The sequence below is a fragment of the Tetrao urogallus genome, assembly GCF_951394365.1.
Source record: "Tetrao urogallus genome assembly, chromosome: 7".
Taxonomy (NCBI): domain Eukaryota; kingdom Metazoa; phylum Chordata; class Aves; order Galliformes; family Phasianidae; genus Tetrao; species Tetrao urogallus.
In genome coordinates this window covers 35,747,867-35,871,755 of record NC_136820.1, presented here as the reverse complement: position 1 = coordinate 35,871,755, position 123,889 = coordinate 35,747,867, and the positions used below count along the sequence as shown (strand labels likewise).

The window sequence follows — 123,889 nt, the reverse complement described above, 5'->3', positions numbered from 1 at the left end:
TGCATTCAGCTGCTCAGTTGTGCTTTCTCTTGTCAGTTTGAGGTATTAACAGGAAGTGGAGGAATAATTCCATTGGTTTCCTAGTGGGACAGGCAGCTTGTATTTTCATACACTGTCTGAGACATTGTTTCTCCTAAACCTAGCACAGCTTATGTTCATACTGTCCCAATCTCTCCAGCCACTTCTCATTTATGGGGAGATGCTGAAGACAGGAGGATTTGTTTCTTTCTAACTCTGCAAAGAGAGTGTCTAAGGAATGCAAATATTGAACAGTCTCCTCAGTGATGCAGTAAGACATCTCTGGAAGCAAATTTAATTAAGCACAGTTGATTTTTAATCATCAGTCTTCAGAGTAAGCACTCATGTCAACTATTCAACCAAGGTATCATCAACTTGATAAATACAGCAGAATGAATTTTCTTGCTCGGTACAGAGCTAAGTGCAATGAGATTATGAACCAGCTGTTCTGTTTTACCTGACTGCTATTTGTAGTATATAATATATAGAGTATAGTCAATAAAATCTTTAAGAAAGGTGAGCTAGAATTATCCAAGCCATTCCTACCACAATCGCTTTAACTGTTATCATCATTCTAGTGTTTCTGTAGATTTCAATTATTTCACAGAATCACAGAATCACAGAATGGCCAGGGTTGGAAGGGACCTCAAGGATATTTGAGATATATCCTTGATATTTCCTTGATATCCTTGATATATAATTTCTCAAGGATATATAAATCATATTTGTATGCATCTAAGAAGGTGCATTTCAAAATAACTCTCTTTCATCCCGAGTCTACTGCTGTTTGCTGTAATAGAGCTTCAGGCAGCAAATTGTAAACAGATATTTTCTCCAAATAACCTTTAAGGCAACTCAAGTCCTTCTTCACTCAAGTTAGTGGGAACTGACACAGCAACTACAGCACTGCTTCTTTTCCAAAAGAAAATACAAATTAATCGTGGATTTGAGGTATTTCCTAAGAAGCAGATTCATTCTGTTGAATCTAGTCTGTGTGGTTGTTGCGGCCTAAGCTGGCAGCAGCTGAGCACCACACAGCCCTTCACTCACCCCCACCTTCCAGTGGGATGGGGAAGAGAATTGGAAAAAAAGTATAACTTGTAGGTTGAGATAACAACTATTTGCTAAGGCAGAAAAGGAAGAAAGAAATAAAAGTGATGATAATTATATATATATATATATACACACCAAAACAAGTAATGCACAGCTCAATTGCTTATTATCTGCCAAATGGTGCCCAGCCAGTCCCAGAGCAGCAGCTACCCACTGCCAACTCCCCATAGTTTTATAGTTTCTTCACATTGTCATATGGTATGAAATACCCATTGCCTAGTTCAGATCAGTTGTCCTGGTTCCATTCCCTCTCAGCTCCTTATGGCCCCCAGCCCTTCACTGGCAGGACAGCATGAGAAGCTGAGAAACTGAAATGTCCTTGGCTCCATTCAGCACTGCTCAGCAACAACTAAAACATCAGTGTGCTATAAACATTGTTTTTTTTCCTAAAGGCAAAACATAGCATCATACTGAACACTATGAAAAACAACTCTGTTCCAGCTGAAACTAGACAGTGGTCCTGGCTACAAAGGGAATCTGAATTGTCCCCTTATCTCTGTCTAGCAGCATTGGCCACCAGAGTGGTGAAAATGCAGGTATTGCTGTCCTGTGCCCATCTGCCCTTGTATCAGGTGTTTGTGTCCATTACCAGTTGAGAGACATAAAAGAGTAACAACAGTAACGAAAACCAGTAAAAACGAGATGAGGAAAATAAAAATTGCCTAGACAATTGTATGAGTGACATTCCTGTCATCATCACTATCTCTGAACTTTCCTGGTCTTAAAGCCAAGGAGGATAATCAGACAAAGCATGGGAGCAACTTCCTAAAAAATCTAAAGCACAAAGCTTACTGGGCAGATTTCTACAGCTCATTAAAGACAATATTATTCTCTTCCCAGAGAACAAGTTTAGTGTCTACATGTTAAAAATCCAGTGCAAAGATTGAGATCGCAATAACAGGCAAATCGGGAAGCTGATTCACTTTGCTCTCTGAATGGTTCTTACCTCAATCATGATATTTTGATACTAACTCTTTCAATTAACACTTTCATAACATGAATTGTGTCTGCTTCCAGAAATGGTCAGCACTACCACCTATTAGCTTAATTACTTAAAAAGTGGAACTAATGATTTCTCTCCTTGCTTGAAATAAAAAATGTAATATGTCACAAATCACAGAATGGTAGGAGCTGGAAGGGACCTCTGGGGATCATCAAGTCCAACTTCCTGCTGAGCAGGTTTCCTACAGCAGGTGACACAGGAAAGCTTCTCGGTGGATCGTGGAGATTTCCAAAGAAGGAGTGTCCACAGCCTCTCTGGGCAGCCTGTTTCACTGCTCTGTCACCCTCATTCTTTTTCATGTTCAGATGGAACTTACTGTGTTCCAGTTTGTATCCACTGCCTCTGCTCCTATCACTGGGCACCACCAAAAAGAGACTGAACCCATCCATTTGATTCCTACCATTTAGATATTTATAAGCTTTAATGAGACGCTCTCTCTGTCTTCTCCAGGCTGAACAGCCTCAGATCTCTCACCCTTCCCTCATAAGGGAGATGCTTCAGACCCTTCACCTTCTTTGTGGCCCTCCACTGCACCCTCTCCAGAACTTCCCTGTCTTTCTTGAGCTGGGAAGCCCAGAACAGGACATAGCACTACAGACTTGGCCTCACCAGGGCAGAGTAGAAGCTCCCTCAGCCAGTTGGCCACACACTTTTTGATGTACCCCAGGGCACCACTGGCCTTCTTGGTCACAAGGGCTCACATGGCCAACCTGTTCCAACCAGGTCGCAGTGCAGAGGAGCACAGCAGTGGCAGGGTGCTGAGGGCCCTTTTGCTTCTGCCTGCCAAATGTGCAGGACATATAAGCAGAAAGACAGAGTGGGAAATGCAAGCAGATGACACAGTAGGTAGGAGATACGTTAGATGGCCTGAAACCTGCAAGCAGCTGGAAGGGAAGGGAAGGGAAAGTTATCCAGAAGCAGCAGGATGGCCTGGGAGAAACACAGAAACAGCCTGCATTGCTGTGACAGTGCAACAGGAGCAGTGACAGAGTCCTGCGTGCTCTTCTGTACTGCCAGATATCATTGCCGGAGCATGCAAACAGACCCTTGCAGACTCTGCAGATCTTGCTCGGACCCTTGGATTGGATTCAGTGCTCTTTGTCAGCTGCTGTCAGACATGAGCTAGAAGAAAGCTGCAGCTGCCCTTTCTGCCTGGAAAACAATGTTCTGTTCATAATCAGGACTGTAATTAGATAAATTACTTGTTGAAGAAGTCAGTTTCTATGTTTCACAGAAAGCTTTTAGTGACAATATTGTTTGGTCATTGCAATGATCCTCAGGTAGCATTAACCACCTGGGGTGTTTTTAAAGGCTCTCAGTCTCCAAACTCTCAGTCCCGTTATCACAGGAAGGATCCCATTAGCAGGATGCTAATTAGCAGGATGTTCAGTCATTAGATAATCACATCCCTAGCGCAGTCTGTGGAAAAATATTGATTTTTCCACTCAGATCCCGAAATGATACATGTAGGCAATCTGCAAAGATGCCTGCCTCCCCTGGTCTGAGTATACCCATGAATGTAATTAGTCAGATATGTTCTGCACAGCAGTGGCATAAATTAATGAGAAGAGATAGAACTTTTATTTGAAAAATGTGCTCAGAGCTGCATGGTTTGCCTTCTGCCCCGGGCAATTAGTCAGAGCATCTCTTTGTTGTGCAAAAGGACATTTTGGACTAAATAAACCTCTGCCTTTTACTTCTCTTGCCTGGATCATGTAATGCTTGATAATATGCACACAATTTCATGGGACATGATAGGATGCATCTAGAGGGATTCCTGAGGTTGCAGAAGGAACTGGAGGATGAGTAACTTAGGAAAATGGTCTAGTGTAGCTTGGAGAAGAGATGGCTTCAGCGGACTGATCTGTTATCCCTGAAAGTGATGTTCGGTTTTCTTTTAAAAAATGTTACTATTTCCATTTATATGCTCTTTCATAAAAGAAGGCTAACAAATAGAGTTGTTTTACTGACCATTTTTAACATTTTTGCATAAGCAAAATACAAATTCAAAATTGTTGGAAAAGAAACCACTTAAACACACAACATCTAGAAAAGACATTCAAAAGATGTCCAATTTATACACCTTTAATAAGAATCAGAAAATTACCGTACACTAAAAAAAGTAATAATGAAAAACAACTGGGATAATGCAGAGTTGCTTTACACAGATATTCATCATTTAAAACAGTGAACTCATTCTTTTCAATCAGGACCTTAGTATGGTTAAAAAAATACATGATATGACTTTAACATACAAACTCATCAAATGAAATTCTGTATTCTATTTACAGTTTAAAATATTGAAAATGAAGGTAAAAGAGATTGGAAGCATAACATCATACCACTATCTACAAGTAACAAAGTTAGAGCAATGGCAGGAGAAACTGGTGTGAGTTTTTCTAGGAAAACACAGATTACATTCAGCATATGTGCACGTTCAAACTTGCCTTTGCCATAACAGTTCTGAGATCCTGCAAAGCGGTCTACTTATCTTGAAAGCTACACAGTTATTGAAAGAAATGATTCCTACAGCCAGCTGTCATGTTCTCCACTTGCAACTGCAGACGTTTTTTTCTCTACAGTTCCATCTGCATTGGTTGTTTCTCCTAAAACTACTACTAAACTTGACAGAGTGGTGTGAGGATCAAGTAGTTTCAGAAGAGGTATGTCCACCTTTCTTTCTTGAAAGACGCGGTTCTGAATTGTCATGGCTAACATAGAGTCTATGCCCAATGATGAAAGTGGAGTATTCATGGCCAGTTCATCTGGGTTCAGTCCAGTGAGGTCAGCCATCAGTGAGGTAATATAGTCTTCAGACTTGACTGAAGCAGTATCCTGGACTTGAGATTTCTCAGGGGGTTCAAGCTTGCTTCCAAATTCTTCTAACATGAGTGATGTAAACCGATTTTTAAGTGAAATAATCCGAGTAAAAACATGATTAAATAAAGTTGTAAAATTTAATTTGACAACAGCTTGCTGAGGGTTATTTGAAAGTAAGCTCTTCTTGAGATACTCATGAATCTCATGCACTTCCAGAATATCTATGCCCTTGGATCCCAGAATGTTCTGAATCTGGTTTTGATTGAGCAATATGCCGAGGTTCAAAGCACCCCAGTTGATGGACTGGCCAGAAAGACCACAGTTCCTCCTGTAGAGGCAGAAGACGTCCAGGAAAGAGTTTGCAGCTGCGTAGTTTGCCTGCGTGGAGTTTCCTAGAAAGGAAGTAACGGAGGAGTAGCACACAAAGTAGTCAAGCTGTTGGCCTCTTGTAGCCCAATGGAGATTTAGGGTCCCGGCCACTTTGGGGCTTAGCACTTTCTGAAAGTCAGCAAACTTCAGAACTTCAAGACGACCATCATGTAAAACAACAGCACTTTGAAAGACACCTTTGATTGGACACCCTTCAAATAATTTTGCAATGATCTGGAAAGCTTCCTCAACATTGCTGGTCAAAGTAATGTCACACTGCACAAACACTATTTTGCTGCCTTCATACTTCATCTGCAAATCCCTCATCTCTTCTTGCTTCTCCTTGCTTGGAATTTTCCTGGACAGTATTGCAATACACCCTCCTCCATTCGCCGCAATGAATTTCACAGTTTCAAAGCCAAGGCCAGCAAGCCCCCCTGCTACTACGTAAACAGCGTTCGGCTTAAATATCTTCTTCTCAGATCCATACAATGGGATATCTGAAAGAACAGGGATGTCCTTCTGCTTTCGCAGTACAGCAAGTGGGACGGATTTGCAGGTAAAAGAGCACACCACAGACTGCGGCCTTTCAAAGTTCTCAGTTTGCTGGAAGACAGAGCCTGGTAGATGTCTAAACCGTTTCATATCTAAAGAACCGATCCACACCCGCACCGCCTTTTGGAGTTCCTTTAGAGATGCCTTCTGGAAGATACTGCTAAGGATGAGAATATGAAAGCTGATATGTTCATGATCAAGTCCACTGACGCTCTGAATACATTCCGATTGCTGATGGCCACATACTATCACCACATCTTTCAGACAGTACATGTGTGCGAAATCCTCCTGAGACAGTCTCCCTACTGAAGGAAGAACAACAAGGGCATTGCATGCATTTATATGCTGCAACATATCAGGAATGGGCCTTGCAAGTACTGTTTTCCAGCCCACCTCTTCTGCTGCCACAGAAAGAACACGGCATAACACTGATGATGGTTCTGTAGAAATAATTCCCAAAGTTCTGCCGTGCTTCCCCTTGGGTAACCTCTGGTTTAAGATCTCCCATGCAATGATGAAGTAGGACACACAAGGGACGGTCTGAAAGCACGGAAATTTCTTTACATTTAAACAAACAGTTCTTGGGACCTGAATTCTGGATGATGCAGCTGCCGGATAACATGAAACCACGCGATCACCCACTTTAACCTTCTTCACAGCTGTGCCTATTGCAATGACTGTGCCACTGAAATCAAGAGCTAAAAGTCTGTGTTTGTCTGCTGCTTGGGAATTCCAGTAGAGTGCATTGCCAAAGTTACGACTAGAAACACTAATGGGAAAATAATCTTCAGAGTGGATACAGATCTTATCCACTTGAATCTCAACACTTTGATTTTCCAGCTGAGTAGCAGTGCTGGTGGATAGTTCAGCAGACAAGTCTTTTGCTGAGTATGGATCAGCAGTGTACAAAGTGAATGTTTCTGAATTCTGGAGAGACCGTACACGCTGGCTGTAATCTTCATCTACAAAAGGAGTGCGTTTGATTTCAGATGCATAAATTCTTCCTTGGCTGATGTAGACTTCCGGATAATCCTTTCCTCTGTATTTGACAAGGACATCTGATAATGTTGAGATGTCCAGGGAGCTGGAAGAGCTGAGGTCAATTATCTGAAACGTGATTTCTGGAACTTCAACAACACAAGTTCTGGTCATGCCATGCAATGCAAACCCACAGTTAACGTGGTCTACATTTCTTTCTGTTGTTCTGTAGCTGATCACTCGGATTGAACAGGGAGACCTTTTCTCTCTTAACGCCACGATAACTTGGCGATAGGCTTCACAACACTTGGAGAGCTGGTCGACCACCTTACTTGGGAGCTCTTCATTCACCTTTTGAATTCCCCACAGGAAGAGAACTTCATCGTAATCCTCAACCTCTGCTTTCATCTTATTCCCTGCGTGGGCTTCCAAGAGGGATTCCCAGTCTTCATACATAACATATCTGGAATCGGGATGCAAATATTTTCTGAGCTGCTCAGCTATCCCAAATTTGTCAGCAAACACTAGGACTCTAGGCACTGCTTCTACATGACCAATCATCTTTGACGGAGAAACTTCTGACCACTTGTTTTCAAACATGAACTCATTGTCTCTGGAAGACGCTGGTTTCATGAAAGTGATGGCAACACGCTTGAGTTCAGCCAAAACGGACCCGTGTTTGTCCATGAAGCATCCACAGACCTCAAAGCAGTTCCCAATGGATTTGCTTGTTCTCATATATATCATCATTTCTTCCTCCAGAGGTCGCAGCACCACCAGGCTGCCTATCCCTGAAGGAAAGCCTGCTCTGGACTGCTGCGTGCTCGAGATCATGACAGCAGTCATCTGCATAAAACAGTCCAGCAGCACTGGGTGGATACAGTAGCTGTACATCTCTCCGAGAGTCTCCTTGTTCACCTTGATGCTTGTTATAGCTTCCTTTAGTTCCTGGCAATAATGCACATCCCTGAGCTGCCTGAATACGGAGCCATACTGAAAGCCAATCTGAGACAGTGCTTCATAGACCTTCTCTGTGCTAATCACTGACGTGCATCTGTGATAGACCTCTTGGAAGGAGATGGTGCTTTCTTCCACAACAGCCTCAGGCACCTTTCTAACTTGGCCTGAAGCGTAAACTGCGTTGGAGGAAGAGAGTATCTCAAAGGCTGTCGCTGCTTTATGTGGACTCAGATTGATATTCAAGACTTGGGAACTCTGTGTGAGAACGCACGGCGCTGAAAAACTGACGCTCATCTGGCAAGCACTCAGAGGCATTTTAGGTCCTGAGCTGCTCATCACGCAGGCCAGACCAAGCTCCACATAAAAAGCACCAGGAACTAAAGCCACACCGTTGTTCTTGTGCTCATATAAGTAGGATGTGGTGTCCTGGGAGAGCAGGCAGCCAAACTGCGTGTTGTCACTGTTGATGACATAAATCAAAGGATGACCAGAGCCAACGTCTCTTTGGTTTGCTTGTTGGCGGGTATCCAGAGAAGCCACAGCTCTTTTACGATCAAATTGATATCGTGGAATGGTCACTGGAATGCTTTGATATCCATCATAAAAGTGGTGCCAGTTGGGATTATAGCCCAATTCAAACAGATTTCCAACCAAACTAAAGAGTGCCTGATGCTCTGCATCAGACTGCAGAGAAGGGAAAACCTTGGTGACTTTCCCTAGAGTCTCTTTTATATTTCTCTGCAACACTCTATGAGGACTTATTTCAACAAACACTACATTTTCCCTGTCTCTAGCTGCAGTTGCTATGGCTTGAGTGAAAGCAACTGGCTCACGAGTATGCTGGGCCCAGAATTTGCCACGAGTGAAGTCATTTGCAGAAGCAGCTGCCCCGGTCAGAGTTGAAATTACTTCAACATCACCCTTCTGTTCTTCTAAAGGCTCTATGCTCTGCTCCAACTCCCCAAGTATCACATCCATGCTAGGGCTGTGGTAGGCAGCTGGGACATTCAAGACATGAAGAAAGATGTTTCTGTGGCTGAAAGCTTCTGCTAAATCTTTCTGGACCAAGTCCACATCATCTGGATTTCCAGACAAGGTGCAGGAAACTGGGCTGTTGAAAGCTGCAATGCACACCTTTCCCGAGTAGCGATGCAGATGTTCAGCAATCTCTTGAACGGGGATGTTTCCAACCACCAGCATTCTGCCCCTGGCAGTCTTGGCCTGCAGCCTGCTCCGGTGATATATCACTTTGACCGCATCTGCCAGGGAAAGGTAGCCTGCAAAATGTGCTGCGGCAACTTCCCCCACGGAATGGCCAACTGCAGCCACTGGCTTAATGCCCCAGTACTTTAGAAGAGAAGCTAAGGCAACCTGCAGGGCAAAGAGCATGGGCTGGGAGAGCTCTGGATTCAGCAACTCCTTTGAGCTGCGACCTCTTGCTGGCAGAAGGCTGATGGGAGCGTGTTTGCGAAAGAGCGCTTCTACTTCCTTACACTTGTCTCTGAACACCGGCTCTGAGCTCAGCAGTGCCTCACTGAACTCCTTCAGTGTTACGCCGTTGCCACAGAACACAAACACCAGCTGAGGCTCCACCTTTGACGTGGCAAAGTCAGTGCTTGCTGCCGACGTAACTTCTTGCTGCAAGTGTCGGAGAGAGTTTGCCACAAATGCTTTTCGGTACCTGTAGTTGGCATGGCTTCTTCTGCAGGCAGATGTATAGGCCAGGCTTGGCAGAGTTACGCAGTTTCTTGTACTCAGATGCGCAGCTGTGTCTGCCATTGTCATCTGAAGGGACTTAGCTGATGCTGCGGACAGCAGGACTAATTCCAGCGGCCTCTTAAAGGCAGGAAGAGGCTCTGGCTGCTTAACCTGCCTGACTACAACATGGGCATTGGTTCCTCCAAATCCAAAGCAGTTGATGCCAGCTACTCTTCCGTACTCACCGGAATCTTCCCAGGGCTCCACCGCGGTGGGAATGGCAAGGTTTAACTTCTCTGTATCGATGCTGCTCATCTCCTTTGAGTAATGCAAAGATGGAACAATCTTTCCATGATGCATCATCAGGAGCACTTTGATCAAACCTGCTGCTCCAGCAGCTGATTCAGTGTGGCCAATATTTCCTTTCACCGAACCAATTTTCAGAGCAGGAACTTGTGAAGGTCTGTTTCTACAGATGACATTGCCAAGGCTTTCAGCTTCCGTGGGGTCTCCAGCAGCAGTTCCCGTCCCGTGAGCTTCAATATACTGCACAACTGAGGGATCCACATGACCTTCATAAATGCTGCGCAGTAACTTCTCCTGCTCTATTTGAGACGGCCTTGTGATCGGCGTTATAGACCTACCATTCTGATTGACTGCACTGATGTTTATAACACCCCAGATTTTGCTGTGGTCTTCCATTGCCTGTTTCATAGAAACAGAAAATCATCTTTAATCATATCATGCTTTATCTATCTGCGAGGAAAAGAACCATCAGTAAGCTTACATTTGTGATCTTTCCCACGCTAGAAGAAAAGCATAAATGTTTTCCTAATGCTAATAAGAAGCTTATATTAGAAATGCTTTTTGCTACAGTAATTACAAGAAATGGATATACAAAATTCAGGTAAGAAGCCAGGCTTATTTTAGGCTTCTTCACAAACAATCTTACCTTTTTCAGTGGTTTGAGGAAAACAACACCACAGCCTTCTCCCCTTCCGTAGCCATCTGCCTTTTTGGAAAAGGGTTTACTCATTCCATCTGGAGAGATCATTTTTGCTTTACTGAGAGACACAAAAGTACTGGGAGCGATTATGCTGTTCACACCACCACAAATAGCTGCCTCACAATCTCCTGGAGTAAAACAGAAACATATTCCAGTTGAGATGTTCAAGGTCACAGAAAGAAACACATTAACTGTAACTTAGTTGATTGAAAAGACAGATATTACAGAAAGACTTCACTGATACTAAAAGTTAGTTGTGATATTTTAATTGTTGAGATTGGAATCTGTCATTGTGACTGGTTGTTGAAAAAGTACCCAATACAATTATCTAAAATTACATCAGGCTATGTTAGAGAAAGTAACAGAATTCCTCACAGTAAAAGATTACTGCTTCTGCAGGTACAGTGCATATTTCTGAGGCACTGGAATCCATTAAAGCACCTACTGGTGAACATGAAGGTATTAATCACATCTCAGGAAGAATAAAAACATGAAATATTTATATCTCAGCAATTTCATACAGCATTAATTCTAATTTCTTTGCCTACCATCTCTTCAGTCCCATTACCTGATTTCATTGCTCGCAAGGCATAATGCAGGGCAAAAAGAAATGATGAACAAGCAGTGTCAATTGTCAGCGATGGTCCAGTCAGATTAAATGTGAAGGAGACCCTATTAGCAGCTATGCTCATTGCTGCTCCTGTACCAGCGTAATGATTTATTTCACTTACTGATTTGTTTCTTATGATTTCAAAGTCTCGATTCATAAGGCCTGTAACAATACAAATACGTCATGTTACCCTGAGTGAAGAAAAGGGATGTATAGCACTGAACTTGACACCATGTGTATGTTTTTCTGTTTCACCATTAACCTACTTAGCAACACAACTTCTATGGTAAAGCTTTTTCTACTCAAGTCAGAAGACCGTAAATTACAGGCTTGTTCTGCTGGTTTAGGTCATTGTATGACACAATTAAGGTATACGTAGCCTGTTTAGACCCTTGAATCTCAGTTTAAGAGTAGTTGGTTTGTCTTATCTATGATAACAGATACAAACAAGTTAGAGTGAGGACAGATGGAATGGAACAGAAACTTACAGAGCATTACCTTCATTTCCTCAAATGCTCCAAGTTAAATATCACAGTGAAAGCCATATCAAGTGTTCTTCATGTATCTTTAGTTTGCTCACTGTGATCCAGGAAGTCAAGAAAGAAGTAGAAAAGAACAGGACCTGTGTCTGGGGCAGCATTTGAACCGCCTCCCTGGGAACACAGATGCCTGCACTATAGGAGGATCCCAAGTCCAAAGGCATGTGTGGAAAATGCAGTACATCTCTATAGAGAAGAAGGAATAATTCCCTCAGTGTAACGAGAGCATATTCCAGACCAGAGAGCAACATAAATAGCTCATCCCTATCCTTCATCAACTATCCTGGACAGCTCTGGAAATAGACACACACTACAACAACCAAAAACAGATTCGCTTCTTGGGACAATCAACAGTTGGACAAGTGCACCACGGTAGCATACTACTAACTACAAGATGATCTTAACCTCAAAAACACCTTAACCACTGGTACAGTGCTAAATACAAAGGTGTCAGACTGGCTTGAGAGTATCAGTCTTGGAAAAGGTTTGGGGGTTTGGCAAGGTGAAGACTTTAACTGTTTTCTGTCAACACCAGTGCATCAAGATATTAACGGGAACATCTAAAAGTAGATGTGTTAATTATATAATAAATTTCTAGAGTGACCTAACAGTCTATCTTCACCAAAATTTTCCAGTAGTGTCATAATACAGTAGCCTTAAGGTTACATATGCAGTGTAGAAAGGGGTGTTTCATTTTTATGAGGGTAAAAGGGACATTCTTCTTCATGAAATTATGTCTTACCAACAAAAACACCTGTTTTGGTGCCATTGATGGCTTCTACAGGGACTCCTGCATCCTCCAGCGCTTTATATGTACATTCTAAAAGTAATTTCTGTTGTGGATCCATGCTTTCAGCTTCCACATTATTAATTCCAAACAGGTGGTTGTCAAAAGTGTTAAATCTAAAATAAACAGAACAAAAAGAAGCACAATATGAATAAAATACTCATTTAAATCTAGCCAGATTATTACCCGATATTTATATACACATAATTCCCTAGCATGATGAACGACTGACTCGAGTCAAAAGGGAGAAAAATTTATTTATTTATTTATTTATTAATACATGACAGTACAAGCCCAGGGAAAAACAGGACTGACCATGATCCAGTTCTGGATTTTTATGATACTGGTCATAAGAACAGTACACCTTCACAAGCAAATCAAGAGCATAAGATCCCTTTCTTGTTCATTTAGCAAACGCAAATTTTCTTACTTTGTAATAAAACTCTCACAGCTTTATTTTAATTAGTGCTACATGCCCCAGGAAGCACAGGATTAGGGCCTGAGGTCCAGCAGATCTGGTCAACCTTCAAACTGAAACTGGGCAAGACTCCTAAGGCAGACTGTACTCTGAGTCCATACTCTGCCGCATTCTTCCACAGGCCATAACTGGGCTTTACAAATCCTTTGGCAGGCTGTAGCCCACCTCAGATCTGAAATGCACACCTTCATACCTAACGCAGGTGCATGTGTGTACTCAAAAAGTACACATCCATTGCACGACTGGTTGCATCCCAACACATGACAAGAATGATCGTAAAGTTGCATTATGCATTCAAAGATCGTGGCCTGCAAAGAAATGTGCTCATAACTGTCATGATACAGGAACTCCTGCAATTTGAAAACTATAAGTTCATTGTGTGAGATGAAAGAAAACTGTTTCTACGTCCAATTCATAATATCTCCCTGCAGCTTGCTCTCTCTGAAAGGCTGGACACATCAGACTAGATACAGAAAAAAATCTGTGGCACAGCACAGTAACACACTCACTCATTGAGAAGAGCAGCTCGTGTTGTATACATTTTTCCTGGCTTGTTACTGTCTGGATCGTACCACTCTTCGGTATTAAATCTCTCTGGGGGGATTTCTACTGTGCAGTTTTTGCCTTCCTCCAGCACTTTCCAGAAATTCTCAATTCCTTCACCTGTTGTACAAATATGGCAAAAAAGATTACATTATGCATTCCCTTTTGTCATGCTCATTCAGAAAAACACATTCTGTTACCTGAAACTCCTACATATAAATCTAGGTAGCTGAAATGTAATTGCTACAGACAAACAAACCATCATGTTTTGGTGACACAAATATGGGAAGGAACGACTCATCTTTTCACTACATGCTTAAAAGCAAGTTAACCCACCAAATTAATTCCTTGAAAACTCTGAAGATTGTTTAAGAAAAATAATATGGCAGATAGCAAAATAACACGGCATCAATGTTCCAACACACATTCCATCTCCTCCCAGCTTCAGCTTTCTCCACTATTCGTAAGTCCTCATCCACGCTCACTCTGCAAGCAGTGCTAACCTGTTACATGACCAAGTACTGACCAGCTCAGCTCTAGCTGATGTGGGACATCGGGCACCGGAACTGTCAGGAATAGTTACTGGACGACAGCAATCTCACCTGAGGCTAAACACCCATGCTCAGTCCACCAGCCAGCTACCTAAATGTCTCCATCCATCTAACCTAACAATACAAATGTCCCTATGGATGCACAGTCCTACACCTGTGCATGATCATCTGGCCGGTGCACGTGCAATAACCCCAAATCATCCCTGACACGTTTGGTTTGTCTGCATGAGTTTCATGCATGCAGCTCAAAGCCCTGCCCACAGCGAACACTGCAGCTCTCGCTCTCAATGGACAAATTCAAACGAACTCATTTTCACCATAATGAGATCATTCAGAAAGATCCTACAAGTAGCAAAGCCATGAACTCTGCCAAATTAAGGGGGAAACATGCTATTTTACTCCACATCAATGCTAACAAGTGACTGTGCTTTTCAATATTCAGTCAGCATCCTGCCTTCTATTTACTCAAAACTTACCTCCGGGAAAGTTGCATGCTATTCCCACAATAGCAATTTCATCTCCTGTCTCCATCTTCATCATCTGGGCAGCACAACGCAGTTAGAAACAAAACTCAGATCAAACAACTTTACATTAACCATAAGATAAATATTAGTTTAAAAGATGATCTTCACGTAAGTACACATATTTGCTCAAAGGATGGCTTATTTTGAATGACTTATTTTTGGCTGCAATGAGAAAGGTGGCCAACCTGAGGGGTATTTCTCATTCACTCTACATTTAGAGGAAAGTCCCTAACTAATTCCTCAGACTCCCTAATCCACAGACACTCTTTTTGCTGTTTAGCCTCAGATACACCCATCACCACCTCGTCTGCTCTTCAGCGTAAAACACAGTTACCAAGCAGGCTCTGCATGTTACCAGTTAAAGTCAGACCAGCTAAACAGTCAACAAACTATCAAATAAGGGAAGGAACAAAAGTTGCTTCATCCACACTCTGAAAAAGCGCTTGGAGAGAAAATCCTATTCTGGGCATTGCTTTGCTGGATCCCATGGCTGCCTGGCTTTTCTCTGAATTGCCTTCCGCTGGTGAAGTTCCATAAGAGAACTCCCACAGACTATGCTCAAGGCTACCAACAGCTAGCGAAGAGATCTCTGTATTCCTGACAGTGGTCAATCTCCAAATAGCACCACTACAGCCCCTGGAATCGCTTGCCTTGCATCCCACCTGCAGCTTCAAGGAGAAAGCTTTTGTTGAGGAGAAATTTGAAACAAAACAGTGACATTTTTTAACAACGTAATGGTAAGGAAAAAAATTGTATCAAATGAAATTTCTCAGAATAGATTTGAAAGATTTTGTTTGTTTGTTTTGTTTGTTTGTTTAATTCTGGAATTCAAATTGGGAGACAAAAATGAGTTCAATCTAAAGAATGCCTGCCTTGAGAAATTAAAACCACTGTACTGATTCATAGTGTAAAAACTTTACTTCACAGTGCTATTAAGGGAGATAAAGGTAGAGGGCAACTAAGGAAATATAAGATCTGGCTTTCCAGGATTAAATTCTATTTTAACAATCACGATAATTTTTAAATCCCATACAAAAGAAATCTTTTATGTATTTCCAAATGACAAATGCTTATAATACTGGAAATCCCTTCCAAATAGTCATTAGTAATTATGATCATAATGAGATCTAAACACACTACTGTCTTGGGACCATTCTCTACACCCTAGTCTTGGGAGTTAGTTTCTGTTTCTATTAATCTCATCATTAATTTATATTTTGAATTTCAGTTTCTATTTATTTCCATTTCATAGTTTATTTAATTGTGGCTAAATTTCCTTTTCATTTCTACTTCCATTATATTGATTTCCGTATTACTCATACATTGTATTTATATTATATCCCTATTTAAATTTCACAGCCAACCTAAAGTTGGCAAACACAGCCCAGCACACATACAAACAAAGCCCAGCACAGACACTCTTACCACAAAGATACTGGAAAGCACTGGTTTTAAGTTATATCTAAATAGCATTTGATAGAAAAAGAGGGAATTTCACCTTTTAACACTAAGTATGACAGTTACAAAACTATCCAATGAGATTCATAACTCTTACCTTATGTGATTCCAGTAGGGGTTACTAACAGGCTGAGTCTTTGGAAGTCCTTTATATAGCATTCTGGGAGGTTTCTTATTCAAATCCATGCTAGAACGTGGCAAAAATGTGAACGCCTTTTAGAAGAAAAAAGCAAATGAGTCATTACTTTATGATTAGTCAGCAGCTCTCTCCATGACTAAAGTTCAACATTCCCTCCTTGAAGGCAGTAAATGCAATCAAGTGTTACATCAGGACAAAAATAAAATCTGTCTTATCTAGCTCCCACTCTTATCAACATCCAGAAGCAAACTCTGAAGGCATCACATCCCCCAGCCTCTGCTAGATGCCTTTTTAACTCTTCCCCAGCTGGTTTCATCTCAACTACCCAAACTCATCTTTCTCCTTCTCCTACTTGCCAATGGAAGCACAGTCTTTGAGGAGCCAGGAGAGCCCACATGTCAGCATCTTCCCTGATGTTAGTGCCTTCCCTGGCTGTGGAACAAACCTCTTTCCAAAAAAGAAAGAAGAAATCACTGTCCTGAGTAAAAGAAAACAACGTATACTGTCACTAAATAGCTCTGAAACCTGTTCTGAAAAGCCCCAAATCTGCTCACTTTCATAGCTGTAAAATGCTTTCCTGTATTCTGGCATTACTGGGATTATTTATGCCATTTCTTCAAGTCAATTAACCCACGGACTCTGCCCACAGCATCATCACGAGGCTGATTCACAAGGTGGCTACTCCAAAGATAAGTTGAGTCTCCCTGTATTTTGCACGCGTCTAAAGAGCAATCCTGACATTTTCACTGTTAGTTCTGAAAGTAAGAAATGCCGAGCCATGTGTTGATGTATTGGTTCAGTATTGGAAGGAGTACAGAAATGAATCCTGCACAACTATGAATTTCAATGCAAATTAAACCAGTTTGTGCACTACTCAGATACTGATAGGGAAGTGCTGTTAATGTCACTGATCCAAAGCAGAAGACTGATGAACAGTTATCAGTCTGTTGTATGAGCACTGCTGACCTGCAAGAATATACTTACAAACGGGAGGTAAAGGATGTGAGAGTAAAAGATGTCAGCCTGATTTTGCTGAGATCAGGTTGAGGGCCTGAAACAACAAAGAGCTTCCCCATTCATTCTAATTGTAGGGGGGAGGTATCATTGCTGGCAGTTCAACCATGGACAAAAGCAACTATTTTCATGACGATTAAGAGGCAGTAGAGAAGACACAAAATCATAATAGGGAGATATTTGCCTAATTTTCCTAAAATGTGTGTGGTAAGAAGGGGAATAAGGGGGTTCATATTAGTTTCCCTGAAGGTGGAATACAGAAGCCAAATACCACTGAAGTTCACCGTGTTGTATTAATAGACATAGGCCTACTAGACCAAAAAAAATTGGTCCTTAACATCAGTTTCATGCATCAAATGAAATCTGCTGCTCCAGGTTAACAAACTGTAGACTGAGTCCTCAAAAACTGTTCAGGAAAAACTGGTTTTCTTCCTGGCTCCAAGGTCCTGTTAATTACCTTCAGTTCAGCCCTTGCCCTTAAGAATCCATCTGCAGACTGAAGGAAGGTATGCAAAACGTAAGGTTATCAGTGCCACCCAGAGCTGCCATCATCTCTTGTAGGTAGGACTGCCTTTCACTCCATAATCTGTGCATTTATTATTGTTCAGACTTCTGATTCAGTCTCCTTAGTCTGCTGGTGAGCTACAGTCACCTGCAGCTTCTGGATTCTGGGTTAAAGTCTGTAAACCAGCTAGGAGAGTGTCCACCATCAGAATGTTCAACTGGACCTACTCATTAAATAGTAGTTTTTCCCTTTTTTTAGCCATAGTTTTGCTTACAAATCCACAGACCTCCTCAGCAAGCAATGCCAAAATGTGATGTGCTGTGCAAAAATGGCACTGCTCCTAAATGTATTAATTTGCCTTTGCTTTCTCCCAGAGAGTCATTGGTGACCTATCAACAGAATTTACGCAGTGCTGGCAATATTTGGAATTTTCTGCTGTGTTGGCAATAATTAAAAAAAAAGAAAACCACAAACATTAGCAAAGGGGGATAGCAATATACCATGCTTCTAGAAAACTGCATAATTCCCTCACTGACTCTACATACCAAACTAAGATGGCTGATGGTGCCTCTGTGTTACCGTTTTTTTCCTCTGGACCTGCCTGCACCCAAGCGGAAGGCAACATGGGTGTGCTTCATGCCTCATACAAAGAGAAACTGTAGGCAAATAGGTAGAGGATGCTGATTGGGTACACTTATGGAGAAACTCCTCCAAAAATTCTCTCAAGTCTGCTCAAGAGAGAACCCAAGTGCCCATCTCCCTCACAGAACTTTTTAGGAAGAGATCAGTAGGAGTAAGCCCAAAGATGACCTAACCATACTACCCTGACTAACAACCCTCCACTTTGATAGATAAACAGAAGGTCTTGATGCTCAACATCTAAAACAGAGGCATATTTGCAACTCCTTCTAGGTAACAAATCTAAACCACAGCACCAGGCAGGCTGCTCTGGAAAAAATTAACTCCATCCCAACCAAACCCACAGCCACATGCAGTGGAAACCGGCACAGAACAGAGGTCCACTACACAGCATAAAGACTTTCTGAGCAGAAAAAAAGATGGGCAAGGAAATGCTCCATGCAGCCTCTGGACATACAGTACTGGTGCAGATGTGGCTGCCTCACTGTTTGTATGGGTAGCTCAGCACTTGCTCTGTTCAAGGAGGTCCCAGGCAAAAGATGCAGAAGTTTGGCAAGTTCTGCTTTTGCTGTTGTTTTTCGCTTTGAATCTTCTCAAGGTTCAGAGCTCAGCTTATAGCACGGTTTATCTGTGTAGGTACTGCATAAATGAAAAGGCCTAGGACTTTCTGCATTCTCCAAAATTCACTGGCAATTTTTTCTCCCAGTCTAGGGAATGGTATTTGCTTGACCAAGGCACGGTTCTGCCTGTCATACAGGCTGGATTGAGGATTAAATTCTCTCTGCTGCATTCAGAAAACAATCAGAAATCATACTATGCTGCTTTGAAAACCTAAGTCCTAAGCTAGAAGTCTGTCTTTGATGGTAAAATAATGCCATAAACATAAAATTACCCGTGACTGTAATTGATACTGACATCACATGAAATAAATCTGCTTCCCAAAGAGGCAGTTGATTATATCATTACACAGAAGTATCAAGCAAGTGTAAAGAACTTATGGCTTCTCTTAAAAGCTGTAAAAAAGGTTCAAAGTGTGAAGTGAAATGGCATTCCTTGACTTTTACAGCATAAAAAATTAACCTAGAAGGTGATAGGTGGATGGTTGGACTGGATGATTTGAAGGTCTTTTCCAACCTTGGTGATTCTGTGAAATATATTCTAATATTCAATACTGTACTAATTAAAAGGAACCTGAATAGTCTGGACAGCCTAACTTGTTTTACTCTCAGATCACTCCTTTACAAGAAATATTTCTTGTAAGCAGACTTCATGGAAATGGCAGGGATATGGATCATGAAGTGGGTGGCCAGCAGGGACACTGAGCTGACTGTCCCTCTGTACTCTGTCCTTGTGAGGCAGAGGCATGAGGGACGAGTCTACTACTATTCACATAAGCACTCTCCTTAAAACAGAACTACAAGAAATCTGTCTTTAAATTTGCTAAACGTTTCATCTAAACTTCAGATGTTCAAAGTATCAGCTATAAAGTAATGTCATGCAGGAGGCACTGCTGATGCTTTGCCTACCAGCCATTACAGTTACCACCTCTAAACAGCTAATTTTTTAACCATATCTATACCTGATAATTTGTCCAAAAGGACAAATAAAATATATTTGTGTTTTCTCAGCAAGTTTTTAAATGAAGGATTACATTTTTCCAAGGTCTGTATATGTTGCATGCTGAGTCTTGCTTTTTTCAATCATCTTTACCTGACTTACAGTAGAAAATCTGCATGAGTGAAAGTTCATTTGGGATTGGGTTTACCTCAGAGACAATACAGGTATGGAGGAAAAAAGGAGAGGAAGGAGAGATGTAAAAAACAGTAGGAAAAAAATCACAATTTATTTTCACGTAGACTTCAACTTCAGGAATCAAAATGTATCCTGAAAATATGTCTGACTGCTAACTTCTTTTATATACAGCACAAAAAAACATGAAGAGCATTTTCAACTCTTGCATATTCAAACACGACTGCAGATCCTCACATCTTTTTATACCATTTTGTATTGATTTTCTATTAAAAAGTAAATAGGAACGTGCAATGAAAATAGAGCAAGACATTCTCATTAAGATAATATAATGATAATATAATGATCATATAATCATGGAATTGAAGATATCATCCAAAATCCAGGAAGAAAACTCTCTGACCCCAGTGTGGTGTTAGAAAGCAGCCTTTCTTTATTCTTCATAATATGTAACGGGCGACTTGACAAGCACATGCATGCTTTTAGAGTTCAGGTTTTACATTTAAACAGTAAAGACGTACATATGCAGTACGTAGGCACTCATATTCACTCTTCTTCAAGGACTCATTAATATATGCTAATGTCCCTTTGGGCACGCTCAGTGGTATTTAGGATGGTCGAGTGCCCACACATTTGTTCCCCATTTTCCACCATCAGCTTAATCACTGAAACCTTCGACTCATTTTTGCTCATTTTGGAAAATTTTCAATCCTTATTAGGCCACAGTGAACAACTTTTTAAAACAATATATGTGGTACCTGAGGAAAATGTCTTTGTTACCTTTTGAGGCAAAAGATAAAAGTATTCTGTTATGCCCCCAGTGCAAAATTATTGAGGGAAACAAGATTTCTCACCCACTAAAACCAAAAGCTTTAGAACTATCAGTTATGGATTCCTTTTGCTAAATTAATACATTGATTTTTGGACTAATGTACTAATTCCTATTGCTAAACAAACCAACCTATACCAAAGGGATTTCTAGAGGTCACACTGTCCAAATTCCCTGCTCAAGCACAGACACCTCAAGTCCCTCAGTCCACTGGCAACACTTCTCCTAAAGCAGCCTTAGGACTCCATAGGCCTTCTCTGCAGCAAGAGACATTGCTGATTCGTGAATAAGATTCATCTAATTAAACTTGAGCTACATGAATGCTGGGCATGTAATCTGTGCCAGCTTCCTAGCTTTCTTCATTCAGTCAGGCAGAAAAAAAACTGCAGAGTGAAATTCAAATCAACTTTAGATAGCTTAAGATAGATAAGTAAATCCACTTTCACCACTAAATGTGTAGTACAATAGTATATAGAATATTAGTATGTTAGTATGTTAGTACGATGACATTCCTACACCTGATAAACATTCTTATTTAAGTGTCCAGGGAAGTCATTAAGGTGTGATTTTCTCTCCTCTATACTATATGTAATTCTTGTATTCTTGAACATTATCAGTTTCCTCTCAGTATCATAGCTTCTGAGAAAGAAATACCACATCCTGCCAAACACTTCCCTGTCTGACTCATTTAGCTGTATCAAACTGTAACCCTGACAAATTCCACTGTTGAGAAACAGCAAATGCTATTAAGGCATACATCAACATATTTAAACTGCCAGATTTACGAAACAGAGACTATGAATAGGTTTGCATAAATAAGTAATCGTCATTAAAAAAAAAAATAAAATGACTTGAATAATTGGGAAAATACATGCCTAGCTTTTGCGATAAATAAAAACAAGCATTCCCCTTAATATTCAATAGCAAGCAATTCATGCTTTCCCCTAGTATAAATTTACTGAATAATTTAGATTTTAAATGCAAAAATAGTGTACATTTAAATCTAGTCTGTAAGCACCTCACAGGGACTGCAAGGTAATGCAGCCACGTTGACAGTGGTTATGATTGATACAAGACCAGCAGAAATCCTATCTTCAGCTGATGATGTGAACGTGACTAATGCTAGCCAATAGAGAGATAACTAAAGAATAATCCACTGGCAATATCCCAGGTGCATGATAAGCATACGCTCACAGCAACTGCTGGCTGTCAGCTTGAACAATGCCTTGCCAGTCCCTGAGCAGCAGCAGCCCCTCGGCAAACCCCATGTGTGACTGCTCAGCAGTACATCACATGGCATGGGATATCACTTTAACATTTTGGGTTGGCTTGCTGGCTGTGTCCTCTGTCAGCTTTTTGTGCTCCCCAGGCTCCTTGCTGGCAGGGCAGCACAATTAGCTGGAAAGTCACAGGCTCCATGTAAGTATGGTTCAAAGTCATCTAAAACTCTGTGCTGGCCAGCTGGAGACCTGATGATCATCAGCTCAGTGCAGGTGTGTTCCATTAGGGGTTGTGGCACATGGGGGGCGGGGGGAAGGTTCCTAAGAGGCAGCTTCAGGGAGCAGCACAGGCAGTCAGGCCTTGGCACGGCTCCTGGCACGGAGGGCTCCGTCGCTCTGCTGCTCCCAGTGGCCGTTGCCGCTCACGCACGAGGAGCTCCAGTCATGGCATGCACTTGGCAGAAAGCTGCGTCCTCTGCGTCCCCTTTGTCTCTCCAGCAAACAGGAGCCAATGCAGCTACCAAAACGGATCTCCAAAGGGAACGTGCAGCCATGCAGGTCTCAAGGTTTCTGTCAGGGTCTGATGGCAGCAGTGAATGCACCTGTGGCATAAGGACTGCTAGTCTGGTGACAGAGCTCTGTGAGGAGCCGAGCAGGCTGAGGGGCATCAGGGAATCGGAGAAGAAAATCGACTGCTGCAATCACACCTTACTATCCTTGCGATAGACATTCTGCCTCCTCAAAAAGTTCACATCCACATGTAGATAAAAAAGTGTAGAGATACAGATAGATAAAAGCAAGTGGGCTTCATGTGTTTTTATGCGTTACCGCTCCGATAGACAGGGGCACCTGCAACCAAAAAGACATGCCAGCAGAGCCTGGACAGACATGATGGGAACGATGCTGCTTCTCTAACACCCTGCTGGCACAAGAGCAAAGGTTCACAATGTCAGTGATTACTCTGTATTTAGCAGACATCCTTTTTCTCCAGGAAGTAAGAAATTCTGGTATCAGAGGATGATTGTTCAGTGAATGAAAGGAGGAAGAGATGTAATAAATTGAACAATGTGATTTCATCCTGTGTATATAAGAACCTCTCAATGTCATTGCTGTGAAATGACTGTTGAGCATTTCTGCATTCCAAAGAGAAGTTCCAGTGAAGTGACAGTTAAGGCATGTTATACATGGGTAAATATTCACCACACCACATTTCTTCGTTTTTCCTGATACTAAGGAAATGGTGGCAAACAAGGTAGGCTTTCAGCTGCCATGCCAGTGCCTCTCAGATTTGTGCAGCATCTTCCTGCCTCTCAGCAAGATCTCTGGAGATACAGAAATACAATCAATTTGTATGTAATACAGCTTCATCTCTGGATGGTGTCAGCATGCACCTAGCATATACTCACTGTCAGCTTCAGTGGGTAGCAAGGAGAAAGAATGCAGCAAATTCAGCCCAGATCTCCCTCAGCCATAGCCCAAGAAGGCTCACAGAGCAGCATGCGTAAAAGGGTGTTAAAAAAAGGAAGATCTTTGTGAAAGCACTTGTCTCCGTAAGAGTTAGTGCACATAAGAGTCAATGCATATGTGAAGCAGGAAGAGAAATGTATGAGCTAATGAATGTCACCAGAATAAAGCAGAGATATATGCCAGAATTACATTTTTGCATGTCCTGGCTTTGGCTACAGCACTGCAAGTCAGCAACTGACCCCTGCCATCAGAGTTCTTACGAAACAAGGGATGATTACTGGTGCACGATTCTACAAGCGAGCTAGGAGACAAGAGATCTCTTTTTTTTTATAAGGATGTTTGTTCACTGAGTGTGCCCACCAGAGTCCAGGGTTGATCAGCTCCCTCTCCAACTCCCACCTGAGTTTCCTCCAAGTACAACAACAAGGCACAGAATATACCCACAGACACCAGTGGCCGAATCTGTCCTGAATCTTGGCAAACCCCCAGTGTCTCACAGGCAGCAATACTGCACCAATCAAGACTCCCTGATTCCTCCCATAGGCTGTTTGGATCGGTTCACCCTCTTATAGTCCCATATGGAGAGTGTGAAAACGCAATGGAGAATGGACATAAACAGTGGGCTATTGTGACCTGAATTAAGTCACATCACCACTGAGTGCTGCCATGCTGGACGTTCCAGTGAATACAAACTGGAGTCCAAGGCAGACAACCGATGTCATCAATGTGTTTTCCTCCATCCCCCTTTGAGATTGGGAAGAAAATTATCTGCATTCTTGTAACAGTTTTTCCACCATAAAAAAATATAAATAAATGAACAAACAAACAAATAAAATAAATAAATAAAGGGATCTAGATTAAGTTAAATCTGGGTGCAGTTGTACATCAGTGTGCTCACATAAAATATAAACACCCAAAACATATTCTGTTTGCCCAGGCTATCAACATAATGACACACAGCCTGATGCAAAACAAGTCGGGAGTGTCATAAACAAGCAAAGGTCCATTAGGTATGGATGCTGAAAACTCTGGCTTCCAACCTCCTGCTGAGCAGCCTCCAACACCTGGAAGTGAAACCTGACAGCAGCTTTGCAGATGGTTTCCAGCATTTACAGAGAAAAGGGGGAGAGTGAACAACATTCAGATTGAGTGGAGGACTACAGGCTATCATTTTAGTTTTAGGCTGGACGTAACAAGCGTTATTTTTATCTAAAACGTCAAACTTCTCATTTCTGAAACACGAAATTTCCCTGAAAGTTCCCTTTGAAATGTTCACTACTTTTCCAAGTGATTATTGTAGAAACCACTTCCCCTAGCATTTTTCCATAGTTCTCTATTTTTACTCTGCACATCTTTGCAATTCAGTCAAGAAAGCTACAGTATTTTCCCCTAAGTATCTAAGTATTGTTGCATAATTACAAGGAAACAGATGTGTATTCTGAAAATGTATCTATACACAAATATCACAAGTCACAGCCTCTCTTCTAACCTTCTAACCTTGAATTTAAGTGCTCATTTTGGCCATCTCTATGGTACTCAGCACTGCTGAAAGTGAAGGAAGAGTTTATGTGTACACAAAAAAATAACAACACACAGCATATTGGCTTTGCCAGTATTAGATAATTCAATTCTGAGGAACTTCACAAGTAATATCCTTACATAACTTACAGCAGGAACTGGGGCCTGGCCTCTATCCCAGGTACACGTCATCAAAAATGCAGCTATTCCCTTTCAAAGAATCATAGAATGGTTTGGGTTGAAAGGGACCTTTAAGACTATCTAGTTCCAACCCCCTGCTATAGACAGGGACACATCACCCTAGACAAGGTTGCTCACAGTCCCATCCAGCCTGGCCTTGAACACTTCCAGATAGATGGAACACACAGTCTGACTGGGCAACCTGTTCCAGTGTCTCACCATCCTCACAGTGAAGAATATCTTCCCAATATCTAGTCTAGATCTACACTCTTCCAGTTTAAAACCATTTCCCGTTGTCCTGTTGCTACATGCACTTATAAATAGCCCCTTCTCCTCCTGGTTTATTTATTTAGTCTGATTTTTTTTTTACATTTATTGGATAGTATGGACTTCATAGTTTTGACAGACAATAAAGGGAGAAGAACCTGCTGTAAGAAGCTGAGCTGCCCAAATAGCTTGAACTGAGTGAGTTAATATCTCAGACACTCGGCAGAAGAAAAGAGATGTTATGGCACCTCTGTTTTGACAGGAGCACCTGTGAGAGACGGAGATGTTGTGGTTACCTTACTCAGGCTGGATAGCACCTTTCTGGGACTAACTTATAGTGAAGGAGAGGGAAGAGCACAGGGTAGCTTGCTTAAGTCCCCTTCTAGAAGGTCCGGGAACCACACACTGAGCATGTGTGTCTAAAAGACACAGTCCTACACACCCATGTGTGCACGCACTGTTTGGAGGAACCAGACCCAATACATTGCTTGAACCTGGGGTGGTAGTTTGGACTTTTCATTTACCTCTATTCTTCTATCTTCATTTTTTTCTTTCTCTCTCATATGTTAAGTGCATTAAGATAACAAGGTTGAAATAGTTTCTTAGCCCAGATTTCTTCTGCCAAAATAGCTGCTTAAATTTTGGTTGCTTCTAAGTGAGAAAGGTGCTGAGCACGGTAAGCTGGAGGGAGACACAGCAATTTGGTTATGTCTTAAGTGCTCAATCAGGTTTCAGGAGAGGATTAGCTGTGTTTGTTGTGTCAACCAATACGCTATCTATAGCCATATCACTAGCCTCTGGCTTTTTTTTCTTTTTTTCTTTTTTTCTTTTTTTCTTTTTTTTTTTTTTTTTGACCTTTGGTATATCACAATCAATGCTAATGATTTTCCAGTGGTGAGAGCTTCCTTGTTCCCTCTGGAGAGGCAAACCAAAGCAGGTCCAGAAAACTTCAGGATGAGCTCAGGAATACCTGTTCAAGAATTGAGCGGACTGGAAAATGGAATATGCATATGAAGTGTTTTTTAAGACTCCTCTGGCCATCAACTGAGAACTAAAGGCCCTTACAAAGCTGGAAGATGACAGAAACTTTAGAACAGAAACAGGGATATTTTACTTCCTAGATGCTTTGTCAAATTCATTTTCGCCAGCAAAATGACAGAGCAATAACCCTTGAGGCAGGAGCTGGGAAACAGAACATTTTGCATATGTGATAGCATAATATTTTCTGGTAAATGGTAAATTTTCCCAAGATGGCTTCTCATCTCAGGCTCTTTTATTAGGGTTCATACAAATTATTTCTCACCTACGGATTTAGTACCTTCAGGAGTATTTCTGCATTTCATTATTTTCCAACCAGTAGTTCAGGTTAGATGGGCAAGGCAAACTGGAAAACAGAACCTTTCTGAGTGCCAGACATCTGAGCCAACAGCTCTTGACTCTCCTCACTAGGCCCAGAAAGGGCTGGGGCTTGCTGGGTCAGGAGAAGGCCTGGTAGCCAGGGCCTGTCCCACAGCCTGAGCCAGGGAGCAGAACAAGGCTGGGACAGGAGATGCAGCCCCAGCCCCGGGCACTGGGCACCACCATGGACACTGGGACAGGCTGGGGCCAGGGACAGGTCCAGGCCAAGTCTTGTGGTTGGGGTCTGGGCCCAGGCTGTGGGCCGTAGCCAGGCACAGGCAGTTTCCACAATCCATGACTGCACCTTGGCTGCAGCCTTCCCACAGCACAGCTGGGAGCCTCTGCCCACCTCCCAAACACTGGGGCTGCTGTCAGCTGTGGCTTTGCCCTGCGTGCCCAGGGCCCTGGCAGCCAAACCCCTGGGGCGATGCCCTCAGGACTGACACAGCCTCTTCCTTGTTGTCCCACCTCTCACTCAGATTTGTGTGGTCTAAGGCTTGAAATCTGAAGCGGTTTTGGGGAAGTCCCTGGCTTTGCTGTCCCTGGGACTCCATGCTTCAGTCGACATACCAATCACTATCCTGTTCTTTTGTTTTTCCTTTTTTTTTCTCCTTTGCATTTATAACACATAGTTACAGAGCAGAACTTTGTATCAATAGACAAACAGTTCTGAGCCTCCTGAAAGACACTCCAGGCCCCCTGGTATGCAGGGGGTGTTGCAACATTTCCAGACTATAATTGTAGAAACCAAACAGCAGCAAGCTTCCTAGACTGTTTGAGGAGTCTCACTCTCTGGAAATACTCAGACCTGGGCTGGGCAGTGTCCTGAGCAACCTGCTCTAACTGACCTTGAGGCTGTATCTCCAGTTTTAGCCGTTCTGTGGCTCCCTAAAAGGGACACATATAATTTTATTTCACAAAGAGCATGGCTCTCCAACTTCCTCATGTCTTTATGAAAGCAGGCAGCTGAGAAAAAAAAAAAAAAGTAGCTGAAGAATATTATCAACATAGCATAAATAAAAGCAAAATCAAAGCCCCAAAGTTCCAAAGAATATACAATTAAGCTATAATTTCTGGCAGTGTTTTCAAGAAAACAGGAAAACTCATCTGGAATGCTATCTCACGATACTCTATTTGAAGGAGCATTATTCTAAATGATATCTGCAGTTGTGTTTGAAAATTGCTTTTAGGCTATACGAATTTCTTCAATGTACAGAAATTGGAGATATCTTTTGTCTATGAAGTATGGAGTAAATAGGGATTTCACTGATTCGGTTTCAGAAGAAAATATTCTTGGAGCTGAGAAACCAGAGAGCCTGTTGATATTTTTTTTTTACCCTTTCTCACAAGAATCTCCATTTAGAAATTTCTATGTTCAACTGAGTTTTCTTTTTTATTTTTAGGAAGGATGAAGCTTTTAGAAGAATTTTAGCTGACTAGTTGATAAGCTGTTTTTATTATGCATCCAAATGATGCACAGAATTTCAGCTTATTAACATAGGTTACCAGAAAGACAAGATCAGTTGCCAGATTTCATTAATTTAGCAGTGGGATATTACTTTTCAAGCTGAAATAGACAAAGATTCCTGTTTCTACTGCGACTTCAGAATCATGAGATTTTCCATGATGGATGTTCTAAATTATACTTTAAAAATGTGGAGAGCTGTAAATACTCTGTAATGTGAGTATAATGAAGAACCTCATCAACTTTTGTATTTCTATTTTTCTATTTCTTATGTAAGAACCATGGAATTTCCTTTTCCTTCATACATAAATGTGACTTTATCACTTTCATGAGAAATATGAAGTGTCTCTTTAATCAGTATTTTATCAATAAGGTAAATGTTATCTTTGTGTGCTGCTTTTTTATTACATGTTTATAAGCTTCTGTGTAAAACGCCCATAAATGAGCTTCAGGAACTGTAACTACATGTTGTTGATGCAAAGAAACTGCAGCGCCTCTATTGATTACATCAACTAATGTCTGCTTTAGCTTTTCAGAGTATTTCTTTCTTGTTTTAGGGGAAAAAAAAACTCCTTCTGTTAAATATTTGGTGATTCTGTGGTATTTAAATATTCAAGAATTTGGCTCTGAGCACAAGCTATGATTCAGCAGAGCTTGAATACAAAACAAAGTAACTGAAGGGGGGGTAATTTTACTACGTATTGAGTTCTTCATATAAGGGATAACATTTTGTGCCTGTATTCATTTCACTTACAGAAAGACAATTTTATACATTCCCAAGATGTAAAGATCAGGCTTGAGCACACAATTGATGTAATCATTGTTATTCTGTGACATTTTTCCCATGCCAACAGGACCTTAGCAAAGTTATCTCTTTCTTCTTTGGTCAGTCTGGACTCTCCTGGCATTTATCCCAGCAGAGGCTCCCAACAGGGCTGTGGGCAGCCACAGCCAGGGCTGGGTTGTGGACTGTAGAGACTGTGCCTGGCCATGGCCCTTATCTGGGTGTGGACCTGTCCCACTTCTCATGGCAGTTGCTGACCATGAGTTATGATCATTTGCATTTAGACATATTTCCAGAATTGACAGCAGCTTTCCTGTACATAGGTAAAAGGCAAAGCAGTGCTTAAAAATGAAGATCTCTAATAGGTCTGCTTTTCTTTCAGTGAAATTGCAGCTGAGTTTCCTACTAAAAGCACTGTCTAAATGGAAAAATGTGGAACAGTGTTAGGGGAAGTGATGTCCAGAATAATCATTATTTATAAGCTTGGGAAAGTAGTGAATGATTCAAAGGGAACTTTGAAATAAATTTCATGTTTCAGAATGGGAAGTTTGACGTTTTAGCTAAAAATAATGCTTGTTACGTCCAACCTAAAAGAAAAATCATCGTGTAGTCTTTCATAGAATCATCACAGAATCATAGAATGGTCTGGGTTGAAAAGGACCACAGTGATCATCTAGTTTCAACCCCCTGCTATGTGCAGAGTCACCAACCACCAACCAGGCTGCCCAGAGCCACATCCAGCCTGGCCTTGAATTCCTCTAGGAATGGGGCATCCACAACCTCCCTGGGCAACCTGTTCCAGTGCTTCACCGCCCTCTCAGTGAAAAACTTCCTCCTAATACCTAACCTAAATCTCTCCTGTCTCAGTGTTAAGAGCATTCCCCCTTGTTCTATCACTATCCACCCTTGTCGTTGCACCTCCTGTTCATATGCAGCTTTCAAGTATTGGAAGTCCACAATGAGATCTTCCTGGAGCCTTCTCTTCTCCAAGCTAAACAAGCCCAGTTCCCTCAACCTTTACTCACAGGAAAGGTGCTCCAGCCCTCTGATCATCTTGGTGGCCATTCTACTCTGGACTCATTTCAAAAGCTCTGTGTCGTTCTTGTGCTGGGGGCCCCAGGCCTGGACGCAGTACTGCAGATGGGGCCTCACAAGAGCTGAGTAGAGGGGAACAATCACCTCCCTCTTCCTGCTTGCCATGCCTTCTCTAATGCAGCTCAGAACACAGTTGGCCTTCTGGGCTGCAAGCGCACACTGCTGGATCACATCAAGCTTCTTGTCTACCAGGACCCCCAAGTCCTTCACAACAGGGCTGCTCTCAAGGGGTTCTTTGCCCAGTCTGTATAAACACCTGGGATTGCCCTGACCCAAGTGCAACACCTTGCACTTGGCCTTATTGAACCTCATTATGTTCACACAAGCCTACTTCTCCAGCCTGTTGAGGTCCCTCTGGATAGCATTCCTTCCTCCACTCAATCTGAATGTTGTTCACTCTCCCTCTTTTCTCTGTAAATGCTGGAAACCATCTGCAAAGCCTGCTGTCAGGTTTCACTTCCAGGTGTTGGTGGCTGCTCAGCAGGAGGTTGGAAGCTGGAGTTTTCAGCATCCACACCTAATGGACTTTTGTTTGTTTATGGCACTCCCAACTCCCAGTTTTTCATCTGGCTGTGTGCCATTATGTTGATGGCCTGGGGAAACAGGATGTGTTTTGGGTGTTTCTTTTCTTTTCTTTTTTTTTTTTTTTTTTTTTTGTGAATCTTACTAATGTACACCTGCAGCCAGATTAGACTTAATCTCAATCTCACATACAGACCACACACTCTGCCCTAGCAACTCTATCAGCAGTTACCTTTCAGAAATGAAAGATACTCAATCAGAAACTGAATAGTTTTTTTGTTTTTTTTTTCCCTCAACCATAAATTTATGGGAAACCCCTCAGGGAATGTTTAATGATTGGTCATAAATGATATTATGTGTAGCTTGCATAAACTTTAAGCCATTAACATCAGCACATTTGGTCACATGTTCATACTTCTATTATCTCTCTCAGTAGGGAAGTATCTTGCTGGTGGTACAATATAATTTTTCTGTTGTTAGTAATGGACATCAAATTACATTAAGTGAATGTGCGTAGATCCAGCTGCCTCTATTTATTTATGTGTAGATTTAACTTCTGGTAGGAGAAAAACGTATCCTGAAATTATGTCTAATTGCCAACTCATTTTTCATAAACCACAACAGAATCATGAAGAGCATTTCAGGATTTCTAGAACCTTCTGGATTCAGTGGTGTCCAGTTCCCTTAAGTATTCTTCACCTCCTCCTCACATACCAAGGGTAAAATGACTTGCATGGAGCAATCTCTGTCCTAGAATATACTCTAAACTGTAGAGGCCCTGAGCCGTCTGATCTGGCTCACCCATCTTTGATTGGTGGTTGCGATAAATAATCATGAAAGATCCCCTCCAGTCTAAGCAGTTCTGTGATCCTTATGACTTGTTCCACAGCTTTACATGTAAAATCATGTGCTCAAGTTCCACTTCAGCTTGTGTATGAAACATAGCCATCAGTAGCAAAGTTTTGCTTTCAGCCACAAAGAAAGGAAAACGATGGCCTACTGGGAGTGGGAAATCTTCTTGTCCGGTTCCTAGCCTTACTCTGTGAAGTACTGCAGATTTCTTCCAATTAGATGTTCATATAAAATGTGTGATTAGGCCTGGGGACGAGGATAAGAATTCAAATTCTAGCAGAGAAGAGTGGAGATTACTTTATGCTGAGACACTGCTGTGAGCTGAGTGTTGGCGGAGCCTTTGTCAAACATAGGAATTCCTGTAACTAAGCAATCGATTTCCCAGTGTGCGTTGGTCTCCTGGTTAGCATCAGTACACCTTCTCCCCAGCTTTTTAATTTTGTAGTCTCTTTGTGTCAACACAGAAGCTAGCTCTGGATCTAATTTAGTAACAACTGTACAAGCAATTCCATCATATATACTGTAAAAGTCTCTTCCCTGTGCCTGTTCTTTGTTCACATAACCAAAGATCACATCAATCTAGTTTTCTACTAGTTCAAGCATCAAAAGTCCAGCCATAAATATAAAACCAACCTGGAATCCCAGCTACATGCTACATGGAAGCTTTCCTAAGAGAACCTTGTGAGCCAACAAGTTCTTGCTGTCACAGTTCTGCTCTGTTCTTCCAGGGCCCTTACCTCTTCACTCATCCTCCTGTTCAAATCCTACAACACTCAGCTAGTTTGTGCAGCTCCTCCCACATGCTGAAAGCCACTGACTGCTTTAGGCAGTTTGTTATGCTAAACGACTTCCTGGGGGCCCAAACAAGTGCCCAAGTAAGGGGCTGCCTTCCACCAGTGCCAGCTCCAATGATCTGCACAGCAGTATGGTGCCTAGTGGCAGCACCCATGCCTCAGGCTCCACTCCCGAGCATGACACTCTGGTTTGTCTCTCATGGATCACTTTGTGTTTCCTAGTTTTTGGCACAGCCAAAATATATACACAGGATGAAATCACATTGTTCAATTTATTACATCTCTTCCTCCTTTCATTCACTGAACAATCATCCTCTGATACCAGAATTTCTTACTTCCTGGAGAAAAAGGATGTCTGCTAAATACAGAGTAATCACTGACATTGTGAACCTTTGCTCTTGTGCCAGCAGGGTGTTAGAGAAGCAGCATCGTTCCCATCATGTCTGTCCAGGCTCTGCTGGCATGTCTTTTTGGTTGCAGGTGCCCCTGTCTATCGGAGCGGTAACGCATAAAAACACATGAAGCCCACTTGCTTTTATCTATCTGTATCTCTACACTTTTTTATCTACATGTGGATGTGAACTTTTTGAGGAGGCAGAATGTCTATCGCAAGGATAGTAAGGTGTGATTGCAGCAGTCGATTTTCTTCTCCGATTCCCTGATGCCCCTCAGCCTGCTCGGCTCCTCACAGAGCTCTGTCACCAGACTAGCAGTCCTTATGCCACAGGTGCATTCACTGCTGCCATCAGACCCTGACAGAAACCTTGAGACCTGCATGGCTGCACGTTCCCTTTGGAGATCCGTTTTGGTAGCTGCATTGGCTCCTGTTTGCTGGAGAGACAAAGGGGACGCAGAGGACGCAGCTTTCTGCCAAGTGCATGCCATGACTGGAGCTCCTCGTGCGTGAGCGGCAACGGCCACTGGGAGCAGCAGAGCGACGGAGCCCTCCGTGCCAGGAGCCGTGCCAAGGCCTGACTGCCTGTGCTGCTCCCTGAAGCTGCCTCTTAGGAACCTTCCCCCCGCCCCCCATGTGCCACAACCCCTAATGGAACACACCTGCACTGAGCTGATGATCATCAGGTCTCCAGCTGGCCAGCACAGAGTTTTAGATGACTTTGAACCATACTTACATGGAGCCTGTGACTTTCCAGCTAATTGTGCTGCCCTGCCAGCAAGGAGCCTGGGGAGCACAAAAAGCTGACAGAGGACACAGCCAGCAAGCCAACCCAAAATGTTAAAGTGATATCCCATGCCATGTGATGTACTGCTGAGCAGTCACACATGGGGTTTGCCGAGGGGCTGCTGCTGCTCAGGGACTGGCAAGGCATTGTTCAAGCTGACAGCCAGCAGTTGCTGTGAGCGTATGCTTATCATGCACCTGGGATATTGCCAGTGGATTATTCTTTAGTTATCTCTCTATTGGCTAGCATTAGTCACGTTCACATCATCAGCTGAAGATAGGATTTCTGCTGGTCTTGTATCAATCATAACCACTGTCAACGTGGCTGCATTACCTTGCAGTCCCTGTGAGGTACTTTAAACCCCTATTTATCAGGTATGCAAATTCAAGCAAATAATAAGTTTGGTTATGTTTTCTTACTTTAACAGAGAAGGCTAACAGATTGACAGAAAGTTTACAGCCAACATACAACACAAATTCCAATTGAAGAGCAATGTCTTTCTTAATCACAGCTGTAAACAGAAAGGATAGGAGCAGCAGTTGCTTTCTTTGCAAACTCTAGCAGCCAAAGTTCCCTATATCATCTCTATTTTTACCTAACAGTATAGCAAAGAAAACATTTGTCTACTGAAAGGAAGAGCTGTGCTCAGATTCCACTTCAGTTTGAGTAGTCTTAGCTTCTGCCAATGCAAGAAACATCAGTAGCAAGGTTTTGCTTTCAGCCACAAAGAAAGGAAAACCATAGCCTACTGGGAGTGGGAAATCCTCTTGTGCAGTTCCCTAGCCTTATCCTGTGAAGTACTGCAGATTTCTTCCAATTAGATGTTCATATTAAATATGTTAGTAGGCCTGAGGATGAGGAGGAGAATCCAAATTCTAGTAGAGTGGTGATGATTACCTTCTGCTTGAAAACTGCTGTGAGCTGAGTGTTGGTGGAGCCTTTGTCAAACACCCAAGACTCAGAAAGAGTTAACCCACAGGCACCAGCCTGTGCTGAGTGTGGCAGGTACCCTGACTGCGCAACTCCATCTAACAGCCCATTTCCTGCCTCCAGACCATCACCAGAGCTCGTACCCTGCTCTAGAGGAGCCACAAACTCCAGCACTTGCCTGGGGACACACAAACTCCTAGAGCCACAACAAGCCATTGACTTTTATTTTCTTTCTCAATGAGCCTAAAATAATTGTTCACTCTTTAAGACTATTTTTACTGTTTAAGCAGTCAGGTGAATACTTTCTCTTCATGTCTGCTACAAGTTCAATGGACTGTCCACAAACAGGTCCACTGCCAGAACATCCTCACAGTCTTCTTAGTGTCTTGCTGTGGGAACGGGCATAGCTGATGTTGATTTGTGCATACATCTGTTTTCCTCTGCAATGATTTCCACAGAAAACAGGCTGCCATTTCTAGCTGTTGCCAGAACTCCTTGCCAGTAATTTACCAAGGGCCTCCACGACATCAAATAACTTTTCCCTGGAAGCACTTGTAAGAAGGAGCTGCTATTTTTGAAAGAAGTGCAAGAAGAAGCACCTGTCTGAGGTAATTGGCAGGACACTCAAAAGCATCACATCTGTGGTTAATTTTGTTCTCAGCCAGAGGGCACTCGAATCAACATCACTTAAAAGAGCGATGATCAGCAGCCTGCTGGCTACACTGTCGGCTCGGAAAGATGCTTTCTATCATTGTTACTGCACAAAGCTGCCATGTATTGTAACACCGTGATTTTAGTCGCTTGCCCATTCCAGTCACTAAATACTGTTTCCAAGTCCTTCATTTCTTCCGTTCTTATTCCTGTTTTGTAAACTTGTTCACCCAAAGTGGAGACGCAGTACAAAGCACATCAGCAGGTTATATATTTGCTCCCAGGCAGGCAAAAAAAAAAAAAAAAAGCACCCCAGCACGGCGCTTTGGTTCGCCTTCCGAAGGGCACTTCGCGGTTCTGGCCTTTGGCAGCATTAGAGACAGCCGCGGCATCGGCCAGAACGGGGAAAGGTGGAACGACTGTGCAACCGCTGGAGGGGGCGCGGGAGTTTCCAGGCGTTACCATCAGCAGATAACGGCAGCCCCGGCAGCGGGGCGGCGTCCTGCCCGTGCAACATCCCGCCTGCGTGCTGGGCTTGAGGGGGCGGCGGGCGCGGTGAGTCGGCGCGGGGACGGCCTATAGCGGCGCAGTTGGGGAGCGCTCAGTGCTTCGGTTACGCCGGGTGGTGGGCGGCGTTCCTCCTGCAGAGCGAAAGCTTTACGCTGAGGGTAAGCGGCGGCCGCCGGCCCGTACCGCCGCCTCGGCCATGGGGCAGCCGCGGTCCCCCCGCGAGCGCTGCTCCTGCAGCAACACCAACTGCGTGGAGCGGCCCCTGACGCGGCTCTTCGAAGCGCTGGGGCGCGTCGTGGCCGCCTGCCCCTGGCCCTTCGTGCTGCTGCCGCCGCTGCTCTCGGCCGGGCTGGGCGCCGGCTTCGTCTTCCTGCCGGACCTGCAGACGAATGACATCGAGGGCCAGTTCACGCCGACGGGCGGGCCCGCCAAGGCCGAGCGCGACTTCGTGCGGCGGTACTTCCCCACCAACGATTCGGAGCGCTTCTCCGCCGAGCGGCTGCCCACGGAGGGCGCCTACGCGGCGCTCATCGCCGTGGCCGCGGGGGACGCCTCGGTGCTCGACCGGCCGGCGCGGGACGAAGTGCTGCTGCTGGACGGCGCGGTGCGCGCCCTCGGCTACGAGCGGCTCTGCGCCCGCAGCGGCGACGCCTGCGCCAGCACCAACCCGCTGCTGCCGCTGATGGCCAACGGCAGCGCCCTGCCCGAGCTGCCCTTCCCCGGCGGCGGCGGCGACGCGTTCCTGGGCACCGCGCTGGGCGGCGTGCAGACGGACGGCAGCGGGCGCGTGGAGCGGGCGCGAGCAATGAAGCTGATGTATTACCTGCGGGAGGACGGCGGCGCGGCGGGCGAGAGCCGGGCGTGGCTGGAGACGTTCCTGCGCGTCTTCCCGGCGAAGCTGCAGGAGCTGAACCTCACGGCCATCGAGGTAGCGCCGGGGCGGGGGGCTGCGGCTGCGGCGGAGCGGGGCCGAGCGGCGCGCGGGGCGGAAAGGCGTGCTCTGACTTGGCGCTGTTTTCGCTCCAGGTGACGTACTTCACCTCGTTGTCCAGACAAGAGGAGTTTGAGGGAAACACCAAGAGCGTGATCCCGCTCTTTTCCATCACGTACTTCCTGACGATCACCTTTTCGGTCGTCTCTTGCCTGAGGTAAAGTACCTGGGGCTGCGAGCAGCCGCCTCCGCGCTTCCGCTCCGGCTCCGGCGGGGTCTGGGCTCCTTCGGCTGCTGCTGAGCGAAGTGGTTCTGAAGACGTCGCCCTCGTGAAATGTAACCTTTGGCAAAAAGCATTTTTTCACTTTCACTCCAATGTGAGCATGCTTCCCATGTGCTTAAGTGGGGTTCTTGCAGAGCACCAGGTGAATCCCTGAACAGGGCTTCTGTTCAGTCGTGCGCAGCCTGAATGTTCATACCCAGCAGACCATCCTGTGAAGACATCAATCACTTATGTGGTCCTCATCTCATAAAAATCATTTTTTTGTTAATGGTATGTTTGCATGTGTTGCAGCTATGTCAAGAATCACAACAAACCATACTCTTAGCAGTCAGAGTACTCTAAGTGTGGCACGAACAGGCACAGCCACCAGGTCCTACTTGACCTTACTCAGGAAGGGGGCTGGGAGCTGCTGGCTGCTCTGTGCGGCACAGAGCTCTGCTAACACTTTGTAAAGACAAGTCCAAAAATGGAAAGAAGCCAGAAAGCGTGGAGGAAGTATTCTGTTTTCAGGTCTCGTTGCACTGTTTTTCTGTCACCTCAATTGTGGAACAGTTGAATCAACGGTAACTTCACAAATTGCTGCAAGTCTGTGTAAGTCCCTAAGCATTCTGCTTGCTCAGAGAATCCTGAGCCTTGCTTGCCTTCACAGAGAACTTAGGCTGCCCTCTCTTTTTCAAGTGGAAGGTGAGCTGTCCTACATTTGTCAGCTATAGGGAAGAGTTTGTATGCTGTGCTTGAGGCATAAAGTTCTGCGCAGAGGGTAGGCTGCTTTAACTAGATCTTGTGCAATGCACCATGCTAACTAGGACATGCAATTTTGGCTATCAGCCATCTCAGGCATCATCAGTTGGGAGCACAGCCCAAGTAAGGGTAGTTCCACCAAGTCACATCTGTACACCCATTGAATTACTCTGTACTGCACTGACCTCCCATGAATTAGGCAGCTGTGATGTGCTTCTCATATTGGAGTCTGGTAGGTTTCAGCTGATGTAGTTCCAGCCTACGCAGCTTTTTATGTATGTAAAAGTCATGGCTTACCCAAAAGAGGAGCAACTTGATTTGGACATGGTAGCTTACCAGATTTATCTTGCTCAGAACCAAGAGGTTCTCTTAAAGTTTGGAAATGTTCTAGAGCTTGGAGGATACTTCTAATGGGGCACAAGGTAGCTCTACTGTCCCATTGCAGCGCTACCACATGCAAAGTCTCCCCTTGGGAGTTTTCCATGCGAAATCCTCAATCCAGTCCTTGCAGGCATCTTGGCAAATGGCCAGTAGCAGGTCTGTCTGCTATAAAGCTTATCTACAGCACAGTGTTTGCAGCCCAGGAGATACATTCATGCTATACTGACACTACCCTAAGGACCTGGACAGAGCCTCTAAAAATGAATGACCTGTTTGAACATGCTAAGTCTAAACTCTCAAAGGTACTTATCTTCACTGTAGTTATTGCTTATTGGTACAAAGATCAGTGTGCATATTTTACTCTCAGGTGCATTTCTCTGTAACTGGCCAGCAGTAATAATGTATCTAGCACCTGCCATATAAATTCATTTTGTCTTAATGCTGACACTTGGGAGTAATCTTAGCAAATAGCAACTTTCACCAGGTTCTCTTCAAGGATGGGACACAATCCGTATCTCTGCAAAGAATTCAGTTGTCGTGCCAGATGCCTGGGTGAAATACTTGACGTGTAACTAAGCTGTTCCTTAAAACGTTTTCAGGTTGAGCTGTGTAAGGAATAACATCTGGCTTGCATGCTGTGGAGTGCTTTCCTCCGGTTTAGCTGTATTAAGCAGCTTTGGATTGATGATGTACTGTGGCATACCATTTGTGGCAACTGTAGCAAATGCTCCATTTCTTATTCTTGGTAAGTAGAAAAAGTGTGTTGGGCTCCAGTATGAAGAGAAAAGCTGGAATTAAAACAACTTGACAGTGTTACTCCTGTGGGTGTTGGTTCACACTTAGCTCAGCAATGAGCAGTAAGGAATATGTGCACAACTTCAGCAAACCTGCAGAGACTAAAGCCAGTATGTTTATTATCATCTGAATATGCAAATTAAGTTACTAGGGTCTTTGATTAGATAAAATCAGGCCTGAGCGTATCAGGGCAGTCTGCAGTTTCAAAGTTCGTCTTGTTTTGATAAGATCTGAAATTTCCTGTGCAGTGTAATGACTTCAAGCAGCCTCATTTTGGTTTAACACTAATGTGATGCTTGTTCCTCCTATGTGATATATTCATGTGAGGTTTTCTTGGTCTTAATCCCTTGCTGATGAAAGCTCATGGGCCTCCTGGGCTGTTAGAGGCTGCAGGCAGGTCTCATGTGTCCAACCCACTAATTTTATGTTTTATTTTTTATGTTTTTGTTGCCCTCTTTTTTTTTTTTTTTTTTTTAGTAAATATCTTATATAAGTAACAGAGCTTGTGTGTGTGTGTGTATATATATATGTATACATATATATATACATATATACATATGTATATATACATATACATATACATATGTATATATATACATATACATGTATATATATATTGGCTCTTAACTCCTAGCCTGGCAGTGCTGGGATGTTCTCCAGCCCTACTTCTATAAGGGACAGGACAGGGACAACACCAGGAGAAGGCTGACTGAGAAGGCCTCAGGTCTATGGGTGATTTTTCTGTTGTGGAAGATATATATACACACACATTAACTATATTATGTCCTTTACATGTGACCCAAGATAATTCCTCTTTATTCAGTGTTGCCCAGGGAAGCCAAAAGTTTGGATGCCTGTGCAAGGTTGTGTTGGGTGTCTAATGCAAGTAGGAGGCAGGACTTTTCTTTGTTTCCTCCATGATTCAAATTTGTTTGGTATTTGTATGTTTGTTCCCTGGATGCAAAAGCTCCAAATTTAACAAAGAACCTCTAATGAAGCTGAAAAATGTCTGAAAGCAGTCACAGAATCACAGAATCGTAGGGGTTGGAAGGGACCTCCAGAGATCATTGAGTCCAACCCCCCTGCCAAAGCAGGTTCCCTACAGCAGGTCGCACAAGTAGGTATCCACGTGAGTCTTGAACATCTCCAGAGCAGGAGACTCCACAACCTCCCTGGGCAGCCTGTTCCAGTGCTCCGTCACCCTCACCATAAAGAAGTTCTTGCACACATTTGTGCGCACAGTCTCTTCAGATCTTTATAGATATAGATATAGATCTTTATAGACATGATGAATTTGGTTTTTGGATTAAGGCAAACGAATAATCTTGATTTTAAAAGAATTGCTTTCAAATCTGCCTGACTGCCAGCAGCTGTGTGGCTCAACACCGTGCAGCACCCCCTTCTGGCTCATCCTTTCCTGGGTTTCTAGCTGATGCTCAGAGAGATGAGTGCCTATCCCAGTTTTCAGTATTTCAGTTTTAATTGATTACTGTAATTTGTCTTTGCTGGTCATGTACATTGTGGGGCTAGAAGATTCTAAATCTGGGAGGAGATAGCTGCTGAGTGTAATTTCATTTCCATGCTTATGAGTGTATATTTTAGAATGTAATTAGCTCTTAATAATCTTACTGGTCTTTTACAGTACACATCCTTTCTTGTTGACTTCAATAATGCTTTTGATGCTGTCTTGCAAAACATCTTTGTAGGTAACGTTAGGAAGCGCGGGATAGACAAGTGGACAGTGAAATGGGTTGAGAAGTAGCTGCCTGGCAGAGCTCAGAGGGTTGTGATTGGTAGTACAGAGTCCATTTGCAGGTCTGTAACTAGCAGTGTTCCCCAGGGGTTGGTGCTGGGTTTGGTCTTGTTCAGCAGCCTCATCAGTGACCTGCATGAAGGCATAAGGTCCACTCTCAGCAAGTTTGCTGTTGGTACAAAGCTGGGAGGAGTTTCTGACACACCAGAAGGCTGTGCCGCCTTCCAGCAAGACCTTGACAGGCTGGGGAGTTGGGAAGAGAGGAATCTGATGAGGTTCAACAAGACCAAGTGTAGAGTCCTACAGCTGGGGAGGAATAACTGCATGCATCAGTAGAGTTTAGGTGATGAACTGCGGAAGAGGAGCTCTGTAAAGAAGGACCTGCGTGTCCTTTTGGGGAACAGGTTGGCCAATGAGCAGCAGTGTGCCCTTGTGGCCAAGAAAAGCCGATGATGTCCTGGGGTGCATTAAAAAGAGCATGGCCAGCAGGTAGAAGGAGGTAATCCTCCTCCTCTACTCTGCCCTGTTGAGCCACATCTGGAGTACTATGTCCAGTTCTGGGCTTCCCAGTTTAAGAAAGACAGGGAGCTGCTGGAGAGAGTCCAGCAGGGGTCACAAAAGAAGATGAGGGGCCTGGAGGAGACTGAGTGGGGATCTATCTAAAGGTTACAAATATCTAGTGAGTGGGAGTCAAGCGGATGGGCCAGCTTGTTTTTGGTGGTCCGCAGCAATGGAACAAGGAGCAATGGGCACAAACTGGAACACAGGAAGTTCCATATGATCATGAGGTGAAACTTACTCTGGAGGTGACAAGAGCACTGGAACAGGCTGCCCAGAGAGGTTGTGAAGTCTCCTGTCTGGAGATACTCAAAACCCACCTGGACACTTTCCTGTATAACCTACTTACGGAACCTGCTTTAGTGGGAGGTTGGATTGATACAGAGGTCTCTTCCAAACTTTGTGATCCTATGACATCAATGTGTTATCATATTTGGCATATTTGTGGACAATTGTTTCTTTTGCATCATTTTTCACATATTTGTGATCAGTTGTTTGAAAATATGAACCCATTGTTCGTACTCCTCTTTTTTTTTTCTTTTTTTTTTTTTTTTCTCCCCTCAATGGACTACATTACAACCTTATGTGTCTGCTGCACCTCCTTCTGGACACAAACTTGCTGATAGCAGAGGGATCTGACTTGCTGTAGTTTTTGAAGCCAGATATAGGGTAACTCCAAGTTCAGTTTAAATTCACCAGCTGTTACATTCAGCTGTGCCTGCTTTGCAAAATGCACTTTCTGTGAAAGGCCTGGGGAAGATCAGGGTGCTTTCAACCACTTGCCACTGTAGTACCTGTATTCACGAGACCAGCACTCGTCCATATATTATTCTTGCTTTCTGTGTTCTTGCCTTCTTTGGCTGATTGCGCTGTATTTCCTGTCCTTCCCTTAACCCAGATCTGTTTCAACTACATAGGCAATTATTTTCTATGTTTTCTATATGCAGTTCTTTGTGTTTGTTGCTTTTTCTTTCACTGATCTGCTGTAATTCTGAAAGCCATTATGTTAGTATTTCTTCAGTTCACCAAACTTCCTGTGAATTGATTATACCTCTGGGAACACTTGTAACCCTTCCCAGCTACAACTGGGAACATAAGTTCTTTTTTGTTGTTGTGTTGATTCAAATATTGACTAACACTAAGTCTTGTCAATGCTCGTGATCAAGATAAGTACTTAGTTTTACAAATAATTCATAATTGACTTCTTACAGCTGATCAGTTGTGGATACAGCATATAGTGATTTCGTCTGTCCTGCTTAGCAGTATCATCAATTGCATCTCTATTCATCTGTAACTTCCACATCTAGCTTCTGCTTACTTTCTCTCATGCCTTGGCGAAAACTGCAATCTAGGACCCAGAGATTTCCTGGCATGGTCTTCCAGATTCTGATGAGCAGTACATGATGGCATATCTGTAAAAATGTGAAGCCTAATTAATATAAGAAAGCAATTTAAGAATCATGATGAAAGTGAAGCTCAACAAATAATACAAATTTCAAAAATTAGTCATTTAGAGAGATCACGAGTAAATTCTTTTTACTGGGAAAAACAGGGAAGACTGAAGACGGAATGGGAATGACTTGCAAACATCAATGCCTTCTCTTTGTCTGCAGAAGATTGAGCAAGAAATAATTGGACTAATTTGCCGCAGATTCCAGGGATAGCAGGAGTGCTTCTACAGATGAGAATAGAGAAGTGTCAGAATAAGCAGTGTATCTGTATCTCTGTCATCTATATCAGTGGGTACTTGAACAGCAGACACAAAACACTTGCCAGAGGTGGGTGAGGTGTGCTCAGTCCTCCAGCAGGGCTGGGTGAAGGATCAATGATGTGACAGGTCACTGTGAGTTTTTGAAAGGTAGTAGAGCCAAGTGCATCCAAAGGACGTGTTTTCTTGTGTCTTAAACTCACATCAGCACTAAAGCAAGTAGCCTCGCTTGCTTTTTGAAAATTCTGTGTAGCCTTAAATGCTGCTTTTGTTTTTTGGTACTTTTGCTGGGTGTTGGTGGAAGCCGCCTTGTGCCATGCAGAGTTAACTTTTTCTCCTCTTGCAGGAGTTGGCGTGGATGACATGTTTATCATGATCTCTTCCTGGGAACAAAGCTCAAGCAAGGCAGACAAATCAGACACCAAATCTCGGCTGGCCGAGACTTACAGAGAAGCAGCGCTTTCTGTGACAATCACCACTCTCACAGATGTCTTGGCCTTCTTCATTGGCACCTGGACTTCTTTTCCTTCTGTGAGGTCGTTCTGCCTCTATACCGGCACCGCCTTTGTCTTCTGCTATGTCTATGTCATTACCTTCTTTGGGGCAGTTATCGTGCTAAATCATAAAAGGGTGAACGGAAACCGACACTGGTTAACATGTGTGCAAGTGAAAGTAGGGAAGAAATCCTGCTTGTACAACGCGTGTTGTTTAGGCAGCTGTTCTAGTGAGCCGCCGGAGCCAGAAACCAGTGGGACAGAAAGCGAGCATCCCATGAGCATATTCTTCAAAAAGTATTATGGTCCTTTCTTGACAGGTAAATGGATCAAGCTTCTTGTGGTGTTGCTGTACGGAGCGTATTTGGGTGGCAGTGTTTATGGCTGCACCCAGATGAAGGAGGGCATAGATCTTCGAAATCTGGCTAGTGATGACTCTTACGTTATCGCCTACTATGATGACGATGACAAATACTTCTCAGAATACGGACCCAGGGTCATGGTCGTCGTTACTGACAGCGTAAACTACTGGGACGAGTCTGTTCGTAATGACATTGAGGCTTGCCTACAGGATCTAGAGAGCATTAACTATGTAGACAGGAACCTCTCGCTGTCATGGCTGAGAGCATACACAGAAATTGCTGGCAGTGGTTTAATAAATATAAACAGTAAGGATCTTTTCATTAATAACTTAGCTGTACTATTCCGGTTCTTTCCCAGTTTTGAGTGGGACATTAACGAGACTGCAGAAGGAATAGCAGCTTCTCGTTTCTTCATCCAGACAGTGAATGTCACCTCAGCCGTTGACGAGAAAAATCTGCTAAATCAGTTAAGAGACAGAGCCAAGCAGTGCGTAGTTCCACTCATGGTGTACCATCCAGCATTCATCTACTACGACCAGTACCTGGTCATAGTGCAAAACACCATTCAGAATGTTGTCATCGCTGCTGGGGCGATGCTCGTGGTCTCTCTTGTGCTTATTCCCAGCCCACTGTGTTGCTTGTGGGTGACTTTTGCTATAGCTTCTGTTATCGTTGGTGTTGCTGGTTTCATGACATTTTGGGACATCAGCCTCGACTCCATATCCATGATTAACCTGGTCATTTGCATTGGATTTTCTGTAGACTTTTCTGCACATATTTCCTATGCCTTTGTTACGAGTGGAGAGTCATCAGCCAATGAGAAGGCAATAGGAGCTCTGCACCAGCTTGGTTACCCAGTGTTACAAGGAGCAGTATCTACTGTGTTAGGAGTAGTTGTCCTGGCTGCAGCAAAAACCTACATCTTCAGAACGTTTTTTAAGATCATGTTTCTTGTTATATTGTTTGGGGCTCTTCATGGTCTTGTGTTTATTCCAGTATTTCTAACCTTTTTTGGATACTTGGGCAAATCACTCCCCATCACTGAAACTAAAACGCTAGACCTTAGGTAGAGAAATGACAAAGACCATGCGTGACTAATTTAAATGTTTACAGTTATGTATATATTATATGGAGATTCAAATGCAGCAACTTCCAGGGGATGTAAGAAATGAACGATGGGAAGGATGGAATAATATGACAGAGAGGCAAAGAGTAAAGAAAAGCCAGGCATTAATTAACAGAAGTGAAAGTGCACAGAATTGATTTGTTTCCTCCTTTTTTGTGTGCTTGACTTTGTAACTTTAATATTGTTAAATCTTTTTTTTGGTGTGTGTGTTAGTTCTTTACTGAATGTATTGAAACTGAATTTATTATAAACACTACAGATTGTCCCAGCATTGTGGGCTGTTATAGTTCAGTCAGGAAATATATAGAAGAAGCTACAGCAACCGTTGGTTTTGTGCATTTCCTGGCTGTTTACCTTGATGCAGTCACTCAACACTGAGCCTGAAGGCAGTTTCCCCAAGATGCTTGAACCTTGAGGTTTTATAGTGAGATGATCAACGGGAGAGTACTGCCTCATGCTGCAGTGGTTCATAAATGTTTGGGAGACTTAGCCTGCTTAGGTTCCTAATGCAGCACAAAAAGCCCATAGGGAAGACTGACTCACATTTTTTGTTCTAATGAATCTTTTCTATGATCAAACATGTAGCTTTAAGACGACTGTATTTGTTTTGTTGGCTGCAGTTTCCAAATGGATATGTACTGTAGACTGATCTTGTGTGGACCATCTGAGTGACCATAGTGCTAAATGGCATGCCATAGCATGACAGAGCTGGAATTTCCTAGAAAGCATCACATCTAATTGAGGACAAAGTCAAAAAGCAACGCAGGTTTAAGCCATTCAGTTCTAAAGCTAAAGTCACAAGTTCCACTTTGTTTGTCTGTAACAATCCAATTTTTGATGCATCAACGGAGCAGAAGAACTTTCACTGAAGTATTGATAATAAATGAAGGGCTTTAGCTAGTAGGGACAAAATCTGGATTAAGAGCCAATACATTATTTGTCACCAATTTATTGAGCTACCTGTCAGAAATCTGCTGAGTAGAGGCAAATAACATTTGTAATTTAGGAAAAAAGGGAGTCCAGGAGGTATAAAACTACACAGTTCAAATCTACAGCTGAGGAGCATTTCTTGTGAAAGCTGCAGCCAGTGTGGCAAAGCCCCTGTTCCACCTGGATTTGGGGCCAATTCCATAAGATTACATCCAGACATCTGCTGGAAAAGTAGCACAGCGAGTTGCAGGCAATCCAGGAGGCTCCTGGAATGCATTGAGGATGACTTCCCAAGTCAAGTAATTTGGGGGTGCAATACTGGACCTGTGCTCACCAGTGAAATGAACTCATCAGTGACATCAGGATGGGAGGCTGCCTGGGCTGTAGTGACCATGCTGAGGTTGAATCCACACTCTGGAGGGACATGAGACAGGTGAAGAGTACAATTAAGAAGCTAAACTTTAGGAAAGCTAACTTCCAGCTCTTCAAGTAGTTAGTCAACAAAATGCCCTGGGAAACTGTCCTCGTGGATAAGGGTGAAGAGCAGAGCTGGCAGATCTTTAAGGACGCTTTCTTCAGTGTGCAAGAGCTTTCCATCCCCAGGTGTAGCAAGTCAGGAAAAGAAGACAAGAGACCAGCATGGCTGAACTGGGACCAACTAGTCAAACTGAACAGCAAGAATGCACAGACAGTGGAAATGGGAACAGGACTGTGGAAAGAATATAGGGAAGCTGCTAGTCTGTGTAGGGATGGGGTCAGGAAAGCCAAGTCCAAGCTAGAACTGAACTTGGCTAGGGATGCCAAAAAGAACAAGACAGGCTTCTACAGGTACCTTCAACCAGAAATGGGAAGTCCAGCAAGGCGTACCCCCTCTAGTGAGTGACACAAGCAGACTGGTTACAACAGACAAGAAGGCTGAAGTACTCAACAATTTTTTTGCCTCGGTCTTCTCTGCTAACTGCTTGCCGCACAGCCCTCAAACATTCAGTTTGGTAGGAGGGGATTGGGGAAGCAGTATCCTCCCACTTTAAGCAAGGATCAGGTTCGCAACCAGCTGAGGAAGCTGAACATCCGCAAGTCTGTGGGTCCCGATGAGATGCATCCCAGAATCTGAACGGAACTGTCTGATGTGGTTGCCCAGCCACTCTCTATATTTCAAAGGTCGTGGCAATTAAGTAAAGTCCCTGGTAGCTGGAAAAAAGGAAATATCACTCCCATTTTTAGAAAGGGTAAAAGGGTGACCCTAGGAACTGGCATGCTAGTTTCATCTCTGTGCCAGGGAAGATCATGGAACAAGTCTTCTAGGAAGTTATGGTAAGGCACATGGAAGGCAGGCAATATGGGAGAGCCAGTGTGGCTTCACTAAGGGCAAATCCTGCTTGACTAACTCAGTGGCCTTCTGTGATGGTGTCACTGCATCAATGCACAAGGGAAGAGCCACTGATTTCATATGTCTCGACTTTCATGTGAGGCCCTCAGCACAAGAGAAGATGGACCTGCTAGAGCAGGGCCATAAAAGTCATCAGACAGCTGGAGCTCCTCTCCAGGGTTGTTCAGTCTATAGAAGAGAAAGCCCTGAGGAGATTTTACAGCAGCCTTCCAATACATAAACGGGGCTGAAAGGAAAGATGGGGGGACTCTGTAAGGGAGTGCAGTGACAGGACAAGGGGAAATTGTTTTTAAACTGAAGGAGATTTGTATCAATTATTAGGAAGAAATTCTTCCACCTGAGGGGGGTGAGCAAAGCACAGAACAGAGTGCCCCGAGAAGCTGTGGATGCCCTTTCTCAGGAGGTGTTCAAGGCCAGGTTGGATACAGTCCTAAACAACCTGACCTAGTGGGAGGTGTCCCTGCCCCCAGCAGAGAGGGTGGAGCTAGATGATCTTTAAGTCCCCTTTTAATGCAAGTCCCTCTATGATTCCATGCGAGTTTGGTTGAAAGCACATACATGATACATGCACACCACCCCCTGAGGAAAAGCAAGTGTTCAGCAGCACAGCTCTATGAGCCGGCCAGAAGGCAAATATATACTTTATACCCAAAAGAAACCGCACTTGGCTCTTCTTTGTGTATACCAAGAAGTGTTCAAAATAACGATGTTACACCACAGGACTCACCCCACAAAACAGATCATTCAGTAGATATTTTTACTTTTGAAGTCAAAGTTTTCTGCTTTTGCTTTTAATGACAGATTGGCATTATTCCACTGGAAGCATTTCTGTCAAAGTCCCATTGGTGAAAGCAGGAATTGAAGAACAGGTCTGAATTCCTAGGGAGAACATCCCCTAGAAATATAATTAGTATACATTTTTCCTGTAACTACTAAATTTATTTACAAGTTCAAATGTTTTGTATATTCCATTTACGTAACAGGAACTCTGTATTACATTCTGTAGCTTTTTACAGTGGTAAGTAAAAGGAAGAGCCAATGTCCGTAATTAAATTGAACCTTTATTATTCCAAAAACAGATGCAAATATGCAGTATATTTCTGTTTCCATTGGCATATTTCTAAAATACATGTACAACTGTAACTAATCAGCCTAGGCATTTGGTATACTGTTTTTTAACATTTTCAAGTTCTCCCATGCTGGGATGTCACTATCATAGCTGACAATGGAAAAATAAGCAAATAGAAAGTTATCCTAGTTTCAGAAGAAAAAAAGAATGCATGTGATCTTGCTGGAAAAAAAAAAAACAAAAAAACAAAAACAGGTATTACACTCAGAAAACCCTAAAGCAATTTAAAGTTAGCTTTAAATGTGGTTATCAATCGTCATTCACATTTATTGGCACCAACCCAACTATCTTCATCTCCAACCATGTCAAACATTCCACATTAACACAATAATGAAGGCCTTCTCTGCAACAGAAGTTTACAGTCCCAAGAGTCTACCATTAATTGTGCAGAAGATTATAATAAAGCTGTGTTATTCCTAAAAACCAGTTCCATGAGAACAGCAGAATACTGGCATACAATTGCTAGCAATCATTTCTATTTGGTTGGAAACTGATTTTTGCAAGAACCCAGAATTTCCAGGAGCTTCTGTAAAAGTTGGATGAAGAGGAGGAGGGGGGGGAAAAAAACTCACAACAAAAAACCAGCTTTCCTAGCTGTATTGAACAGGACTGGGAATGTTATTTGAAACACACGCCTCAAATATTTTCTGAACTACTGCTTTTTAGCAAAAAAAGTAGTGTCCACTTTGAAGAAATTCTTTGTTGGATTATCAAATGCTATACATAGTATTAGCACAAACTAATTATATAGGATCTCCAGCAGTATAAAAGCACTTATCAAATCATATCTATCTACTGCAGTAATAAAACAAATTAGGAGTCTTGTCAGCAGCACATCAGAGGTCACAGGTGTTTCTCTTATCCCTGCCATGGTTCTGCCCAAAACACAGTCCAAAGAGATTGGACATGTTTAGCCTGTTACTGGTGTTCACGTTAAGATCTCTCTCCCAGCTCTGTATGTGTGTATTTTAACTCCAGGAACACTGAGAAGATAAATCTGTAATATTTTTGTTTTACATGAAGCTCTCATAATTCTCTTTAGAGATGCACTCTGTAGCTGCTTCATTCATACATGTGCTTTGTTGCATTTCCAAATATATCTTCTTTAAAAGTGATCCCTACCTTCAAACAGAGTATGAGCATTAGACTACATACTGCTTTACATGTCAATTTGTCACTACCCATAAAAAACTCTATAGTGCATATTATGGGGTATCACTTCAAACGCACACGTAGCAGCACGACTCAGGAAGCGATGCCAAAACACACCACAGTACATCTGCACATTTTTCTTCTCAGCTTCAACACGACTGACTAAACCAGAACACTGAATTCAACCCTGAGATTTGTCTTTCTGAATAACTTCTTGTGGGAAGAGCAGAAGATGAAGAGCATTTTTTATTCTCGTGTCTTATTCCAGTGAGACACAACAAACAGATAAACAACAGAAGCTCACAAGAAACAGAATTAATCATAACATGTCACTAATGCCATACACACATCAGAAAGGGAAAAAAGCTATGCTGCGTAGACTACTGCACTGCTAGATGTACATTCTTCAGATTATCAGTAACTGCATCCCAGAAGTTATCATCTTACTTCTAGTTTTTTCCCCTCTAGAACGATTTGGATTTCTTTGGCATCCAAAGTCTCGTATTTCAAGAGAGCTTCTGCTAAATTCTTGTGTTCTTTTGCATGAGTCTTCAAGATGTTCTTTGCTCGCTCGTATGAGTCCTAGTATTAAACAAACAAAAAAAAAAGTAGTAGGAATTTAAGACATCTGAACAAAAGTAACAGCTTTTTAAAATTGTTTCTGGGTAAATGCAGCTTGAAACATGTACTTAAAGTCATGCCACACACATCACAGCTCGCACAGCTCCTGTCTCACCAAGATTTAAGAGCCAGCTGGCATAACTGCTCAAGAAAACATAGCTTTATGCCATCTCCCCATTTTGCAGAAGTACAACTGAAAACAAAATCCACAGACAAGCCTAGTATGACTTAGAAAGCATTTCTACGTCTGTAAAGACCTTATGAAATATTTGATTTTACATAATGGACACTGTTGCAGCATTCAAGATGTTCCTCAAGGTGTAAAGTTCTTCAGACATTGAGCTCTCAAAAAATGTACATCCTGAAAGGTGAACGGCTACCCAGCAAGTTTCCTGTTGCTGCAAGTAGAACTGCCAGCAGTACCAGCTTCAATTTTAACTTTCAGTTCTACATTGACAGCTTTTTAGCTCACCAGTCAGTTCAGAAACAGTTTCAGCAATAGTTGTTAGAGTTTAAATATCACTAGATATAAATAGTTCTTATGCCTGTAGGAAACTAAATCAGAATACCAGAACAGATCTGGAAGTTTGGTGACAATCAACTGTTACAACCTTCCCTAAGCATCTGATCCTGATCCCCGTGAGAAACAGAACCCCTGACCAAATGACTCTGATCTCATCCAATGGCCATTTCTGCACAAAATGAGTTAGCTGCAAGTTACAAGATGTGGGAGCAACACGCAGCTGTTGTATCTGTTCTATAACACTTTACAGCACTATTTTTTTTCCTATGATTACACAACATACAAACCCTGATGTAATGCAAGAGGAAGTGTTAAAGAACATTAAAAACCCAATGCCATCAACATGTTATCCACTGCTTGCAAAGGAATATATACAAGAAGTTTTAACATGCAAATATTCCAAATTGTTGCCATGTGAAATACTGGGAATGCTTTCAACAGCCTACGTATTTTCACTGATATACATCACAAAACTAAACTGGTGCTCAACTCATCTCAAAACAAGCGTATTACAGCAGAAGGAAGATTCTTACCCGTAGAAGTGTTCTTACTTCTTGTTCAATTGCAGATTGAGTTTCAGGGCTAACTTTACCGGTGTCGGTATAGGTCATAACACCAAGCTAAACAAACAAAATTGTTCACAAAAAGAATTTCAAACAAAAGCAGCAAAACAAGAAGCCTCTCCGTTACCTATGTAGTCACTGCAGAGTTCTGTTCCCATAGATCACAGTACAGAACCCAAAGTATTTCATTTAAAAGGAAAACAAAAAAGACTACTGACGCAACAGTGATAATGAAAGAAGTTTCTTTACAAGTATACAAAACTCAACATTTCCTTTACCCTGCCCAACACTTTTTTTTTCCCCCCTGCAGACCTTAGTAACTTTTGAGGTCACTGATGAGGAGAAGATCTTGCAAGTTGATTTTTAAACTACCGTGTACACAGGTTTTCTAATTCAGTTTCCTATAGCAGGGCCAAATGTAAAGCCTTCCTTTTTGGCAGAACTATTCTGCCTATCACAACTGACAGCCATTACAGAACATTTCTGTGTAGCACGTAAATATTTAAGCACTGGTGATACACTACCTTCTCACTCATTCCAAATCTAGTCACCATGAGTTTTGCAATTTTAGTAGCGTTGTCAAAATCACTGGAAGCACCTGGATAGCAAACAAATTTAAATTAATTACTGAAATCAAGTTAAATACGCCTGTCCATGAACTCTAATCACAAATTCTTCTAACTATTGATGACTTGACCTGTTGTGATGTGATCACTTCCGAATATGAGCTCTTCTGCTACTCGTCCTCCCATGCAGACATCCATCTGTGCAAGTAACTGGGATCTAGTTTCACTCCATCTGTCATTTTCTGGGAGCAAAGACACCTGGAAGATAAAGAAATACAGTCAGGTAACAAACTGAAATAATCTGAAAAGTAATCTTGTTTAAATCCAAAGGGGAGTAATGGCTTTACACAACTATGTGAGTACTCTGGGCCACCTTCTGGACTATGCCCTCACCAGGTTTGCTTGGTCTACTAGCTGAAATAGCTTCCTTTGAGCCACCTCAAAAAAATTAATAACAGAACCTTACAGGTAGGACCAGAAACAGAACAATCTATTCTATCCATTTCTTCTTATTTTCTACATTTGGACTGATCAACTTCCTGGATGATTCACACTGATTACTTTATTTATCTGACCACATTAACTTGCACAGAAGTTCTACAGAAAGACTGGAACTACACTTTTTCTTTTCTACCAGGAGCTACCATGCACTTACACAGAGAGAATATCTATAGTAGAGAAACAAGGTAATTAACTAATCTGGTTTAGAAAAAGTCACACAAGACACAAAACAACCAGATAAAGTATGTGTGTATTAAAAGTGCAGCTAAGCAGCGTTGCTACTCTCTGATCCTTCAGACATTCTTCTGAGTGCTGCACTTGAGTGCTATTTTAACTGTAGCAGAATCAAATCAGTATATTAGCAAGAGCTACTGTATTTCGGAATGAAGAATATTTGTACCACATAAGAGACAACCAGCTTGCCAAGAGACTGCTGAAACAGCAAATCTCAATACACATTATAATATAAGGACAACAAATAGCACTGCTGCCAAAATACTTTTTAGAATTATCAGTAAACCAACGAAGAATTATAAAAATACTCACATGCCCCAGGGTTGTTCCTCGTGTCATGATGGTAGCCTTGTTGATCGGCATTGCATCCTTGGTATAGTATGCAATGATGGCATGTCCAGACTCGTGGTAAGCAGTGATGGTTTTGTTTTTTTCATCAATCTCTACACTTCTGCGCTCAGGTCCTTCAAAGGAAGGAAAATTAAACTTGCCTGTACGGCTGGCAGCCATGGTACATGTGGAGTATGCATACGCAGGGTACAAAGTAGCAGTTGAACAGTATACAAGCATAACTAAAATACTATTTGTAAATACTCTGCATTTAATGAGCATTAATTAGCGTCCAAAATTGACCTACCTGTACTTAACAGCAAAGCTGCCTCTAAAGGAACAGACTAAAATGAATCATGAACCTGCCTATCTGATGAAACTGCACTTCCTCTCGAGTTTGATTAGAGTAGACCTTAAGTCTATATGTCACAGGTGTTTGTGTTGTGTTACCATATGACAGTTAATAGAAAGGAGTTCCGGGTTTCTAGTTACCTATTCCTAAATGGAGGGTAGGAGGAAATCAAACCTGCACCTTCCTCCGCGTTCGTGTATAAAACACAATTTCTGATAGAGCATCAACTCTTAAAGAATGTTTTCTGCACTAGATTTAACATAATTATTCTCTGGTCTCAAATTCTATTCAGAATTAACTAAACAGAAGATGTATTTGTATAAAAACAAAAACCCTCTCTTCTTCTATGAAAGTGTAAATCACACATACAGAAAACTGCTTTAACGTATACTATGTGTTATGTATATTATGTCCTACCCATTAGGATTTTGTCCTTGGAGAATTCCAACTCCTTCATGGTTACCATATCTTTTCCATCAACAGCTGCCTTCAAGGCAGCTTGATTTACAAGATTCTCAAGCTCTGCTCCAGAAAAACCAACTGTGCCTCGTGCAATTATTTCTGGATCAACAGCTGTGGGGAAAAAAAGAAAGTCGTTCAGGTCCACATTGCTCCTGAAAAATCTTCCACCATGAACAGATACCAAGAAGTGATCAAATTATGAGCAAGAACCACATTCTATTAAAAACAGTGCATTCAACAGAAGTGCTCAAAGAAATGAGTGCTAATGCTTAAAGACACTGTTCAGAGGAGGTAAGAAACACTGCCTCAGAAAACTGTCTTAACACTCTGTAACATTGTGTATTATTATCTTGTTTATTTTTAGGTATGAGGTAGAGATACTGCTGCTGTTGGAATAAAGGGCTGAGATATCAATGGGCTGGCTGAATATGAACAGTTATGTCAAAAGATACTGTAATAAGGTATTTACTTACATTGATCATACTTGATTTTATTAAGATACCATTTCAGAATTTCCGTGCGACCTCTTACATCAGGCTTGGGAACAGTAACTTGCATGTCAAAGCGACCAGGACGAATTAGAGCACTGCAGGGAGAAGATCATTTAATACACTGACTCAAAAAGGCTGCAGTAAACTTTTCCTAAGAGATATGAGCAAGACAAATGTACCTGACCCTTCTAAAGACATCTACATAAACCACATTTCATTTCTTATTTGTGGCTAAAGTCAGATAAAAGATACGTTGCCAACCAATTTTTAATGTTTTTTTTTACTTGTAAATACAGTAAGATAGTATTGCTAACTACTACTAAACTGCACTGCAAACAAGGAACACAGCCAGTCAAATTAAGTCAAAAACCTTGCAGAAGTTTTAGTTATTTAGAAGCAGGTTACTTATTTTTTAATACTTAGCTTAACAACCTTTTAAGTGCCTCTTCAATTTAATTAACTCTTCAATTTACAAACCTCTTTAGCTGCAAATACTTTCAACTATAATATTGTAATAGCTGAAAATTACCAAAGCAAGCTTTAGTTGCTGTATTTAAAAAAAAGAAAAACATGCCATGGAAGTGATGAATGAGCCATACTCACTTATCTAATGCCTCAGGGAAGTTTGTTGCACCGATAATAACAACACCTTCATTAGGTTTAAAGCTGTATTAAAAAAAAAAAGGCAAAAATGCATTTTTATACAGAATTTACACTTATTTTTAAACAATTTCTATTTCTTATTAGAAATGACTTTAACTGACCAGTCATCTCAACTCACATTTGATCCACTAATGACTACATTTATCCCAGTAACTGGTTGAAAATCATGCCCTGATGTCAGAGTTGCGATCTAATAAGAAATAATTTCAGGTGACTGTAGATACTACATTACTGTAACTTAAAAGCTTCTATGTTACTTAAGGCCATTAATGATGACTTTCTACTACTGCCAACAGTAACATAAGAGCATTATCATAGTATCATAGAGATTTATATCCTTAAAAGTATTTTTAAAAGTTAAGACAACCAAACTGTAAGGAAGAAAAATTAATCCAAATATTCAAAATACTAGTCAACACCTTCTATACCCTCAGAATCCAGATATTTACCCATCCATTTCAGCAAGAAGTTGATTAATGGTCTGCCTTGAATACGGATGCATCGGAGATTCAATTCTCTTCCCACCAACGGAGTCCAACTCATCAATAAATATAACACATGGTGCATTTGCTTTTGCTTCCCCTGACAAAAGAAAAATAGCTGAAGGACACTTCAACCACACAAACTAACAGAAAGCATATGATGCAATTCAGGATTCTCCTATTTCTATTAGCCTTGCATTGGAACATTGTATCATCACCTAAACTGTCGCAATTTTAGCCTCCATTTCAAAAAATGTATTTCATTCTTGAAGCAACAGAGCAGCAAGTTTTTCATCTCTACACCAGCTTCTATATTCTTACCATGCTACAAAAAATTACAAGTGCAGCAGATTAAGAAATTCACCCTATCCTCTATCAGCTCCATACAACAGTTTATTTCTCAGGCTCAGGTACAAAACATTAATCTATTAAGTAAAAATAATGTCATTTTTACAGAGCCTGCCTTTTAATGGTGAAAGACATCACCCTCAAGCATACAGGTAATGAGAACAAAATAAAATACAGTAATAAACTTTAAGATAAGTTTTACACATGCATACCAGGATGCAGTTCATCTCATCCAGCTGAACATACAAGTAGTGTCAATGTTAAGCTGACCTGTACTTATCTAAACTTCCATAACCAACAGAAAGAAAGGCACGCTTTGTTCCCCTTCTAAAAGGAAGCGACATCTCTTCTACAAATGCAAATCACCTCTTACAGTGCCGATGCACAACGCTATCAATCGTACATGCAAAAGATAAGTTCATTTCCCCCTCAACACCCTCTGTAATATTTATTTCCATAGTTAAAGAAAGCATCTCTTGTGCAAACTATCAACCTAAAAATGTAACAGTTTCATTCTAAAGCCCTTTCCTCTAGTCCCATTGAAGGGAGCAAGTTTTACATTTTATGGTCATACAATTACAAATTGAAATATTACTTTTACTTACAGAACACTGTGTCTTTGATTAAATAACTTCTACTCTCACTGGCATGCTGTAACATCAGTTACAATTTTGCTACAGTTTCATTTTGACCACCAAGTGTCTACAACCAATTGCTGCTCATGGAAATCTGAGACACTTAAACACTTACAGCTTTGTTATCCTGAGACGGTGCTATTTTCCAGTAACCAAAATTGTACCTTATCATACTTTCACTATCTGTAAGCAATACTGAATACTCATCTTGCACACTGAAAGATTTCAAAAACACAACTGCTCAACTTACTGAATAGGCTTCGGATGCGGCTCGCTCCCACACCAACAAACATCTCATCAAACTCTGACCCAGAAGCGTAATAAAATGGCACATCAGCTTCACCAGCTACAGCTCGAGCAAGAAGAGTTTTGCCAGTACCAGGTGGTCCAACCAACAGAATACCTGAAAGGAAAGAAAACATAGAAGAAAAACCACCCAACAAGGACAAATCCATACAGCCTTATTGTCCAGCTGTGCTTTCTGTGCATTAAAGGAATTTACATTGGGCTTCAAAAAGCTGTGCTATCCTATTTCAGATATGTATGAAGAGGCCCCTTTAAAAGATCTGGAGTCTGATCCACATTTAAACAACCACAAAAAAAAGGTTTGTAAGACTATCAAATAAAAGCTGAAACAGGACAAAATGATTAAATCCACTACAAATGCCTAACATTGTTTTACTACTTATCTCAAATATAAACAAAATGGAACAGTGGTATTTAGTACCATTTTGATCATGCACCTTTTTGACTCCAAAACCAAAGGAAAAAATATTCAAGGATTAGTCTGTAAATCAGTCATTCAACATGGAACAAAGCTACAAAATATGGCTATGTCTACATACAGTTCTCACTTCTGTGAGCAATGATTCTTACCTTTTGGAAGTTTACCTCCAAGTACAGTAAATTTATGTGGGTTTTTCAGGAATTCTACAACTTCCTGCAATTCCTGTTTAGCTTCTTCAACCTATACATTAAAAGCATGTCACAAAGAGTCAATAAGCACTCATAAAATATTGCATCTTTTCATAGATAAACTTTGTACTACAGGCTTAGATAAGTTTATTTGAACAGAAATATAAAATGGAAGGGAAGGAGCTAAGAGTATCACAAAACTTTTGTATTGATACCAAACCTATTTCCTAGAATTGTTTACATGAATCAGTAACACTGAAGTTCACAAAACTAAGGGATAACCAAACAGTTCAGGACCAGATCTGACCACCAAGACAAATACGGAATCACAAACTATGTCAAGATATCAATTTAATCAGTTAAAAAGATTAAGCTATTCAGGCAAGGGGAAGCCCTCATTTTGCAACACACAGCCAAGGAACAGATGAAGAGCAAAAATAATAAAGTTATCCCACCAGCAGTGCCAGGCCCAGTTGTTCCTAGGAATCTCTGTATCTCCAATAAATATGTGAAAATGCAATCATCATGTCTTTCAAACATAAAAATAAGTGTGCGAAGTCAAAACCACAGATTCTAACTTGAAGTCAGTATGAAGCTCTGCTTAGATTCCAATATATTGATAAAGTTTTGGAGGAAGGAGAGGAGCAAAGAAATGAGGCCAGTTACTGCAGACTGCACTGCTCCTCTACTTCACAGAAATAGGAAACGTAGTTCAATCATTCATATTCTTCATTCACTTCAGTTTTAATGCCTTAAGCTTATCCAAATATGAGAAAGATCTGTTTCTTTTAAAACAGGCCATAAAAAGCAGTTCCTTTAACATAGCAAGATGTTCTCCAGGCTCACAGTGCTTACTCAAAGACTTAACAAATTTCTGAATTGACTTTTGAGTTCAGAACTTTTGAACTTACCCCTTTTACATGTTCAAAGGTAACATTTTTCAGCTGGATTGGATCCACTGCTGCATCAAAGATACTTGATGTTCTAAAGCGTACTGACAGCAGAAAAGGCAAAATTTATGCAGTTACTTTGTTCCAAGAGCATACCTTGCACTCAAATCCATACAATGTTAAGCCATCACCTTTACACACAGCCTTTTAAAAAGCAATGTTTCCATTTACAAGTGTGCAGCAAGAATAAAAAACACTAAAAAAATATTTAAAATATTTTCAGTTAATTCAGTGGTAAGCTCTTTTAGGTATAGAAAGCTTTGCATCCAAAAGCAGATACACAGAAACACAAGCTCTCCTTCAACACAAAGGTGAAATTCTCCACTTATCTGAGCTCAGCCTTTGTTCATTCTGCCATTTCCAAAGGATTTTTCATGAAGGCAGTTGGCCATGCAAGTACCTACTCACTGTAAATTAGGTTGTGACCATAAATAGAAGTTGAAAAACTGAATCCTATTCCCTATTGCTGACAACTTAGATGTCACATCATTTAAATTCAAAGACTAACACAGTCTATGAAGAAACTACTTCTATATTAGTTTCCACGCAACCATTTCACTGAAATAATCAGGAAAAAATAACTAAAAAACTAAAGCTGTTCTTGAAAATGTTCTGTAGCATTAGTGTTTAAAAGACTGTAGTCAAAAGCAGTAACTATCTCCCACTAGTACAATGAAATATTATCCTAAAAACAATCATACAAAAACACTTTTAGTTTGAGCTAAACTTTTAGTTTGAGCTAAACATGCTGGAAGGAATAAAGAAAGTAAAAGAGTTTCAAAAACATAACTAACCAGCATCTGAAAAGGAGCCTTTCCCAGGTAAAAATGAGGAATATACAGCAAGATAAAAACATAAGACGAAGAGAAAGAAGGAAAGCAAACGGGATCTTCTTAAGGAATCTGTAAAAGAAAGCAAAGAAAAATATTAAATAGGCGAAAATAAACTACTTTCTGAAAGCAAAAAAAAAAAACAAACCACGGACTAAAACAACTTACCGAGTGTCTTCTGCAGGAATACCTGTGCTTTCAAAAAGCCCTCTGCAAAACCAGTTTTAAAAGCATCCTGGTGTGCTTCTGGGATGTTTTTTGTTTTCATTAGTGCATCCAAGTTCTCAACATCAATTCTTCGTTTTCTCAGTAAAAAGCCCTAAAACACATTCCACAAGAATGTTAGCCTATGCTAAGTTCTGATATACAGTTAACTTCTTTGGTACCATGGTGAGGGAAAGGGAAAAACAAAAGCTTAGAATTCAGATGCTGTGGGGTTAGACAGTATAAACCAGTAGGCTAAGTGTGAGATCACAAAGGTACAAGCAAGAGCCATCTTGATTTTTGCTCTGAGCAGATCAGGCTCCGAACCCCAAATGGACAATTGAGCCAAGAGACTTTGCACACAGCTAGCTTTGTACATGGATTCAGTGCAACCTATTTGCTTAAGCCTTTTCCTTCATGAAAACCACTTATTCCCAAACGTTAAATATTTTCCAACTATAGTTTTGACAGAGTTGATTAGATATGTATCATACCCTCTCAAATCAAAGACCACCACCACATGGAGCTAACTCTGGTGCATCTCCATCCATAGAAAATTTAGTCCATAGATTAAGTAAATCACACATGCCTAGACAAATTGGAAAGTTCAGAGCTAATTTACACATAAAATAAGAACCAATGCTATAATTAGCCTGACTTCCACATAACCAGTTAGGAGCAAAGAGTATCAAAATCAACTTTGTCTTGGTAAGTGCCTGGCCACCCCAAGCCTCTACTGAATTCTCTACTGAATTAAGAGAATTAAGAGCAGACAAGTTTTTAAACCCATAGAAACATCAAATATAAAGATTCTGCATCTTAATAAAAGATAACTACTACAAATAAGTCTATTCTCAAAGCATCAATAACACTCTGAATCACTAGGGAAAAAAAATTAAGAAAAAGGTTTTATGTTAACTCTCTGCTTTAAATACTTAACTGACTCCAAGCTATTTTAAACGAAACCACAAAAATAGAATAGACAGTTTTATTTCCAGAACTTAAAACCAGTTTCTCAATTTGAAATTATCTCCCTAAAGATTAAAATAATCCCTAGTCATAACATATTAAACAAATCTGTGCATTATTGAGAAAACCAGTACGTTGCCATTTAGTTCAGAATTTACAATTACTAATGTAAAAAAATCTTAGAGCACTGTTGGTAAATTACAAAGATTTACTTAAGAAGCACAACTTCCTAAAGTCATCTGTAGTTACCTTCAAAAGAGAAGGAAAAGAACTCTTTGTTTCAGTGAGTTGTTCAGTGGTTGACTGCAAACGCCTTGATTTTGACCGCAACGTCTTGAAGCTCCGGGTCTGCATGTAGACTTGGGTTTGAAAACAAAAAGGAATTACGAAAAATGGAAAATTTAGAACTATCCCTTACTACCACACTGTGATTAAAAACACAGGTAATTTCAATTTATTAAATGAAAAATATATGGAGCAAATATAACCTTCCCAAAATAATCAAGTTAAAAAGCGAAGAAAACTGCAGCCCATTTCCAGCCAAAAAAATGTGAAGTTGTCTGAAGGCACTTTTGGATCTGCTAGGAATAAACACCATAAATAAATCAAAACATTGTAATGGTAAGCGCATTGTTAGGCAGCCCTGAACAACAGCTGTAATCCAAGCTTTCAGTTTCAAGTATGCTATGCTGTGTTTTACAATACATTTTTTCCATAATAATTTTTAAGGAAAATGGATCAGCTCTATCGTCATCTCTGAGAACAGCAGAAACAAACAGATCAATTAAATCCGGGCACTCTGACAAATCTTTCATATTTGAAATCTCATCCAGAAAGGATGGGAATGAAAATTCATGCTTTAAGACAAGATCTATTCAAAAGCTCAGCTAAAAAGCTGCACTGAAGAGATCCTGAATGACTGTGATGCATTATTAACGTAGAAAGTGACAAAAGAAATCAAACAGTTTGAATACAAGGAGTTTATAACACTGCAGGTCTTTCTTCATGACTACAGAAACCTTGTGGTGGAGATTTTAATCACAAAGTACAAAAGCCAGGAATGTTAAACTTCTTTCACTAAAGCATTCTAAGATAATCAACAGCAGTCTAAAGGTCAGTTGTTGTGTGGGACTTCTTTTTATCACAGAACAGCACCACTGAAAAAGAACTTCTGCAGTTCACCCACTCCAACCTCTGCTCAAAAAAGAGGGCAAACTTCAACATCAGATCAGGCAGTTCAGTCACAACTTCACCAAAAAAATTGTTACAGAACTTCATCATTCTCACTATGAAAACTCCCCAGCACAAATTTCCTTTGTGATTACTTGCAACTGCTGCCTCTCCTTCAAGGTGCAGGAGAGAAAGGTAATTAATTTCGCTCCACCAGCAATTACATCCCATCCTGCCCTCTCTTCTGCTAACTTCAAAAGCTCCAATCTTTCAGCTGCCACCATACTGTAAGTGCATTACACTCTGTACCCTTCCAGTGCTGGGCTGCCTCTACTTTGTCAACACTTCTCTCGTAACTGAGGGACACAAACCAGATACAGTATCCAGATGCAGCCTCAGAAAAACTGAACAGATGTCAGTATTTGAACTCACTGAGCTCCTAATTACTTCCTTGCTAAAACAGCCCTGTTATTACCTTGCTTTTACACATCATGTATCCAGGAGCAGTTTAAACAAATCATGAAACCTTAGAAAGACCATTAGATTCAACAGATTTATTCAAACTTCTGTTGTCTTTTAATAATATTATACACAAATACTAACACCTTTGAACAATATTCTCGTTACAGCACATTTACTAACGTAAATCTGAAAACACACTGCTCAAATGCAAGAATAGTCTCAAAATTACTGTGCTAGTATCAATTTAAAGACTCTTCCTGGGAGTTTACCAATGTTTCCTGCATGACCTCTTTTAAAAAAAAAAAGAAAAAAGACCTTTCAAAATGAAAACATAATGAAGATTAAAAGCAAAGTGCAGTTCACTGTTTCATACCTGGCCAACACCTGAGCTCGGAACAGAAGTGTTGGAGGGGATGAGGAGTCTGTCTGTACAAACATGATGAGCGTAAAGCACTAAAGATGTCTACAAACCCTGTAAGAATTGATATAACAGAACGTAAACACATGTTAAATGGTAATTAAATATTACCTCTCGTTGCTTTTCCCTTTCTTAAACATGAATTCCACTTTACTAGTTCCCCCATCCTTCTCTGACAATCGAGACGTTGTTTACATGCTTCTTTCCCCAACACATCACTGTACATCTTTATAACACCTTCACTTCCTGCATTTATAGAATCATAGACTCACAAGGTTGCAAACGACCTACAAGATCATCCTGTCCAACTGTCTCCTCATCACCACTGCCACCACCAGCACTAAACCACATCACGCAGCACGTCATCCAGACGCCTCTTGAACACTGCCAGGGATGGCGACTCCACCACCTCCCTGGGCAGCCATTCCAGTGCCTGACCACTCTGAGAGAAAAAGTTCTTCCTTATGTCTAACCTAAACCTCCTCTGATACAACTTGCGGCCATTACCCCGTGTCCTGCTCGTTGCCTGGGAGAAGAGGCCAAATCCCTCTTCACCACAGCCTCCCTTCAGGAGGTTGTACAGTGCTATGAGGTCTCCCCTGAGCTTCCTCTTCTCCAAACTGAACAATCCCAGCTCCCTCAGCCGCTCCTCATCAGCCCTGTGCTCCAGACCCCTCACCAGTTTCGTTGCCCTTCTCTGGACACGCTCCAGGACCTCAACATCTTTCCTGTAGTGAGGAGCCCAAAACTGAACACAGTACTCGAGGTGCGGCCTCACCAGTGCTGAGTAGAGGGGGATGATCACCTCCCTGCTCCTGCTGGCCACACTATTTCTAATGCAGGCCAGGATGCCATTGGCCCTCTTGGCCACCTGGGCACACTGTTGGCTCATGTTCAGCCAAGCATCAACCAACACCCCCAGGTCCTTCTCTTCTTTACACATTTAAAGCCAATCCCAACAAAACATATTTAAGGAAACACTCTTGCTTTGTTGTTTTTTTCCCCCCAGCAAGGAAATACTCTACTCGTCCTGTTAACAGTTTGTTACCCTGAACTCCCTTTTATTTAGTCCTCACATAACACTGCTTCAAACAAAAAAATGGAACAGCCTTATGTAAACTAGAGATTTTCACATGTGTTACACTAGTAAGTGAGCAAAATCCATTTTATTTGGTGGAACAAAGTGGTGATTAAATTTCTAGCTCAGTCTCATCATTAAGACAACATGTACTCATGCTACAACTGAGTTCAGACAAGTTCAACAATCACCAACTTCAAGTATGAGCTCAAAACTGGATTTAGATATCTAAAACATAAAAGAACAACCCCATGATTCAAATAAACAAGATATTAACAGTTCCATTGAGAAACATACTAGACTAGACATTTTAAAACTATGAGTTATCTACAACACAAGAAGAACACAGCTCTCTTTCACAATTTAACTCAGCTCATGTTCATCAGCACTTCGCTCTAAAACATACCATGCTTATTTTCAAAGAACGACTCAGCAGAGACGTAGGACGTGTGCCACCGCGACGAGGCTTTGTTATCGGGATAGTACCCAGGAAGCAACCTGTTCATGAGCTCTTTGTACTGGTGAGGTTTCAAATCAGACAATCCCAGATCTCTGAAATTAAGTACAGACTGGAAAAAAAAAAAGTGTCCAGAATTTACTTTGTATTGTTAATAACTTGAAATTAGCCATGTTAATTGCAAAATATAGGTGCTGCATTGAGACGAAAAGTTCAGACAAAAAAAAATAAGCAATGAGAAAGAAATGAAAGGACACAGTTTAAGAGTATTTGCTACTGTCAACACAAAACAGCTTCTCCATATGCTCACGCTGATATTTTCATTATCAGGGTACACTTACTGTAAGCAAATTTTCTTCCCAATTCAGTCTTCTTTTTTAATACCTTTCACAATAGAAAGTCCTGATAGGACAAGGGGAAATGGTATCAAAGTAAAGAGATTGAATTTGGATATAAGGAATTATTTTTTTCTTTTTTAAACTTTTTTTTCTACAATAAGGGTGGTGAGGTGGTGGCACAGGGTGCCCAGAGCAGCAGTGGACATTTAAGGTCAGGCTGGATCAGGCTACAAGCTCCCAGTGTGGGTGCCCCAGTTTGTCCATCCCAGGGGAGCTGGGCCTGTAAGGGCCAGTTCTATGATTGCAGTAGACATGAAAAAAAAATGCTCTTTTCCAATTCTTTCTGATCTTCATGACTGAGTGAGCAGAAGGTGTGAGGGGATGATGCACAGCAATATCCAACCATTTTATTTCATTCACGTGGGAAAGGGACAAAATCCCACTTTCTCCTTTGCTTTTTGGCCAAGCTTTTACAGAAAAACTTCAATAGAGCAAGTTTAGCAGCAACATGAAGACTGGATATTTAAAAACTATATCCAGAATTCAAATAAAAATCTGAAAATAAAAATCTTTTTTGTATGAAATGAAAGGTATGAGATGAATGGACACAATGAAAGGAAAAAGTTTGTATTTAGAGGAGCATAAGAACTAAGATCTGTAATTTCTCACACAGAAAATTGAAGATACTATGAGAAAAGCAAAAGGTGCATCCACGTGAGTTATCAAAGAAGCAATCCTGATTTATGTAAATGTAATCTTGTATTTTACAGATGGGTATCTTTTAAACATGCTCAACTACAAAAACATTTTTTTCCTATTGGCTTTGACTCTTCAAAATATATATTAGCCTCTCAAGAGAGCTTTTCACTAGAGTTATTATTTTCTTAAACAAGAAGAAAATGTATGCCAAGCTATCCAAAATGTATTTGCACATAAATTACATTTTTTTATTGTTAGAACATTATGGGTTGTATTTTCATTTTTCCTAAATCATTTTAACATAAACTTTATGTTGTATTTTTGAGGTGAAACTAGATGCTCAGTAAGACATACATGAATAAAACATCAAAGCTGAAGTCATTTTAAAAGAGTCTCCTGGATGTATCCACAGTTATCACTGCATTCAAAGCTGAATTAAGCAGAAACAGGTTCTCTTCATCTCAGGAAATTATTACTGAGACAGGTACCAGCTGCATTTTTTTCTTATAAATGAAGTACTGTATTTTTGTAGGACTAACAAGACACTGACTTACTGAAGTTCTGTCAAAAGAAAGTTGCATTCCATCCATTCCTATTCCCATTACCTCATTTTATAAAACGAGTCAAATATTGAATTAAGTTATAAGCAAAAGACCCATTTTCCAAAAGTTTCCAGTACCTCACTGCTCTGAGCATCGTGCTCTGAGGTGGTGTCCCTCTGGGCAGGCTGTACGGATGTCGTGCTGGCAGTTTTAGTGGAGGGTTTTGGAGAATGAAAGGCATTGATAAGGTGACTCAAAGGAACGGTAGCCTGTAAGAAAAAAAAAACCACTTTAAGCTGTCTTCAACAATTTAAACAAGTCTCCCTTCCAAACTATGGCTGAAAGTATCTTGTACATTGCCTTTTAACCAAGAATTGCATAACAAATCACATGTACTTCGTTTCAACACGACACGGTGAGTTGGTAGCTCAAATTACAGAAAAAAATTTATGTACAACAGAATAGAAGATCGCAAAGTTTGGATGAGAAAAACAGCTACATTTCCTGTTACTTTTCAGATATAACACGGATTCTAGAAAGCAATCACTACATTTTCAAATACAGAAGCAGGTACAAATTATCAACATTTAGGCAACACAAAGACAGCCCTCAGTTCCCACCTAAACATTTAGTTAGAAAACTAACACAACTTATGGATGCTTGCTGAGTATGAAAACAAGGTTACTGTTACAATTAATACTTCCATAATGAATTTCAGGACTGTTTTTCCTCCAAGTATGATTTATTTGTTGTACTACAAAAGTGCTGTTACAGCTAGATAACAGAACAATATAATTTGTTGGTATCTTTGACAAATACTCCACAATTTTGTATCTTATTTGTATGAAATGATTGAAACTAAATGTGATTTTCCCTTATAGGAATTAAGCTTCTATCCACAGGAAAGATGTACAGCTTTTGGAGAAGGTCCAAAAGGCAGCCATGAAGGCGATCAGAGGGCTGGAGCACTTCTCCTATGAAGACAGGCTGAAAGAGCTGGGCTTGTTCAGCCCAGAAAAGAGAACGCTGCAGGGAGACCTCACTGCAGCTTTCCAATATTTAAAGGAAGATGATGAACACAAGGGAAATCAATTTTTTTTTATGCAGGTAGCCAGTGATAGGACTAGGGGAAATGGTTTTAAACTAAAGGAGGGCAGATTTAGATTGGATGTCAGGGAGTTTTTTGACTGACTGTTGAGGTGCTGGCCCAGAGAAGCTGTAGATGTCCCATCCCTGGAGGTTCAAGGCCAAGTTGTAAAGGGCCCTGTGCAGCCTGGTCTAGAACTTGATCTAGCAGCTGGCAACCCTGTCTGTGACAGGGTGCTTGGAACTCGATGATCCTTGAGGTCCCCTCCAACCCAAGCCATTCTATGACCGCAGTCAGTTAAATTACCTCCCGAATAGAAACATACAAGCACACAAAAAGGAAACACAGACCTTTGGAGAGATAGAGGTAAAGCAATAGCAAAACTATTTCCACACTGAAAAAAAATCTGCAAGTGGACACCACCTCTTGAAATGTTCAAATGCTGTTTATTTACAGTTACTGCCTTTCAGGAACTCTTTTGACATGGTATTTCTGAGGCCATCTTGGTGTCAGGACAAAACTAAGCATAAAGATCGCCTGTCTAGTAGACTTCACGATGTAGCTGCAGAAGAGAATACTCTTCAAGCAAAAGTAACAGAAAAAGAAAGGTAAATAAGATCACTCCTCTCACCAGTGACCAGGACTTAACTTCAGATACTAAGATGGACTATTATAACACAGAAAACTCTGGATTACCCGTAGACATATTACCTTGATAGTAGATCTCATCAAGCTGATTTTACTTGAAGCTATTCAAACCCCATGGGTAAACAGTGTTTAATCATGGGGATTTAATCAAAATCTTAATACTTCAAAGGAACTTATTTGTAAATACTGTGGGCTCTAGTATTGTTAGAATAAATAAGACACCTCTTTTCCTCCATGAAGTGATACTTCTATGACTTGAAGCACTTATATTTTTCCTGTTCTGTAGAGTATTTTTAAGTTTACATTTTCTCCCTTAGGATCCCATTTTAGCAACCTCTCTGAGTATCACACCAGCCTATACAAAGCATGCACACACAGCACAGTTAATTCTGCAGTTCAGCAGCCCTCAGCCATTTCAGTGACACCATTTTGTGAATTGGTATGCCCTGGGCTCCTGCTCCATCATGACCACGGCTGCCATGAATACACAGTACAAATCATTTCAACACTTCTGAAACGCCCCAGTGCCAGCATGTATCGCTAGGCAGGGAGGAGTTGGGCTGCAGCTCCCGCTGTGTGAACACCTCCTTGCGACTGCTGATTAAGCCCCTGCTTAAGTTCTTCAAGAACTTCCACGTGTTTTGACTAGACAGAAGGTACAGAAAGACTGCGCTGCACAATGTGAGAACTCCCTCAGAAGTAACTGCTCCAAGATAAACTCCAGAAGTTTGCAGTAAGATTATAAAGGCTCCAATGGTCAAAGTTGGCATGCAAACCGCTTATCAACCTTCCCCCTTGCATTTCGCAATACAAAAACGTGGAATGATGCATTCACAAAAACAACATCACCACTTTCACTTTGTAACATCAACAAAAGCAATTAACACAAAGCCCACTGTAACACAGTAATTCCACCAATGCAAAACTCAAGGATAAAAGCACTGGTTCAGATGAAAGCCCACACAACCCACAAGTGACATCCTGCACGCAAGCTCACAAACGGTGTCCTCCCTTCCAACTGCATCCAAATTGTTTTACGTAAGATAATTAAAGGACTTCTCCTGCACTACTGCTTAAGCCGCTTCTTTCTCACTGCCATAATTTCTCACTGCCATAACGCCCCGTGACAGCCCACTGCACAACTCCAGCTGTGCGAATAGAGCAGCCCCCGCTCCCACGACAGACACAAACAATAAGAAATGCCTCCTGCAGGTTACCTGCTTCAGCCGTACCCCGCTCCCTCCTCCACTGCCACGTTCTGTTCCTCTGTTCTCCCCCGCCCCAGAACGCCAAACGGCCGCAGCCCCGCAGGGACCCCCGCCGCCGGCCCAGCACCCCGTCCGAGGCCCAGAGGAGCCCCCGAGAGCCGTCCCGTGCGGAAGGGCCCCGAACGCCGCGAACTGCGCACCGCCAGACTCCTTACCTGAGGCTGCACGGTGGAAAAGGAAAACATTCTCCCAGCAGCGAGCACGGGGCGCCGCCCCGCTTCCCGGCCCACGAGAGAAAGCCGTGCCCTCCCGCCGCCCGGCCGCTGTAGCAGCCGCCGCGAGCAGGAGGACCCCGCCGGCCGGGAAAATGGCCGCCCCCTGCGGCCGGCTGCCACCAGGCCCGGACCGAGCCCGGAAGCGGTGGAAGAGCTTCCGGATCCGCCACCTACCGCCCGCCCCGCCCCGCGCCAGGTTGCTCAGCAACCCATTTCTCCCTCAGCACCGCGCCGCCTGCGTCGAGAGCTGGGGCACGGGCTGAGCCTCCCTCCCGCGCGGGAACGGAAAGCGGCGAGACTGGTGGGAGTGGTTTGCGTCCGAGGGCTCCGTCTAAGCCTCATGTACCGGCATGTCTGTTCAGACCGACAAATCCATAATCAGCATCAATAACCTAAATGCTGTTATTCACGTTCAGTTACAATGTAATCTAAATGATAGAATGGGCACGTATACCTGCGCATAGCAGACACTGGTCTTCGATATTCTTTTCTCCTTGCTTTGAGCTGTCTTTCCACGTGCCCAAAAATTACTTTTGGATGTTTATTATCATTTTCTTTCTTTCACCTGACTGCTGTTGTTCACCGTCGTTCCTTCCTTCACCAAAAACACCAGTTTTCACAAATCCAAATCAGCATTGCCTTCATGCATCTTCCTGCTGCCTTCCACAAGCACCAACACAATGACCGCAATGTGGGTCAGTCAGCTAATTTGGCAGAATCTTCACACAGCAGTACAAAGAGGCAATTAGCATTGCCCAGGATCCACCCGGTTAAGTTTTCCATACCGCTGATGTTGCATCAAAGCATTATGCTGATGGACTGCCTGGTTACACAGGCTGCCAGGTTACGCTGATCTGAGAGTGCGATGCCACCGAAAGGCCATCCTTCCTGCTGTCAGCTGTGCTTTTCTGCTTAAACTGCTGCTGACAAAAGGCAACAGCTGAACTAATGCTGAAGAGTTAAATGAGAAACAGCCATTGATAAGCTGACTTCATTTGAGAAAGCTTATTTACAACATTGTTTCCTACGCTGGCACATTAAATTAACAAGCAAGACTTCCACTGGCAGTGTCAAATTGTAAGCAAAGTACGTGCCTTAAAACAAAACAGAAGTCTGATGACACTGTCTTACTGAGTTACTGAAGACCATAGGTCTGCATGACCTCTAGAGAGACGGCTCTCTGCTAACACAGAGACAGCAGCAAGGCAATTAAAACTGGTTGGAATGAATTATTGACAGCAATGTATACAGAAAAGCAAGATAAAAACAACAGGTGAGGGATATTAAAAAATAAAGACCAGGAGAACAGCTGAGAGCTGTAAAACTGGTAAACACTGAGGGCCCTAAAACTGAGAGCCTCCACTGAAGGCCTCCACTCTAATAGGGCTGTATCACAGATGGCTTGTTGCAAGGCCATGGTTTGATAACAGGAAGATAGCATCAAGGTTACTTGCATTGCATATGCCATTCCCCTTCTTGCTGTTGCAACAGGAATACAGACTGTAGCTGTAGAGATACACAAACTGAATAAAGAAAACACACAGCAACCTGGCCTAAGACAAATGAAGACTGAAGTAAGAACTGGAGGGGCAAAAGTTCACAGAATCTTTGAACCACAGCACGGCTTGGGATGGAACAGACCTTACAGCCCACCCCATTCCAACCTCCTGCCAGGGGTACAGCTGCCACTCACTAGGGTGTCCCATCCAACCTGGTCATGAACACTTCCAGGGATGGGGCATTCACAGCTTGTCTGAGCAACTTGTTCCAGCCCCTCACCACCCCAAGAGAAGATTTTTCTCCCAGCATCTAATCTAAATGGTCTATTTTTCAGTTTAAAACTATTCCTTTTTGCCCTATCAGACCACATAAAAAGTTGATCTGTCTCCTCTTCATAACCTCTCTTTATGTTCTGGAAGACTTCAGTGAGGTCTCCCTGCAGCCTTCTCTTTTCAAGGCTGAATAAGCCCAGCTCCCTCAGCCTTTTTTCACTGGAGAGGTGCACCAGCCCTCTGATCATCTTCATGGCCCTCTGATCACCTTCACAGCCTTCCTCTGGACCTACTCCAGCAACTGTCTCTTTAACAGATCACATCACACTAGTTCCTCATCACAAGAGCTGCTCAGAAAGCAGTTTGTCAACTCCAATCCATAGGAATCCAAGCCTGGCTATGCAATCCTTGATTTTGCTACTTTTAAGTATACAGGTAGGGGAAGACATGTGCATGAAGCATACCTGAAAATAAGTATGGGGGACCAAAATCAGTCCTTTCTTCCTAAATATTACCTTCCCATTCCTTCATGTGTCACACTGCATTCTATTAAATTCCTGAACCTTCAGGCGTCCCACAGAAGCACAGAGGCTGCAAGTATCAACTTTCTTTTGAGCAAGAAATATAGATGACAAATTCTTAGGTAGTCAGTCAGAACAACAGCAACATCTTCTGTAACATCGTTACCAGTTATCACTAAAAAAATAGCCCCCCCCCCCCCCCCAAAAAAAAAAAAGGCTGTTTTTAGCTGCTGTGGATGACAGAGGGAGTCATCAGGGAGTGCTCCCAGTCAGGCCAGGGAAGCCACGAGGAGGAGCTGCGGTGCAGCAGAGATGACAGGACGCCATCAACGCAAAGCGCGGGCGCTGGGGCAGCGTTCACGCACTGGGAAAGCTGCGGTGAACTTCAGTCCACTTTTGTCAACAACAACCACTGAGTTCTGCGTGGTTACGCACAAAAATTGTATAAGCCTTCAAGAAGCAGACACCGCCAGCAGGCTGGGCGGCAGCCAAGCACAGCCGCACCACCACCACAAGCAGCTCGGCATCGCCACACCCACCACCCGCCATCACAGCTCCCCAACGGCCTTAACGGCCGCAAGTGCTCGCGAGAGTGCCGCCTTTCCCTGTGCGGCGCCCGTGACGTCTCGGGGCGGAGCGCCGCTTTGAACTGGCGCGGGGCGCGGGGCGGCGGCGCGATATGGGCACGGTGGAGCCGCGGTCGGGTGAGGGCGGTGCTGCCGGCCCGAGGCGTATCGAGGTGCCCCGGCCGCCTTCCATCGAGGAGTTCACCATCGTGAAGCCCATCAGCCGCGGCGCCTTCGGGAAGGTGTACCTCGGCCGTAAGGCGGGCCGGCTGTACGCCGTGAAGGTGAGGCCGCGGGGCGGGGACTCTGAAGCCCCGTCAGCTCCATCAGCTCCCGGCGCTGGGCGCATCCGGAGCGGGGATGGCGGGGGGCTGCGGCCGGGTTCGGAGGTGGCGTGAAAAAGGTGAGGTAAACACTGGCGTTCAAAGCTGTATGCGCTTACATGGCTTTGTTGTGAGCGCTGCCACCTCTGGAGCTTTGTATAAAGTCCTTTATCCTAAGGACGTCAGGGGGAAATTCTTTACAGAGGGAGTGATGAGGTGCTGGAACAGGCTGCCCAGAGAGGCTGTGGATGCCCCGTCCCTGGAGGTGTTCAAGGCCACGTTGGATGGGGCCCTGGGCAGCCTGGTCTGGTATTAAATGGGGAGGTTGGTGGCCCTGCATGTGGCAGAGGGGTTGGAGATTCATGATCTTTGAGGTCCCTTCCAACCCTGGCCATTCTGTGATTCTGTAATTCTGTGATTCTAATGCTATGCAGCTGAAGGGTTGTTTGCTGCTATAAAAGGCGCTGAACATTTTTGCAGTTATGGCCAGGTAGCTGTGTGCCCAGCTTTCAAGTTGTGTTATGAGTAGAGCATGTAAATCAAACTGACTTCAGCATCACCAGGACACAGGTGCTGGAGGTTGGTGAGCTTCCAGTGAGTGTGCAGTGTGTGCTAGCTGCCTGTCAGCTGTGCACGGCTGTGATCAAGTGAAAAGGGGTCTCCAATAATGTGTGATTTAGGATCTGCTTGTTACGTAGAGCTCTGTTCCTAAAACTATTATACGTTTATTTATATTGCACATGCGTGCAAGTTTACAGTATAGAGATGGATGAAGAGCAACGGTGGGTTGTGTGCCTAGGAAGAGAATGTATATCTGCTGTTTCTTTTTTTTTTTCCCCCTCCTTCAGGTGATGAAAAAAGCAGACATGATCAATAAGAACATGGTTCACCAGGTCCAGGCAGAGAGGGATGCGTTGGCTCTCAGCAAAAGTCCTTTTATTGTGCACTTATACTACTCGCTTCAGTCAGCCAATAATGTCTATCTGGTGAGTAACTGAGTGGCACGGGTCTTCCATTACAGCACTGAAAATGGAGTGCAAAACTTTATTAATGTCTGAAAATAGGAAAGTCTTTTCTAGTGGCTAGTCTGTTTTAGGAAGATGTAGAGAAGTCTTTTGGAAAACAAAACAAGAAATCATTCTGTTCAGAGAAGAAGGGTCATTGAAAAGATTCTGAGGCTCACTAATGTAGAAGTCTGTTATTTGTTGCCTGCCCTCAAAATGCATTAAGGCAGTTGGCCTGGGTGGTGAGGGGGTAAGTGGGTGGCAGAAGGAAGTGCTGATCAGTGTGGAGATTTGTGGAATGCAGCAGGGCTTGAGCATGCCTTTGTCACCTGCCGGAGCATGGTTTAAGGTTGCCTGCAAAAGGTCTGGCACGTCTGGTTTGCTGTAGACATATAGTGTGCTGATTACAGTACAGTTTGTGTATGAAAGGTATTCCTTTTTTGGGCTCTGTTAATCACTGCTCATCAAGTAGATGCCTGAGTCATATATACATGTACACCTCTACATGCATTAATAGGTTGTATGTTAATATCTAAATACTGGTGAGGCTCCTTGACAAAAAGATTTTTTTTACCATTGAAGAATGTTACATGGGTGTAGTAATATGGTTTTATGTGTTTTGTTTAATGTGCATCTCTTTTAACTGCTTTCAGTGTGAAGTGCTCTCACTCTACCCTATGTTTCTGTAAACTCACCATTATCTCATAAGGCTTGGGTCAGAATTTCATGTTGTACGAACACTTGCAAGATAAAATAATTTAGATACTTGTTTTTGAACAAATCAAAATGTCAGTGGTTGCTTTCAGGCCTTGAGTTTCACAGAGGAATGTAACAATTCATTTTTTATGATACATACATTTTTGGAAGCTGACACCTATTCCAGAAAGTAGTATAGGCAAAAAATGGAAAGCACTAATGCCTGTGAACAGAACATGCTTAATATCCACTTTCATTTATTTTATACAAGTGAAAAGCATTGTGTGGGAAAATGAAGTAAACTACCACAAAGAAGATTCTGCAGTTTTTTACTCTTTGAAATGATATTTTCTTGGATGTAAAAGCTTTTTGACTTACAAATTTGAAATGTATTTTAAATTACCATAAAATCTTCGAATGGCAGGTGATGGAGTACCTTATTGGTGGTGATGTCAAGTCTCTGCTCCATATTTATGGATATTTTGATGAAGAAATGGCTGTCAAGTATATTTCTGAGGCAGCACTGGCTCTTGACTATCTTCACAGACATGGGATAATCCACAGGTAAAACCTACTTTCTTATTATTATAAAAAATGACTTGGTAGCTTAGGGTCTTTTTTTTTTTTTAGCCTTCTGGGAATTTACATTTTGTGAAACAAATTTATTTGCCTTAATCATGTGCTCGCTATGTGGCCTTTACTAAGGACCATATGTGTTCACGATGCCTGTATGTTTTATTGATTAGGTAACATTATGTGCACATCTTATGCCCAGACGTGTGGCATGCCACCTGTAGGTCAGTTCTTTGTAAAGTGCCTATGAAAGGACAGCAACCCGCTGCTGTTCAGGCAGTGTATGGGGTTACTGGCTTGTGTTGCCTGTGGTGGCTTTCTGGCTGACATCACATACCTATCTTCTTTGTTAGCTAAGTACTGGTGTGCAGAACAGGCTGATTCTGCATCTAGACTGCTATTTTCTTTTCACTAAAGGAAAAACCATTTATTGATCATGACGGAATTATGATTATTTTGGGAAAACTTCTGCAAAGCAACTATAACCGGGTGGAGCACAGTTGGGTTTTTGCAGGCAAGAACTTAATTTCATTGGATTTTTTTCTCCAGCTTCCCCTCAAATGCTAACAGCCATTCCATAGTAACAGTTACCCCATTTGATAGTTTACAGAAGCTCTTTTTGCATTTGTATGCTGCAACAATGTCATGAAGCACCAAAAATAGAATATATCGATGTAAGTTAGCAGAAAAATATGCTATTTTCCTCTTCCCTTCCTGTCCCAGGAAATGCTGTACAGACATGGCTGTTAAATGAGTGCAAGTTCGAGAATCTTCTGAATACTGTGAGCAGAATAGCAGGACAATGAGATGTTTACTACTCTTAATGACTGTGTTCTCTGCTGCTCGTAGCAGTACTACAAAGAACACATGTGAGCTCTTTTTAGTTGAGGTTTGCTTATCATGCTTGTTCTCATGGTTCTCAGCTACACATCGGTAAATTTTGTGGCAGTAGTACTCAAGAGCACTTATTAAAGCCTCCGTATCATAGAATGTGCAAGTTGTGATGTGCGTGGTGATGTTACTTGGCTCCAGATGTCTGTACAACATCTAGTTCTAGATTTGTCTGACTCTTTTGGTGTATTTCTCCAACTGGAATCTTCTGTTGTAGCAAGAGACCTTACTACTGACAATCAGCATTATTGCCAGTTGTTTTGCACTGTATGTTTCTGTTCGGGTAGTTTCTATAATGTTGTCCAGTTATCTATCTTTTTGCTGACTGCAACTGTGTTTGTGTCTTCAGGGATCTGAAGCCAGACAATATGCTCATTTCTAATCAGGGCCACATAAAGCTGACAGATTTTGGGCTTTCCAGAGTTACTCTGAATAGAGGTAAGAGTTTCCTGTGTCTTACTTCCTAGAATCATAGAATAGTTTGTGTTGAAAGGGAGCTTTAAGATCACCTAGTTCCAACCCCTCTGCTATAGGCAGAGACACTTCCCTCTAGACCTCTAGGTTACTCAAAGCCCCATCCAGCCCTATCCATGTTTTTTTGGACATGCCTCTGTATTTTTTGAATGCTTTACTTCCTTGTAACAGGCATCTTCCATTTAAATAAGCCCAAATACTGCACTAGCACCTGATTTCTACAAAGTACTGATTAAGTGCCTGCTAGCAAGGGAGCTGTTCTGTGCTGTGCACTTTCAAAGCATACTTATTTATTCTTTGGGGCAGGATGTGTGAAAAATGAGTTATTTCTCCTAAGGGAAATGAATTTCAAAGTTTATTGTGGAATCTTGTAAGGGAATTTGAAGAGTGAATAGGTAATTATTTTTCTTATTGTGCCTCTGCTCATTTCTATCCTTCACTGCTTTCTTTTCTGTCTTTGTGTATATTCATTTCCAGCTTGAACTGGGACCCTCCCCACATAAACTGGAGGGTGCAAGAGCAGGTTGAAATGTGAACTTAAGCCTAATGAAAGATAAATCTGAACATGCTGTTTTCAAGTAGCAGAAAGATGTAACTGAATAGTCAACCTGAACTTTACCTGCTTCTTTTTCAATGTTTGTAGATATAAACATGATAGATATCCTTACTACACCATCGATGGCAAAGCCAAAACATGACTACTCACGTACTCCAGGACAACTGTTATCTCTTATCAGCTCTCTGGGTTTTGTAAGTAATTTTTACTGTTTTTTTAAGTACTTGGTTATTTTATTCTCCTTATCTTTAGTAGAAATTATAAGGCTATTCTTACACTCCTTCTGACAGCATTTCCAAATGCTGACTGACAATTCTGATTTAAAAAAAAAAAGTTACGCTCTATCTCCAGTGCAAATTTAATAAAGAATTTGTGAAGTTACACTCAGTATCTCAGGTTCTTTGTTCAGGCTCTGTTAACTTCTGTGTATGCTTCTTCCTGTCTGATAGTATACTCCTGTTGGAATGAAAATGCCAATCAATCCCAATTCAGGCGGAGCATCTGACAGTCTGCATGAAGTGATTTCACCCTTACCTATGATTGAGAAGGAAAACACTCCTCTTTCAACTAAATTATTCAAAACAGGTGAGTATACAAAACCTTGTACTGAGAAATACCATACTCTGTACCATTGTCCTTCTGTTTTATATATCTTTTGAATGTTATGAGGATCTTGAACCCACTGGATGAAAGTTGTTTACAGCCTTGCTATTTACCATTCTTCCATACTTCAGCACTGACACTCCTTCAGCTCAGTTACTGATGTAGTGTTTGGATTTCTTTTGAGTGAATAACTACTGAATTCGAAATTACTCTTTGGGGTTTTACAGAAATGGTACCAACTTTTATATGAAAATGGTTTAATATAGCAATATGTGCTCTCGTTTCAATTGTCTGATTTTTTTTATTTTTTTTTTTCTAACCAGAAATGCAAAAGTAAGTAATTATGTTGCTATTAGTAATGTTGCTTTTAAGCTCTTGGCAAGTGCCCACCTCAGGGAGAGGAAAAAAAAATATGTTTATCTACCATGCAGAAAAGGATATGAAAACTTGATATCACACAGCTTCCTGTAACTTCCTTCAGTGTGAAAGCTTGGCCTAACGTGAAGCTGGTTAATATAATATATGCTGCACGTGGGGATCAACATTTGAATTTTTATTTTTGATTTATTAGTTAAAAAAATATATATGCATGTATACACCTGCCTACATTTATCTGTCTAAATCTTTTTTTCTCTCTCCAGGTCTGGATACTTCTCCATTAACTCCTGTTATGCCTGTGAGGAGTTTAACTCCTGCTCTGCTTAAGTCAAGGGAAAGGTTTGGTACCTCCACTGCCAGTAGTCAGTCTCATATGTATTTGTCCAGTATGGAATCAGAGTGCTGCAGCAGCCCCAGGTGGGAGAAAGATGTAGAGGTCAGGACTGTTTCATTTTTCTACTACAAATTAATATTAGCTTGCACTTCTGTATGCATGATTGTAGGTATCTTTATTTCCTTCTCCCAGTTATTGCAGATTTAGAGAGGCCTTCTTACTGGACAAAGAACAGAGATTGTAATCAGTGTTGAACAGGAATTTTGAATCAGCCTAGTGGTGTTATTGTCATCCTCACACAAATGGTAATTCTGTGCAACGTGCAGAAAAAGCAAATGTCATCTACCTGCTGCAAAGCAGAAGAAGAAGGCAACAGTGGTTTGCCTCTGTTCTCTGTAAGGTGTTCAGTGCCGAAGCTTTCTGGGAGCTGAACTTTATCCCTGCAGTTCTGTAAGCTCAGGGTGCAGACTGAAGAATTTCCTCCGAAGTCAGGACTTGGAGAAGGAAAAAAAACAAAAACATAGAAAAGAATCCCACCAATGTTTCAGCCTGTTACCACTTGTAGTACTGAGGAGTTTTGTACCAACTGGTCCAGTCAGTAGCTAGTCATAGCTGGCATGAAGTCCTTTCTTATTTTAGACTGTTAATGAAATGTTACTTTTCTGTTTGGTCATTTGCTGCAATTCCAGCTTAGATCACACAAGGCAAAGAATTATGCATTGTTTGAAACATTTTCTGTCCATTTCTTAAGGCCTTGTTTCTGTGTTGTGTTATCAAAACAAGAGTGGTGTTGCATTTTCCTTTCATCTCTAGAGTAAAACGTGCTGCAGAGCAGTCAGGATAGCGTAGTAGGGTTCCGTGGTTTTGGTGGTTGTTGTGGTGTTTTTATTAACTGCAAACTCCTGTAGCTTATCTTCTTAACGTAAAATTGTTGTGAGTAAAACAACTTTAACTACAATTTCTTCATCCTTACACTCCTAAGATTACCACTTTTTCTTCTGTATTATTGTTGTAAACTTTTTTTCTTGTTAAAGTCTAATTATCAAAGCTGCTCCCCAGTTTAGTTCTTGGGTTTTTTTGAACGTAGTATGTATTCCTTTTTATCACTACTGGTGATTATAAAGAATAAGCAGTGCTTGCAACTTGCAGTTTACCACTGAAGTAGAAATAGGATATTTTCAAGGACACGTTTCTGTAATGCTGTAATTTTATTTTTCTCAATACTCAAAACATAATGTGCTCACTTGCAGCAAACTGAAGATGAGATATGTTCTACTACGGGCACAAGTAACAGCAGGCCAGCTCTCTCTTCTAGTAGAGAATTACTAAATAGCAACGATCCTAAAGTTCTAAAGAAAAAAGAACTAGAATCTGCTATTTCTCCCATCAGTAGCAATGATTCTGGTAGCAGGCAGAAGCTGGGAACCGAACGTTCTGAAATAACAGATACTCCAGTGACTACACTGGATATGAAAGGAGTAGTAAGAAAATGCCTCTCAGAAAACAAGATCTGGGAAGAAAAAGTCATTGCAAATAGAGAGATGACCAGTGAGATGTCAGAAACTGCCAGTTCCCAACAATCACCTTTGTTCCTGAAAGGTTCTGTCAAGCCAATCAAAGAAGAAGAAAGTTTTGAAAAGCCAGGTGTAAAAAGAAGCTTTGAACTTGTTGATACGAGTCCTTGTCAGGAATTTAACCATGTTAAAAAAACAAATGCAGAATATAAACGTGGTTGTCGGATCTCAGAATTTTCAGCAAGCAAAAGTACAGGTTTGACAACTGAAATTCAATCCTTAATGCTTTGTGGTGAGACCTGTGAAAGCAAAGAAGTTATGAGATGTATTGATAGGCAACAAACAGAAAAAACAGTTGTTCCAGTTGTAGCCAAAAATCTTTTGTGTGATCTGGATGTGGATCATGAAAAGGATAAAAGAGAGTACATGAACTCAAGTCTTTTGTGCGCTGATGATGAAAAACCTTTAGGAGCCCTGAGTGCAGATTCTGACCTTTCATTTCCTGAAATGTCTGTTCCAGAAAGTCATTTAGAAAAGCAGCTCCTAGATTTGGATAAAGGTGTTAAAGACCTCTCCTTTGAGGAACCTAAAGCAGAAGACTTGCTAACAGCATCACCTGACTGCCAAGATGCTTCACGAAATGGAGGGGAAGCAGATGTTGTTCAGAACTGCAGGATGCTATGTTGTGAGCAGGATAATCATCAAAAACACCCTGAAGAAACTTACCCTGACACCACATCATCTCCTTCTGAAAAGATTATGGGAACAGTTAATCTCTTCAGAAAAAATAATGTTGTTTTTCGAAGTTACAATAGTCCAATTAATATATCTAACGCATCAGATCCATGTAGCATGGCTTCTTTAGACATAACGGATCTTTCACCTGCTTGTAGTGGCTCCTACCCAACAGCTATTACTCCATTGCAGAAAGGAAGACCATACAGAGCCTTTCAGGTATGTAAGGGGACATGGGATCTGCGTTGGGTGCTGTTGACCTGAAACTTTTCTTTCAGGTGTTAGTTAGGAAAACTTGGAGTAGCTTGAATTATCTGTCAAAATAACTTTTGCTGGCATTCTTTCACTTACTGCATGTGTGGCTGACACTGTTTCTGTAAGAGCTTAGCAGTCGATGTATGTTCCCTGACTTGCCTATAGTTCAACATGTTGTCTGCCTTCCTCTGAAAAATCCTTTGCTCTTACAGCAAGCTAGTGAAGAAAACCTGTGATATTTTATCTCATCTCTCTCTCAGAGTGTAGTGTGTCCTGTGAGCTATTCTAGCTTTTCTAATGTAGTGGGATGTCTTTGACTTTCTTGTTGCACATCAACCAAGGCAGTCTGGAAATGCTGTTATGCTGCTAGGTTGCTGCTTTTTTCATCATAGGAAAATGGATTTACTGTCAAGTAACAATTAGAAGGATATTATTAAGACTTGAGCAAACAGTAACACCTGCTGTGGATGATGACACTTTTCTTTTGACTGTTAATCCAACTGATTGTAAATAAAAATGTTTTACAGTCAATTAGAGCCTTGGAAATGTGGGAAAAGTAAACATATGTCAGTCTGCATTTCCTGATCTATTTTGGTACAGCTTTACAGATCTTTTCTAATTTCTTAAGCAGCTGGGAGTATTTAAAGACTCCTGACAGAGCAACAAAGCCATTTGTTGGCAACGCGTTGAATGAAGTTGCACCAGGAGCAGACATTTCGAATGGTGTTTTGGGAAGGACTCCCTTCTGATTCTGGATTGCTTGCTTGTGTTTCAGCATAAGACTTAATTTACTATGAAACTTGTGTTCAATGAAACAGTCAGTGTACTGTGTGCTTCTCTGAGAAATGACTGGTGTTATATTTCTGTAGCTTGCATAGCAAAATGATTACTACTAAAACAGAAAGAAGGTAGATTTTGTAGCCCAACCATATGTTAAAATTACAATTAATTGATCTCTATTGTATTGAAAACAAAACTGGAAAAAAAAGTATACCAGATAGATAAGAATTAAGAGCATATTGAAAAATATAGAATAAGAGTCTCTGTAAGATACTTCAGTGATCTCTCTAGACCTTAACTGGAAATCTTTCACTGCAGTCAGCCTTACAGGCTCACAAGAAAACCCCACAGATGTGTATTTCCTTCAAATTACGTCCCAAATGATTTTCACTAGGTTTGTGTAGCTGTTAGCAGTCACCAAGTCTAACCTGAGGAGAATTTCATCTGCAGGCATTGTGTGTCACATAGCGTGTGGGCTGAAGAATCAATGACTAATTCAGCATGTTTTGAGTATACATGGTATGTAATAAATCGTGTGTTATTTTAGATATTTGAGATGCTTGTTTTTCATTAGCTAGTGTAAAGAACTGTGGGGAAAATTGGAGGTTTAGACAATATACTTAGTAAATTTTTTTTTTCAGATTAAAATTTAAGAGGAGTTTAATTTTGGAACATTATTTATGGATTTGACACTGGAAGAGAACTTGGAGTTGAGAAGTTTGGTTTGACTTTAACGTTTTTGTTGCTTACTTGAAGACACCTTGTCACGGAGATGCTGGCACACCATACAGGACCCCAAAGAGTGTAAGAAGAGGAGCTGCCCCAGTGGAAGCTGAACGCATCCTGGGGACTCCAGACTACTTGGCACCTGAGCTGCTTTTGACAAAGCCTCATGGTAAGACAAACTATGGAGTTTGTAAATGCTTAGAAATGTAGAGTAGTTACCTCTTAAATGTGCTTAGAGCCCTCAGCCCCTCAAGTAGGCATGTTTTTTTTTTTTTGTTTTTTTTTTTTGTTAAACACCTGGTTTTGTCTGCTGCCTGCACTCATGGCTGCTTGCCTCAGCAGCTCCCTCCATTTACTTTTTCACAAGGTTTGGGCTCTCTGGTGTAGTCTCACTTGTTAGCCTAATGCATTGGGAACAGTGTTTAGGCAGCCCGGGACCTTTCTGTTGCTTGGGAATCACAAATTGCTCATTATTAGTTTCCATAAAGACTCATTAAAAAAAAAAAAAAAAAAAAAAAAAAAAAAAAAAAAAAAAGATGAAACCAGTATGAAAGGGTCAAGCTTCCAGTTCTCAATGAATTTCACATCTGCTGAAGTGTTGCATGCAGGAAGACAAGTTTATAAAGCTGTGTTAAAACTAGTGATTCTTGATTTGAGATTTCTCACAGGTTCCTCAATAAAACTGGATGGTAGCCATCAAGTACTTATTGAGAATACTATAATAAAATGAAACAACTCGATGTTGAAGTGTGTAAACTTCTTTGACTCTAATACTGAGCTCTTCAAAAGAAAAGCTCTACAGAAAGACCAACATTTTCCTGTTAATTTTCAGACAGCAAAAGTCAGTGTACCCCTTGTTGTATTTATAGTTACATTTTATTTCAAAAAACAACTTTTAGGTTTTTGTAAAGTAAAATTACAAAGTAAATAGTCTTAGGAGGATTGTATTGAAGCTACTATTAAATATCCATTGAGAAATAATGATGACTAATCTGTAGAACAGTAAAGTTCTTTGGTCTGCAGTTAACTGCATGGAAACAGTTTAACAGACATAACAAATTTGAGTGTAACTGGACTAACATTACTAAAACTATGTGGTAGTTCTCACCTCTCCTGAATAGTCATGGTTATTTGGCAGATATTAAAATTGGATAGTGGCTGAAAATATTACCAATCATACTCTAACCAGATTTTGCTGTGTTTCAAGATGATTTCCATGCAATTATTGAGGGATTTCAGGCCTTCATTAATAACTTGCAAAGGATCTGGGTTTTCTGTCAGTAAATGGAAAAGCTCCCTTTACCTTCATTGAAGCCAGGGTTTGCTGGCTTCAAAACTCAACTTTCCTTCCCTAAATATTCCTGGTGGCATTAAATTACTTGTAAATGCTGTGACCTTAAAGTAGTTCTGTAACACAGCTATAGTTCTATTAGTAGCTTAGGCTTTAACAGCACCGTTTTATTTTTACTGTTGAGTTGCCAGATTTTAACATATCTGTACTCTTGTACTTCCAGAGTTACATTTGGTATCTGTTAATGTTTATATTTGTTAAGGGGTTTTGCAATAATTGTAATGCTTTCTTGCTTCGTTGTCTCTTTACATACAGGGACTCTGATCTCTGGTGAGTTTGCTGTGTACGGCATAGAAAAGAGTGCTCAGCATAACTGCAAGCAATCAAAGTATAATTAGATCACAATTCATGAGAACTCTTGGATGAGCAGAGTCTATATAGAAAGAGATGTGCAACGTGTATTCCACATAATAATGTGGGGCTTCCACAAGAGATTCAGGAAATATCAGTATTGATGAGGCTATCAGACATCGGAGTAATAGAATCACAGAATGGCTTGGGTTGGAAGGGACCTCAAAGATCATCTAGTTCTCTAGTTCCAACTTCCTTGCCATGGGCGGAGTTGTCCACCACTAGATCAGGATGCCCAGGGTCTCACCAACCTGGCTTTGAATGCCTCCAGGGCTGGGGCATCCACAACTTCTCTGGGCAGCCTGTGCCAGGACTTCATCACCCTCTTGGTGAAAGAGTTCCCTTTGATATCTAATTTACATCTCCTCTCTTAGTATAAAACCATTTCCTTTTGTCCTGTCACTATCTACCTGTGTAAAAAGTGTATTTCCCTCCAGTTTATAAGTTCCCTGTAAGTATTAAGTAAGTGAAGTAAGTATTAAGTAAGTGAAGGCTCTGGAGCACTTCTCCGGGTGGAATAAACCCAACTTGTCTTCATAGGAGAGGTGCTGCAGTCCTGAGTGTCCTTGTGACCCTTCTCTGGACCCACTCCAGCAGCTTCGCATCTTCCACGTGCTTGGGGCAGATCTGGATGCAGCACGCTAGCTGGGACCTCAGGAGGACAGAGTGGAGAGGGACAGTGCCCTCCCTTGTCCTGATTTTGGTGCGCACCAAGATACTGTTGGTGTTCTTAAAAGCCATATGTAGTCGGAATGCAGATGCTTTTTTTCCTTACTGGTTCATTTCTACTTCATGCAATCAGTCTGAATCAGTTTGTGTATGTGAAGGAGAGTCAGATGTTTAAGGCTGGGTATTTCTGCCTTGGTCTCCAAGTACTGATAGACCCGACTTGGTCAGGATGTGGTTGGAGTTAACTTCAGTTAAACTTGAGGTGAGAGGGGTTTAAAATTGCTGCAGAGCCCTGTGTTCCTGCTTTGTTCGGAGTTGTGATCTAATTAGATTTTGGCTGAAGCTGGGAGTTCTTGACTTGAGCATCCAAACACTTCTAACAGCGATGGATGTGATTTCACTGCTCTGATATGCTTAGCTTGGTGGGGCACTCCTACTGCTGTTAGAGGTTGCTATAAGTGCATTATACTAGCTATACAGCTTGCAGCTTTTCTGAATTTGGTTAAATAGTCCTTTTGAAATGGCTGGGAACACTTATTTTTCAATACTAAAAAACCCTTAAAAATTACCCTTTCATTTTGTTTCAAAATTCTTTTTTGCAGTGTGTGGCATCTGTTCTTTATGTGGTGGCACAGGCATAGCTTAAAGATGAAGAAAGTTTAGAGTGCATGCAGTGGTGTTTGAGACTGCTTTGCCTGCTTGTTTTTAACTGGTTTAATAAGATTTTGCAAAATCCAAAACTTGGGAAAATGAAAATAGCAAAGTTGTGAGCACTGTTAACTACACTGAAGCCCTCATCAGCTTCAATGACATGGAAAGTAATTCCAGTTTTTCACATGCTGGATGCTCTCTGCAGGCTGTCTTGAGTATTTTTGGCATACATTTTAGTAAATGAAGTTCTAAGTGTGAGTTCTTTGGGTATTCTCAAAGACCTAAGGGAGAGAAAGATACAGGATGGCAAGGTGGAGTATTTGTCCAGATAGTAGAGCATGTATTGAAGACAGTCATCTCCTGTCAAAAAGAAAAACAAGCCCTTGGAATATTGAGCTCCTGGATTCTTTGTGAGAGGAGCTGATAACTGAAATAGCTCCCTTCTTCTGTCAGTAGAAGATAGAAGTAAGGAACAAGATAACTTTGAAAAAAGCCCTTTAATATTTTTTTGTCTTCTGTGTGATTGTCAGGCACAACATATTTGCATTTAGTTTCCAAGAAGTTTTGCAGGATTAAAATACTTTCAAATTGTTTTCTCATATGTTTGCACATACACTGAAATAATGTTTTTAATAATAATGGTCTGGGTTTTTTACTCAGGTTCTGCTGTGGACTGGTGGGCTCTTGGAGTTTGCCTGTTTGAGTTTCTAACAGGAATTCCACCTTTTAATGATGAAACACCAGCACAAGTCTTCCAGAATATTTTGAAAAGAGGTAATTATTTCAGTAATAAAGGAAAATGTGAGTTTCCTTCCCAAAGTTGGCTGTATGGTTTGATTTATTGACTCATCTGCATCATTGTCTATAGATATTCCCTGGCCAGAGGGTGAAGAAAAGCTGTCTGACAATGCCCAAAATGCAATAGATATTCTTCTAACCTTTGACAGTGCGAAGAGAGCTGGACTGAAGGGTTGGTATTAAACTTCTTTTGCGTTCATTACAACCAAGGTGATATTGATCTGCTCTTGAAACATAGGCATTGTAATTTATTAATCTACTTATGGTCTATATATAGTGCTGGGACATCTGGTATGTTGAAGGTCTCTTCTGTTTCCTCAGGAGTTTTGCCCTTCTGAATGAGGAGAGTTCTGGTGGAAGTTGAAGTGTTTTTCTATTAATTTTTTTTGCTTTAATGTTGTTTTGCTATGAATATTCCGTGTTTAACATCTGACACACTCAAGTTCACTGTTACTGAGTGCTGTAACAGGTACTTAGGGGACCTAGGCAGAAGTGATTTATAGGCTTTTAATCAAGGTTTCTGTAGTTTGCGAGAGAAGTTTCCTTCACACGGTAATTCCAAGGAGTTTATTCATAAGAATCAGTCTGTCTTTGCTGAATGTATGGGGAATATTTGTAGGAATTAACTACAATATACACTTTACGAAGTCTATCCTTTTTTTCCCCTTTATGGGGTCTTAAATAGTTCCTACTATAGCAGGGCTATATTTCATATAAATTTGATAATAAAGAAGGAAACCTATGAGGTAAGATGTTTTAGAAAGGGGAAGAAATCTTGAAGAATTGCTTAAGGAACTGCTGGGGAAGGAATTATTACAGAAATGGTACCCTGAGAGTAAAGTTAGAAGCTCACAGCCAGTTCAAATCAGAGAAGGCACAGATTTGTAAGTGAAAGTCATGATAGCAACAGGGACTTCTGACTTTTAATGTCTCTTGAAAAACACCTAATGTTTCACTTACACAAATTATAGTCTTTATCCTAGATAATAGGGTGAAATCTAATTGCCTGTAAAGCATATAAACATAAACTTAGATGTGATAATCGTTCATTCCTTCTGAGGTTCTTGAAAATTCCTTCTTTGTCAGGACCTACAACATGGTACAGTTTTTCCTGTAGAAGATGACACATTCTGCTCATCTTTTCATCTGAAGACAGCAAAGTACATGGGAACTCCATGAGCAGAGCCACGTACAGTTCTGATATGGTGGTCCTGCTGCACATGTAGTAGTTGAAGTGGCTAAGAGGAGTTGGAAGACAAACTGCCTTTCATTTTGTCTAAAATAATTATTTGTTCTTTAATACTGTGCTACGTCATTTGATCAGGCAATGTAAGAACAATAAGCAAGTGTTAATGTTTTACCTCATGCTTTTAGTGTTAGGCAGTTTGCATTTACATTTGTGGTGGTGCCTTGGACAAACTTCTGCTTCCTTCTAGATATGATTCTTGCCTGTCCCAGTTTATTTTTTTCCTGTTAGCTTTTAACGTGTGTGATATCTCAAAGCAATAAAGCCACTTCCATCAGGGATTGGTGTTCCTGGGTTATCTATCTTTATTTGCCTTGTGCTAAAGAGACTGAGCAGATAAGTTCTGGAGTCTTGTAGCTTGGTTTCCCCTGGGAAAAGGTTGGGGAAGGGGAATCTGGTGGTCTGTGGTAACTTGGCTGTAGAGGTGACTTGGATTCTGTGTAGAAACTTAAATCCAAGTGAGAGGAAGATGATTTGGGGGCTGTATGAAGCAGAAAGCTGTTCCATGAGCTAGTGTAAGACAGGTGGTCTAGGGCAGTGTAGGATTTTGGCATATCTAGAAACTGAGATTAAAGCAATGCTTTGTTTCACCCCCAAGGAGCATCTGACCTGCTGTGTGTGGAACCATTCCTTGTGTCTTGTCTTGTGTCTTGTGTGGAACCATTCCTCCAGCTTGGGGAAGAAAGCTTGCATGGCACTAGCTTGATCCCACTGATGTTGAATGTAATCAAAACAATTGCAATTTGCCTTTTTGTGAATTAAAAAATACATATGAAAAGAAGGAAGTTCTGAATGCTTATGTAATAATGCTTATATCAATTTCTGTTGCAGAACTGAAGCATCACCCCCTCTTTCATGGTGTAGACTGGGATAATCTACAGAATCAGCCTATGCCTTTCATACCACAGCCAGATGATGAAACTGATACCTCTTACTTTGAAGCTAGGAATAATGCACAGCACCTGACTGTGTCTGGATTTAGCCTATAGCATCAAGATGAAAAACATCAAGATGTGTTTTTTGCACAGCTGCAGGTTGTTCTACAACACTAACACGCTCTGAAGATTCCTCGCCAGATTTAACATGTTTTAAGTTCCCAGTCTGCTTTTATTATTGTATCCTTTACTCTGAGGTGAGACTACTGTATGAAATTTAGCTGCATTCATGCTACTCTTATTTCACGTACTGCACCTTACTGGAGTCAGTGTTGTATTTCTTAAAGGAGGTAACACTTGCCATGGCAAAAAATAAAAAATAAAAAATAGGGCTTAGTATCAATGAGCAAATTGAGCTAGGAGGTGGGAAGTTGTTTTATAGTTAAACATAATAGGGAAAGGTGAAAGTCCATGCTCGCTGCATGTAGAGGTGGTTCAGTGTACTGGCTGTCTTGTTTCAGAATAATCCTTTCTGACCACTGTGCAAAACTGATGTTTTCATTCACAGCGGAAAACAGAAATCTTAATGCAGCATTAAAACAATGCAATGCTGTTCATCTTAAGGTTTAAGACAGTGGTTTTCCAAATTATCTTGGCTGTGTATGGCCCAATTAATGTAGGAAAGACTGGCTGTAATTCTTCTGGAAGACCATTGGTGCAGGGATGTATACTGGGATCAGTTGTGCTAGATATGTAGTGTTTGAATTGTTGCATTGTAAGCGCTCACACTGTGAGGAGACCAACCAGTGCCTGCATCCCAGTGGTTACTGCTTCTAAATAGAAAATGCTGGGTGTCTGTGCTCAGCCATGTCAGATTTCAATGGTAAAACTCTCAGTGGTAGAAAGTAAAATACACCCGAGTGCTGGCTGATGCAGGAGGTATCATTAGCACTGAAGCTGCTATGTACTAAAGACTACAATGTATTGCAAAGAAACAGTTGTTTTGTAAATTCACAGCCAGATTTTAGAGTTTGGAATTTGTTACAAATGTGCATTCAGTATTATGTGTTCTAATTATGGGGAAAGTATATTTAAATGTATTTTAAAACTGCAATACAGCTTGCGCTTGCTAGATCTTAAAGGTTTACTTGTGGGTAATTGTTAAACTATCTTTTTTAGTATTTTTTTCTTGCAAAGCTGTGATATCCTCAGCCAACTTCTGCAGATTTTTATTTTTCAGGTTTGTGCTTAGCTAGATGTCACTTGTGCTAGACAGTGGCTCCAGCTAGTGGCCATGTCCTGAAGCTGAGCACTTTGCTGATGGGTCCTGTTAAGGGACTTCTAGATTTCATGCAGGGAACGAAGCTGTCCCTTCATTGCCCTGCTCCCATGCCCTAGGCATGAGTCTTAGCAATGCAGTTCTGAGAGAACACTTTGCTAGGCCTTGTGCTTCCCTTCCAGGTAGCTTGGGAAAGGTATTGTAGGAGAAAGGAAGGTTCTGAAGGGACGGAAGGGCTGATTCTTATTAACTCAGAACATTTGTCCCTGTTAGAGCTGGTACATTTCATGGTGGAATAGAACCTTGGGAAGCTGCAAAACACACAGTGACCCTCACTCTGTGACCCTCACTCTGTTTGACACAGACTTCAGTTTCTGAAGACTTCTAAACTGTTGATTCTTATGGAAAGCAATGTTACATGAGCAATGTGCAAGGAATTAAATGTAAAGTTATTGAATCCACTTCCATAGACAACATTATTTGAGTATGATCAGAGATTCTTTACCATACTAATTTAATAAAAATGCAAATTTTTACTCTGCAAACTTTGGAAAATAGAAATTAAAACAAAAAACACTCGCTATACAATTCTTTTTTCTTTATTTGCACTCTTGTTTAAGAGAACTGATCTTACAGGAATGAATATCAGTTTCATGCTAAGAAAGCTATTCTATAAAAGTGTGTTCAGAAATGATGCAAATAAAACACTGCAGCTGTTGTGTACAGTACCTTATAAATGGTTATGAAGTGCTCCCTATCATGGGGGAGGGTGGATAGTTACAGTGGCTGACATCTTGAAGATAAACAGCTTCTAACTCCTTGAAATCATTCTCAGTCAGCTGCCAGCGCCACAGGAGCAGCTAAGCTTTTCCAAACCAATTGAAGGAGCTGTAGAACTACCCAAGGTTCAGCTGACTTTGAGGTAATACAAAGCTTTTGCAATTACATAGAGTGAGAGAGGATGGTGTGGGCAGCTGCCAGGCATAGAGTTGTATTAACGTCCGATGGTTCTTTTAATGGGTTATATAACGCAGCACAAAACCTACAGATGCTGTAGATCCATGAATCTGCTGACAAACCAGTGTGTTTAATGCAAACCATTGTCCCTGCACTGTGTCTATGTGGCTGTCTGTAACTGTTAACACTCTGCACAGTTAGCACTGTGGATAAGTAACAGCCCATTCTCTTTGGTACCTTGTATTTATCCTGATCTTGGCAAACGGAGTTGACAGGGACTGTTTTGTGTGTGGGTTTTTGTTTAAAGCTATCAATCCTGGCTGCATTCTTCAACGTGAATCATCTCCCAGAGATACCTTATTACCCTGCATACCACAGCTTTTCCCCGGATATTTTTTGACTGGAAATACTACAGGCAAAAATACAAAAAGTTACAAACATGGGAACTGAAAGCGATTTAAAGCTTCCTCCCCATTAGTAATTGACTACAGCTATTTGCATAAGCTGGCAAAGATGTTGGTCCCTTGCAGCTGGAGCGTTTGACCTGGTGTTGGGGGAAGGCCTGTGTATTTATTTACGTGTTGTTTTTTTTTTTTTTTTTTTTTTTTTACACAAGGGCACTCCTTAGTGGTTCCTCTGCTACCAGAAGGGAAATAGCGTGAAGGCAGAAATACAACTTTGCACTGTATTGTCTGCTACTGTCTGGAAAAGACAGTACAACTCTTCTCTTGTGCCCTGAGCTGAGTACCTCAGTGTAGTTGGAGCATCTTCCCTGTTGTTTCATCCACTGTAAAGCTGTGCTCTGAGATGCAGGTGGATTCACTGCTTCAAAAGTGCCATGGATGGTTGCAGTGCCACACAAACCCGTGATGACTGCAGGGCCTTGTGAGGAGAGCCCCAGATGGAAGAGGGGCTGCCAGTTCTCGGCAGCACTGTTCTCCTTAACACTGCCTTCCAATTAGCGCTGTCTTTGTACTCTGGCAAATGACAGCGATTTTCCTTCAAGGTGAGGTAACAGCTAACTGGAAATTTGAGTCCTATCAGGCTCTGGTCTTGGACTTTGAGGCCCTATCAGGAGGCACCAGTAAGCACTGTAGAAGCTGTGCTTTGTCTTACAGCCTTTAGGTTGAAGCTGCTTCAGCCCACAAGTTCTGAGCAGCCACCACACCCAGCACGCTGCATTTACTTAACATGAAGAAAGTGCAAGATTAAATACAAAATATTAAAGGATTGATTTATTGAATCATTAATAAATAACACATAACACATGCCTATGCTTATTTCAGTGGGAAGTTAACAGGTACCTTTGGGAATGTCTGTACCATCTCTGAAAGGAAGCCACCTGCATGGGACATGGTTACCAGCAGGGAGAGGCACTCCACGGTGCTCCGTCCTGCTGGGGTAGGTTGGAAGTTACCTTCAAGCTAGATTGTTGCTCCTGTATAATCCTTTCTGTTGTTTTATATTAAATTAAGCACTCTAAGGGCTTTAAGCTACAGGCACAGTGGCTTCAGGTCACAGTAGAACTTCCCCTCCAGCATAAGATTTGTTCAGACCTGAGTTTTTGGTACATCTCATGCCAAAACTGACCTCTGTCAGATGGAAGCTGATTGTTACAGTCTTCAAGGAGTTCTGATCATTTTATTTTGTAATTCAGCTTTACAATAAGGAAATCATAAGAAGGAAAAATAATTCTTAAAAAAAAAAAAGAAAAAAAAAAAGGGCTTAAAACAAGATTAAAATTGCCCCAGTAAGACAAACATTGAATTCTGTGATTACATTTTTTACAATATAGCTTGTATGAAAAATGCTTTTCAAACTATAAAAGATTTCCAGGAAGGGCAGAAAAGAGCTTTCCTCAGTAATCTGTAATATTTGGTGTGGATGGAGAATGAAAGTGCATCAATAATATGGTGAATTTCTATGATTCAAATCTTATGCACAGGTTGTGAGATAACTTAATTCTTTAAGGTGAAGAAGTGTCTTTGTTTTCTCATTAATTTTAGAACACTTCCATTTTGTAGAAATTAAGACTGACATACATGTTTACCTACCTACACATGCACATCTCTAGCTGTATCTTGGTTAACAAATCCTCCATAAAAGAAAAAGAATCGGCACCAAAATTTAAGTTTTGTTCTCTAAGAAATCAGGATAGGAGAGAAAGGAATACCAAACCTAACATTTTTCCTAGTGCGAGTGGGGAAGAGTGACAACAGATGAGGGATAGGAGCTCTTATTTTAATTTGACATAAACTGACAAAAGAAAACTTGCAATGCACAGAGCTTTGTCAAACCTCAGAGATATACTTACAGAGCTTGCTTTCTTAAAAGCACCTTGTGCCTCAAGTATGGGTTTCAGTTACAACAAGCTGTAGCCAACAAGAATATAGCTATCAATCAACATTAAAAATATAAGGTGCAGCCTTTTCAGATGGATCCCTTGCTTTGGAGGGATCACACCTACTTACAAATACATACTTCACAGTCCTCTGTTACTAAGGGCTCTAACTTCCAGGATGTTACCACTTGTAATACCTCACTTATGATCCTGAAGGATAACCGAAGCTTCCCACTTCACTGCTGAACAGTTTACAAGGAAAGTTGTCCCACATCGGTTTAGCAGCAAAAATAACCAGTTGAATTCCTAAGAGCTACACTGTATTTTTCAACAGTTCACGATGTATTAATTCATACTTCATTAGTGCTTTCATCTCATAGTACATAAACCTGTGGAAAAACAGGTAGGGATATTTTCATTGTAACCTTATTTCTATATTAAAGCGACAGCTTTACGTATTTTGCTTTTTCTTTTACAAAGATGACATTTTCTCTGTTATCTGGCATCAGCAAGACTAGTAATTCCTAAAGGCCCATCCACAAACAGGTTCCAAAATAATTAATGTTCATGTGGTTTTAAGGATGAAATTATTAGATTTTATTTCTAACCTAGGAGCAGCAAATCATTCAAGTATCAGTGGTGTTAGTCCTTAAATGTTCAGCTCAAAGGTAGAACAAATATTACTATAACAGAAGGAACATTATCCCAAATCCTGAGGTTCTCTTAAGAATTCAGAATTCCTTTACTTCCCAGGGCCACCTTCTTCTAGCAGTCTTAAACAACATCATGAATTCTCAGTTCAGCTTTCTAGAAGAGGAAACAAATAACCTAGGTTAATGTACTCTCACGTAACACAGTTTTTCATTTGTCTAAATACCGAAATTGATTAAGGTCACACATGAAAGAAAGATTATCAGTCCTTTAAAATACAACACTGATTCAAGATTCCTGAACATTTGCCTTAGATTCACAGAATCACAGAATGGTTCGAGTTGGAAAGGACCCTTAAAGGTCACCGGGCCCAACTCCCCTGCAGTGAACAGGGACACCTACATTACATCAGGTGCTCAGAGTTCCGTCCAGTCTGACAGTGAAATGTCCCCAGGGATGGGGCATCCACCACCTCTCTGGGCAACCCGTGCCAGTGCCTCACCACCCTTAGTGGAAAAAAAACCTCTTCCTTCTATCCAATCCAAATCATCCCTCTTTAAGTTTGAAACCATTTCCCCTTGTCCTATCACAGCAGTCCCTCCTAAAGAGTCTTTTCCCTTCTTTCTTACAGCCCCCTTTAGATACTGACAGGCTGCTCTCAGGTTCCCCCGGAGCCTTCTCTCCAAGCTGCACATCCCCAGCTCTCATAGGGAAGCAGTTCTATCCCTTGCATCATTTTTGTGCATTTTCTTTGGATGCATTCTTAAGTTAGGGAACAACATATAATTTGACAGAACTGGCAGAACTTAGACAAAGTATATAAAATACCACTAGGGATTCTGACCTGCAGGTTACATTCATTACTACTGTCTCCTGGAGTACAGGAGAGGAGCCTGTGGTAAAGGAGGGTGACAGCACCAGACCACATCAGCACTTTGCATTCATGAGCTGCTTTCCAAGTGCTGAGAGCAAGCTGAGATATCCCCAGGGGTACGAGCGAGGCACAAAGCTTGTGCAGACTGGAGAAGGCTTTCTCACTGCTCCTTCCATGGAATCTGCTCCACAGTTTAATGCTGAGTTACCTCACAGAGTAGCAGAGACACCTGGCATCTGCTCTAGGACAGCATGCGTATTTTAAAACCAAATGTATACGATATGGTCAATACATGCACTGTGTACACAGCTATTGCCTAAAAGCTTACACACCTTCAGAGAGTACACGCTGAAACTGGCACTGTGACAAGAGAAGGCATTTTGTTTCATTTTGTCTCCAAGTGTACTGATCAACCTCCTCCCCTTAGCTACAGGAGATGAAACTCCCGATGGAAAAGTGATGCAGAAACAGTCCTCAAACATAGGAACCTTTCTTCACAAACAGAAGAGAAAGGGACTGGAGCATCTCTTCTATGAGGAAAGGCTGAGAAAGCTGGGACTGTTCAGCTTGGAGAAGAGGAGGCTCAGGGGAGATCTGAAGGGAGGATGCCAAGAGGGTGGAGCCAGGCTCACCTCAGTGGTGCCCAGTGCCAAGACAAGGCATAAAGCAAAACACAAGATGTTCCACACCAACATCAGGATACAGCCCTTTGCTGTCAGAGTGACACAGCTCTGGCACGGGCTGCCCAGAGGCAGTGGAGTGTCCTCCTTGAAGATCTTCAGAAGCAGTCTGGATGTGGGCCTGGGCACCCTGCTGTGGGTGTCCTTGCTTGAAAGGGGTTGGACCAGGCAGACCCAGGGGTCTCTGCCAGCCTCAGCCATGCTGGGATCCTGTGATTTTACCATTCAAGAGAACACTATGCCACGAAAACTTTCAATAATTAAGAAGTTATAATTTAAGCTAATTCTGGTAAGGTGGACACATCGCAGACTCTGCAGAATAGCAGAAAAGAAAAAGCTCAGGACTAAAAGGTAAGAGCACTCAATATTATCAGGTGCAAAGTATGTAGTAACCAGGGAACACTGATTTGATATTATGATGATTAAAAAGTTGAGAAAAAGTAAGGTGAGAATACAGCTGTCCTTCATCTAAAGGAAGCCAAAGTAGACATTACAAAAATACCATTGTAAGTTGCTTGTAAACGTAAAATAAGAAATAGGTGACATGAGACTCCATAACATATTTGACAGGACATAGCTGTCTCATGGCACAAGGTAAGTAGGGAGCCTAGCAAGAAAATGGCTCAGGAGGATACTGGGAGTGGCAGGGTCACAGAATGTCATGGACACACCTCCAAGGTATCCAGCCTTGACTACTTTTGTGCACTCTCTGAAATTGCTCTTCTGCATCACTTCATGGATTTAACCTAAATCGTCTCTACTGAGCATACTACATAAAGAGTCATATTAACCAACAGTTTCTAACATTGAGACATTTTCTCTTCATGTCTCTTCCTAGAAGTAAGTCCCAGCTACTGGAAGGCATTCCTAGCTTCCAGCATCTCTCCTTGAGCATTTGTCCTGAGTTTTGGGGAATAAACCACACACCTTCCAAAGGTCACAGTATCACAGACTCTACTGCACAATCTGCTTTAGCTTTCTATTGTCAGAGCTATGAGTTCCCAATACAGGTAAGAAAACATTAAGCAAGATGTCCTGAAAAAAGCAACTTTGTTTAAACAGGACCCATTAAGCTCCCCGTTCTGACATGGAACTCATGGCTCAGATATACATGCATGCTCTTGCATTATTCTTACGTGTGAAGGCAGGTTTTTTTATGTCTAAATAACCTACTTCATACTGATCATCAACAGGTGAAGGAAAGTATATAGGAGCCACTGAATGCACATCTTTACCTTCGCTTTCTTTGAAGATATACGTGCACCAACCACTGGGCAATAAACGGCCATACAATAGCAAAAGCTAAAACGCCAGGAGAAATTTCAAAGGGCCACCATGATGGTTTCTAAGGAAGACAGAAGAGAGTCCAGTCAGCAACCTGCACGTGCGTATACAGCACCACATCTGTACTTCACAAATGCTTCAAATGCTACCATACCAAATAGAAAAAACTGGTAAGACCAGAAAAAAAAAAAAATTGTCTATTCAATAATCTTTTCAGGAACAAATTATTTTTATATCACTTCATCAAGGAAGAGACAACATGAAAAGCACATACAAAAAAAGCCAGACACAAAACATTCATCTCTTCCTTTCACGTTGCTTTTTGCAAATGGAAAAAACGGGATTTACCTTAACAGAGGAGGCAGGTGGATAATTTGACTGTAGTGTTGCAGATCTTGCCTTTAAATACAAAGAAAGACCTCATAAGTGTCAAAAAACAATTACACTATTTCTGCTACACTAAATGAGAATATTTAGTTCTTCACGGTGGCTTTGCAGTCTGTTTGACAGCTTGAGGAACAGTTCTTAGAAGGAAAGGAAGCTTTTCCTTGACATTGTTAAAAGCAGTACTACACTCAGTGCAACCCACCTTCCATCACTTGGTTTCCAACTTAACCTCTCATGCTTCCATTAAACTTCAGAGCATTTTTATCACATTTCTGTGTGTTAAAATACGAATCAGTATCACTGACTGAACCTCTCTAGTTTTTCAAGGCTCCCCCTGCCCATGCAACTTTATCTCCGGTCGAAATCCAGCAGGTGCAATAATCCAGAGATGAAATTCCAGCAAGTTAACTTGCATAACAAAGTACTTAAACACTGGTCTGTAATAAAGACAAGAAGCATTCTTTCAGTGTGCCCTAAGCTATAGCTATACAGTCTAACCAAGGAATCCATCCAAAATCTTATAGGCAATATAGAGAAAGAGAAGTACCAGAAACACTTCAAGCCTTTTCCTACATACTGTTGTGGTGCTTCCACAGGAATAAAAAAGTCAGCTTTCTAGGCCTTTCCTAATGAATGTGTGAACCAGAAGCTTCTTGACCTTGCTGCTCCTCAGAAAATGAAAGCACAGCGTGAACTGCTGGGCAAAAATCTTTGACTTATTCTTCATATATTGCTTTAGTAAAAAGAAAGAAAAAAATTAATCTGTGTGCAAACACCAGATTCTTGAACAGCTAAGCTGAAGCAAAATTACAGTTTTAGGAAATCCTCTTCCCTGGCTGCCTTAGGTATGGGGTACGTGCATCTCATAGGACACTTACTGACATGGCTCTACAATGCTCAGGCACATCAAATATCAACACGACAAAGAGAACCAAGTATTTCTGACTGCTGGTTGAATATAGTTCTATCACATTCTATCCTGCATACACTACTAAGTGTAGCAGTATTCCCACTGAAATGGAAAGAAAAAGAAACACTACATCAACAAATATCTACACTCTTAAGACTTCTGCTTGTCTTGTACACATGATGTGAAACTCCAAGGGAGTTGGATTACTTTGAAGGAAAAGAATGCTATGAGAAACCAATTTGCTAGCTGAATAATGAACTCAGAATTTCTGCCTGCAAACATTTACCAATGTGGGAAATTAAGATAATTTTATTTCCTTTGAAAATGCACTGAAATCTACCGATGAATCCCATGGGATCCCACAGTACTATCATTAACCATGGAACATCTATGTCACAACTGCATAATGTGTACTGATAATGATGGCTGAGATTAGTCGTACAACAGAAATGAGCACAATGATGTATGGTTAATATCTAAGTTAATATGCATGGTTTTGTTCACAGGTACAACAGTCCTGAATTGTGTTCCTAACATTAGGTCACAAAAAGAAATTCTAAGTTGAAACAAACTACAGAATATCACAAATTTATTTGCAGTTTAAGAAACATTGTTTTAATCTGAAAGCATAAAGATACTCGAGGAGATTCAACAAAAATATAATCAACTTGCTTCAGTGCGTACCTGTGATGCTGTAACGGCCTCCAGCATATGCAACCTCTGCAGGACATTCTGCATGTCTTCTTGCAACCGCATCAGCACCACTGCGATCTGCTCGTTGAGGCTGCCCCGCGGCCCCCTCTCTGATCCCCAGCGCTCTCCATCCCCTCCATTACCCATCTGTCCACCTTGCGAACCGTCTCCTAAAGGATGAAGTCTGTGCCCTACGTTGGGAGGGAAGAAACGGATGCTTAAAACACAGAATTGGCTACCAGCTCTATTGAAAATGTTTGTTAGGAACACTTGTTCAATTTTCTTCCACCCCAACTGAGTGCTTTATTCAGGCAGCTCAAAAGTGCCGGGAGGTTCCTGCGTTTGAGATGTTTCCCTGCATGAAGTCTTACGTAACAGAACCTTCACCTATCACATTCCCTTAGCTGTACACATAACCAAATGTGTTTCTGTCTGCTTGTAGCAAACTAAGTCGAACAAGAAAAAAGGGGAGACTGTTAAACTAATGTGCAGCCCTACAATATGTTCTTCAGAATAGTTTACAATGTAAGTGCTCTTTTAAAATTTTCTCCTTAATTTTGCCATTTGATGCCATGCAAAAAGACATGGTATAAATAAATGCAATGCTTTAACAACCAGAACAGATAGCATCAGCATAAATAAAAGGTGTGGCTAATACCCCAATTATATAGAAAACAATGTGTAATTGATACCTTTCCATGAGGTTCCCTGGTTTCAAATAGAGGTATAAATAGGCATGCATTTAAAAATAAATACGTAACTTGTAAAGAAATTTTTTGCAAGCACAGATGGGTTTTGAAGATTACACTTTAAGAAGGGTGGGTGCTACAGACAACAGTTGGATTTTAAGGTCAGCCAAAACTGAAGCAGCCAATTCACTTATTAAAGATCTCCACAACACAATAAAATTATTCTGCAATGATTACTATGAATGAAATAAATTCTTTGAACACAAAACTGATCACCACCCACTGGAATTAACATTTTATTAGCTACTTTTACTGTGAAGGACAGAGGCATTGTATAGTGGGACTGTCTTACTGAACAAGGCTGACCAGCGCTTCTTAGTCTCCTCTCACTTATAGCCATGAGCAGAGTAGAAAATACAAAAGCTGTGCGCAGTACCTCTCCCTCTTCTGACACCATAAAAATCTGCTTTTTCTCCATCCTTCTTCTCCTTGTGAGGGGCCCCATTACTGGCTTTGCCATCTTCTCCTCCACACTTGACTTCACCTTTTTCTTGAACTGCTCCTTCTACAGCATTTCCCAGCTGCAGATTCCCAGCAGTTGTGCAAGCACGCCTTGGAAGATCAGTATTTTCTAATAGGAGATGATGATCTACATCCAAGAAATGGGATGAACACTTTAAAGATCCTTTAGCTGACGTGATGATCTCCGAGGGCTACAAATTAACAAGTAATTAGAGTCTGTAAAATGTAACAGTTAACCATTAAAAAGGAAGAAGCAGCATCTTTTCTTTCACTTTAAGAAAGCAGCCTGCTCTGCATTATGACTTTTAACAGGAACATTTGTTTTGCTATAGAACGTGCTTACTGATGCCCAAACATTCTTTCCAAATTGAAAAGGTTAGACATTCACTTGAGACAAATATTCTCAAAACACTGAACTACTTGGAATTACTTTAGACATTTTCAGCATACTCTCATACACTCACTGAACCTTTGGAAGATCTCAAAATGTTCAGTTTTCCTTTGGTTTTGCCTCCTAGACAGTGAAGAACTATCCTAAACTAACTGGTGAAACAGACTGTCAAAAGCCATGTGCTATTAGCAATGTTGGGCTAACAGCGCTCACACTCACTGCAAAGAAATCACAGTATTTATTATCAACCTGCTCAATATTGCTTGACTGCACCCTGTATTTTTCACAAATAAAAGTAAATTCTACCAAGTTTTTCATTCAAAATCTGTGATACTGCAGAAAGACATTAAAAATAGCTGCCATGAACATTGGCTGGGTCACAATTACACGTTCTGCAAGAGGACTGCCTTGAAGTGCTACAAGCATCCTTTGTTCAGTGAAAGGACAAAGTATGAGCACAACTACATGTCGAAGCAGACAGGAGAGCTCAGCTAGCTGCAGGTAACTCCATGAAAAAGGAAAAATAGCAAAAAAGAGGAGAAAAAGAAATGCAAACTGCTGCCAAAAATCCTGTTTGTCAAATACAGATCTGCATCATCAGAACTGAATATTGACTATTTGCTACACCTTTTGCAATATTTAAGTTCAGTGAATGTTTTCTCATTTTAGTCAGCCTGTAGTTGTACATCTATACTTATTTCTACACACACCTATCTGAACTAAACTTTTCACATTCAAGTTGGGAAATTGATACCTATCTACCCACGCCCATGAAAGAGCCTCAAACAAGTTCAAACAGTACACAAGACAACTGGGAAACAACCTACATAAATAACATCTTGAAGCATTTCTACCAAATCACCTTTTGCAACAGCTTTCACTGCTGCACAGAATTCTGATTTGCTAAAAGGAAACGGATAAGAAAACAATGCAACACTGCTTGCAGGCCTTTCTGATCACGAGCGCCATTCACACAGTCCTCTCCTGAATGAGGAAGCCAGGTGTTTGAGTACACTCTGCCAAGCCTACACTGAAACTGGATCTCCAAAAGAGGTCCATACCAGTAATTCAACTACGACCACAGTTAATACAAGCAACAGTTCAGTGATAACTAAGCCAGTACAGTTGGTGCCCACCTTTTACATGGAAGTCAAAGATGCATGTTATGTCTGAAGAGAGTACAAGATCCCCCACAAATCATCATCTCCCATTTCTCTAGATCTAGGCCGCTTTCTTCCACTGGCCTACAGGTTTCCTGCTCAGGCTTACTCTTTACTTATTCTAAGAAACAAATGCAGGATTTATCAGGCCAGAAAATGAGAGCAAAGATCCACACACTACAGAGATGCTTCGTGATTCTGAGGGTCAGCTGAATTCTGGTCCCTACACATGTTACTAGACCCTGTTACCTGTGGATATAACCCTTACTTTCTTCATACCATTCCTTTTGACAGTTGTTTCTATGAGCTGCTGGTTTGGACCATTTCCCCTCACCTAAATTCTGTGAGGGCAATAATGCGGAGGCTGCTGGAGCAGTATTAACCAAGCTGTAAAAGACTGACAATAAAAAGAACACAAAATGATAGTTCAAATAAGAGAAAGGTATGTGTGTGTTATTTCATTCACCTCTGGATGTCCAGGCTCACCTGACAGACAGGAACCTATTTAAAAACAGGCATATTAGCTTCAAACTACATATAGGAATATTAATCTCTTACCTCTTCTAGTCCAAGTTGCTCCATCGAGTCACAATAAACTTCACTGTCTGAATCACTGGTTAAGTGCTGAGTTCCTGAGACCTCTTCAGTGCTCTCCTCATTTGCGCCTGTATTTGAAGGAGGTATGCACATGTGCTTTGTAAATGTGAGCCAATCTTGGCAAAGAGTAAAGCAACGAGTTAAAATACCTAGGTGAGCTCCAGTTCACGCCCTATTCATCTACTGTTGTCATCCTATTAATAAATTATACAAAGCGTTTGCTAAGGGAAAACCAAGCATCATACTGATATTTCTATGTTCTAAGATCAAAATTTTAATTTTTGTCTGTTCATTTCACCCTCCTTCCTAATCTCAGTATAAAGTAGTTTTGAACAAAGTCGTCAACTGATTTTCAAGTGGTAGATTTGGACATCAGTTACGATAAACTGACATTCACAATATTTTCAGCCTTGACAAATACAGATATTAATGATCTTCGTTTAATGACAAATTAGCTTTCAAATGCAAATAACATACACAGATAATACAATGATTTTAAAAGATAATTGCACTTCTGTATATTTGAGCCTCCCTCTGAATTTACCCCTTTTTCTGTAAAAGATGTTTAAAAAAGCACCTTATTTTAAACTGCTAAGAATTGACTTAAATTCTTAGTACTCTTACTTCACGTTCATACTACTGGAGGATACCACTTCTCATTTTTGAGTCCCAGGATTAAGATTTCCAAGAAAAACATATGCAAATTAGCACGTGATCTTGCAAGAAGAATACCTTGGTGATCACAGTTATTAGCTATTTCTAGGCTTGGCTCTGTCTTCTTTATTTCTTCCTCCACATTCAAGCCATTCAAGGCAGATTTGGTCTGGATTCCATTCTGCATATCTGGGATAATGCTGTCCTTGTAACAGTCATTAGCAACAATATTTTCCATATCCTTAGCAGCTAATGATTCTGTTTTTAGATTCTTACATTCTGTAAAAGAACAGGAAAACCTTGCAGATAGAAAGCCAGGTATATAATAGCTAAAAACACAGTTCTTAAAGCAGATAACTTTCTGATGGTCTATATGTAAAATGTTTATGCAGAACAAAACACAAAAATGTTTCTAGATTCACATTTGCAGGGATTGTTCTGTTACTGTAAAAAAGCATTAATGTAACAGTTTAACTTGCATAAAGAGCAGCTGATGTTTAACACATAACTAAGCAATTCCACCATTGGCCCCTCTGACAACTCAAATAATTATCCCAATGTCCTTGGTGGGAAAAAGAACTGCATAAAATTCTAAATGTGTGATTTCATTTGGTTTTCACTCGACACTGTTACTACTCAAAACCCTTATGAGCCCCCAAAATGAATGCCATTGCAAGTTCTGTTTTCCTTTCTCTGAAGAAATGTGATTTTCAATTCTACTGTTACTAACAGCTGCTACAAGTAGCACTGGCAACAAAAAGGAAAACAACACATGATATTCTATCAATTCTTAAATAACACTCTGACATAACTTTCTAGCAGTCAAAAAATGTATGGCAGTACAACAAGCACAGCATTGACAATCCTTTGGGACTTTCTGATACTTATACAGTTAAAAAAAAGAGACAAAAAGCCTCTGGAAGAATCACAGCATGTTTGAGGTTGGCAGGGACCTCTCATTCCATCTGGCCCAACCCCTGCTCAAGCGGGGACACCCAGATCTGGGCATCCACAACCATGTCCAGGTAGCTTTTGAGTATCTCCAAGGAGACACAATCTCTCTGAGCAATCTGTGCCACTGCTTCATCGCTTGCACAGTACAGAAGTGTTTTCTGAAGTGTTTCCAAGAGGCATTGGTCTAAGTGTAGAAAACATACCCTTTATATTTTGCTGGAGTTCTTTTTCTTCCTCTTCACGAAGTCCTTCTTCTTCTGATTCTGCTCCACTATCACTACTCTCAGCTTTTCCATTCACAGTCTTTAGATTTGGAGCAGAATTCAGGATGTTACTAAGGTCTGAGAAAACATTCAACGAGGAAAAAGTGAGTATTTTAAACGAAACTAACACACAGCTCCTCCAGAAATATCAGGCAGCTGCTGCAGAAAAGCATTTCCATATTAAAAGAACAATCAACGAATGCCAGTTTTATTTCTGTATGCTCTTCCTTAATTATTTTAAAGTTTCTCTTTTGTGGTTTACCACAGAATGCCTGACTACTCATGAATGATTCTGAGGAAGCCTACTGGAAAAAGACAGCACATTACATGTTACTTTCGCTACAAAACCTCTGACCAAGACTATTATCCACACTTCTGGTACAGCTACAGTAACGCTTTCTCTAGGACTGATATGGCCATTTTCTCTGAATCCAGAGATCACTATTTTTATAGAAGTTTCCTTTGGGGCTGAAATGCTTCAAAACTGCGAACTCTGGAACATTCCACTCAATTATGTGAGCAACCAGATTCTGTGAAAAGGGAATATTCTATTAATCTCTTCCCACAGTGGTTTAAACAAAACGTGATAACAAAATGTATACAAATATTTATCTGGCAAAGTGCACATGGAAGTAAGCACTCTGAGTTCAGTGAAAAAGATGGTGTAATTAATACACAGTGCATTTGTTTGCTTGTCTAATTATACAAATATATTTTATATATATATATAAAACAAATATTAAAAAAATAAAGTAACAGTTTAGCTTTTGTTTTCCATATCTGTGATCATTTCAAGGTTCCTGATTCACTCCATGTTCAAAGTATTGCAAGCTAAAGATCCTTAAAAATATAAAAAAGAGAATTTAAAGTGGACAGTTCCTAGACACTCCCACTCTTTACGTGTTGACCATAAGGCTGGATTCTGTCTGCTTTAATTGTCATCATAGCACTCCACAACTTGTACATAACTTGTATAACTCCATAACTCTGCATAACTTGTACGTTCCCTTGATGGAATCTTGAAAGATTAATTAATGTCAAGCCTTTAATTAATTAGGCTTAATATTAAAGAGCAAAATAATATCCAATTATACCGGAGTTGTCAAACCAGCCCTGCTACTTTCTTTGCTGCATGTAGAGCGATGGGTTTTCTACTTGAATCTTGCAATGAAGAACTGATCTGCTTTCCCCAGTCCTTCCCCAGTAATCCATACTGCTTAAAAAATAAAAAACAAAAGAGCTTTTATTTAGAAATAATGAATACGTTAAATTCCCTGTTCACCTCAGTCTGACTGTGAAATAAGCACTCTACAGGCACCTCGTGTCACCATTTTGGATTGCAATTAAACTTTTATCTGAAAGTAACTGGAAAAGCCATCACCTCTTTTGTGGACCATGAGAATATAAGCAATCACAAAGTCATTCTGTTCTTCCTGAAAAACAGTATTTGCAAAAAAAAAAAAAAAAAAAAAAAAGACTTCATAGGAGATTCCCACCATATTCCCTGTTTATTTCTCATAAGCATCTTTTGCTTACTGTAAATCTCAAATCTAGAGATGTTTATCAGGGAACAAACAGTGCAAGAAGGATAACGTAACACTGACATCCTCTGCAGCACGAGCAGTAGGCACAGTGACAGCTTGCTGGCAATGCAGAAGCAGGCATCACCCTCTCCATTGAAATAAAAACAGGGTGGGGAGCAAACATGCAAGTGCCATACCCAGCCGTGGGAGTGAACAGGAAAAACAAGAGTTGGAGACACATCCAGCCATAAAGGCAGGTGATTAAAAAACTGAAAACCTCCTCACCCTGCCCGACATATTGCAAAAAGTCCAAACCATACCATCAATGTATTTCTTAAGATTTACTTCTGTTTGGTTTTGAAGAGGAACATTATTGCACATGAAAATGTTTTCTTAGTACTCTATTTCAGCATGGAGATTATTAATCTGGGGAAACTTCTGTGTGCTACACTGCACCTATTCAAATGGAATCACAGAGTGGTTTGAGTTGGAAAGGACCCTTAAAGGCCATCTGGCCCAACTCCCCTGCAATGAACAGGGACACCTACACTGGATCAGGTGCTCAGAGCCCCATCCAGCCTGACCGTGGGTGTCTTCAGGGACGGGGCATCCACCACCTCTCTGGGCAACCTGTGCCAGTGCCTCACCACCCTATTGTAAAAAAGCTTTTTCCTTGTATGTACTCTAAACTCATAAAGACGTAAAACTGAAGGAAAGTATCAGGAGTAACAGCAGTATGCCATGAAACACCTGAAAAACAAAATCTCTCAGGATCATATTTCTTCCACAAGGTTACTCTTAGCAACAGTGCTCCCGAAGACCACAGAGGCACAGCTTTGATGCAGACTCCAAAGGACACAGCACATTGTACAAAGCCATGGCCTCGCTGAAATACCATGCTTGATTCTGCACTTCTTGTCAGAATCCCTACAGTGTTATTCTCACCAAGTCCATCCCAAATTGCTTCTACTTCTATGAGGTATGCGCACCAAAGCCTAATCAGAGCCAACTGGTAGCAATTTCCACAGCCTTGTGGGTAGGTCAGTAATTGCTCCTTGAGGAATGCAGCTTTTAATATGAATAACTCCATCAGCTTGAAAGTAGCAAAATCTTAGCTACTGAAGAATGATTTCTATGACTTTTACTTATAGCAACTTACATAGGGACTTCTTTGTACTATATTCATATCAATTAATGCTCTGTCCAAATTTGGGTGTCAAGTCCCCAGACACCAGTATATATAAATCATGTTGATGGTTACTTTGATAATCAGGTAACCAGAATTCTTTTCTTGCCATCATAACCCAATGTTCCATGCTTGTAGCTGATCCATGTAGGCTTCCTGTTTCAATTCCAAGTTTATACAACTACGCTCTGCCACTTCTCATTCATCTAGTTTCACAAATTTCCTCCTTCCTTTTGAAACTGATGCATTCCCATACTGTATTGCTGCAAGGAGAGATCATTTACCACAGGGGAAGGAGTACGCTTCAGGGCTTAGCTATGCTTTGGAAATCCCTCTGACATTTATCCTTTCATAACAGCCTTCCAACCAAAAGTCTCTTTGAGCAGTCTATGAAACAGGATGAACAGCTGATTTTCCATCAGAACTGAGCTTGTAAGTAGTATTTTAACACGTGATTCAAAGCATAGATATGCATCCCTTCTGACCTGGAGCTGTGCTGCCTGACATAGCCTATGCTCGCTCTTTATCCTTACATGAGACTACAACACATTCAAGTTGGTGTTTACTTAAACAACACATCTTAAAATGAGTAATAGACCTTCACTAGCCTAGACTGGTTTCACTAAGAAGCTCTCAAATGAGCAGCTCAGAGGACAGACTGCTGAAGGCAATGGCTTCTGAAGTTTCATTTATTTTCTGAGGGGAAAAAAAAGGACAAAGGGTACATGCAAGCATTGAGAAGTCTAGTCTTCAACCAGAAGACTTAGTTTGCCTTGTTTCTTGCACTCTTTTTTGGACAAAGCTGCTCTACAACACACTAATGAACTGTCCTCACAAATAAGATGGCAAGAGGGCATGCCAAAAATAAAGACAAAAACACAAAATCCCTTAACTACCATTCTTTTAATCACTCTATTTGATGATCAGATTTTGCTCTATACAGTTTTCATTTTTTTTTTTTTTTAATTTAGTCTTCCTGAACTTCACTATAGCAGGAACAAAGACCTCTCCTTTTTCTTTAATTTACTCCAGATGACCACAACCCTTTTTCGTCCACATTCCTCTCTCTTCTTACGTGTTACTCAAGCTGTTACAGAAAAATATATGCCATTTTATTTTCATAAACAATAGTCATGTCTTTATTTGCCATTTACAAATACCAAAACAATCTGTGGATAAATAAATATTAAGAGCAGCTTCTTATACATACTATTAACTTGCAAGAATGCACTGAGGATTACTGACTTAATCATCCTGGAACTTTACGTTTTTCTTCCATTCAGTATCAATGGAGCTCTTCTCCATTTATACCATACTGGTACTTACTCCCCAGAATTTTCAGGGCACTTTCCACGTAAAAATAAGGCTACTGAGTTTTATTTGACTGACGTATGCATGGTTTTCTTCTTTCTCTGCTTGAGACTTGAGCCAGAAGAGACAACCTGCTTGTATTTTTGGACAGAGAGCAGCTCAGTAAGGACAGCAGCTGATCCGCAGGCAATCCCAACAATGGCAGGCAGTTCCATGCAATAAGGCACCAGGCACCCAAAATACAGGGCCACTAGCACATGCAGATCAGTTACAGGGTGCATGTGCAGAGAGAACAATAATGTAGGCTTTGCCAACATACTGTCAACATCTTAGAAAGTGATCAGGAATAAGAATGAACGTGAAAAACAGCTGCTTCTTAGATTTCATATTAGCTCTTAATTACAGCAATTCCAAGACCCAGGATGTCCCCATGTCTGGTACTGCATTCCCCTGGGAGAATGAGCAGGATTTGCTATGTTCTCTTCTGTGTGGAAGAGATACAGTCAATATTTGGAAATTTTTTGTTGTGTAAGAAGTAGAGAGGGGTTTTATGTACTAGTGTGATGATACGTGTAAGTACACATGAATATAATAACACACATCTGTCCCAGAAAGTGCATCAAAACTCCATAAAGAAAACCAAGTTAGGCCTGAAAGCAACAGAAGAATCTATTTCTGGGTCACCTATAGTCCAGTCAACAGGAAAGTAATTTCAATCAAAAACTGTCTCGCCTTATACAAGAAAAAAAAATTACACAGGAAATAACATCAAGATTGTGTGCCCCGCAACCTGCTCTTAGCAACTGAACAGCAACAGTCTTTCTCACCCATATTAAACATAGCCTCATGGATAACTGATGGCTCTTCCATGCATATTTGAGACTATGATTAAAGTAATTATTTTTCTTATAATAAAGTTGTACATAAAACACTAACCCACGCTCATTAGACACAAAAGCTATTATTGTTGATTCAGTTCCAGCATGAAACACAGTACAGTCGGGTTTGCCTTGTACAAGATGGTTTTGGAAGTAAACTGCTAAACTGCTGAGACAGAGGCTAGTGTGGATTTTATTTTTGCATCTATGAATATGATCTGTAGCCTTCATAGAATCTTAGAACAGCTGAGGTTGGCAGGGAGCTCTGGTTCCACCTGTTCCACCCCCTGCTCAAGAAGAGCCATCCGGAGCAGGGTGCCCAGGGCCACGTCCAGGATTTTTAGGATCTCCAGAGAGGTAACTCCACAACCTCTAAGGGATATTTTGTCATCCACACAACAGATAAGCGATTTGTAATATCTAGACAGAACCTTGATTATAGCTGTTGCTTATCACAGGGGACTAGAACTGGAAAAATAGTTTAAAAAGAACTTTAAAACCTCTCTCAACACCCAACAGCTTCTCCTGCCCTACACCTGCCCTGCTTTAATGCACCTCGTCACTGTGGTACAGCCACCCACTCTAGATATCCCACTAAAGCACAGCAATTCTGAAGTACCAGGGGTTGCAGTTATTTTCCCCCTTCTTACAAAGCATTAGGGATTCATAGCCATTAAGTTCCTTAAAAATCCTAGTGAGGAAAGAGGAAGGAGGAGGAAGGAAATTAGTTTAGCAAGTATCTTTGAAGTCAAGCACAAATGAGAAACTGAGCTTATAAAGCAAACAGAGGGTGTTTCACAAGAAGCCCACACACAAGCAGGAAAAGCATGCCACCAAATGCTTCATTACAAAGCAAATATATTAAAAATGAGATGAGCTCTTTGAAAAAAATACAACAATTTGAAAAAGAGAAACTAATCATATGCAATCTACAGAAGCACAGCTAGGAACTATTTTACGTTTTAAGAGCAAGAAAAGTGTTTTTGAGAATTAATAATTAAGAGCAGACTCACTTCTTTCAAATGCAATATTCCCCCCTAAGCTTACCTGCATCCTGAACTAGAAGCACTGGAATGGATGCACTCACTTGCACCAACATCATGCATACCTCAGTGAATACTGTCTTCTAAGCTTAGCTCTCACATCCAAGCAACTGCTCAATAACTGTATCTGCCTGCAACTTCTGCCTCTCACACCAGGTGCTACTGAAGTGGTGCCCTGTATAGGCAAGAAAAAAAAAAAAAAAAGCTACACTGCAACCAGCACTGCCCAAAAGTAGCGTGTCAGTCAGAGTAGCAGACAGTGCGCTTCAACAGAGCTTATTACAGTTGTAATTACAGCAGTTACAACGCACCTGGGAGCAAAGGGCTCAGGAGAAAAACACTAAGCACTAAAACACTAAGGATGACAAAAGTATTACAATGCTGAAACCTTCCTGTCTCCACAGTGCATAACTTGTCATTGCTGAAGGCAACATTTAGTCTTCACAAAGGTTTATAAGGAACACTTCTGCTCAGCATAACAGCAGAGGGTTGACTTTATTTAGTGAGATTCACTGATATAACTGTGTTTTAAATGCTGGTCTTCTTTAGAAGTGAGCTGGACATCAGATTTCTCATTCATTTGTTAGCAAATACTCGTTAAGGCTGCTCTTCTAAAGCAGCAGTGTCCCTGTGAGGTAGTGACCTGTAACATCTACCACCAGCTACAGACAAAAGGATCCCTCTTTAGCACAGCAAAAATTGCCCACTTTCTTCTGTAGCCCTAAGACAGATAAGGGTCCAGTTTCTCCTTTGACATACTGTATTTTACGGACCTGAATTAGTCTTTTCCCCCACCTACCCCCTTTAAAATACTTTCTACCTGTCACAAAGACTATTATCTGAAGAGCCTCAGCTTCTCAGCCACAGTCTGAGCTTTCAGAACATTGCCCAAGTTATGTACTCTTGAAATATTCCTCAGACCTACATAGTCTACTGGACAAAACTATGCTCCCCTCCTAACTCCTCTTCTGATTTCCCAGAGGTATGGCACAGACCAAGTCTGGGGATTGTAACGTATAAATCAGGCAACTTTCTCTTAGCTGCCATTTTATGTTGGCATGTGAAACCTCAGGGTTGCTCATTAAGGTGAGCCACAAGCTCTGTTGACTCAAAAGACATTATTTCAATGGTTTGCATTTAACATTAACAGAGAAACCACAAGGAGTAGAAATTTAATTTTAAAAGGCTACACTTCGGTTGAGAGGCCAATAACACATCAGATGCATACTGCCTGGTAGCAGATGTTGAAGCAAGATGATATTCTTTATTGATGACATACTTTTTAGGAAGCAGCATGCAATTCTTACATAGATGGATAGTCATTTTCACTCAGACAAAAGCCTGATGGAAAAGCAAAAGGCAAATCTTCATTCAAAATGGGCCAAAAGAAAACAGAGTACAATGAGTACAATACAAAAAACAAACAAATAAACAAACAAAAAACAAACACTAAGAGAAGGGGCCCAGTTTCCAGGACATAAAAATTACCTGCACCTTAAAAAACAACAACAAAAAAACAACTTCCAAAATAGAAACTATACAGAGCAAGGGCAGAGGAGACTGCAAGAACTAACACAAGTGAAAATAACAATGCATCCATTTTTAAGAGTACTGTCACCAGTGTCTCACCACTTCAAAGCAAACTCGGGCAGAGCAGCTTAACTCCTTAGAATGAATCTGTGAGAGTGAATGTAACCGTGTCTCCATACTCCTATGGAATATTTTAAGACCTGCACTATGAATAATACTGATTAGTTGAAGCTTCACTTTCCATCATGGAAGCATTAAGAGCACTGAAGAAAGGATTTCAAAAATCTTAAGTGTAAACATAACATTCTATGATAAAACAATGGAATTCTACAAAAATTGTCGTAACTCAGTGTGGCAGAATTAGAAGTTGCAGATTTAAGTTGCATGTGCTTTATCACACATCATTAAATTTATCCCATTGTGCTACTGTTGCAATAAAGTTGAAGTTGGCTATTCTATGTCAATTTTACTTACAGTGCCTTGTGCTTCATGCTGAATCTTCAAACTATACCTGTTTCAGTAATAAACTTAAAAGATAAGTATCCTAACTTTTTTCTGCCTGAGTCTTTTTTTTTTTTTTTTATTTTTAAATAAGGCACTTGTGGCACTTTGCCATAGACACCAAGTGTAAGTAAATCCTTATTACACAGCTGACTGACCTGAATCTACTGATACTCTTAAAATCTTGCCTATCAATCTAGCTGTCAGGCAAGCTCATTAAACTCCTGACATGAACTATGTGCAATTGTAATCTTAAAAATTACTGTTTCAAAGCAGCCATTTGAAAACCTCAACCAGTACCCTTACTCAAATGGAATGAATAACTATTTACCTCCCTCTGAGACTCCACGCCAAAACCAAATCAAAACTGTGTTTGCTTAAGAAGGGGAAAAGGCCCACATACAAGACACCAGTCATTGCTGCCTGTTAAGCACATCAAACTCATTTGTGCAACGGTTCTAGAGCTGTTACAGGTTTTCTCCTTTTGCATTTCAACAGTTTTCACTGAAATGAAGACAGTTCAAAATCACTAAGGCTTATATCACAACCTTATGAGCACATTGCCTCTAATAAAAACCATTACCAAAACATTTTTACAATGGCATTGCCAAATTAAAGCACCACATTGATTTTTATGCCACACTGCTAGGTTTGCCACTTGTTGGAAACAAAGTGGTTAAAAAGATACTCCCCTTGTAAATTTGAATCTCGGGAAGTTAACCTGAAAGTTTCACAAATTCAGCTTGTATTCTGAAGGTGTTATGAAACCATGATTAACAAAGCTGTGGGTTTTGACTCGGGAAGACTTTTTTTTTTTTTTTTTTTTTTTTTAAATAAAATTTAGATGAGATGACAAAGCTGCATTACTGTGTAGCAGCATGCATTTCCAACAGTCATTCCTTTTATGAATGAATAGCAAGAGCTAGATTTGGCTTTAAATACGCTTCTTTCCTCAGGAAGAGTTTTCCTTCAGCAGCTCAGAAAGCACGTAGATAACGACTAAACACACCGCTTCCTGGATCTAACTCTATTTTTTTTTTTTTAAACCTATTTTTTAATAGAAATAGAAGATTAGCCTAACGAGGTGGCAAACCCAGAAGTCACAAGTGTTAGCAAGAAATTACTACAGCACCAAAACAATGGAAGAGATGGACTTATCCATAATTTCTTATTCCTACCTTCCAAGTATTTAGATACTTTCTCCATTCGAACTGCCGTATAGTAGAGAGAATGAACAGAAAGACGTAACATTTAGCTTTAAAATCACTTACAGAAAACAAGCACCTTCCCCCCTTCCCTCCCAAAAGCTGGAGTTGTGATTATTAATAGCACAAAGGAAGTTATTTGTTCGAACCTGAGGTTAGGCCAGATCCTCTGTTCTTTTTATCTTCCACTATTTCATAGAACGGGCCTATTACTTGCAGTAATTCTTCAACTTTGTCCGTCATTGGCATACTCTCAAGTATCTGCACAAGTCCAAAATATGAAGTACCTCATGAAACAGCATTTCAATGATTCATCCATTTCAAATAATTTTACAAACTGTCATCCATTGACAAGTTAGTAACATTTCACTGCATTTCTCAATATATTGTTGTGATTTATTTATTTTAAAAAATTTATTTAAAAAACTCCACAACATCATAAACCAAACCTAACAAGAACCCTAACTAGCTTTATTAACTTTTTGTGGGCAAAGACAAAACAGTAGAGCTCACGTCCCACTAAGGGACAGCTATAGCAAAGTGTTAGCAGACTTTGGAACCCATTATTTCAGTAATTTCAAAGTAAACCAACTCAAAGTTCATCAGGCTGCTGTTATCTGATGTGGAAAGGCAATCAGTAAAAATAAATCACAAAGAAAATAAAACTGAAAGAGTTATTTGCCAGAGGATTCTTCTGGTTGGTCAGACCCTGTCATCTTCAGTGGAACCTAAGGCACAGACAAAAGTACTCTCCCAGGTCCATCTGAACCTCTCTCCCCAACCCCCCCCACACCCCCCCCAAAAAAAAAAAAAAAAAAAAAAAAAAACAACACCACAAAATGGACAGAATACAGGAAAGCAAACTGCCACCTATGGTACATTCCCTCCTTCAGAAGGGCAATGGAAAGGAACAGATTGGAGGAACAAGTTGCCAAAGAGCATGCATCTCACATAAAAGCACCAAGCACATCGCTCAGAAGCAGAAGCAAATGCTACTCCTTCACAAAGCAGAAGCTCCAGGCAGGCTAGCAGGTAACACGCCTATTCCAAACCAGTCAAATATACCAGGAGACAAAGATCCTATCAAAATGCAATTTCGCTGATGCTTCTGACCTATTTAGTGTACATAATTCATTCTATATTTGTAAGTGAGAAATGCTCTGTGCTCAGCTATCGAGCTAGAGATGAACCAGAAACAGGAAAGATTTGTTTTTTCTTAAAAATAAGAAACAACAACAACAAAAAAACAGAATTGATAGAAACAAGAAAACCTCTCTACAGCAACAAAAATGGCAGGTATTTACATTTGTCAGCTGAACCATAAGCTAACAGCTTTTAGGCAAGAGAAAAAAAAAAGAAAACAGGCAAGACATAAATGAATTCTAGATTGCTGATTTCTTTGGGTGCCAGTTCACATATGAATATTCTTGTTTTAAATTAAAAACACTGTAGTGGTTTCTATGCTATACAATAATTTACTTGAAGTACATTAATCTAAACAGTATTACTACATAGAAGTTTCAGAAATGTGACTTGGAACAGATATTTATCTTAAACAAAATGCACTGAGTTCACACTCAGCAGGGACTAAGATGCTGGATGGCCACTCATCCAGCACACCTTCCTCAACAACTGCAGTTTTCAGCACTGCCACTTCAGAATCATAGACTCACAAGGTTGGAAACTATATCTGCAAGATCATCCAGTCCAACCGTCCTCCCACTACCATTGCTCCACCAGCACTAAACCACATCTCACAGCTTCTCATCCAGACGCCTCTTGAACACTGCTAGGGACAGCGACTCCACCACCTCCCTGGGCAGCCATTCCAGTGCCTGACCACTCTCTGAGAGAAAAAGTTCTTCCTTATGTCTAACCTAAACCTCCTCTGATACAACATGTGGCCATTTCCTCGGGTCCTGTTTGTTGCCTGGGAGAAGAGGCCAAACCCCTTGTCGTCACAACTTCCCTTCAGGAGGTTGTACAGTGCAGTGAGGTCTCCCCTGAGCCTCCTCTTTTCCAGACTGAACAATCCCAGCTCCCTCAGCCGCTCCTCATCAGCCCTGTGCTCCAGACCCCTCACCAGTTTCGTTGCCCTTCTCTAGGCACATTCCAGGGTTCCAGGGAAAATAAACCACCAAAGCCACCAAACAAATAATAATGTTAATGTTGTGAATGGGTCACCTGACACATGCAGCCTAGGGTTACATCCCATGGTGGTGGAATGGGGAGAAACATAGCAAGGGTACACCCTTAAGTTACATCAGTATCCAGATGTCACCTCCCAACCTGACCATGGATATCTATGCAGCAGCAGAGCACCTGCAGTAACACCATGGAGATGAGTGTGGTACTGATAGAACCATCCAGTGGACTTGAAACACACACTTCTACTGATGTTTCAAGTAAAACAAATCAGCCTGGAAAAGCTAAAGCCAGCATTTCAAGTGACAGGGCTGAAGCAGCAGCAATGCAGAGTAAACAGATCCCTAGTTTCAAAACTGAATGAGGCAAGAAGCCATTTGCTCTCCAATCCTTACACGTGATCTCTACAGAGGCAGAATATTTGTGCTTCATTTGGGTCAAGTAAGCAGGCTTCCTCACAGGAGACTCACTCAGGCGTTTGTTCGGTGCAAACACAACTTCACCTAATTTTCAGCATCCTGACAAATCAATTAGTGCATTGAAAACAGCAAGTGCACTACTGATGTGTCACTGCATTTCAAAAAGGAGATTTGAAAGGAAGCACTAAATCTTGTGGTCTGCATTCAAAAGACACTTAAAATTTAGTGGGGATTTTTGTTTTTAATTTACCTAATTAAGATAAATAACATATGGCCTCTTCTGTTTTCTGGAGGTGCAGTAGGGTTATGTTGTTTGTTTGCTTAAAATTTTTCATTTAGAAACAGCAACAGCACTGCTAATGAGAACAAAATAATCAAAATCACAGATAGAAAAAAATAGTTGTTGAATTCCAGCTCCATACCAAGTAAAGGTTTTTTGCTATACCAATTATCAATCATGCCAAGTATTCCAGCAAACATTTAAGATTATTAAAATACTGTCCTAAGAGGAAAAACAAGTGTATCCAGAGTAAAACTTAGATTTCCCTTGCCTTGGTATTAACCTCATTTTAAGTTACAGATACACCTTCATCCAGAGCGACTATAAAAAAAAAAAAGAAAAATATATATTTAAACTGGAAAGGCTACCTGAAGTAGATACAGTGTAAAGGATTGCAGAGCAAAGGGTTACTCAGAAAAAGACAAGAGACCTTAATTCTGAACATCTACCTTAGCTAATACTTCAGTACTACTTTAGCTCTGTAACTTAAGTTTCATATCAACTAGAACTCTTGTTTTTCCCCCAAACCAACCCAAATCCAGTATCTTTGAAGGAAACTACAGAGTTTTATTTGCCCCACAGGCCAAAAAGCATACTACTAAGGCATAACAGCTCATAAAAGGAAGAATTCATTTGGAGCTCTGACAGCATTCACTGAGAATTCCTTCACATTTCCTAGTTTAGCTCATGGAACATTTTGTTCTAAAAGATACCTTCCACTTGTTAAGAAATTTACCTTTTTCATTTCTTCAACATAAGCTATCATGGCTTCCTCTTTGGACATATCTCCCAGGGCACTCCAAGCATCCCTAGGAAAGAAAGTCACACATCTTCAGAGACTCAAAGGCCCACAGGATTTTTTTTAGCCTTAAATAGGTCAGTTATACAATTCTCAAAGTTTCTCTCATACAAGTAAAATGTTTAAAAAATAATAATATTAATAACAATAAAAATTTAAACTGTAAACTGCTATTGTACCCAAGTTTGTAATTTGCTAAGATAATTAAAGTAGTGGGACATACATACAGAAGAAACAAAATGAACAGCCTGGGGACTAGCTAATCAACGATGATCTTGTACCCAGTAACTTTGTTTACAAGTCCAGATATTATGAAAAACACATACTCCCCTTTCTTTTGACTGACTTAGGGTCCTTGCCAACAGGAAAAAAAAAAAGCCTAATACTCAGCTGGCACTTACAAATATCTGCCAGAATAAGTCATAAGTTGGTCAGTAATAAGTCAGAATAGGCTACAACAAAAGTGTGCCATCCTTTGCACCTGAGTTTAGTAACAAAGGAAAGATGCACCTGTCCAAAAGGCAAATAATTTAATCATTGCCTCCAGCTACCACCGTAGTTAACTCATGACCTAAAAAATACCCAACTTTCCAGTCCTGCAACACAGAAAATGTCAATCAAACTTTTTAGCATTGCAAAAAGAATGCCAGAACACAGGCTGAAATAAAGCATTTCCTTAGCCAGAACTGCACTCGATTTGACACTATCCTTACCTTTTGCCAGACTACTTGTCCTGCTTACAGCAAAACCCCAAGGCTGGGGATTACATTTCAGCCACAAACAGCCAGATGAGTGGGAGCTTACTGTCCCAGTCATGCAAACACACCTTCTCCCCATTTCACAGATCCCAAGAAGACCCTGACCATAGAGACAGCAATAATAGTTGCTTTTCAGAAAAAAAACTATTAAAATAACTTAATTAGGGGAGTGTTCATACAGGTTCTCAGACAGATCTTCACAGTGCTCAGAAGGCTTGTAGTCTAAAAAAAAATGCTATCAGCAGCAAGTCCTGTCACTGAGCACATGAACCAGGCACAAACAAAACCTACCCCAAGAGCTTGAAGCTGTAGCAAAAGCTTTTAGTGAGCATCTATGTACTTCATGCTCATATTATATAATATAAGAAGAAGAATTTCAGACACTGTTCTACATTACACTGTGTAGACTGCCTAGTTTTGTTCTACAGGGTGGATATACAGTGTGGAAACATTACAATGGTTTATAACTCCTCGAAAAAAATCATCTGAAACATAAGAAGGAAAACAAAGTAACAGAGATTAAAAAAGAAAATGTAAAAAAAAAAAAAAAAAAAAAAAAAAAAAAGAAATTATTCCTTCAAGAACTACTCCTCTTAACACCTCCACCCAAGTATAAAGAAAAGTCATGAAAAGTTACCATTTATATCTACCAATAGGATCCCAAAATCCAGGTCTTGGAATGTTACAGGGTCCTTGTGTTGCCTGCTTATAAAAGCTATAGAACTTCAGCATCATTTCATTTGTTGGCTGGAAAGAACCTAGTGAAAGCATTTTAAAATACAATTAAAGTATAATCAAGTATGTTAGCAAGTATTTTGCAAGCTTAGTATTTCTGCCAGAAAACAGCCTGCAGTTTATTCCAGCTTCATTCACAGCAGTGCAGTTTAAGTCAATGAAAAACATCTTCACTTCATCTAACTGGAGTCAGCCACACTGACAATATTTACTTCACAGAGAGCAAGCTGAAGATTAAACAAGGGACTATAACCTTTACTGCTTCTAAGGTCAGAATCCACAATTAGCAAAGAGTAACAAGTAACAAAGAGCAAGGCTCCTTTCACTTAGTTTAAAGGGGCAGATTCCACTTCCAGTAACAAAGTATGTCACAGGTCATTTTCACATGGCAAACAGGAATCTACGAAAAGACTCCAGAAAACAGAACAACAGTAACTCCTCTGGCATTGCTTTTGTTTACTCGTTATTTGACAGGACTTCCAATCACAGCCTCATCGCTCTTCCTTGTTTTCTTCTCTTCCTTCACAGAACAAAGATTGGTAGGGGTAGGAAGCGCAAACACAACACTGCAATAACTGGCAGAGAAAATTCATACTTATTCCTTTAAATCAAATATTCTGGGGCTGGATTTTTGTCATTAAGGGATGCCAGCAACAACCTTTAGTCCCAGCTCTTGACAAACCCATCTTTACTTATCACAGCGACCAAAAGGATACATTTTGACGTTTTGCTCTGCTGTTTCGTTAAACCTTTCAGCAGAAGGACCCCATGTGACATCAGCTCCCAAGCTGCCAAACCAAGTCAGGACATGAGGAAGGCCCTTCCCCAGCACAGAGCCGCGGGCCGGCGGGGAGCCGCAGACCCCTCCTCCAGGAGGAACTTCTTTCCCAAGTTCGGAAGGTGCTATTTCAGACAGGACGGGGGCCCGCTTCCCCCCCGGCCCCCCGCCGCACAGACCCCAGCCGGCCGCGCCCGCCGTCCTCAGGCTGCACTCACCATTTTTGGGCAGGCTCTGGATCACCTTCACGGCCGCCTCGAACCGGGTGGCGTGCACGGAGCCGGTCTCCGCCATCTCCGCCTCGCGTCCCGTCCCGTCCCTCGCCGCCTCCCGCTCTGCCACCGCGCCGGGCTGCGTCGGCGGAGCGGGAGCAGGTCAGCCTCCCCCGCCGTGCCGCCCGCAGCACGGGAAGGGGCAAAGCGCCACCGCGCCGCCACCCCACCGCGCCGCCACCCCACCGCCCCCCGGCGGCAGCGGGTGCCCGTGCCGCCCCGCTTCCCAGCGCTCCCCCTGCGGCGCGGTGCAACGCACGCAGAGCAGCGCCCCGGCCCGGCCTCGCCTTGCAGAGCGAGCGCGACCCCCAACGCCCCTAGTACGGCCAAAGGCCCACCCCTACCTTCCTCCCCTCGTTAGGCGCCCATGTTATGTCTCCCTCAGCAGCGCCCTTCCCCTCCCATCGCACCGCCCCGGAGCCGTCCGGGGCTCGCTGGGAATCGTAGTTCGCCACCGCCCGGCTCCGGGGCCTGGTGGCACGGCACGGCACGGCACGGCACGGCACGGCGCCCGTGGGCCTCGCCGCCGCGGCCTGCCCGTCCGCTGCGGCCTCCAACGCCGGGATGTGTGTGAACGTTCAAAATGTGCCACGCTCAGCCCATTTACGGTGCTGACCGTGTACCTTCAGGGAATCCCCTGCTGGCCTATCCGTCTGCCTTGCTGCTTGCTGCCCTCTCACAGTTGCCTCTTACTCCCCCCCCCCCCCGCTTCCACATACTTCAGCTGAAATATCTCTGTGGTTACACTTTCAATGACTCCTACTTAATTTAAAATCCCATTCCTAAATTTTTAAAGCCTGGAACCACGGAAATGGCTATTGCTGTGGTGTTCAGAATGAGTGCTGTTGTGGTACAGTGAGCTGTCGCAGTAGCTAAACAAATGCCCTTACCCAAAAGCACTGTGCATCCAGCACACACAATCAGACAAAAGTATGCTAAAACTGATTTTGTAGCAAATGGAATAGTTTATCCAGTGAGTCTCATGATGAATTAGTAGCCTCTCCACACACAGTACAAAACCTTGGCACTCCAGTCAAGTCCTATATCTGGTACACACTAAAATGTATTTTAAATTCCTCTTAAGGCAGTTGTGCGCTCACAGTATGTGCCCTCTGGTGGGAAAGCAAAAGCTTCACAGAGAGGGAATTAATGCAGATCAGCCCATGCTCTGCTGAGCTACTTCATTCCACAAGGTCAGCAGCCAGCTGGCCAGGGAGAGCTTTGCTGGAGAGCAGCTGACACTTGCAGAGGTGTTCAGACAGGATTCACCACAGTGGGCAAAGGACAAACCCACGTTATAAACATCACTGCTCCACTCACACAATTGTTACAGAAGAATTTCTCTGAAATTTTCATCCCTAGTGGGAGATTTCTAAAACTCTTGTATGTTTTATACCAATATCCATCTATCCACAAAGGTAGGAACAACAGAAGCACAGATCAAACGTAAGTGTTTGTTTGAAGATAAGTGGGTCTCTGTATAAATATGGATTCTTTGAGTGTGCAAAGAGTTAACTGCAAAAAAGTAATAAGGAAATGAAGGTCCTCTTGTGAGGCCAGATGATGTGTAAATTCTATTTACCTGAGAAGATCTATAATTACATTTACCATTTAATTGATTTAAGAGAAACACAGTCTGCATTTTTATAATGAATGCTTCCCAGACTTTCACTGGGAGGAGGAGATGCAAATGGCAACCTGTTTAATGGCTGTGTGCAAAACAGAAGCCGCCATCTTTGCACTGAAGGTGTGTAAGATCCGTAAACCCAGAATGAGGCACTTGAAAATGAAGTAACTCAAAATAATTAGTACCATCATGCTCTGAGACATGGATGAAATAGTAAATGAGAGGCAAATTATGAGTGCTGGTGGGCCTGTGAGAGCACATCAGAAATGACTATTTAATTTAAATGCTTGTATATGATATTAACTAGCATGCCATTAACTGTCCTTATGTGTACATATTGTATTCTCAGTGTAGTGAGTTCCATGTAGAGTTAACAACAATTGGATTTGAAGCATAAGTAATAAAGAAAGCCTTCTGATCTGTTGCACAAAGATAAGAGTGGATCTACATTCCTGTCGCAGTCTGGGGACCCTGACTTCATTACTTAGGGAACAAAATTATTTGATAACTCTCTGTCATCTTCTGCATCTTCTGGGAACCTGTTCAGAATGACCATGTTTGTAAAATCTGATAATGATCTCTGTGTTGAACTTGATTGTGTTTCTGTCACTATGCAGGAGCAGCTGCCAAAGCAATTGTAAGTATGAGCAGCTCTTCTTTCTTTTTCTTTTTTTTTTTTTCTTTTTTCTTTTTCCTTTTCCTTTTCCTTTTCTTTTCCTTTTCCTTTCCTTTTCCTTTTCCTTTTCCTTTTCCTTTTCCTTTTCCTTTTCCTTTTCCTTTTCCTTTTCCTTTTCCTTTTCCTTTTCCTTTTCCTTTTCCTTTCCCTTTCCCTTTCCCTTTCCCTTTCCCTTTCCCTTTCCCTTTCCCTTTTCCTTTTTCTTTTTCTGCTACGAGAGTGGTTTGGCAGTGTATGTAATGTGTGACACTTGACATGTCTCAGTACTTTCTATTGTCACACTTCTCTTTAGCTGGTACTTCATAGTCCACTAAAGGAGAGTATGTGAATTGCTAATATGAGGCATTTCTTGAAATGTTAAGATAAGAAATCCTGTATGCAAGTGTGCTGTTCTAGTCCTGGAAGGAGAACATTTACAGGATACTGAAGAAGTATAAACTCAGACCTGTTCTTCACAGACGGAGTAGGGGTTGTTGAGTCCAGCAGTGCTACAGAACAGCATATCAAGGTCTGATGTGCTAAATACCTTCTCTTTCTATGCCACATGTAAGGTGACACTGTCCCTCAGTGTCCTTCTTATTTGTACTCCAGATCTGAACTAACTTTCTAGCAGATGCTTCCAGTGCATCCCAGAAGATCACAAAAGCTACAAAGATAGGGAAGGCGAGACTGTGAGGAGTGACTGAGGTTGCTTGGTTTGTTCAGCCCAGAGGAGGCTGAGGGGAGTCTTCATGGTGGCCTGCAGCTCCTCATGAGGGGAGCAGAGGGGCAGTGCTGAGCGCTGCTATCTGGTTACTTACCAGCATACAATTATAGAACCATTAATGTTGGAAAAGGCCTCTAAGATCATCTAGTCCAACCATCCACCTACCACCAATGCTGCCCACTGAACCACGTTCCTTAGTACGACATCACCTCCTGAGACAGTGACTCCACCACCTCCCTGGGCAGTTCATTCCAGTGCCTCACCACTCTTTCTGAGACGTTTTTCCTAATATCCAACCTGAAACTCCCCTGGTGCAACTTGAGGCCACTCCCTCTCCTCCTACCTGTGAGAAAAGGCTGACCACCACCTCAGCACAAACCTCCTTTCAGGCAGTTGTAGAGACAGAAGAGGTCTCCCCTGAGCCTTCTCTTCTCTGGACTGAACAATCCCAGTTCCTTATAAGCCCCTCCTCATAAGACTTGTGCTCCAGACCCCTCACAGCTTTTTTCCCCTTTCCTGGACACGCTCCAGGGCCTCAATGTCTTTCTTGTAATGAGAAGCTCAAACCGAACTCAGTACTGAAGATGCAGCCTCATCAGAGCTGAGTATCAGGGGGACAATCACCTCCCTTCTCCTGCAGGCTACACAAGAAAGCCATTGGCCTTGGCCACCTGGGCACACTGCTGGCTCTTGTTCAGCAGAGGGCACGACAGCAACAGGACCTGAGTCAGGGAACGGTCAGGTGGGGGACCCAAGAACTTTATCCACCAGAGGTTGGAGAGCACGAAGCAAACTTCCCCAGGCAGTGGGCACAGTCCCAAGCTGCTGTGGATCAAAGATGTTTGGATAACACTCAGAAATATAGTTTGATTTTTAGTTAGTCCTGTGTGAAGCCAGGAGTTGAACTTGATCCTTATGGGTCACCTTCTTACTTGGGATATTCTGTGATCCTATGATCACCTTCATTTTACTGGGACAAAGGAGTCAGTAACATTATGCAAGTGAAAAGCAGAAACTGGAACCAATTATGCCAATTGCTCCCTCAAGGGTCTGAATCACAGCAGAGTATTTCACAGAAATATTTTTAAATGGTGCTTAAGAAAGTAGACCACAGTCTCATATGCATTATGAGCAAGTCTGTAAGCTACCAGATCCAAGAGCATGTAATTTCAGTAAAGCTTACTTTTTGAAGTATGTAATCCAGCAGAAAGAGAATGAATTATTTAAAAACTAATAGTCATAATTATGAAGAACTAAATTAGCATTAAAATTTCTAATTAAAATGTACATGCTTGTGAGGAATGGAAAGATATTGTCCAAGGATAGAGCAAAGGAGTCTAAGGAGTAATTTTCTACATTGTTCACAGTAGAAAGGCTGATGTGTCAGTTGACATTTACTACATGATTTTTAATGAAATTATGAAAGATATTTGTGTAAAAATCAAGAGCTCTGGAGAAAGTGAACTATTTGCTTACCTTGAATATTGTAAAAACAGCAGTTGAAGTTTGTCTTCTCATGTTAGGATAATCTCTGTTCTTCAGGAAAAGCCCTTTGGGGAAAAGACTAGTTTGAAATGAACAATAATGCCTTTGGGAGTGGAAGTTTTCTTGTGAAGTTCAGATACTTTCCTCAACTAGAAATATCAACTAATTTCACAGTTGGGGATTAAATAATGGAATTATTTTTAATCATTAGGCCACTTTTCCTAACGATAAGACTCCATGAAGACACCAGAAGGGTTAAAGATGACATATCCAATTTTAAATCCCTTTTAAGATATTCAGTTTAGATATCTCAGGTCTTTCAGCAGTCAATATTGTGAGCTATGTTTTTGTTCCCCCACCTGCCTCCCCCTAGCTCATGTGTTTCAAAAAAGAGGAGGCAGTAACAGAAATATCAGCTCAAATCTGTCATAATACATCTTTTGGAGAACAAAATATTATTATACTTCTAAAGACATTTAGCAGCATTTGACTTTGCATTTAACTATATAGTATTTATGAAGTTGAAACCTTTTACAAGTTTACATCTTTGCAGGTGTAAAGTATAATGCCTTTCTTTTTTTCTTTAAGCTTACTATTCATTTCTTTTATGATATTTTTAATAAAGTTCAGTTTTCCTTAATGCCTCAAGGTATTATTGTTGTAAAGCCAGCAGATAGTAATAACAGAATTGTTCATGTTTCGCATATTCCAGAAAGAACATTAAAAAAATCCAGTTCCCATACACAGCCAAGAAATGAGCTTTAGAATTTCATCTTGCAGCAATGGCAGACTGTGTCTTCTTATAAACAGCAGGAGCAGACTGCTCAGGACAAACATTCTTTTATTTCAGTAAAAAAATGTAGTAGCCAGTAGTTAAATTGCGCTGTCATTTAAAATGATATAAATTTGGACTTGCTTGGTTGATTTGGGGATGTTCATAGTGTTACGCATTTTCATAATGCAAATTAGTAGAATTTAATTCTGAAAATCAAACTTTGTTTTATGTTTTGACATTTGCACTTCTTATCCTTGCTACTAGTGCAGCTAAAGTTTTAGAAACCTATCGTTGTGTAATTTGCCTTGTGGGAATAGCAAACAAAATACTGTGGCTGTATCGCATTAATGTGCTTATGCAATGGCATATTTATAGCCAGACAGCTCTTGAGATATTTCTTTCAATTTCTGGAAGGAAATAAAAAGTAACATCCCTAGTTTAGGCCTGTTCTTTTAGAATTCTAGCAAACGAAAGTTATTGTTCTTTCTAGACTCTGAAAAATGATATTGCTGAAATATTTTCATGAAACATATTTACTAGTACACAAAACCTGGAATACAACTGGCAAGGAGGACTGAATTCAAGTGTTTTTTGTCCTGAGTCTATCTTTTTGTGTATTTATTCCGGCAGAAAATATACCACTGAATTCTTGGTCAATGGGTTTCAACAACCTGATCTAACAGATAGGGGTGATTTACTGGAGTAAGTCCTCCAACAAACAAACCCTCGAAAGGACTTTAGACTGAGTTTAGTTGGGTGCTTCAACACTACTTCATTACAATCTCCGTTAGCACTCAGGTCCCTTGCCCTATGAGTCCTACAAAAAATCTGACTTCTTCAGAACATGGTGGCAGTT

The 123,889-nt window shown here is 41.2% G+C and overlaps 5 protein-coding genes across 6 annotated transcripts; 2 read left to right on the top strand and 3 right to left on the bottom strand.

Moving 5' to 3' along the window:
* Positions 1-4,660: 4,660 nt before the first annotated feature.
* On the bottom strand, positions 4,661-14,565 carry LOC306948502 (uncharacterized protein; the record flags this gene model as incomplete). The annotated part of the gene is made up of 6 exons (XM_079538141.1): positions 4,661-10,219; positions 10,467-10,648; positions 11,089-11,292; positions 12,412-12,572; positions 13,444-13,597; positions 14,505-14,565. 6 exons carry the CDS (start codon positions 14,563-14,565, stop codon positions 4,661-4,663), a joined length of 6,321 nt encoding a protein of 2,106 aa, XP_079394267.1.
* A 21,350-nt stretch (positions 14,566-35,915) lies between these two features.
* Positions 35,916-44,795, top strand: LOC306948764 (patched domain-containing protein 3-like; the record flags this gene model as incomplete). The annotated part of the gene is made up of 4 exons (XM_079538463.1): positions 35,916-36,647; positions 36,746-36,867; positions 38,655-38,800; positions 43,216-44,795. 4 exons carry the CDS (start codon positions 35,916-35,918, stop codon positions 44,793-44,795), a joined length of 2,580 nt encoding a protein of 859 aa, XP_079394589.1.
* A 5,095-nt stretch (positions 44,796-49,890) lies between these two features.
* On the bottom strand, positions 49,891-68,443 carry YME1L1 (YME1 like 1 ATPase; the record flags this gene model as incomplete). Its single annotated transcript, XM_079538205.1, has 19 exons — positions 49,891-50,034; positions 51,130-51,216; positions 51,684-51,757; positions 51,857-51,983; positions 52,773-52,924; positions 53,560-53,715; positions 54,078-54,190; positions 54,699-54,761; positions 55,208-55,340; positions 56,474-56,626; positions 57,100-57,190; positions 58,050-58,132; positions 58,883-58,990; positions 59,087-59,237; positions 60,341-60,450; positions 62,097-62,195; positions 63,626-63,788; positions 65,393-65,524; positions 68,414-68,443. The coding sequence occupies 19 exons, from the start codon at positions 68,441-68,443 to the stop codon at positions 49,891-49,893; spliced, it is 2,169 nt and encodes a 722-aa protein (XP_079394331.1).
* Positions 68,444-71,445: 3,002 nt separating this feature from the next.
* Positions 71,446-87,229, top strand: MASTL (microtubule associated serine/threonine kinase like; the record flags this gene model as incomplete). Of its 2 annotated transcripts, XM_079538426.1 has the most annotated exons (13): positions 71,446-71,616; positions 72,504-72,641; positions 73,780-73,919; positions 75,169-75,257; positions 75,937-76,043; positions 76,299-76,434; positions 77,094-77,266; positions 78,415-79,632; positions 81,205-81,343; positions 82,781-82,795; positions 84,857-84,970; positions 85,065-85,166; positions 87,072-87,229. In XM_079538426.1, 13 exons carry the CDS (start codon positions 71,446-71,448, stop codon positions 87,227-87,229), a joined length of 2,700 nt encoding a protein of 899 aa, XP_079394552.1. The 2 variants fall into 2 exon arrangements, with proteins under 2 accessions (XP_079394552.1, XP_079394553.1); XM_079538427.1 differs by lacking the exon at positions 82,781-82,795.
* A 7,899-nt stretch (positions 87,230-95,128) lies between these two features.
* On the bottom strand, positions 95,129-117,786 carry ACBD5 (acyl-CoA binding domain containing 5; the record flags this gene model as incomplete). The annotated part of the gene is made up of 12 exons (XM_079538649.1): positions 95,129-95,242; positions 95,530-95,580; positions 97,163-97,362; positions 98,297-98,573; positions 100,492-100,598; positions 101,263-101,463; positions 102,342-102,479; positions 111,552-111,584; positions 111,728-111,839; positions 115,159-115,231; positions 116,617-116,737; positions 117,711-117,786. 12 exons carry the CDS (start codon positions 117,784-117,786, stop codon positions 95,129-95,131), a joined length of 1,503 nt encoding a protein of 500 aa, XP_079394775.1.
* Between the last annotated feature and the right edge of the window lie 6,103 nt (positions 117,787-123,889).